This window comes from Camellia sinensis, chromosome 10 (assembly GCF_055761805.1).
Source record: "Camellia sinensis isolate YWXY chromosome 10, ASM5576180v1, whole genome shotgun sequence".
NCBI classification, from domain to species: Eukaryota; Viridiplantae; Streptophyta; class Magnoliopsida; order Ericales; family Theaceae; genus Camellia; species Camellia sinensis.
Genome location: NC_138970.1, coordinates 57,704,147 through 57,809,283, shown reverse-complemented (window position 1 = coordinate 57,809,283; position 105,137 = coordinate 57,704,147). Strand labels below are relative to the sequence as shown.

The 105,137-nt window shown below is 37.3% G+C and overlaps 3 protein-coding genes and 1 long non-coding RNA gene across 5 annotated transcripts; 1 reads left to right on the top strand and 3 right to left on the bottom strand.

The window, feature by feature from the left end:
- Nucleotides 1–42,521: 42,521 nt before the first annotated feature.
- Nucleotides 42,522–43,176, top strand: LOC114274401 (uncharacterized). Its single transcript, XR_014343103.1, has 3 exons — nt 42,522–42,631; nt 42,887–42,919; nt 42,992–43,176. It is a non-coding gene; the product is annotated as an uncharacterized LOC114274401 (long non-coding RNA).
- A 2,429-nt stretch (nt 43,177–45,605) lies between these two features.
- Nucleotides 45,606–91,072, bottom strand: LOC114306132 (arginine biosynthesis protein ArgJ family). 2 transcript variants are annotated; one of them, XM_082893236.1, is made up of 17 exons: nt 90,745–91,072; nt 90,332–90,457; nt 72,650–72,773; nt 72,303–72,376; nt 71,419–71,463; nt 70,728–70,778; nt 70,564–70,632; nt 70,360–70,418; nt 70,061–70,130; nt 68,942–69,022; nt 68,772–68,858; nt 63,523–63,645; nt 54,127–54,189; nt 49,569–49,646; nt 49,183–49,328; nt 47,668–47,738; nt 45,606–46,004 (listed from the first exon to the last, which is right to left on the bottom strand). In XM_082893236.1, the coding sequence occupies exons 1-17, from the start codon at nt 90,802–90,804 to the stop codon at nt 45,922–45,924; spliced, it is 1,410 nt and encodes a 469-aa protein (XP_082749362.1). In that variant the 5' UTR covers nt 90,805–91,072; the 3' UTR covers nt 45,606–45,921. The 2 variants fall into 2 exon arrangements, with proteins under 2 accessions (XP_082749362.1, XP_082749361.1); XM_082893235.1 differs by lacking the exon at nt 45,606–46,004 and adding an exon at nt 46,217–46,810.
- On the bottom strand, nt 86,024–87,939 carry LOC145801505 (uncharacterized). Its single transcript, XM_082893237.1, has 2 exons — nt 87,122–87,939; nt 86,024–87,041 (listed from the first exon to the last, which is right to left on the bottom strand). The coding sequence occupies exons 1-2, from the start codon at nt 87,599–87,601 to the stop codon at nt 86,208–86,210; spliced, it is 1,314 nt and encodes a 437-aa protein (XP_082749363.1). The 5' UTR covers nt 87,602–87,939; the 3' UTR covers nt 86,024–86,207.
- A 2,163-nt stretch (nt 91,073–93,235) lies between the features above and the next one.
- On the bottom strand, nt 93,236–100,576 carry LOC114306120 (RNA-binding (RRM/RBD/RNP motifs) family protein). Its single transcript, XM_028251314.2, has 3 exons — nt 100,152–100,576; nt 94,644–94,712; nt 93,236–93,739 (listed from the first exon to the last, which is right to left on the bottom strand). The coding sequence occupies exons 1-3, from the start codon at nt 100,264–100,266 to the stop codon at nt 93,504–93,506; spliced, it is 420 nt and encodes a 139-aa protein (XP_028107115.1). The 5' UTR covers nt 100,267–100,576; the 3' UTR covers nt 93,236–93,503.
- Nucleotides 100,577–105,137: the final 4,561 nt, after the last annotated feature.

Here is a 105,137-nt window from a genome sequence, read left to right as displayed (position 1 = left end):
GTACACTTAAAAAGTATAATATTAGTGAATTTTTTTAAAAAAATTCACCAAATACTAAAAATACAAAAAAACAAAAAACAAAAATTCAATACATTTTTTTTATAAATATTTTAATTTTTAAATATATTTAGGTTAAATGTATCAAAAAAAGGTAAAAAATTTACTTAAAATATTATAAAAAAATTCACAAAAAAAAAAAAAAAACTCAATTGTCAAAAAAGTTGAATTCAAAAATTAGAACAAGGTGTTGAAAAAATCTGGATCCATCTGTAAGGTGGCATAAAAAAATAAAATAAAATAAAATAAAATAATATTCGCATAACTTTTGTTGACATTGGCTATGCACTGAACTAACATACACATAATTTGGAAAATAATGCACAGACAAATATTTTATTTTTATTTTTTATAAATAAAACACTCAATTGATTTTTTCAAATCAATGCAAGTTCTGATTTCTATTTTCAAAATAAATTATTACAAGTTTGATAAAAATCATCATTTCATAAACCAACTCGTTATATCCCGATGAATCCTACCAAAGTACATATATTTATCAGTAGCCATCACTAAGCACCACCTAATTAACTTCCCATTTTATCGAGACTAACTAGAAGGACAAAAAGATACGTATCTCGCACGGGTTTCCGGTCTTTCACTGAAAACTCTCTCACCACCTTAATCATCGTTTCTCTATACATTACTCGAATTCATTAAACCAATAATATAAACCACATTGTTTTATATACAAAATGCAACTCATGCCATTTCTCATTTCTATTCAAAATGTGCTCAACGCACCTCCGTTTAACAACGGGTTTTCATCTTCATAAATTCAAAAATTCACTATACAATTGTAGCGATCTCGATTTTGACCAGGTCAACTTACGGGGGTCGAGTTGTCCGGTTAGCTCGTCGAAGTAAAAATGCAAAATGCATTCGAAATTGCTTACGGGAAAGTGTATTTCACGCTCGAGTAGACTATGTTATATCAGTTCGTAAGGAGAGATTTCAGATCACTTTTTCAATTCTCTTTCTCTCTAAAACTCTCCAAAATTTTCAAATCCAGAGCTTCTCTCTCTAAAAGTTATTTTCTCTTTTTGATTCCTCCAAATCCGTTGGGAGTTAGACCGAAGTTCTTTATCAAAGTTGTGTAATTTCTCGAGGGCTTTGTTGTGTGCAGTGGAGATCGAGTTTCGACACCATAAATTTTGGGGTTTCATCTCATTTCTTCCTCAAAACTTGAGGTGGGGATTTTCTTAGAGTTATATATATATATATATATTTTTTTTGCAAGATCTATATGATTTTTGAAATCATCTTTCGATAGCTTTGAAAATTGATTGTTGATTCAAGAAGTTGAGCGATTTTGAAAGTGGGTTTGTCTCTTATTCTTTTAAAATGATCTTATGGGTTTTGATCTTTGTTGATTGAAGAAAAGATGATTTTAGAAAGTTTTCTTTCAAAAGATTTGAGTTGTATAGTTTTGGTGAGAAAACCTAGAATTTAGAAAAAAAAATTTAAGAGACTGAAAATCCATGAATAATATTGTTATATTTATTTTGTGTGTAAAAATAAATGGATGTTTGGAAAATTTCTTATTTATATTTATATAAATGATGAATTTCAGGGAATATGATAATTATTGTTCATTTTGGAAATTATTGTTCAAAACGTTGAAATAGTCTTGAAATGACTAATTGTTGAGGATACTTGAGAAGAGAGAATTGTGTTATTCCTTAGATGATGAATTGGAATAAAAATATTTATATTCATATTGTGTTATTGGCATATCAATTCATTTGATTACATTAAACTTTGAAAGTTGATTTGAAAACTTACATTGAGAAAAGAATGTTAAGAAATAAGTTTTCATGGAATGGTTTTAGGGTAAATACGTTGGTAAGTTTTGATAGGTGGTGTAGATGATATTGAATAAGTTGGCCTGAGAGTCCGGGGTGAAAGACTGAAAACCCGCGTGGATAGGTGTCAAGCCTTTCGGTTAATACCGGTAAAAATGACAAATTGGTAATACTTGTATAGTCTACTTGCAGACACCGACCTAGGGATTAGTAGAATCGTATTTACCGCTCTTGAAATGAATTGTTAAGTTTTGAAGAATTGAAATTGCATGACATCATTGAGCATGATGGTTTTCAAAGATGAAGATGTGATTTTCTTTCAAAAGGACATAGCATGACATGTGCATTTCATCTCTTGAGATTTGTATAAAATGTGTATACTTTGTTAAGGATTTCTTATTGGGCTTTATGCTCACCCTACGGATTTTTGTGTAGGAAAAGATGTGGTGATACCGGCTAACTAAAGGCGAGAAAATGTGTGTTGAGATTACGAGACTCTCATTTTGCTGTGACTCGTGTATAAGCCAAGGGCTGTATTTTTGTGGGTTTGAATAACCATTTTGTGTAACCAAGCCTAAGCCTTGGAAACTTGTAAACCCTTGGGGGTATCTATTTGTTTATGTTATTTTGATTTGAAGTGAATGTATTGTTGCATGAAGAACTATTGTATCATGCAATGTAAGTTTGGAGATTTATATTCGATTTTTCTTGAAAGAGTTATGATTGTTGTATTATCATTTGGGCTAGAAATTTGGGGCGTTACAACAATAATGTAGCTTGACTTTTTCGTGCCCCCTTTCGGAAGTCGAAATAAGCCCTACAGTTCAGACTTGCGCAGTTCTGAATCTAATCTCACAAGTGCAATGTGAAATTGATAAACACCAAAGAGTCCAAATTTGACAAATCTTTTGAAAAATCGATTTTGAATCAAATTGTCAAAAATGGACTGCTTTGCCAGATATAGAGTTGCCACCTAAATATTTTTGGAAAATTTAAGAAACCCATGACTCGTGCCAAAGGCCACGTGTCCGTCATCACCAAGATTGTCTCGGCTCGGGAACTTAGGTACGAGAGGGGAAGGTCATGAATGAATTTGAGTACTCCCGCTCGCCCGATCAAAGATCGGCCTTTACTAAGTATGATATGATTTTTATTTACATTATAAATTCTTGTTCCGATTATTAAATTAGCATTACTATGTGATGCGTACACACACAAGTATAGATTAACTTGCAAGAATTGGAACACTTGATTCATGTTTGTTTTGCAAATTATTTCAAATATGTACCACTTGAAAAAGTGATCGCATATGAACATTACTCAAATTATTCCAATTCAAGCAACTAGTCTTCATCCACAGGGATCCAAAATAGTTTATCGTTTAAGCACTTAGCCTCATGGCAAGCATGCTAAACATGGCAACACTAACATGCATGCGATATGCTAAAGCGAGTAAAAGTTTACCTAGTACTCCAAGCCAAAAGAGAAATGAGTTAGAAAAATGCATGATTCCTAACTATGCGATATGATTAATTCAACACATACGATATGTAATTACTAGGCTCGCCTACTAATATGGCATATGAAACAATGAAATAACATGCAGTCTAAGGACGTATTCAAAGAAGTATAAGCAATAACAATGCAGTTAAAATGATGAACTGAGCCTCGGTGCATACAATACAAATGGATATAACTGTGAAGTATGCTAAACAAAACATGATGTCCCTAAACTAACCATCATAAGTTAGTAAATAAAAGGGAGAAAGATGTGGGGTTAGAAGACATATACATTATTATATTGCGCTCCCACGAAGGAGAGTCCGAATAAATAAATTAGCTAATTAACTAACTAAAGCTAAGCTAATTATTACAAAACAAATAAAATTAGCTAAACTACTTAACTAATTATTACAACAACAAATGAACTAATTAATTAACTAATCTAGCTAATTAAAATAATTACATCACTTTACAAAATTAACTAGCTACAACTAATTAATTACAACAAATAGCTAAGCTAAGTATTTAAACTAAACAGGCTTGAAATGCAAGGAATGCTCATGCGCGTGCTTGGTTTCCACCCCGAAAAGGCCCCTGTTTTGCTTTTAGAGAGCTTATGTTGCATAGAGAACACATACATTGTTGCCCACTTCCAGAATAACTCTACTCTGCCTAAAGAACACACTGTTGAATTTTGCGTGGATGGCCGGCTGGCCATCAAAGGTGGCCTGCCGGCCACTGCTGCCCAGTTCACCTTACTGCAACAGAGGACAAACAGAACATGCACAGGGTATTTTTAAGGGTTTGTTTGCACAACTCACCTCTCATTTTCATGAGCAAATCAAATGAGTAGTGAACTTAAGCCACAAACCACCAACTCAAGCAATTTCATTGCATGATGACTTGTGAACGAAAGTGTGCAAGTTCAATAAATGCAACAGAATGAGACTCTCAAAACCACGTCCCTACAATGGAAGATCAAGGGAAGTAGTGACCTTAGAATCTTGAACCATTTCATCACTAATGAGTATGAAATGCCTCAAGCTTCCATGTGTTCAATTAACGTCTAATTAAACATAATAAGTTATTATCTTGCACACTTTTAGTCCCAAGTTTTAATTATTCCATTTTAGATTACCATCCATTCTTTAATTCATTGAGTCCAATGGTGAGTTTAAGTCCTCTAAATGGAAAGAAGGCTTAAACCAAAAGTTGTTTTAGGCATGAAAGAGACATCATACCGTTGGTAATGAACCCCCTAAGGGATTAAACCGTTAAGCATGACATCTCAATCTCATGCTTAAACAAACAAGTAATTTGAACGACTTTCAAAGCAAAACAAAAGCCAAGAAATGAGGGAGGTTGTGGAGGTGATTAAGAGTGATCACAAGTATGGAAAGCCATAAATAAATACAATCAAAAGAGACGGTGTCTAAGGCCTAAAATACCAAACTCATGAGGACTATTACACTATAAGCATGCAAAACAAAGCTCAAATGCAACTATCAACCAAAAACAGTGTTAAAACAGGTCTAAAATAGTCCTAAAACATGCTGGAATTAAGCTAACAAGAGCTAGATTAATATGCTAAAACATAGCACAAACTAGGCTAGTAAGCAAGACATAAGGAGGGGAGGCTAGCCCTTCCAAATTTGGATTTCAAAACATGATTTTGGCCACTGAAAAAGCTCTGAAAATCAATGTTTGAAAGCTCAAAAAAAGATAGTAAAAATGTGGGAAAAACAAGGGAAAAGGTCTTCAAAACAAGGTACAAAGAAGGGTGAACTACCCCTCAACTTTTAATGGCCTTAGGACCCAAGTTTCAGCCCAAAAATACAGATTTTAAATAGTCCAAAAATAGCCCAAAAACAGTTCAAAAATGTGCTGGAATGAAGACAAAAGTAGCAAAAATAATAAGTTAAAACATGGAGCAATTTAAGCAAGTAAACAAGCCAAAGGAGGGGTGGCTAACCCTTCCATTTTTAAGACTTCAAAACCACTTTTTTTAGCCTCTGAAAACCTCTAAAAATCAGTGGTAAAAAGCTCAAAAAAAGTTAATGAAGAGATGGGAAACACAAGTGTAAAGGCTCAGAGAATAAGGTTCAAAGAATGGTGGTTAACCCCCCTACCGTTAATAGCCTCAAACTACAAGCTTCAGCCTATAAAAACAGTTGAAAAACACTTCAAAATTAGCAAGAAAAGATAGAAAAGAAATGGCGTAGAGATGGTACAAAAGCAAGAGAAGGTATACCTCTTGAAGAGGAATGCTTCTTAAGTTACAAACCACCAATTTCACACTCTCAAGTGTTTCAAGAGCTCAAATTCAAGCTCAAATCATCTCAGCAAAAACCTCTCTAGGTTTGGTTTAGAGTGTTTGGGCAAATGCTATGTAAGTTGCAAAAGAGAGAGAATTGTAGAGAGAGAGGATTTTTTCAAAATTATTTCTTCACTCCTAAATGTTTCTAACCTTGAAAGCAAGAAGAGAGGTCCTCTATATATAGAAAACAACCCCTCAGTAAAAAATATCTATAAAGGGACAACTGGAGCTTTATGGAAACAACTGGCAAAAATATCTGCGTTTTACACTAGTGGCTGGCTAGTGGCCGCCTGACCAGAAGTGTGAATTGCCGGCTACCAAAAATCTGCTTCTAGGCCCAACTTCAAATGGGCATATCTCCTTCATCCAGACTTGGTTTTAGGTTATTATTTAGTCTAAATTGAAGCCTCAGAAGTCTACTTTCCAATAGTGCAGCCTCATATCTAAATTCTAAGTGTGCAAAGAGATATGTCTATTTTAGTGAAGGTTGCTCATTTATATCTTAATCGGTTTGATGCCTAACTTCAAACAATCATATCTCCCTCATCCGGACCCGGCTTTAGGAGATTCTTGATTCTAAAATGAATCCCTGGAAGTCCATTTTCCAATGGTGGTGGCCTCACATCCAAAGTCTAAGGTCTCGTTTGGCAACATCACTTTTTAGCCTCAACGTTAAAAAGTCACTAAAAAAAATCAAAAAGGTAACAACCTATACTAAAAAGTCAAAAATTCTCTTTTCTCTCTACTTTTTGCACATCTTTTCATAAAAAATTAAAAATTCATCCCAAATATACTAGTTTTTTTTACATCATATTTTAACTAACAAATCAAAAAGTTACTAAAAAAGCCTGTTCCCAAACGAGGCCTAAGTGTTCAAAGAGATATGACTGATTTAGTGAAGGCTGCCCTGTTCTCTCTCAATGGTTTCAAGCCCAACTTCTCCCTAACTAGTTTTTTTTCCTCTCTTCCTATTTTCTTCAACTCCAAACCTCTAAATAAGAGGTTTTAAATATTTTTCAAAGAGTTCATCTCTCTTCAATTTATTTCTACTTTGTCCTTACTTGGTTTACCGAAAAGTGCAGCATTTAACGAAATGCGAGCCTCGGAACATCGTAGAAACATTTTTTTAAAATATTTTGAAAGAGAGGGTTTTGAAGTCAAAAATAGTTTTGGTAAAAAATGGGGTGTAATGTTGGGATTTAGAAGCTCTTCTTGCTGAAGAAATCGAACATTTGCACAGTATAACTTTCATCATCGAGTGATCAATCAGTGGCACCCAAGTCTTAACGGCGATAAAAAATGAGGTGTCTACAAATGACAAACTAGGTTCTAGTTCATCATATAATGGCATTCTCCACATATGGCCAACAACACAACATCTAACAATTTCACATTTCATAAATCATATGCTTTCATTCTCAATTTCAAAATAGAGATAGCAATTTCTACATTTCATGCAATTTCACAAATTAGAGTTTTACCATAATTGGAGCTTTCTTAAATTGAAGTACCCACATGCTATTTGATGTAAAGAAAATAGGTTTGATAAGAAAATTATAGAGAATAACTCAACAAATCCCAAACCGTAATATTTACCATGCATTTTCATAATTTCTCTATCAATCTCCCAATATAATATATCAAAGACACTACATATACTTACACAACCCACATTGAACAAATAGAAGAAAATTCTACTTCAAGAGTGAAGAGGAAGATGAAGAAAGTCTGAGAACCTGACGAAATTAAAATCGGCTCTGATTAGGATGAAGCCCTCTTCGTGCTCTACGAGTTAAAACTCAAACTTTTAAGTGATTTCGCACTCTAAGTCACCTAATCTAAGAGTTTTGTGCAATAAATGTTGGTGGGTAAGAAATATAGAGAGAAAAGAAAAAAATAGAGGAAGATGAGTGAATGAGAGAGAGAGAGAGAGAGAGAGAGAGAGAGAGTGAAAATCCAAATAAATGTCCTTTGTTGGACTAACGATTGATTGCCCTCAAAGAGTGATCAATCACTCACCATATGCAATGGATCTTAGTTCGGTCGCTGCATTCTATTGAAATTCTCAAAAAGAGGCTCAATGAAGAGATCACTAAACGATTGATCGCCAAGTTTTGAAAAATGCACTAGACAAAATACATGTATGGCAACTGATCGCTCCCAAGTGCAATCAATTGCTCTGCCTAACAAATTTAGTTTTCAATCTCTTCACGCAATACACCCATAACCAAACTCCAAGTCTCAATCACAAGTGTGAAATGCAATACAATAACACCAACCACGCATAATGACAATATAAACATGTATAACTATTCAACGAAACAAATGATTTGAGTCTAAACAACAAATGGGGTTATAGGTAATTTGGTCGAATAGGGACCCGAAGTGTTACAAATAATCACTGTCCACAGCTTTTGCCCAGCTTTGGGAACCATTTCTTTCCCAGCACATGATGTCCATTTGTCATTTTCAACATCAGTTAGAACCAATATTATTAATTTAGATAGGTTGGCTTACAATCAAATATGGCTTACCACTAAAATAAACATAAAATTTAACTTTTGTAGTTTTTGAAAATACTAGCCCAAACCCGTCTTATTTATTTGAATTGCTAGTTATAATTCTTGTTCTAGTGCAGGCCCGCAAGCCTAATATGAAGAAACTTGCAAGAATGAAAACAAGAACTGCAAGTTTCAATGTAACTAGCCCACCTTAATCAATAACATGTTTTTTAATTGATGTCGAATATGACAAATAGACTCCATTTAAATAGAGTTCATTTATCATTCCCAATCTATGGAGTGCATTTGCCATTTTCAACATCAGTGGGAACCTATGTTATTGATTCAAGTATGTTGGCTACGTTGAAGCTTGCAGTTCTTATTTTCATTCTTGCAAGTTCTTCATATTAGGCTTGCGGGCCTGCACTAGAATAAGAATTATAATTAGCTATTCAAATAAATAAGATGATATTTTCAAAAACTAGAAGAGTTTAATTTTATGTTCACATGAGTGGTAAACCATATTTGATTGTAACCCATATTTACTTAGCCAACCTACCTAAATTAATAACATGTGTTCTAAGTGATGTTGAAAATGACAAATTTGTCATTTTCAACATTAGTTAAAACCCATGTTATTGATTCATGGAGTTGATTACGTTGAAACTTGCAGTTCTCATTCTCACAAGTTCTTTCATATTAAGCTTGAGGGCCTGTAATACAATAAGAATTATAGTTAGCAATTCAAATAAATAAGAGAAGTTTATGAAATTTGAATGTTTAAATTATCATATTATATTATTTGCATTTTATCTCCATTTCCTCTTAAGCTTAATCGAGAATTCAAAACTTGTACATGTTTTATTTGTTGTTTTTGTAGGTTCAATCTTTATATATGGCATTATGTAAAGATATGCCAAATAGAAGGGGGGAAAATTAATAAGAAAAATTTCTAAAAGTGTAAATAACCTAATGGAGCAATAAGATAAATAAATTTCACCATTTAAGCATTAATATTGGTACTATCAATTTTAAGTTATAGTAAGGTCAAATGATTGTTAAATAATACCCATTCAAGTGGAGGATTTGATTAGAAATGGTTTAACATAATTTTTTGTCCCATCTTTCTCATATTTCATATTTGAATTTTATGTCCATGTTCGTCAGTCAATTAAAGATTGAGAGCTATCTCATCCATACAGCTTTCAAAATTAAAGTCATTATTTATAAAAATGTAAGTGCATGGTTGACCTAATATGGTAGGTTCGAGAAAAAAGTGGTCTCCAGTGGCTTGTTGTAGTAGCTGTCAAATTTTAGTTTTGCCAAATTTGCTGCATCACACATCCCTGGTTGTATTTTCACCATCCTTTCAACTCTCCAAGCAAACCCCCCAAACTGATTTCACCAAAGTTCAACCATTTTCAAGAAAAAAAAAGAAAGAAAAAAGAACAAATCAACAAAATAACAATAGATAACGACAAAAATTAGAAAGATTGAGATTTAGACAAACCTTGATAGAGAGAGATCTGTGAGCTTTGATCATCGCACTGGTTGAACTCAGATTGTCACGCCTCAAGTTGAACTCTAATCATGAGAAATCTGAATGAGAGAGAAAAGATCGTCATCTCTGAAACTCAGATTGTGCATTCTAGAACTTCGATACACAGATTATACATTCTAGAGCTCCGATTGTCATCCCCGAAACCCAAATCATTTTGAAAACCAGATTATGACCTCCAATACCCAGATCGGGAACTTTGAAACCCATATCATGAACTGTGAGGTTCGATTGTCACACCGATTGAACTCTGATTATCACACCTCTGGTTGAACTCCGATCATGAGAAATCCGACTAAAGAGAGCAAATATTGTCACCTCTAAAACTTAGATTGTGTATTCTAGATCTCTAATACCCAGATTGTGCATTCTAAAACTTTGATTTTCATCTCTGTGGCGCCCAAAAAAATCGGGAACATCAGACAATATATTAATAAATAAATATAGAGTTTATCTAAGCTTACAAAATAAGAAACATCACTAATTAGTCATTTAGTTAATAATCAAGTAAGATCCTAGGAAGGTCGGAGGAGTCAATATAGCCTCCCTTCAAGGTCCAACCACCTTATATAGCAAAGTTACCCTTTTGACAGATTTTAACAAGATATTAACACAAGGTCTATATGAGTCGACGATAAAAAAAAGGAATACGTAGTATAAAAGATATGTATAGATATATAATAATTACAAAATCATGTCTTAAATACAACATGAAATCTATCACTTACAATCTCAAAACACGTTTACAAACTAGTTTCTATTCCTCCTAGGGTAGCTGTACGTCTTCAAATGCTTCAGCTTTGTCTTTAGCCAGTCTAATAGTCTTCAATACTTGGCATGAAACACCATGAGCTTTGAATGCCCAGTAAACGCACACACACCTGGTCCCTTTTTTTCAATCCAATACACTATCACAATTATAACAAGCAAGTAGTGAAGCATGATAATCATTCAATAATAAAAGATTACAAGGTTAGATGTTAGTAATCTAGAAATCCCCCAAAGAGACTTCGTCCTCCCAACCATAAGAATCGGACGCAGATTATTCAGTATGCCCCCTCTTTGCTACTTTGTTGCAGACCTTATCTCGGATGCCTACCAACGGTTACCTACCACGTAGCGCCAACCACAGGGCCTCAAAAGAGAAGTTAATAATGGGCCTTTCCCATAACCTCCTCCAACCTTATCCACCATAAACACCTAGGGTCCAAATACAACCGCTCCATTTAAGGGTTTTGAAACAATCACTTGCGCAATACTTTACTTTCAAGGGGAACACGTCCTGCTAATCAATTCAATTTGAACACAACTTTATCTCATAACAATACTCATGTGATCGAAATCCCATTAGCCACCCCACTAAGTTTTCTGTTGATATTAACGTTTTAAGTTGGTTAGTACAAGCAAGTAACAAGAGAATAAATTTGCATAAGTGTAAGAATCATCGAAGGACTAAAATAAGAGGTATACACCCATGACATATGTAATATCATACCAAGACATGATCATATATTAACAAGCATATTCATGAACACAAGAGCATAAAATACCAATGTCAAACAGAATTTCCAGATTCAGTATTACCTAAAGATTAAAATTAAAAGGGTTATTTCAGATTTTTTCAAATTCATCCTTCCTAAGGTTCGTAGAGAATTTAATCTAATTTAAACATGTTTTGGAAATGTGACAGCTTTTCTAGATTTTTAGTTATTTAAGAAACACTCCAGCGCTGTCCTGGTTTGTCGACCGTTACGAAAATCAAATTTTCTTACAAACCGCTTACTTTTTTTCAATGAAACCAATTGTCCTTGAAAGATAACTCCTTAAGGAAGATTTTGAAATAAAATTGAGGTCCAAAAGATTTTTTTACATTTTTCTAGAATTTTCAAAAGTTGGTTGTAAAACAGATTTTTCTGGCACAGTTCTTGAAATATGAAAGTTGGTGAGAAAATAGGTCAACTAGGGGAAATTTTCCACTTCTCTTATGATGAAAACATGATAAATAATATCTATTAAACTTAGAAATTTAAGGTGAAGGTGTGCCTTTGGAAATTGTGAGAGATTGATATGGAAAAATATAGTCTTATACCGATTAAGAGAAATACAAGAAGGGTAGAACCAAGGCTTAACTCTTTTCATTTTTAACACAAGAATACCATCAAAACGCATTTGAAATTAATGTTTAAAACTTCTAAGAGCATATATTTGAAAGGAAAAATACGAGAGAGTTGTGTTGTGGCTTGTTGGAATTGCTAGCAAACTTTTCTTCCTCTCCTATCTTCCACCAAGCTCACCCTCCTCCCTCTCTGTCTCTCAACCGAATATAGTGTGTGTGTGTGTGTATGTGTATTCTTGTATGTAAAATGCTAAGGGAAGGGTTGCTTTTATAGAAAATTGGTGTGAAAGGTCCAAAATGCCCTTTGGTTGGAATTAAATGGGATGTTTTGGATTTAGTTTGAATCCAATAGAATAGTGGAAGTTTAGAGGCATTAATTAGGTTCCTAAACATGATCTAGTTAGGGTTTTCCTCCTAATCAAACCAACCTAGTTATATATATACATATATATAAAAGTTTGTACCAATTCAAAGATATTTTTCATAATTTATGCAAACTTGTCTCAAAACGTACATTCATTGTATCTATACAGGTAATGGCCAGCCATAAATGGTGATTTGAGGGGCTTATTTTATATAATTTTTTTTTTTTTTGTGTACAAATGTTGGAAATTGTGAAGTATGGTGTATAAAATAGATTTTAGGATACAAGTGTGTATGTACTAGTTTGGGGTCAATTTGTTATTTAGTAAAAATGTGAGGGCTTTGGGTTTAATTCATGTATTGGAATATTTATTTAAGTGTAGTATTTAATTTAATTAGGATTTGAAACTTCAATTCGGTTAAAGTTTTTTTTATTTCAAATTAAACGGCGAGTCGTAATGAGAACCGAAAGCCTAGGGTTTTTTGATCAGCAAATATAGTTAGTGTAACAACCCCGACCAATGATTAGCTAATAAACCATGATTAATTATGCTTAATGAGTAATTAAGATAAAATTCTGAATTAATTGCATGTGTGATACATTATTTGTGTTTCTATCTGTTTATTGTAGGAATATCTGTTTGAGATTCTGTTATATTTTGCGAATTGAAGGCCTTATCAGCATCCGATCATGAAATTGACTTGGTATATGTGTTATGTGAAATTTTTAGAATTTTATGGTAGGTTTAATTAAAATTTGATTCGGAACGATTAAATTAGAATAATTAGTGTCAATGTGATTAAGCCAAGTCAAGTTTAATTAAGCTTCCTTAATTGAGCCTATTAAGACTATTTTGACTCCCTTAGTTCATTTTACAGCCTCATTTCATACTCCTTATAGTTCAAAAATGTGGGAGAGACAAAGAGAGAAGGGAAGTTGAGATAAAAAAGCTAAAGAAATGAGAGAATTGCTAGGAATTGTTGGAACATTGAAGACAATTTGAAACTGGAGCTAGTTTTACACTTAACATCAACTTTAGGCAAGGATTCAACTCACATTTTGTAACCTTAAGCTCAATTACATGTGAAATCAACAAGAAATTAGAGTGTATTGAATGAATTCAAGAGATCAAAGTGTTTAACTTGAGAATTGAGCTAGAAATGAAGGAATTTGACTCATACATTTCATGCATGCATAATTATCATGAATTTGAAGTTGATTTCAAGTAATTCTTCCACGCATGTCATGTTTTTGATTTAATCATGAGACCTTATCATGTTTTCTATCAATTTCCCTTGTTTGAGCATGCTTTTAAAGGTTTAAATTTGAAGAAATTGCATACATATGTATATCATGACTTTCAAGTTTTATTTTGCTCCATTGGCATGCTTTTGGTCTTAATTTTGCAAAATGACTTTGAATTCCCAATGTTTCCCAAGATTACACAAGTTTCCTTAACTTTTTGGCCCAAGAGAACTTGAATTTCAACATTGAATTTGAGTTTTGAGCTGGGAAGAGCAATTTGGAAATTCCAGAATTGTGTCTCTCCGCACCTGCGCTCGAGCGACCACTCTGTATTTTGCACTTCTGCTCGAGCGACAAAAAGTTGGCTTGAGCGTAAATTGCATGCTCCCAGAAGTTTCCATGTTTTTTAGACTGCTCGAGTGACAAAAGTTATGCTCGAGCGAAGACCTCAGTCACACGCTCAAGCGATCGTCGAACGGTCGTCGGGCGGAGAATTCACACGACTAGTACTTTTGCAGAGTTTACAGACCGCTTGAGCGAAGGAAGTTGCACTCGAGCGACCACTCACATGTTTGGACGTTCGCTTGAGCAAGACCCCTGTTTTCAGCATATTTGACTAAGTGTTTTCAAGTGCATTTTAGCATCCTCATTGCATCCTAGACATTCTTAAGCCAAGATTAAGACCTAATAATAAGGATAAGACTTAGAAACACACTAAGAACGAAACGTGATGAGTTAAGTATATTCCGAGAGTGTGTTTCAAACTGTGTATCTGTTATGTTTGTGTAGGTCACGAGCCGTAAGCTATCCAATTTGTCTATTTTTGGAGCCATCAGTGGTTTCTAGTTAAGTATGCGAATTTGAATTTATATCTAATTTGAAATCTGCTATGGGATCGAGGGTCTCTATTGAAATAGTTCAAAAGTAAAGATCGAAAAAAAATTACAAAGGTTAGGGATCTCATAAATAATATTAGCATGTAAAAATGATTACTAAACTATTGGGTCGATTTGGTTTTGTACGGGTTTATTCGCGACGCGTCTTCGATTCTAGGGTTAAATTTGAGAATAAACGAAGAACTAAGGGCTTTATTATAATAACTCAAAATTTAGGAACTTAATAGGGTTTACAAAAGTTAAGGGTCTCACAATCTCTAAAACCCATATTGTGATCTAGAACAAATCAATAACAAAAAATATGAAGTTTGAGATTTGGTCAAACCTTGATAAAGAGAACTATGAGATTCAATTCACACACCGGTTGAACTCCAAATGTCACATTTCAGGTTAAACTCCGATTATGAGAAATCCAACTGAGAGAGCAATGATTGTCATCTTTAAAATAGATCGTTAATTCTAGATCTCAAATACCTAAATCGTGTGTTCTAGAGCTCTGATCATCATCTTCAAAACCCAAATCATAAGATTTGAGAGCCAGATCATGGTCTCCAATACCCAGATCGGGAACTTTGAAACCCATATCGTGATTTATGTTGTCAATGACGAGATGATGGGTTTGGGCGATGTTGGGTTTGAGGAAAAGAGAAATATGAGTTTAAGAAAGATAGAAATTTGAGTTTTAAATACACTTTTAACAAATATGGCAGGTTTGGATAAAAAAGAGAAATATGGATTTGAGAGAGGAAGACTATGGTGAGAGGAAGACCATGGTGAGAGGAAGAAAACATAGAACGGGTTTGGGTGAGAGAAATTTGGGAAAGAAATAAATGGCATTCGTTGGAGACCATTGTGAAAGTTAGATATATACATATATATAGAAGAGAAATGTTAGGGATACAAAATGTTTTACTAATTTGGTGATTCTTTTGGTAAAATATTTTGTATCCTTAACATTTTGTATACTTATTCAAAGGGGTGTACTATATGCACATCTAGTTATGTCATTTTCTTATTTAATTATGACTAAATTTTTTTCTTTAGTTATGACTCATAAGATCTTTGGTTATGCCTCATGTAGTGTTTGATTATGATTTATTTATTTATTTATTTATTTTTTAGTTATGATTTAGAAAGTATGAAATTATAATAAATTCTTCTTTAATTATAAGATACATATGGTGCACACCCTTTGAAGAATGTGTACCATAGTCGTTCCCTATATATACATATATATATATATATATATATCTAGCACTCACATAGGTGTGGGTCCCACCAACATGTAGTACCACAACCATGTCATTCTTTTGATAATATTTGAGGTCTCTATTATTTTTGTATAGAGAAGGGGAGTTTGGGTGAAAGAGATTATATTTGTTTATCTGATTCAACGGTGATTAAAAATGGCAAGAAAAAAGAGAATATTGATTGATTATGTCAAAATGACATTTGAACTACTAGAATAAGATTGTCATAATTTAGCATTTTTTTTAAGAATATGAAAAGCAGTTATATTAAAATAAAGCAAACAACATACAAATGAAAATAAAAACAACAAGATCTTAAAGGGCCAAATAAACAACCAAACAACAAAAATAAAATCGCCAAAAAATACTACGATTCAAGAAAAATTACTGATCTTGTCATTGATGTAGTTTGAAAAGCTAGATCTGCATCAAACCAAGCAAGATCTGCATCAACACTTGTCATCACCGTCGACATCGTCCTTGTCGCCGCTGTCCAACTCTCCTATTGCTGTTGTTGTAGTTCAAACACTTCTAGAAATTAGAGTTGAAGAGGAAGAACACCCACAATGGTATGTGAAAAGGCTTGAGAGAAGAGAAAATCATTATGGGTGTTGAAAATTCAAAAATCTATGTCGAAATCAGGAGATAAACACTCAAAACTCCTATTTCAGACATAAAAGGCCTCGAGCTACACTCTAAAAATACATATCTATACTCTAAGAGTGTAGATCTACATTTTAAAAGTGTAAAAGACATTGCCGGAATGTTGCCGGAGTTTCACTGGAACACTGCCAAAAATCTCTAGAGAGAGAAACTCTGCATTCTCTCTCTTCGAACCTTAATGGTTCCCCCATAATTTAGCATTGTGGTTACTATAACTTACCAAATTATGACTTTAACATTGTTAAAATGACAGTCACTACATACTGCTCTAATAAAATCAAATGATTGTTAAATAATACACCTTCAAGTTGAGGATTTGGTTAGACATGGTGTGACAACTTTTGTCCCACCTTTCTTAAATTTCATTATTGAATTTTATGCTCTTTCATATTTGTCAAATGTTAAAGTCAATCAAAGATTGAGAACTATCTCATCCATATAACTTTCAAAATTAGAGTTATTACATAAAAAAATGCAAGTGTATGGTTGACTTGATTTTCAATCTTTGGCTGATCTAGGAAGTGTATGTGAGGGTTCAAGAACGTCGTTGGAATATTCGAAGATCTTTGAAGAAGACTCGAATTCCTTTAGAAATGGTGAGAGGCTTAGATTCTTCAATAGTCTCAACTAAGAACACAAAAGAAAGGAGATGATGGAGATAAGAGATTGGGTGAAGAAGAAGGCAAAATAGGTAGAGAGAGAATAATGGCAAGGCTCTCTCACTTTCACTCTCAAGGTTGATAATGGAGAAGGGAAATTAGTTCTTTCCCAAGAGTTTTCTCTCCAAAATCCATCCCTTGTAAAGCTATGGGTGGGTGCTATTTATAGGCACCTCATGATGTAGGATGGAGCCCATGTGCAAGGCACATGGGGAATATTCTCTCTAACCACCATGTCTGAGGAGGTGACCTCTCTGAGGATGAGGAAAATCCCGAAGAGGAGATCAACCTCTCGACGAACCCTTCTTCTTAGCCACACCTAACCAATGATCTCCAATTAACCCAAAGGGCCGAGGTAGTCCTAGAGAACCCCTTGCCGCTAAATATTACCGAGTCTCATGGACCCCTCGGGGTCGTGCCACCTCGACCCGGGTATAGGCTAGTTTAACTGAAGAGTGAATTTATCTCCACTCACCGTTCTCGGGATCGGGTCCTTTGTTCGAACTCCATTACGCCCATGGTTCTAGTGCATAGATCCCGGAAAGCTCCGAACCCGCAAGTGTTCTGGGACTCATTAATGGAGTGGCTTCTAGATTGCGTTTGAATCCGTTCGAAGCCAAGTGCTTCAGATCTCTAGGTTCGTGGATCTAAACCCTTTCGAGTCCGAGTTCAAGTAAATCTCTAAGTTCGTGGATCATAACCCTTTTGAGGCTTATAGCGATTCGGCCCGTTTGATGATGATAAATCCGGGCCCACCAATCTTGGACTTGCGATAAATTCGGGTCCACAAACCTTGGAATATTGGGCCTAATTAATTTAGTGGGCTCAAATTAACTCCTCTTATATTTGCCCCTTGCGTGTATGAGAAATTTTAAATTTCTAGGACATGTATATTGTCACTCCTTCGGCCCTGCTTCGCATCACGTCCTTAGAAATATGTTGTCTTGATAGAGCCTATGGATAAAGTTGATGACTCACCAGAATTTACGGATAAAATTGACAAGTAATATTAAATAAATAACTTTTTTTTTTTATTTATATATATATTTTTAAAACTTTTTTTTTTGCCACTGATTTGTTTTTTTTGAAAGTCAACTTGAATTCTTCAATTCTCTGAAAAGCTTGCATGACTCCAAAATTTTGATCCTTCATAAACATCCAAGGGTCCACTAATTTATTTATTTATTTATTTTTTTGGAATCAAACTTGACTTTGCTTATGTAATTCTTGAAGACCACCACCAAAATTCTTTATTCAAAATTCACTTTCTAACAACCAAACAAATCTTAAAATAACCTAGGCCTTTTATATATATAAATATATAGTGAGAGAGAGTAGAATAATCTGAGAGGCCACAAACCAAGCTTTTTCTTTTCTTGTTTGGCAAGTTAGTGGAGTCAGCAGGCCCATTATATGTATATATATATATATATATTCGGAATATCTGAAGGAATATCCCAAGGATCACGCCTCTCTTTTTCTATTTAAAGAAAGGGCCAAAACCCTATTTCATAGCTTACCTTTTTTTTGTTTGTTTGTTGCACAGAAACGCTCTCTCTCTCTCTAAACCAAGAGACCAACCCAGCTCTCTCCTTTTTCGAGAAACCAGACCTTCTTCTTTAACAAACCAGAGCTTCTTCTTGCTTTGAAGACCACCGTCGTCTATATGCGGGCCATTATCGCAGCTTCAAGAAACGCCGCCGACCTATCCCAATGTCGCGACCCAGCCATCAACTTGTCACAGCTTCGACAGCCGTAGGCATCGCGGACCAAGCTGCCACTCATCTTCGGTGCTTCTCTTTAGTGTAACAAGCAGCTCCTCAAAGACCCAGACACACCGGAGCTCCATTCTTGCTGACCAACGTCGACGCTGACTCCGCTACGACATCCCCGTTGTCTTCGTCCTCAACTATCCAGTGCTGACCATGCCGTCGCCCATTCAACGTGACGTGCGTGGTTGCCAACTCTGCCGGCTTCGGATTGTCCAACGCCACTCATACACACCGCCCACTCAACGCGTCGTGTGTGGTTTGGCCTAGCACGGTTTCGGTGATATTTTTTTTAGAGCTCGGACTACTCAAATCTTAGTTTTGCTTGCACACCTACTGAAATCCACCACTGTTGGTTCCTACCCGAGCTATCATTACTGATAGCACCAATGCCGACACAGCTTGCTATTGATTGCCGTGGCTGCTGGTTCTCTTTCTCACCCACTGTTTCGTGCTTGGTCTTCAATCTCTTCATTACTTCTATAAGTCTCAAAGACCTTGATACATTGAGCTTTGACATTTGTGACTTAAAATTGCACTGTGGAGCTTGAATTTGTTTGGTGTTGTGACTCTCACTGATGTTGACATTTGTAGAGCTTGAAAGTAATTAACTTTTTCTATTTGCTATCCTGAGAAAAAAAAAATAGCTCCCTAATTCTGGATTTATTTAAATGGTTTTTCTGAATTGATATTTGCTAAAGAAATTCTGGGTTATTAACATTGACTTGGGAGGAACATTCTGAGCTTATAAACATGGACTTGGGAGGAACATTCTTGTAATTTGCATGACAAGCCATTGAATCTTGCTACAGATGAGAAATGTAAAATACTTCGGATCTTGGGCCTGAAATTTGCTATTGAACTTCACTCTATCCAAATTTTAAGCCCCGTATAAATTGGATCTTTAATATGAAACACAATAATTTTGAGAAAATGACCCGCTTGAATTTCATCACAAAATGGCCTATGACATCACACTTCTTATTGATGATAGAAACTTGAAATCTATATGTTGATGATACATACATTGGTATTGCAATTTGTTGAGCTTGAAGATGTTGAGTGAACCTTGAACCCATATTGTTGAATTTGGTATAAATAAAATAATCTAGTACCCCACATACGCTTTACTTGAGACAATGACGCCATGATAACTCTTAGAACCATATATGGTCCTTCGTTGGGCTTGTGGATACCCCGAGAAGTAGACAGTTGATGCCAAAATTTCATTTGAATGTGTTGCTTCAATTCCAATATTCTGAATTTTAATATGGTCGACTCCTTACTTTTTCTACCTTTTATTTCAGCTGTATGTCTTTTCAAAAGAAATCCGTCGTCCTGGGGTCATCAGAACCGGCTCTCATGAAAGAGAGGGATGTGCCTCCGGCGTTTGAGTAGAGAAAATCTCCTTATTTTGGTTAGAAGGATCCATTCTGGCGAGCAGCTACCTCCACCACTTCTCTTCTGTCTTTGAAGGGGGCTCCATTATGTCTCTTTGAGGACACTGACTCCAGACAAAACTTTCACCTGACAACTGGCGTTCAAAGCTATATCCAGGGACTTCTGAAGCCATGATAAATCCACTTGGTGACGCTCCATATCAGAGATCCCCTGATACGCTGTCTCGTCTACTTTCCCGTTAAGGTCACACAGTCGTTGCCTATCCAAGCTATATAGGATAGTGGCAAATGACTCAAGAAAAGTAGTCTGAATGAGTGGACATTGGCAAGCAAATGAAGCAAAGGTCTTAGGGTAACTCGAATGCACAAGCTGTAGAACTAAAGCAAACTCAGGAGCTACCCAATAATAGAGAAATGATACTTTGCTAGAAGCTGGAGGAGGAATTGGGGCCGAAAAGGTACTAGTCTCAGGAATCTCCCTAATGTCTATCGGGTTAGATGAACTACCCGGAGGGGTAACTTTCGGCAGAGGTCCCAAGCTTGAGAATGCGGATCGATAAGGAGAAAGACCAAAAGCATCACTATCATAGTGGAAATCATTGAGATTCAAATCCAAAACATTCGAAGGCACTTGCGACGAAGAGCCTCTAGCAGTCGTCTCAAAAGTAGGTGTCTCCCCTTGAGAAAGAGAACCATGAGGAGTCACAAAGAGAGATGGAGCAGAGTCTGAGGCAGGTGAAGGCAGGACACCAGTAGCGGCCAACACTGAAGAAAAGATAAAGAAGTCTTAATAGGGACAGGGAGCAGTAAAGCCATTTGAGTAAAAAAAATTCTCACAGATAGAAGTACATGACAAACTTCAGAAAGAAAGATTACCTGATAGAGAATCATTATGCAAAGCCGCGGCAACTAAAGGGCTCCTAGCATCAACAAAGTCACTTGGCCGTACAAGGGGCACCTGATCGATCTCAACATCTAATGAAGCCAGAACAGTAGCAGTTATCCCTAAAGAAGGAAGGAAGCCTGGACGATAAGAATCACCATAAGTGCCAGAGCGAGTCTTAGAGACTTTTAGCACATTCACCTCCATACTATTCCCAGAGGCGCACCTCATCTCTACATTGTTTCCAGAAGCATGGCCTGCGACATCAATTTCTGTGGTACCAGTCCCTTCAACAATCTCAGCATTAGAGCCATGGTTCTCAATAATCTCAACATCAGAACAGTGAGCCCCGATAACCTTGTCACCAAGATAGCGCTCCTCCTTTGAAACTGAGCGATGAGGGGAACATCTGACCAATGTAGAGGCATCCTCAGTCACGATAGGACAGTGACGACGCATACGTGGGACAAGGTCACAAAAATGATCGGAGGACTCAGCCTCATTATCATCATCTATAATTGCTATACGAGGGGTGCGCATCTTCACGAATCTTGCAGAGAAAGGAAGAGTATCATCCAAGTCTGAGTCCAGCCTGGTAGGGGCAGCATCGCCAATAGCGACAGTATCAAGAGCGTCAGCAACCATAGGGTCAAAAGACGGAGTAGGATCCTACACAATAGGAAAAATAAAATGTGTTCATTTAAGAATATATAGTCGCAAGAAGGAAAGTAAATTCAAATCAATTTTTTTAAAAAAAATTTTAAGATGTCTATCTGGTACCTAATGGAGCCTTTTGGAAAGATGAGGAGTGGAAGGACTGGCATCAGAAGCCCTCTTGTGGGCCATCTTCTTAAAGCGGGTCATCCAAGGACCAGAGGCCTTATTCAAAGGGACTGGCTCTGGAGAAGCAATTGCCAAGCTAAAAGCAGACGCCCGAGTCGGAGGGTCAGTCGGAGCAGATGAAGTAAAGAAACTCTCATACATATGATCAGATTTCTAGCTCTCAGGCAGTCGAAGAAAAGAGTCCTTCTCATAAATCGGCGGAGGCAAACATATGGTCGGTCTGCTCTGGACAAACTCAATAAACGTATTCTTCCACCAATATCTCCTGAAAGAGGGGGTGAAACCCCCTACTCGGCTCAAGCCTGGCATCATCAAAGAGCCGGATATAGGAAGCATGGTGTGTACGAGTCCGCGAGTAAAGTGCCCGTAGCTCTCCGAAAAGGATAATAAAGAAGGTGCTGGCCCCAGGGCACACTAGTCAAACCCGAATTGGCATGCTACTCTGTCAAGTCTGTAGACGATGCTATCAACGCCCTCCTCATGTCATACTGGTAATGAACTCGGACGAACCATTATCAGCATATCAACAAGGTATACAGAGATACCCTTCGGCAAGGGAAAGGACACCAGGCGGGAGGAACCATGATAGATAAGTGGCGTTGCCACACCCACCGGTGGGCATACATAGGGGCATGCCACAAAGCACCGGGGATCATCCACCAAAGTATTCAAGGATAAGGTGGAAATAGCACGTGACCAACGTGTGATCAACGGTTGGCAAGACTTCGCTTTCTCAAGTGTGCGAGACCCGTTAGTACCGAGCACGGGGATACCATCTTTATCCACTATCTCCCGAAAAACCTCTACCTCGAATACAGTCGGAGTAGGGGCAAACTTTGGGAACCTCTCGAAGAAAAAGTAAAACAGGAACTGGCTGTGGATGAAGGAGACAGGCTCATATCAACCCACGAAACGAACCATGTCTCGATGTAGTAGATCCAACCGGTAATAAAGATTTCCAAGAAATAACGGAGCCAAAGGAATCCGATCCCCTCTGAAGAGCCTAACTGCCAAGGGGAAGACAAAAGGATTGAGAGAATCTGGAGGTGTGCTCAGAAGAATGAAGAATGAAAGGAAGTAAGCCAGAAATCCCAAAAAAATAGAGCCTAGAGCCATACATCGGGCCGACCTCATAGTCCTAAGAATCAGGGTCAGCATCTCTAGCCAGGGGCTGAAGATCTCTGAAGAAGTGGCGGATCCATGCGGTGTAGGAAGCACGGTCCGTCTTCATTCGATTGGTCCTCCTCGCTGAACTATCAAATACGGAACTCCACCGACCACAAGCTTGAAGATTTAGCTTTAGAGATTGGATCAAAGAATCATCCTTGGAGGGTGTCCGCTCAGGGTAAAAGGCATCAAGGCCGGTCACTTCCAAACGGACACCATTACGTGTCTGTATCTGTTCTGTATTCCTGATAACTTCAGAATAACCTGGACTAACTGTGATGGGTTACCGAATGGAAAATCAAATCGAACAAGGACCGGATGGGTCACACGAAATTGAATAAATTAAATCTCTGTAACTTGACAACGGGAAATTATTTGTGAAAATGGAAACAATGTGAGTCTAAGTCGTCTGATTAGTACTTGATATAAGTAAGGTGATCAATAACTTAGTAAAGTCGTATTCCACTATATTTGTTTTCTGTGTGATGAAATAAGTTTTGCTTTCTGAAATGCTATATGCTGTGTACTGAATGATTGTCCAATCTCTGATATGTATTCGTGTGACTCTTGGTACTATATGGTATCTGTTGGCTGTTACCCGATTTCAGAGGTTCCTTTATGGAACTGGTTATTCATAACCATCACGTGTCTATATCTGTTCTGTATTTGCTATGTCTGCATATGTTCTGTATCTGCTCTGTTAGTACTAATGAATGCACCACGCATGTTTAAGCCAAAATTGTGACATCTGTGTATGATCTAGACAAGAATATGGAAATGAACATGTGTCTAAATCAGTTCTGGACTAAAACCTGAGTGTGTATAAGACTCTGTTTTGATAGGGACCCTAATCTCTGTACATGGTTACGTTCTGTTTTGTAAAGAGTTGAAATTATATTTCTGTTGAACATTGTTTCCTTTAAGATAACTTGAGTTTGGAGGACCAAACTTTATAAGGTGGGGAGACTGTAATAGCCCCGACCTGTAATTAGCTACTAATCAGTAATTAAGGATGTTAATTAAGTGAATAAAATAAATTACGGGATTATTATGTAAATTGCATGAGGTTTGGCTTTCTATCTGTCACTTGTAGAAATATCTGTTTAGAATTCCGCTTTGATATGAAAATTGAAAGCCTTATCGGCATCCGAAACCGAAATTGACTACACCAATATGTTATTTGGAATTTTTAGAATCATTTGGCAGATTTTATTAAAAATTGATTCAGTCTGATTCGTTAAGTTGCGTTTGGCTAGCTTGATAATCCAACTAATGCATTTTGACATCATAGCTTTATATATGGGCCTTAAACTCATTTTGAGCTTATTCCTTTTACCCCTTAGTGCAAAAATCTGAGAATACATTCTAGAGTGAGAGTGAGACTCGATTTTAGAGACAGAGAGAGTGTGGATTCAAGGAAGAAGTGAAGAATTTTGCTAGAGTAGCTCAAGTTTGGCAAGGATCTTGTGTAATTGAGGACTTTTGGTGAGCATCTAACCCATAATTCATGAAGAAGTTGTGTTATAAAGATGCATTCATGGAGTTGTTAGGATCATTTGCATGTAATTTACATATGGTTGTGAAAAGGATGGAGAATTTGACTATACTTCTACTTGCATGTGTACATATATGTAGAGGTTGTCATTTGAGTTTGATTTTGAGCATCTAACTTATTTTGGGAGTTATTTGGTGCATGCATGTTAGAATCACCATGTTTAATCATTGAAATTCATGTTTTGAATTACATGCATGGAGCTTATGAGCTCAACTTGATAGTTTCTTGAGTTTTGAAGAAAAGAGTTTGAAAGATTTTACATGTATGCTTTGTTTCTTAACTTTCAAGATGAAATGTGAGTTTTTGACGAAATCTTGGGCCATGATTTTATGAAATGATCCTAAATTCTTCATGTTTTACAAGTTTACTATGTTATCTCAAGTTTTGGAGCCCAAGAGATGTGTTTTGCAAGATTGAATTCGAGTTTTGAGCTTGGTGATCAAATCTGAAAATTCCAGAATTTGCATCCATGCTCGAGCGTGGGAGTTCACGCTCGAGCGACCACTTTGAGTGCGTGCACTCCGCTCGAGCGACCAAAATCCCGCTCGAGCGTGAATTGCAAGCTCCCAGAAGTTTCATGTCGTTTATAGATCGCTCGAGCGAAGGAATGTGCGCTCGAGCGACCATCCTCATTTTGCATGTCTGCTCGATCGTGGAAGTTGTAGCTCGAGCGTAGATTGTGACCAACCAGTACTTTTTCCAAGTTTATAGGTCGCTCGAGCAAAGGAAGTCGCGCTCGAGCGACCCCTCTCATTTTTCATGTCCGCTCGAGCGAGTAAGTCTACGCTCGAGCGGGGACCTTATTTTCAGAAAATTTTACCAAGTGTTCCAAGGCATGTTTTGGCATCCTCATTGCATCTTAGGCATTCCTAGGCCTTAATTAAGCCATATTAAGGAGGTTGTGGATTAGAAACACACTAAGGAATGAATGTACTAAGTTAAGGGAAGGCAAGTAGGCGTGTTTTAAACAATGAGCTAAGAATTAACAAAGACCAACGTAATGTAAGCTAAGCCGTGTTTGCCAAGTACTTGTGTAATGATAAGATACGTTTGTGTTATGTGCTTTTGTGTTTGTAGGTCAACGTCCGAGAATTAATTGACCACTTACTGGAACCACTGTGAGTAACGTTATCGTAAAGATACGTTTATATGAATTATGTTCCAAATGAAATGTGATAAGCTATGTTTTCTGAAATGATATCTGTTTTTGTGAACGAATATTCCGTATTTGAAATCTATTATGGCATCCATAGATAGTTCCAAGTCATGGGGGACGGCATGAAAATGCGGGTCCATGACATGCAAGTAATTACGAGATCTCGTTAACCACTTCATTGTGGTGATATGTGTTTAATCGGTATCCGGAACTGATTACCCTAGTCGGAAGACGTTCTGTGATGTGTTCTATGGGATGTACCATTATTATGTTCTGATATGAGAATGATTATGCTATGATCTATTTCTGCTTATGACATGTTCGGATTTCGTTCACTTACCCCTTTACCTTAATGTTATTCATTGGGCTTTAGCTCATTTTGTGTATATATATGTATAGGTGAGCATTCTGGAGCCCGAGCCTGAAGGCTTTTGTCTGGATCTGTGTTCTGTTATCAGCCAACCATTGTGCCTCACGTGGAGGTTCCCGAAGCGTCCAGTGTTTAAGTTCTGTCTTTTCTGTATATATAAGACTTGATTTGATGTCGTTGGCTGTACTTATAATACTGTAATGTGTGTGGGTATAATGTATGAATGATATTTGAATATGTATATAAAGTTTTAATTATTCTGTTCATGTAAGTCGGCACAGCTCATTGGACAACTATATTTATCTATTTGCTTCCGCTAGCCCCTTAATCTTGTTAATCTATTCAGAGGCCTTCGGTAATCCAAGGATTACTGGCTGGTTACGATGTTAAACCTATAGGGGTGGGTTTGGGTCGTGACAATCACCTTCTTCGAACTTTCTTGGCACCACAATCTGATTATAGGCTCAGGCGATGGGCTCGTGATACCTTTCCATGACTTTTGCGGCTCTGTCATGCTTTTCCTCTAATGCTTCCAATCTGGTGGTTCGAGGCTCCAGTACCATCCCCGAGGCGAGAGCCATCCGAGCATATGGTGTTTCCAACTCTATAGGTAACACTGCCTTGGACCCATACACAAGGGAGTAAGGAGTTGCTTGAGTTGGCTTTCTCTTTGAAGTGCGATACACCCATAGGGCTACTATCAACCATTCGGACCAAGTCCCACCAAATTCATCCATCATCTTGCTCAGAATCCTTGTAAGTGTCTTGTTTGTGGCCTTCGCTTGCCCGTTCCCTTTTGGATAGTAGAGTGTGGATTTGTGATGCTTCACTTGGGAAGTCTCTAGGAGGCTCTTCACATATTTGTTTAAGAAGGGTGTGCCGTTGTCCGAGATGATGGTGTTCAGCACTCTGAACCGGCAAATGATATTTTCCTTGATGAAGTTCGCGACTGTGGGCCCTGTAGTGTTCTTTAGAGGGATTGCTTTGACCCACTTTGTGCTTAATTCCGTAGCTGCGAGAATCCACTTGTACCCTTTGGAAGGTATGGAGATGGGCCCTATCAGATCAAAAGCCTAAGTATGGAACGTCCATGGCATTCGGATGCTATGCAGGTCTACGGCTGGAGCATGGATCAAATTTTCGTGTTTCTATCAAGTCTTCCATCTCTTCATGTGATGAGACGCATCTGACTCCATGGTCAGACAATAATACCCAAGGTATATAAATTGCTCGAACAGTCGAGCCCCTTATTGATGCTCAATTTTGTGGGCTCTTCTGAGAACTAGATCCGACTCCTCCTTGGAGAGACACCTTAGGGGAGTGCTCTCAATGCTTCTTCTATAAAGCTTGTTCTAATCAAGAAAGTACCGTCTCGCTCTCCTCTTGAGGTGTGCAATGTCCCTCGGGCTCTCAGGTAGTGTCCCCTCCTTGAGATAGTCAATGTAGACTTGTCTCCAGTTAGGGGTATTAATTTCAAAGCAACCCTCATCCTCCCGGATGTATGACTGACACTTGGGGCATTCTTTTTGAAGTTGATTTGAGGCCTTCTCTATCTCGGGCCAATAATAGCCTTGTCTTTGGATTCTTCTGTACAAACTAATATCCCCATCCCCTCAAAACTTGTCATGAATCTGTTGTAGTCGGAAGCTTGCCTCTTGTTGGCCAACACACCGGGCTAGGAATTCGGTACCTCCTCGGAAGTAAAGTTCACCTTGAATAATTATGAATTGGGCAAGCTTGGCCATAGTCAGTTTTCCAACTTTGTTTCTGAGTTGTTCGAGGACTTCTCTTCTTCAGTCCTCCGGAAGGTCTTTGTCCTCGAGTATTATTGAAGGCTCTGTTCTCTTCTTGATAACAATTGTCGCCTCCTCCTCTGGAATGTCAACTCTTGCCCCTAATATTGCGAGGGTATCTGAAAACTTGTTGTTAGAGCGAGGCACATGCTCTATTTCGACCTTATGAAATTTGTCAAGAAGCCTTTGGACTATTGTTCGATATGTGGCCAAGGCAGGCTCCTTTAAAATGAACTGTCCTGAAACTTGCTTCACTATCAGCTTTGAGTCCCCCCGAATCCGAATCTACTTGATACTGTGCTTCTCAGCTGCTATCAAGCCTAAAATAAGAGTCTCATACTCAGCTTCATTATTCGAACAATGGAAATCTAGTTTATAAGACATATAACTTTTCCCCACTTTTGTTTGTAAGGACTATCCCGGTTCCTCCTTTCCCTCCAGCTGCTGCTCCGTCAAAGCTCAATGTCCAAAAGCTTTCCTCGGAAGTCATAGCTGCATGCACTTCTCCTCTTAATTCTTCATTCACTGGTTCATAGTCACCATTTGGAAATTAGGCAAGGAGATCGGCTAAGGCTTGGCTTTTGATTGCCTTGAGAGCTACACATGTGATCTCAAATTCACCCAGTGCTAACAACCATCTTGCTACCTTCCCGGTTAGAGTAGGCTTGCTGAAGAGGTATCAGATTGGATCACTTCTAGTAACAATCTGAATCTGATGTGCTAAGAAGTAATGTCTGAGCTTTTGGGCGGTGAATACCAAAGCTAAACAATGTCTCTCTACCGAAGTATATCAGACTTTTGCTCCTCGAATCTTCCGACTGATGTAATACACCGGGCGTTCTGCTCTATCTACATTTTGGACTAATAATGCCCCTATGGACTTGGGGGTTAAAGTTAGGTACAACATTAGAGGCACCCCAGGCTGCGGGGCTATCATGGTCTGAGGCGAGGTCAAGGCCGCCTTGATTCTCTCGAAGGCCTTTTGGTGCTCTTAGTTCCGCTTGAACTTAGCATCTCCTTTTAATAACAAGTCGAAAGGAGCAGAGATCTCTGCAAGTGCTGGAATAAACCTCCGAATATAAGACACTTTCCCAAGGAACTTCTTTAACTCTTTCTGAGAATGCGGAGGAGGCATTGCTCTAATAGATTTGACATTGTCTTCATCTGCCTCGATACCATGCCTATGTACAAGAAACCCGAGAAACTTCCCAGCCGTCACCCCGAAAGTACATTTGAGAGAATTCATTCTCATTTTGAATTTCTGGCACCTCTTGAATACTTTCTTAAGGTCTTGGAGATGGTCCTCTTCTTTCTTGGATTTCACCACTAAATTATCAACATAATCTTCCACCTCATGATGGATCATGTCATGAAAGATTACAGTCATAGCCCTTTGGTAAGTTGCTTCGGCATTCTTGAGTCTGAAAGGCATGACTATATAGAAGAAGTTTTCGAGAGGTGTTCTAAAGCAGTCTTTTCTGTGTCCTCTTCAGCCATCTTAATCTGATTGTATCCGCTGAATCTATCCATGAATAAGAACATCTAGTGTCCCGAGGTGGCATCCACGAGGGTGTCAATGTGAGGTAGAGGGAATTCATCATTCGGGCAAGATTTGTTTAAATCTCGAAAGTCTACAGATACTCTGATTTGACCATTCTTTTTCTTTACTGGCACTATGTTTGCCAACCACGTGGGGTACTGTATTGGCCGGATGAAACCAACCTGTTGAAGTTTTTCAATCTCCTCCTTAATCTTCTCTTCGAGATTTGGATGATATTTTCGAGCAGCTTGCTTGATTGGCTTGGAGTTTGGGAACACATCAAAATAATGGGAGACTAGGTCAGGATCTAGTTCGGGTATTTCTTTATATGACCAAGCAAACACATCTGAGTACCAGCTTATCAATTTTAACAACTGTTTCGGCTTCTCTGGGCTAAGGCTCGAACTTATAAATATCGGCCTTGGTGTATCTTATCCATCACTCAGATCTTTTTCAATAAGTTGTTCGGGCTGAGGCTTCGGCCCATCTTGCATGCATTCTGGAGCCACTTCAGGCTTTATTACTATGTCATTGTTAGGAGACTCTTCTTTTGACTCGAAGTCGCTGGCTGAAGAAATCGACTCCTTGCACCTTCACAAATAGTACACCATCTTGCCCCCTTCTCGGACTTTCATCACCTTCCGAGGAATAGGTGGACTTTCTGGCCGAGACATCGCCCGTTTACTTGATTCTGCCTTTGGCTCCTTGTTATCTTTGATATCCTACCAACGAGGAATTTTGACCCCTCGAGGCTTAAAGATGGTGGAAATTTCTTCGACAGCCAATTCGGTAAAATAGATGGCATCAGAATAATAAGCTTTATGGGTCTCGAAAGGCCTTTCTATAGCCTGAATTGTCACCGTCTTCTTTCCCCATTTAGCCTTAACACATTGATGATAACTTGACGGTACAGCCCCATATCTATTCATCCAAGTCCTCTCTAGAATGATGCAATAATTTGCCTCAGAATCAATTATATGGAACTTGGTGGCCAAGCGAATCTCTCCGACGGCTAAATCAACTGTTACGCATCCTATAGTAACTCTCATTTCTCTACCGAAGCCAGTGATGACTATCGGCTACTTCACAACGCGCTCTTAAGAGATTCCAGCCTTTTCTAGGGTAACACGAGTCATAATGTTGATAGAGGCTCCACTATCTAGAAAAGCCCTTTTGAACTGAACCCCGTTAATAAAAGAAGTCACATAAAGTGGGCGGTTGTGAGAAAAGGGATACTTCCGATCAGTCTCGGAGAAAGTAATGGCACTAGATTGCTCTTTTGCCTTCCTCGGGATAGATCCCTCAGTCGACATGCATTCCTTATGGTGTACCTCGACTATATTGATGATAGACTTGGTGATTTCTGTTCTTGCCTCCCTGGAAAGTCCAAACTGGTCGAAGAATTGCTTGAATTTTACAGTCTTTCAGGGTTTTGGCATAGTGATCTGGATTTTTTTCCACTCTTGGAGGTTCGTACTTAACTATCTCCTCGGTCTCTTCAAAATAAGATGCCATATAAACATGGTGTCCTCCTCTTCCGTAGTACTCTTCTCCTCCTCCTTCTGGATCAAAGGGATCTTCGACATGAGTCATGAAGGTTCTGCCCTCTGGATCGAGAGCACTTCCATAGTAAACTTGCTCACCCTCGGGCTCGAAGACGTCGTCGAGATAACAATCATCGTCATCGAGATTGGCAATAGCCTCAATCATCGGGCCCTCGTAAGCTATCATAGCAACATTCTTGCCCTTGTCTCGGTGCTGAGGATATGGTTATTCTCGAATGTCTTGAGTCTCTTGCTTTTTGAACCTCAATTCGTCTGCCTCGACTTTATCTATGAACATTTTCCTGAGAGTCTAACACTTCTCTGTCGGATGTTTCAATGTGCGATGATAGACACAAAATTCGGGGCTCTTGCGGTTCTTCTTTGATGGCATTTCTTCGACATAAGGCAATTTTAGCTCTCTGTCAGCCACCCATTCCTTAACTAGAGCTTTTACCTCATTAATTCCACATGGATAAGAAACATTCCCTTTTTCACTATTATATTGTTTTCTCTTCTGGCCTCTATGACCCCCTCCTTGTGACTTTCAGGTATCTGGGGCAGAGGCAGCAGTAACAATAGGTCCACGAGACGATTTGAAGCTAGTCTTATAACTGGCCTTAAATCCGGACTCCTGAGCCTGAGGAGTGTTAATGTTCCGAGCTGCTTCTATTAGTGCCAAGAAGGTGGGTAGCTTGTGATTAACTAGAAATATTTTGTACATGCTCGATGCCCCCTCTAGACAGATTTGAACCGGATAACTCTCTTCCACTGCTTCATGGCAATCTACAGTCTTGTCCTGAAACCTTTTGACGTAGTCAAGGATGCCTTCACTTTCTTGTTGCTTTTCTTTACACAATGTAAGTGTAGTCACCTTCTCCGCCACGTGAAAGAACTTGGAGTGGAATTTATTAACCATTTCCTCCCAACTTCGGACAGAGTTTGGGAGCAAATTAGCATATCAACTATATGCTCAGTCAGTGAGGGACTTAGAGAATTCTCTTAGCCGGAGGACGTGGTTTGAACCATGAATACCCAGAGTCTCGATGAACCACACAACATGTTCTCGAGCATTTCTTTGTTTGCCATCGAATTTGATGAACTTTGGCACCGTGTACCCCTCCGGGTATGGATAACTCAACATCTCGATAGGGTAAGGCGGCTTGACATCCGGATCAGGCAAACAGGATACAGTTCTCTTGTCCCGTTTGAGATTGAACATGGCTTGCACATCAGCAAGAGTGAGAAACTGTTGAGGGAGAGGGTTTGATGGTGGTATTCCCGGAATTTGGCTTATGGACCCGAAGATTGAGCTAAGGGCGACTTGGCCATTCTGGTGTTGCGAATTCATCATTGGTGAAGACACTTGACGATACTGGTCATCAGCGCCTATGAACAAGCCAGTTGGTGATGGGACATTGAATTGAGGACCGTAAAGTCCACCGCACGGCGCAACTATACAAGGTTGGGCTTGCAAATTTGTTGTCGGCACCAAAAGAGGCCCGCTTGGTGCTTGAGTAACATTTACTGGTGGCGTAACAAGATTAGGTACGGGCAGAGCTCCTTTTTGTGCCATCATGCCCTTTTTATTTGCCTGGACACCAACAGTTGCCAGAGCGTCATTCATTACACCAGAACCTCCCCTAGTCACCATTGGGTCATGGCTTGGTACGCCATGGAGCCCGGGCGTAGGCAAACTGCTGCCGTCTACTGTGGTTTGAGCATGTGTTACTGTGGCCATGTTGCCATGACCCACAGGCTGATTGGGGCCTACTTCTCCTTGGATTTGATTTTGCACTCCGGCGGAAATAACTCCACCGCTAGTTTGATTTTCATTTGGCGCCGATGCAAAATTAGAACTCATCACCAACGTGGTGTGAGGGAGATTCTGAAGAGTGGTAAGAATTTCTTGCTGAGTATTTTGAAGTCCTTGAATGGCTTCGAGTAAAAGTGGTTGATCTTGAGCCATGGTCCTGTTATCGCCACCATTAGAGGATCCTTGTTGGTGAACTTCATCTTCTCCTGCCATCCTTGTTGGAGTTGTGTGGGTTCCAGATCTCGTTGAGACCATTAACCAATTTGCCTCCCCAGTGGAGTCGCCAAATGTATGTGAGGGTTCAAGAACGTCGTTGGAATATTTGAAGATCTTTGAAGAAGACTCGAATTCCTTTAGAAATGGCGAGAGGCTTAGATTCTTCAATAGTCTCAACTAAGAACACAAAAGAAAGGAGATGATGAAGATAAGAGATTGGGTGAAGAAGAAGGCAAAGTAGCTAGAGAGAGAATAATGACAAGGCTCTCCCACTTTCACTCTCAAGGTTGATAATGGATAAGGGAAATTAGTTATTTCCCAAAAGTTTTCTCTTCAAAATTCATCCCTTGTAAAGCTATGGGTGGGTGCTATTTATAGGCACCTCATGATTTAGAATGAAGCCCATGTGCAAGGCACATGGGGAATATTCTCTCTAACCACTTTGTCCGAGGAGGTGACCTCTCCGAGGATGAGGAAAACCCCGAAGAGGAGATTAACCTCTCGACGAACCCTTCTTCTTAGCGACACCTAACCAATGATCTCCAATCATCCCAAAAGACTGAGGTAGTCCTAGAGGACCCCTCGCCACTAAATATTGCCGAGTCTCATGGACCCCCCGGGGTCGTGCCACCTCGACCCAGGTATAGGCTAGTTTAACCGAAGAGTGAATTTATCTCCACTCACCGTCCTCGGGATCGGGTCTTTTGTTCGAACTCCATTACGCCCATGGTTCTGGTGCGTAGATCCTGGAAAGCTCCGAACTCGCAAGTGTTCTGGGACTCATTAATGGAGCGGCTTCTAGATTGCGTTTGAATCCGTTCGAAGCCAAATGCTTCGGATCTCTAGGTTCGTGGACCCGAACCTTTTCGAGTCCGAGTTCGAGTAAGTCTCTAAATTTGTGGATCCAAACCCTTTCGAGGCTTAGAGCGATTCGGCCTGTTTGATGGCGATAAATCCGGGCCCACCAATCTTGGACTTGCGATAAATTCAGGCGCATCAACCTTAGACTATTGGGCCTAATTAATTTAGTGGGCTTAAATTAACTCCTCTTACAAGAGGCAAACATGAAAGGCATAAAAATAAGCTTGAAATCTAACAATGGATTCAGTGAAAATGCACAAAACGTTTATTATAAATAACTTCTCATTTTGGTATCTCTTCATTTCTCTCTCTAAAATAACTCCTATTCACTTTTATTTCTTATTTTTCTTTATTAGTAGAATTTTTTTTATTGGATATGGTTTCTTTTCAATCCTTCATTGGACTGGAGAGGTATTGTTAGGCATTGTGGGCTCACTTTTAGATTCTATTTTGATGATTCGAACCGTTTATATTTTAAGATTCGTCTAATAGATCATCCCTGCAAAGAATTAAGTCAATCAAATAACAACAACCATGTATTTGTATTAGTTTTATATAATAAAAAAAAAAATAGACGGTGAGAAAATAAACGATTCATACAAAATTGATCCGACTACGTGGTTTCTATTATCCGATCGACTTGATTTTTTGCAGGAATGATATACTCGACAACCCCTAAAATATGAATAATTCAAATTATTAAAACGAGACCTAAAAGTGGATCCACTAAGCCGGACTAGACGGTCCAATCCGATTACGGATTAGAGACAATCCAATCCCTATTTTTATTCTTTATTTACAGTGAGCCCGTACTATATGTGAAATAAAAATAATAAATTTAATTATAAAACTTTCTATAATGCCGTATGTAATTTATTATTTATATTTAAATTTTACACTTTCAAAATGATTTATATAGAGAATTATAATACTCTATATGTTGTTAAATGAAATTTTAAAAGTTGATTGATATGATAATAAATTTTATTTTGCTAAAAGAAATGTTATATATGAATTTGAACATTCAAAAGGAGTGCTCGTCTGTTTATATTTTGCTATATTAAGTAACTAGCAAATTATCTGTGCCTGAAAGCACTTATAATACAATTTGACACCAATCAAAATCAATCTCTCATACAATTGACCTACATCTCCCATTTCCTTCCCAATTTATGTAACCATAGTTTATTTTAAATGATTGAAAAAAAATTGTACACAACCAAATGATCAAAACTGAGTTTTAGATCTGATTAAAAAAAATATTAACTTGTTATTAAATCGAACTCATCAATCAGAAAAACACAAAAGTAATTTATCTAATAAAAAGATGGTAGAGAGGAGAACTCCTAAATTATTTTAAAAAATATATAATCGAAGTAATGTTTAGTCAAGAATACATGTGTTTATCTAGTCTAATAAAAAGTAATTTGGTCTAATAAAAAGATTTGTCATTGTCATCGAATCCACCAGTGGAATCCATAGCTATCGTCACCCTGCTAAAATGAAAAAGATTTAGAAAAAAAACAAATTAAACAAAATGCTAAAAAAAATAATAGATTAGAAAGTAGTTTTTTGAACAAATTAAAAATTATAGATTAGAAAGTAGTTAAAAACAATATAAAAATATATCTATGTATTACTCTCTCTTCCACTATCAATCCTGCTTTTGACCAAACCATGAACAATGGCAAGGGGAGGCAAAGGTTTCTGTGATGATAGGGGAGGGATAGGAATGGGTTACCATGCACAATTACCATTGTGCAAAAAGAGAGAGTGCACCAAAGCTGAAAGTCCAACAAGAAAATAGCTAGAAATTTACAAACTTATGAAGTCTCTGTTTGGGAAGTTGAGATTAGGGTTTTTTTGTTAAGATAGTCACAAAAAAATAAAATAAATTTTTTAGCTTAATAAGACAAAATATCACATCTAATTAATAATCATTTCATTCTCTCTCTCACAAAAAGTCAAAAAGTCTTTTCTAAACGAGACTTTTTAACCCAAGCTAAAATAACTAAAAAGTCAAAAAGCCAACCCACTTTCCAAACAAACCGAACACATTCCAAGAGATAAATAAACAATTTCTATAGCGAGTAAAAGTACAACATTTTTTTGATAACTCAGGCAATCAATTATTATAGCAACTCATTTAAATTTTCACAAATCGAGAATCCTACATTTAGGGCAAAAAAAAAAAAAAAAAGAGATGGAGAGAGATGGGGAGTGAATTGCAAATAGTTGGGGACAGAGAATGGAGAAAAAGAACAGGAAAAAAAAACTTGGGCAGAAAGTTTATTTTGAATCAAACAAATCCAACTGTTAAACTCATAGACGGATTGATCTCATCAATTCTAACCAATTGTGTGAGAAAAATATTTTCAAATACCATTTTGTTTTAGGAAGAGAGAATAACAAAAGAGATGGAGAGTGTATTGCAAATAGTTATGAAGAGAGAATAAAGAAAAATAATAGGAAACAAATAAAATAAAAGAAAAAAAAAAAGAGAGGAAGGGGCTAGGAAAATGATGAACCTTCCCTAGGCGGGAAATTTATTTTCTCACCATTAATCTCATAGATGGATTAATATCAACCGTTCTAACCAATTGTCTGAGAGATATATTTTCAAAAACCATTCTATTTTATTATATAGATATACTAGTGTATGCTCGTGCCTAAAGGCACGGTGTCAATAATGTTTTGTTTGAATAATTTTCATTTATCACTCTCTCTTAAGCTAGAAACATTGAGAATCAAGTATACCTAAAATTCTGTTTTCCCATGACATACAAAAAATGAATAGATAACATACATTTGAGCAAGAGGATCCCCTTTATTATAGACACAACTTCAAAATAAGAGGAACAATAAAATGGTGTTCTCCCTTTCGAGCACACCATGCCAATACGAAAATAGTATTCTTGATCAAAATCTAAATAACAAACACCTCCAAATGTCTACCTCTCAAACCAAACCAAATCTATATAAATTTACATAACGACAATCTGCCTCTAAATAATCTTTAACTTTATACAATGTCAATCATTTTCAAAGTTTGTCAATGATAAAACCAAAAATAGTGTAAATTCTGCCATCGAGATTGTTGCTCACTCGAGATTGCCCTTCTTTTAACACTCATCAATCAAAGAAGTACATGTTTAGTTTACACAACAATAAATACAAAATCATTAGAGAGATAAGAAAAACTTAAGCTTAAAAAAATGTAGACCTGTAAAAAAGGAGTCAATATTACCATTCGCTTCTAGTCTTCAATTCAAAAAGCCAATATAAGTCAATATTACCTATAAAATACAGAAAAAAACCAATATGATAATTAAAAGAGACTATCCAATTCAAAACAAACAGATGCACTGTCACACTAATGAAAGGTTTTTTATAGACCACCTAATTCAAACTAAACACAAACAATGTTTTGTTTGAATAATTTTCATTTATCACTCTCTTAAGCTAGGAACATTGAGAATCAAGTATACCTAAAATTCTGTTTTCCCATGACATACAAAAAATGAATAGATAACATACATTTGAGCAAGAGGATCCCCTTTATTATAGACACAACTTCAAAATAAGAGGAACAATAAAATGGTGTTCTCCCTTTTGAGCACACCATGCCAATACGAAAATAGTATTCTTGATCAAAATCTAAATAACAAACACCTCCAAATGTCTACCTCTCAAACCAAACCAAATCTATATAAATTTACATAACGTCAATCTGCCTCTAAATAATCTTTAACTTTATACAACGTCAATCATTTTCAAGGTTTGTCAACGATAAAACCAAAAATAGTGTAAATTCTGCCATCGAGATTGTTGCTCACTCGAGATTGCCCTTCTTTCAACACTCATCAATCAAAGAAGTACACGTTTAGTTTACACAACAATAAATACAAAATCATTAGAGAGATAAGAAAAACTTAAGCTTAAAAAAATGTAGACCTGTAAAAAAAGAGTCAATATTACCATTCACTTCTAGTCTTCAATTCAAAAAGTCAATATAAGTCAATATTACCTATAAAATACAGAAAAAAGCCAATATGATAATTAAAAGAGACTATCCAATTCAAAACAAACACGTGCACTGTCACACTAATGAAAGGTTTTTTATAAACCACCCAATTCAAACTAAACACAAACATTGTTGCAAAATAATAATTGGTTACCCAATGCATACACTACGAACAAACACAACACATTGTCAACACAGATACAAATTAATGATTGATAAAAACATTAATTTACAAAAATCAATCAATCTTTTCTTTGGGTTTTATTTTTTTCAACTCTTTCTTTTTGGAACTTCCTTTAATTGATCACATAAGGTTATGGGGAAAATTTAAGAAAGAAGTGTTCTGAAGAAAGAATTTAATAAAATAAAATTCAAAAAGCAAACTCTTCACTTGGTAATTCAACAACAAATTCTAACTCATTTAATTCCTCAATCATTTACAAATCAATACAGCCTAAAAAACCCTATTTATTTTGTCCAAAAACCCAAAGCCATTAATTATATCAATTTAGTCCTATCAGTTTTGTGTATGTAACCCTCCATCACCTTCTTCAATCTTCACCTAGACCGATTCAGATTCATTTTGCATCCAACCTTAAATTAATTTTGAATATTTGTTAGCAATACATGACCATAAGCAAAATATCAAACCAACCCCTTTGGATCTATTTGGTTAGCTCATGGGTAGCAACCAACAAAATTTAGATTGAAATTAAATAAACTATAAGACTAAACTGATATAATAAAATTCAATGGATAAAACAACAAATCAACAACATGCAGTAAGGGGACAATTGTTTACAGGGTCTTAAAAAAGTAATAGGCAATGTGGAAACTATATATATATATTTTTTATCACAGCTTACCAATCCCCACTTCCAAATAAAGGGGAAAAAAAAAATAGAAAAACACAAAAAGCCCAATAAATATAGGAAAATCCATATCAGTATTTAAAGAGTATTTAGCAAACTCAGAAGTATTTATAGATCCGTAGACATTTATGAGTATTTAGCAAACAATAGCAAAACTCATAATATAGAAAAACTCATTTTATAAATAAAAAATTAGCACCCATTTCAAAAATTAACACCCATTTCTCATTAAAGAATCAAACATTTCACTAACTCTGTGTGTGTGTGTGTTGAGTCAGTACCTTTGAGACCCAAAAATAGTAGGAAGTGTCTGGTTCATCCTCCCCAGTCACAACATATAAAAAAGAAAAAAGAAAAAAAAAATGTCACTAAGATTACTTGCCTCCAATTCTTAACTAATGTCTGATTCTTTGCCTTTCATGAACTCTCTCAATAAGTCATCCTCTTTCTCCGAGGCCAAACACTATTCTTCTCTCATTGAATAGCCAAACATTACTTCAAGATGACTAACTAATAACAGCCAAATATTTGAAGAAAAAAAAAAGAAACAACCAATAGGGTTAAAACTGGTTTTTGTTACTCTAGACCTCTTTACTGTTTTTCTTTTACAAATTCTTTCTAGTCCACATTGAGCCAATCTCAGCATTGTTCATAGAGTCTTACAAAATAACTGGCAAAGTTGAAAGTATAATTTTTTTATTTTTTTTATCACAAGTTACAATCCTCACTCTGAAAGTAAAATAAAAAAATGAGAGGAGAAGAAGAAGAAGAAAGAAAGAAAGAAAGAAAGAAAATAAATAAATAAATAAAGGAAAGAATAGGTTCAGCACTTGTACAAAATAAGAGATGATTCTCACCCAACGAAACTAAAATATATTGAGTCGAGTCACAGGGGTAAAGGGAAGAAGAAAAAAAAAAATTGACTTCAACCCATCCAATCAAAATTTTAATTTATTATAATCATATTTGCTTGTCACCTCTATTTTAAAATGAATGGCATTTTGTAACATTCCTGTTATGGCAGTTTGTGTGTTCCTGTTATGTTGATGCAGAATCTATAATGTCTATAATGGCCATAAGTTATGGCAGTTTGTGTGTTCCTGCGCGTTCCTGAAGGCACTGACAACAATTTTTTTTGATATCACGTGCTACGAAACTCAGTGGTAATAAATCAATTCAAAATGATAATATTACTCTGATTTAAAACTTCACCTATAAGAAACTGAAATTGTTTCTACACATTGAATTAGCGAAAGCATTTATAAATTTCATTTATCATTTTCATATTTTTGAAATCAAAACCATTTAGAAACACATTTAAATCTAACCCATTTTAAAAAATCATTACATGAAGATAGGTTTCTAAAATCTAAACCATTTCAAAAAATCATTACATAAAATTCACGGCTTTTTCTCACCTCATACCCAACACCACCTTTGCCTCAAACCAATTAATTGACCTGCCTACTAAAAAAAGAAAAGAAAAAGGGATTAGTTAGTTTGTATGCTTTGTAGGTGATTGATAGCATGCTAGTTATTAAGTGAGGATAGAGAAAAGTGAAAAAATAAAACTTTATTATAAACATGCCCAATAAAACTTAAGAATATAAAACTTTATTGATAGCCCGTGCCTGAAGGCACGCCCAATAAAACTTAAGAATATATTTTAATATTATTATAGACATTTGGTTTCTATTAACAAAAACCAAAGTGTAAGCTTCACATCAACACTGAAGTGTAAATCGCTTGCTAAACAAAGCACACAAACCAAAGCTATTGTACACATGTTAATGCTTTATAATCCCCAAAAAAAAAAAAAAAATTACTAAACACCAGATAAAGCACACCAGCAAGTGTTTTGCAATCCCACAAAAATTAAAACTAAACACCAAACAATGCACACCAACCAATACTCTGCAATATAAAAATATTAAAATTAAAATAGACACCAACCAATACTCTGCAATTCAAAAAAATTAAAATTAAAAGGCACATTAGTTAGTGCTCTACAATCTCACCAAACAATGTACACCTCCTAGTGCTACTACTGCCAATCACATTTTAACAGTTCTTTGTAAATTATAAACCCGAAATATAGTGAGAAAAATAGAGAAAAAAAAAATGCACTGCTATAATTTTTTTAACCACAAAGCACTCCCATATAAAGACCGCTTAAATGGTGAAATTTACTCTCTATAAAAATAAAAAATAAAAATCCCTAAAAAATAGCCAAATTAAAAGGATTCGAAAAGAATAAGTCAGATGGATTAAAGTCATTTTGAAATAAAAAATAACTAATGTTTGGCTATTTCCAAATCACATCACATAGTAAGCAATGAACTTTCTAACTGCTAAAAAATATGCTAATTCTTGTGGTACCTGCTCCCATGTTCTTCACCTTTTTTCCTCATCTACTTTTACTCTCTTCTCTAAAGCACTTGATAAAAATAAGCACACATATTTTCTCTTACCAATTGAATCATATTTTGAAAAAAATGAGCTCATATGTAGGAAGAACAATGGGACAACAAAAGCAATATACTATGATTTTGTTAGCTTTTATTCCAATGGGGATTAAAACAAATGTGATAGAGACGGGGAAGGGAAAAAAACGTTTGCAATTTATAGTTTCTCTGTAAATAAAATGGATATAAACCAAAAACCCAAATAAATTCAAAAGAAAGAAAGATTAAGGAGAGAAGAGGAGGAGAGGGGTGGAGGGGGAAAAAAAAGTACAAAATACCAAAAGATCCAACAAAAGACCCAATACGTAATAGACCCCAAAAAAATAAATTTTCTAAAATTTTGAGTAATGAAACAGATATAATAAAAAACAAAAAAAATCGCTTAGAGTTTATACCTTTGATTATATCGAAAACCCATAAATTGATGACCTACAACAAAAAGACACAACACAACATGAAAATGGCGGAAAGAAACAAACTGAAATTTAGGAAAACTAATTATTAAAGGGAGAAAGGCACTCCCATATATACTTTAAATGGACAAAGTAAAAAATGGCCAAAGTAAAAGGCTTCCAAAGCCATTCCCAAATATATTCTAATCCAAACTTAAACCAATGCCTTATAGATAGAGTGTAACTTTACGGTAACTGTTACATAAAAGAACAATTCAATCCAATAAAACATAGCCCATGAAATATAATTCCGACAAAACAAAATTCTCAGACCAACCTCAATGTAAAATGCAACTACTCCCAAGTCTTCTTATTAGTCCCAGCAATAATATGTCCCAGAAAAACCACCACTCTTCAGGCTATCAAATATCAATACAATTTACCCATTAAAAATCAGCATATGTATTGATTAAAAATCAGCATCCAATTGTGCATGTAGTGACAAAAACCCAATAGACTTCATGTGTGCAATAATGAGAAAAAGAGAGGGCTAACCAAACCAAAAAGAGAACGTTGGTTTAAAAAACAAAAAACAAAAAAAAAGTGACAAAAACCCAATAGGCTTTATATGTGAAAGAATGAGAGAAGAAGCGAGTGTTAACCAAAACCAATAGAGCATGCTGTTTTCTTTTTATAATTGTTATAATTTGAAATGTCAATTTTATTGACTAAGTTCTAATGGTTAAAAGGAAAATTGACATTTCAGCCAAATTGCCACTCACACCTTGAAACACATCACAAATCAGTAGAAAACACCAGCACCCAGAAACAGCCAACACCAGCAAACACGACAGAGATGGGCGACAGGGAACAGAAATCTAACCATATTTATAACATCTATAAATACCCACAAACCTGAAATCCATGTATTAAACAAACAGAAAAAGCAAAATTATTTATTTATTTTGCTAGGCCACCTGTGGTTTTTCATTTGGAAATGACTGATAAAGCACGTATTACTGGAATTTTGCAAAGTAAGTGTTTTGTCTGTTTTTTTTGGCCTTTCATGTCTGGGGCTACTTTATGTCCAATTATTTATTTCTTGCTTGTAGATTTTTATTTATTTCGTTATTTAATTTTTTTATTATTTTTATAAATTCATTTTTTTAGCTGCCTTATCACTTGATTGTACCACATTACCTATATGATTTGTTAGTTGTATGCTTAATGCTTTTCTAAAACTGTTGTATCTTTATTGCTTTCTAATTGGCTTCAGGGCTTTTCCTCAGGTGGATCTGTGTGACCTGGATTAGATGGAGCAGGTAAAGAACTTCTCATTCCTGTTATTTAGTTATTTTTGTATTTTATTAGACTGATGTCTTTGAACATTGCAGTACGAAAAAGTTGAGAAGATTGGTGAAGGAACCTATGGCGTGGTCTATAAGGCTCGGGACCGAGTGACCAATGAAACTACAGCTTTAAAGAAGATTCGTTTGGAGCAGGAAGATGAGGGTGTACCAAGCACGGCAATTAGAGAAATTTCTCTATTGAAAGAGATGAAGCATGGAAACGTTGTCAGGCATGTTTATGTTGATAGCACTATGTTTTTAGTATGAGCCATTAAATATACTGAATGTACCGAATTGAGCTACACAACTATAAAAAAAAATCCTAGTCTTGAGCTACACAACATGTATGTACCGAATTGAGTCAAACTGTCTTTCATCCAAATATTCTTTGTTTTGTGACTATATTTATTTGTACTCTTCTTGTTATTATTGGTGTATTTAATTTAATAACTCCTTTCATTTATTTGCATACTTCTATGTATCATACAGGCTTTAAGATGAGCAAAATGTATATTTTTTTGACAACTTCATGAGTTGGTCTACATTGTCGACTGAAATTGCATCCTTAGAAAAATTGAAATTGGATGAGAGTGGGAACAATCCTTATGAAAAGCGTGACGTAGGAGGAGCAACATGATTTGATGATGTGCATTTCTAATTCAAAGTCGTTTCTGAATTCTGTATTCTAACAGCTGTTTATGCGAGCATGCACCAATAACAGCATGTTTCTAGCTTGTGCTTTAAATCAATCGTAAATTATATACACACAAAAAAAAACATGAAATTACTTTAAATCAATCACACACTTAAAATTCAATACAAAACATGTAAATTCTAAAAACAAACTTCAAAATTCAAATAATTAATAAACAAAACTTTCAAAAACCAAGCTTCCTTATTATATAGATGATTTAAAGCAATACCCTTTGTTAATAAAACAAAACATATTTATAAGTTTGTTGACCCTTTATGTTTCAGTTGTCAGTAATAATTTAATCTATCTATCTAAATCTATCTACCTTTGCCTAATCAAATCTTTGTTAGTTGAAATGGTCACTGTCTAAGCCTCCCTACACTTCAACAACTTCGGAGTTAGTAGAGATAGAGGCCAATGGCCATGTTTCATTACTTTCATTGGATTAGCAATTGGAAGGAAGTAAACCATGTTTGGACGTGAAAATAGAATTATTAAATTGTGGATCATAAATTTAAATAAGAATTTTTTTTTAAAAAAAATGAGATAAATATGAATAAAATATAAATTAATTTTTTTTTATTTCTATTTTACATTCCAAATCTCTATTCAAATTCATCGTCTAAACATAGCATAAAAGAAAATTATTCGGTACCCATGAGACATCATATGACACATTTCACACACCAATCACAAACTAATAGTATGTCTGTTGCTATTTTTTCAGAGATAGACTCTCCTTTATACCTTATTTATATATATCTCTCCACACTCTTATTTTGGGGCTTAATTCTAAAATCGTACAAATCATCTGAATCATCTACCTCATCGAATCATCAGTGCAGGTTTAAAATTGAACCTTATAAAAAAAATATAAAAAAATATAAAGAGATAAGATATGAAGGAACCTATCCCTCTGATAATATATATCTAATCATTTACCTTAGAGTTTGGAGGGTTCTTTCGGAATTTGGGTTTGCTGCCTCTTCGCTTCTGTGTATGAGGCTAACGCAAGTCACGTGCCGTCAACGAAGTGCAATCTTCATCAGGTTTGCTCACCTGAACCGTATGTATACCGGATTATTTCTTTGTTGAACACCATTGTTCCCTGTTCCTCTTTTGCAACGGCTCCGTCGTCAATGGGGTTTGGGGCTGCCATTGCTGATGAAGATTGGGAGAGAGAGGGAGGAAGAGAGATGATGAAGAGAGTAATACGGGGTTTGGGGCTCAGTCGCTGGCAAGGGTTGGGCGGAATGGGCTCCGCTGGAGGTAGAGAGAGAGGGGGGGTGCCGTCAGAGAGATGGAGGGAGGAAGAGAGAAGATGATGAGAGGGAATAGGCTCCGACAGGGAAGGTTGGGCTCTGATGGAGAAAAGAGAGACAGAGAGAGGGGCTGCGTTTTCAAAATTTGAAATCAAAAAGAGATAAATGGGAGAGACAAATGGGAGTGAGAGAGAGTGAGAGGCTGTCTGTTGAAAATCAGAGACAAATGGGGTGAGATATTTTGAGCCATTAGATTAAATCAATCGAACGATTCAAATTTTGACACAGGTATAAAGGTCACATCAAAATTCAAATACCGAGCTTCCTTATTATATAGATATATTTTTTAATAATTGAGAGCCCACCCTAGATAGAGTCCTCTGAACCCATGAACGGAAAAAATGGAAAGGGGGTTGAAACCCTAGATAACGTTCTTTGGACCCATGAACAGGAAAAACAAAGAGGGGGTTGAACCCCTGATCAGCAACATGGAGCGCATACCCGCTTATAAACTCAAATGGCCCATCGGGCGAACTTGTTTGTAACCCTGGGTTGGCATGAGTTCTTCAATTGGTATTAAGGCTCCAGGTTTAACTGAATTGTGTGTTCTTTTGTGTTTGTAGTGGTTGTGGCACTTGTTAAGGCTTATAATCATTGTTCCTCTGCTAGACATTTTAGGTGGTTTGATACCAGGCTGTCTAGGTTTTAAAAAAAAATGTAAGCTTCTGGGAGACAAAATCAGTATTATGTTACAACAATTCAAAAGCATATTGACGATCCAGGTACTTAAACATTTGAGAAACAGAGAAACCAAAGATTCAACAATTCTGAATCTGACATTTGCGCCAGGATAGAAATACGGAATTTGTCTAGACTGGACCAAACTACTACTAATGCAACTAGTTGACTTTGAAATTGGTGACAATCTTATATGATTTGGAGTTGTAAACATTGAAAGTTGCGGTAAGAAGAGAGCCTGAATGACTTGAGTACTCTATAAATTCAAGGAACGCTGGAGTCTAGGTTGTGTATTCAGCATTTATTTTGACATAGTCGTAACTTAAATCACAGCCCCACGCAATTCCATTTCCTGGCCCCTCACCTGTTGAAAGGAAGAAGCAATGCAAAACAATCAAAATCAGAATGAAACCATTGCCAAAAACAAGAAATGTATCTAGCATTTCAGTCACCACCACAGAAAGCATGGATGACAAGGAGATGATGATGCACAATGCCATGCAAATCAATCCTCACAAGGTCACAAAACTGCATGTAATCCAGGAACAACCAATAGGATGGTCAAGTGAAATGAGCTGCCAACAAATCTGTATGTAGTGCTTTTTCATTTATCTTTTTTTGGCAAGAAAATTTGCAGCTAGTGTTGATGTTAACAATGCAGGCATTTTTTTTTATCGGCAAAAAAAGAATAATTATTGATGAAAAAATTGAGTACAAGGAGTACACACTCCAATACATCAATAAAAGAGGAAGCTATGGTGAAAAATGCTTAAAGAGCGTGTCCCAACTAGGTTGGCACAAGCACCCAAGCCTATTATATGGCCTACAAAACAGCCCCACAAAAACAAAACAGAAAAAAACAACCCAACACCCAACTCAGCAAGTGAGCAACAAAACCAACAAAACAAAACAAAACAAAAAAAAAAAATCTAATTAACCAAACTAAAACTAAAACTAAAACTAAACAAAACCAGCCCACAAACACCAGGCAAGCACCAAATAAACTTTGCAATCACCCTGGCAGCAGAATCCTAACAATCGAGCACCATCCACAATTCAAACATGATAAAAACATCTTTCACTAGCTTTCTGTCAGCAACCTCAGTTCAGCATAAATGCCTTTCACCCTTGTCCACCAAAATTCCAGCAGATCAAAATTACAAGCAATTCCTGATAGAGATCCAAAATCAATTAAACTCAAGTGACCTTGAATTGCTCTAAACTTACCTGACCCCCAAGCTTGGATTGTTCAGCAAAAATAAGTAAAGAACAAATAAAAAGATATTATAACACCAAGCAGCCACCATTCTTCAAACTCAAGCCTTCCAGATGGGCATAATCAGCAAAGGTACATAATGGTTAAAATACTTCCAAATTCTAGAGACACCAGGCAGCCACGAACTGCTCAACACCTTCCCAAGCCTCCCAAGATGCACTTGTTTGGCAAATATTATCCATCCAGAGCATATAGACAAAGGAACCTTGTTTATCAATAAAAGACTCCCCGACTTCACCAAACCACCATATTTTTTTGGGTACATCAGAGGTTGTAGTTTGGAGAGGGGCAAGACTCAAACCCTTGATCTAGTGAGATACAAAGATCTTGGCCAACTAAACTAGAACTAGTTGGCTCAAACCACCACATTTTAATGAAGTTAGAGCGATGACTGACTGTATTAAGTCTGTCAGATGTATATTTTTTATCCACCCAGATCATTGGATGAGATTCTTTGTCAGACAACAGCTATCGTGAGCAAAAATATCAAACTACAGTTTGTTTCACCCACTAACAAGTTTGCACCCTATGCATGTATATCATACATGAAGGATTGGCAAAGTTATTACATGAAGTAACCCATCATTCTAAATAGAGAGAAGTACAAGTGACTAGAGAATAAATGGTCATGCCCAAAGCTTACTTGGGTCAGACGGCATCTTAGTTCACATTTTTTTATGAGATATGCAATGCAGACTATAGAAAAAAATGTTTTAACTTGTATTAATATGCATAGTTTTTGGAAACTTACCGATAGATATTTGAATTTCAACTGTACCATGAGTCTCGCCAGCCTTTCTGAGATAATTACTAGCTGTAGCCCTGGAAAATTTACACATTGTCAGATTACTGTTAAGAGGAACCCCTGCCTGAAAGAATGGGGAAGAGGGCAGGTAGGGGTGATACTACGAGAGAGAGGGAAGAAAAGAAAAAGCAAGAGAAGATGATAAGCTGAAAAGAAAAGGAAAAAAATAAAAGAGCTCATATTACTTTCGCTTCTCCCTCGTGAAAGAAGACATTGGGAAAAAAGAAAAATCAAAGAATTAAACCAATTTACCTCCCTTGTGGAAGATGGCACTGCGAAAGAAATGAAAAAACTAAAGCCTCTCTCTCTCTCTCTCTCTCTCACACACACACACACACACAATAATGCATCTGTGCATGCATACAAAGACAGTATTTCTGGGTTTTGGAGAGAAAGATAGTTTGTAGATTGGAAGTTGGGAAAATGAGGTAGAAATGTTCCATAAGAAAAGGAAATATCTGATCATAGTGTTGAGGTAGAGAGTTTAGATCCCTTGCTGTGGCGTACTATTGCTGCTCCCTCTGCCATTCCAGATCTTTGAGATTGAAACAAAAAGAAAGGGGGTAAGACAGAAAACAGTGCAGATTAAGGAGTAGACTTTTAACATCATTGAGGAATGGGCCACATACCCAAAAAAATCATTGAGAAATTGTGAGGATTCTGTGTCTAGATTTCAAGTGGAAGAAAGGTGATGGTGCGCTAATAGATTGATTGTTCTACTTGATTATAAGCTGAGATAGGTTTGTGATTAAATGAGGAAAGCATCGGCAAAATCGACAGGGATTTTCCAGTTTTGTCATCTGAGTGGGAAGTCTTGGTCAATAGAGGTTCATTTCCAGAAAAATGGGGTTGGGTGGGGGGGAATTGAGAGTGCAGTTGTTGCCTACTACTTTTTGGATTTACTCTATGAGACCAAGGCAAAGCATGTTTTCAAAGGTGATTGGTGGGTTGGAAGGCGTGATATTTGTCAAAAGGGGGTAGACTAATCAAGCGCACTTTATCAAGGGATGTAAAGTTGAGTCCAACAATTTAGTAGGAAGGGGAGCAACCGAATGTTCATAAATCCACTCACCACACTTGTGAAAGCTGATAGCATGACTTTACCCAAAACTTGTGGAAAGACGTAGCATCCAATTCAACCCCATTATAGGATCACAGCTTGAAACATGCATGGGAAATTGGGAACTTGATTAGAGTATTCAAGATTTACATCTTGCATATTTCTAAGGGAAATTAAGCATAGTGTTTGGTGGAGGATCTTCTTCTATATAACATCTCGGAGTGTTTGGAGAAATACTGCATAGTGTTTGCAACTCTGGATGTTGCTATAAGTGAAATTATAAGAAGCAACAGAGACTTAACATTTAATGTATTAATATTCTATTTCCATTACTTTCCCCCATTCTCAAAATTTAAGCAAACCACAAAAAATAAAAACAAAAGAGAAAATAGGTTGCTAACCTGTCAAATGGAAGTGGTTGCCCACCATCCATAAGCAGAGTATCTCCAAGTGATATACAGAGTTTATTTGCATCAAAAGGAATCCCTGCATAGCCAGCTGCACAAGCAATACGTCCCCAATTTGGATCCCTGCCATATACCGCAGCCTAATAACAACACAGATCACTTAGAATTAGCGACACTTTGGCTGTGTTTGGATGATGGATTTTGGTAGGAATTTGGAAAGGGAATGGGAAAAGGTTGGCGAAATGTAAATGAAATATAACTACATTTCACCCACCTTTTCCCTTTCCATTTCCAAATCTCTATCCAAATCCATGATCCAACACAGCCTTACGTAATAAATAAGTTCAATCATAACAGATGTTTTGTGTATAGAACCGTGCCTTGGCAAGTGAAGAAGATGCTACTGAGCGTGCAACCTTTGCTGCTTCAGCTTCACTGCCTGCACCAGTTACTCTGACCTGTACATCTAACAAAGAATTAGCTGGAAAATATAATGACCTCTATGCCCACACAAATGGAAACATCCAGTTACTTCTGTCCACATCATGCAATTGACAAATGAAATTACACTTGTAACATAACTCAAAGAAATATAATTAATTGGAGAACTATAATCAAATCCAAAATCAGATCGACTAGCAAACAAAAGTAGTTACATAAAGCACTTTAAGATTGAATACTAATAAAGAAAAGAAAATGACTGTTGGCACATAAATTTCAACTAAATTTATGACACGTATAGAGCCTATGATAGGAATGTTGTAAGTGTTAGAATTTACCATAAACCTACCACCACTACCACCTCACCTACTCCACTAAACCTAACCCACTACACCACTACTACCTCCACCTCCACTAAACCTAACCCACTACACCACTACCACCTCCACTTCACCTACTCTCCACCTACTCCCAAATACACTCCTATATAATAGGAATCCTTGTAATTGTAATAAACACAACACATCTATTAGAAATCAATCAATAATACAATTCTCTATTTCTCTTTATACATTAAATTTTCTACATGGTATCAGAACAGGTTTAAGAATCTAGTATTTTCGCTTCCCGGCGGGCGGCAACCTCACCTTAGCCGCCCGCCGGACCTCAACCTAGTCTGCTTGTTTTTTTTACACATACCTTCTTCCATAATTAAGCTCTTCTCTGCCTTTACAATGGCTGCCAACGAAGACCAAGCTTTTCCAGACCCATCCTCCACACAGACCATAGACCAGCTCATATACACAAGAGATGCTTGATATCTCTCTCTCTCGGGGTTGGGCTCGGAGAATCATCCACTCTATTATTTCCACCATCCACATCCATCTTTTCCTCCATTTTCCTTTCCCTGTTTTCAATATATTCAACATATTTTGGAGCTGAAACTTCAATTGGTTTCTTGATTTGTACACCATCTGCCCATCTGTACTCATACTTGGGGCCTGCAGTCATTGTAGGACAGTTTTCTGGAGTGCAGAACTCTGTGAGGGTACCATACAGCAAGTTCACCTGGTTGAAGAAGTCCACAGTGTTGACAGCCAGCCATTCATTAGCGTCCTCCCCTGGAGGAAGTCTTACTGCTTCTCTCAGATTTCCACTCCCTAATGTTGCATCAATGTGCTTTCTCAGCTGTGCCCCCTTACTCCGGGCGAAATGTCCTTTGGTTCCTGCCCAGACCGAAGAGACTCATGGATCTAGAGAGAGAGAGAGAGATGCATGTGTGTATGCGTGTGATCTCTTCATCTCCAAACCAGTTCATGCCACAGAGAGAGAGACCAGGTGCAGAGAGAGCGAGAGATGACTAGCTTTTCACTTTTCAAAGAGACAGAGGTAGTGGTTGAAGAGACCAATATAACTCTGGAACCAACCCATGTGCACTTTTATTATAAACCATCTTTTTGTCCCACCACCCAAATTTTATTTTTTATTATAAAACTTAATTGGTGCTCTATTTTTATTCATTATTAATATTCATCATCACCATGCTTATCATTTCATCACTATCTCCATATTTTTTTATTATTCGATTCCCTTACTTTTCAAAAAAAAAAAAAAAAAAAAAAAATTCATCATTCCACAAACTCATTTTATTCATGTCGGGGCTCACCCCGATCCCCATTTTACATCAAAAAAAAAAAACAAAAAAACAAAAAAACAAAAAAAAAAAAAACAAAAACAAAAACAACAAAACAACCACACCCACAGTGGGATTTTTCTTCTCTACTCTGCAGCCAGTCTCTTCTTCTTACCTCCGTCCTGGGCGGCCCTTGACGGTGTTGCCTCCATGTTTCCCACTCCACTGGGCATGATCACTACTCCCTGCTCCTCCACTGCAGCATATGGCGGCCCTCCAAATCGGAACATAACGGTGGCCTTCCGCTTCAGCTCCTTGTTTTCCGCCTTTAGCATACTTATCTCTGCTCGCGCATCCTTATACATACGCTGGAGCAGAGCCAGTTGGCCGTTTAAATGCTGCACCTCATTTGTCCTACTCTGCAGCCGGTGCGACAAGTTTGTGACTGCCGTCATCGTCTCCACACAGGACTTCAAAGTATACTGATTGGCCTCAATATCAGTTTGCACCGCCATTTTTTGCTCCACCGACTGCATCGGAAAGTTCAACGGAGCAAACACCGAGGTTCCAGTGCCACCGCACCAGTTATCTCTCTTGTTGACTCATTGAGGTCGGGAAAGAGAGTGAGTAGACCACGGGATGAAGATGCCGTATTCTGGGTAGCTGAACGGGAAGAAGAGGCCATTGTTCAGATGTTTCAGAGAAGGGTTGGATACAAAGTCTTTACCGAGTGTTTCCGAATGACAATGTTCAGAGAGTTTCAGACTGGTTTCCACAGCCTCCGCATTGGTTTATATCGACACTGACGAAGCGGCCGACACGCGCACTGTTGATCACGTGCATCGCCGCGTGTCTGGCGCGCCTTTTGATGGCTCGTCTTTTGATGAATTGGGCACGCCTTTTGATGGCACGCCTTTTTGACAAAAATGGGCACACCTTTTGAGGGTGCAACTTTTACAAGGGTCCGACAAGACTCTGTAAACTGTCCCGACATAGATTCCGGTTAGTTTCTACAAGGGTCCGACAAGACTCTGTAAACTGTCCCGACACTGATTCCGGTTAGCTCCTTCAAGGGTCCGACAAGACTCTGTAAACTGTCCCGACATTGATTCCGGTTAGTTTCTACAAGGGTCCAGCAAGACTCCGTAAACTGTCACAACAGTGTCTGTTACAACGGTCCGACATGACCCCGTAAACTGTCTTCTACATCGGTCCGACATGACCCCATAAACTGTCTTCTACATCGGTCTGACACGACCACACAGTGTCTGCTACAACGGTCCGACATGACCCCATAAACTGCCTTCTACATCGTTATGACACCACCATACAGTGTCCTCTACATGGTTATGACACCCCCATACAGTGTCCTCTACAACGTTATGACACCACCATCCAGTGTCTTCACCAATGGTCTGACACGACCATACAGTGTCTCTTATCCTTTTTTATTTTTATGTATTTTCTTGTTTTGTTCCTCTCTTCAAACTCAAGTTGGTTAGTTTCTATCCTCCTTGAGTTTGCGGGGGGCTGTTAGAATTTACCATAAACCTACCACCACTACCACCTCACCTACTCCACTAAACCTAACCCACTACACCACTACTACCTCCACCTCCACTAAACCTAACCCACTACACCACTACCACCTCCACTTCACCTACTCTCCACCTACTCCCAAACACACTCCTATATAATAGGAATCCTTGTAATTGTAATAAACACAACACATCTATTAGAAATCAATCAATAATACAATTCTCTATTTCTCTTTATACATTAAATTTTCTACAGTAAGCAATTACTTCCTAAAAAAGATCAATATGATCTGTTGAAGTGCATAAATAAAATGACGATGTATCTCAACGATGTTATTCAAGATACTCAAATGACACGTGGAGCCCACGAAAGATGACACCTATAGAGCCCACAGCAAGGACACTACACAGGATGAAACTCCAAAGATCAATCCGATTAATCGGATACACGATTAATCATATAGCGCTATCATTCAAAATTCAAATGGCACTATCATTTAATTTGAAATTCAAATTGAGGATGAGGCATTCTTATCACCTGGATGGCCCTCTATAACTATGAGGACCATCACACAAGATGAAAATCAGAAGTGAGAAAATCAGAGAGAGAAAGAGAAAGAAATTAAGAGCTAAAGAAGTCGTTACAAGAAAGAAGAAGAGAAATCCAGAGAACTGAAGAGTCTACGCTACAAACGCAGAATGGCGATGAATAGGTAAAGGGTTCCAAACTCAAGAATTGTACTTTGTATTCGAGGGTTCAAAACCCATAACAATTTCAATAAAATATTTATTTTTCTTAAATTGTCTTTTATTATTTATTTTGTTCTTCATTAATCAAAGGTTTCATTTATATAAAATGATTAACGATCTGGAATACAAATCGGAAATAGGAACCGGCTATTCAAATAATCAACACTGTTTAGTCCAAAAACTAAACAGTGGACATTTGTAACATAAAATTTTGAAATGTACTGAAACACTTCATGTTTTAAAATTTGTGTCTACAATGACCACAAAGAAATATTATGAAAAGGTCATCTAAGCTATTTGGAGAAGAGGGGAAGATAAAGAAGAATTGAACGCGAATAAAATGCAGAACAATTTTGAGCTTCTGAAGCTTATTCAAATGATGAATGCAGTTTCAGTAATGTAAATCTTGTATTTTGCACTGCTTGATTGTGATTTGATCAGATTCAGGACTCCACTTTGCATTTGCTTATATATGCCAGTAGCCATTTTTATAATGTTAATAGTGGCGGACATGCATATACAGGGACCAGGATTAGGCTTAGATTAAGTTAATTATCTTTAGAAAAAGATACAGACCTCAATCAGGCATGTTGCTCCTTCTCCATCCCAAGCTATTGATTTTGCAAGACCTTGCATTACCTGAAAGAAGTACACCAAATTCTCAGTAAATTCAGCCCAGAGCAGGTCAAACTAATTTTAGAAAAATCCAGGCCTGTAAACTGTCATGGACCATCTCATGAACAGCCCTGCCAAGAGGAAAATATGATCCTACAATGAGGGGCATTTGTGCTTGGAAGGAGATCAAAAAAGGGCCAACCTAGAAGTAAAGATAACCCCACTGAAACATTAGTACCCCCTTCCTCATGGTTGGAGTTCAATAACAAGACAAGGCCAATGCTGGTGGAAACTAGACAATATCCCTTCTTTATCTTAGATCCATGCTGGGAAAATCTACTGCCATCAAAGCATCTAAGACACTTTTTTCTTTAGATAAAAGACATTCAAATCATAGTACCATGAGAACTGGGGGCAAAAAAGAAAGTAAACATGAAAACCTTGCCCGCTGAGTTAAAACAACAATAAATCAAAAAATGTCACATAAAGTATTGGAAGATATACAGATTTTTCACAAAACAAAACTGTGAAAAGTTGAGTAGGCAACAGTAGTATAAGATGCAAGTGATTCACACCACTGCAGTAGCAAGGTGTAAACCAGAAAAGCATGCAAATTGTTTTTCACAAACTCATTAATGATATTCTTAAGCAGAAATCTTAAATCTGGCAAACTAAGGCTGTGCAGCGAATCCACCGGCCCGCTAGAACCGCCCGACCCAACCCAACCCATAACAGATGGATGCGTGGCATGTGGCAGGCGGGTGCGGGCCCAGTTTTTGTGTTTTCCTGGGTTCGGGCTGGGTGGCGGGTGATCCGCCATTTTACCCAGCAAAGCCGACCCGCCCATGTCACCTTTTTTTTTAATTCTTTTTTTTTTTTAAAATTTAAATTTATATATATATATATTTCTTTTACGCCTCAGCCCCTTTTCTTTCTGATACACCTCAGTTTTTTACCCTAATTTCTTCGACAGACAGATAGACACAACATAACACAAACACAACACACACAGACACTCTCTCTATCTCTCTCTACCCTACCCATCATCCGACGTTCTGAACGGCGATCGATCTACACTAAATGGCGATCTAAACTGAGGTATCCCTCTCTCTCGCTCTCTCTCTCTCTCTCTTCTTCTTTCCTCTTCTTCTCTTCTCTTTTTCTCTTCCTCTCTTCTTCTCCCCCTTTGCTGGGTTTTTGATTTTTTCACCTTTCCCCTTTTGTTTGGTTCCCGAGAAAAACTACTGCAACTTTCTCAAGAAAATACATGTTCACTATTCGGTAATTGGATCTGGTTGTTTAATTTTGTTTTATGATTTGTTAGTAGGTGAACGTATTTGGGTTAGTTTTTTCTAGTAAAACACATCTGCTTGATCTTATGACTGTCTTAAATTTGGGTTTTCTAGATTAGAATACAGGCGATTCGGAGAGCTCACGAGAATTGCTTTTCAAGCTCAGGTTTTGTGCCTGAAGTTTTAAGACGATGCGTGTTATGATAGTGTGTTATGTAAATCATGTAGGTTATATGATGGTGTGCTTTGATCTTTGTTCACTGTGTTTGTGTCTGCTTTCTTGATTTTCTTGAATTGGTTCTATCACCACCTTCACATCTGCATTTTTTGTTTTGGGTGTGGCTTTACTGTTACTTTCATGACTTGGGTTTGACATAAAAAATTTGCATTTAGAACTTCAATTTGATCCCAAACCTGATTATCCAGTGAATTTCCCTGTTTCAGTATAGTTTGGTGAGCAACTGTAAATCATTTTCCCAAAATTGTCATCTTTTTGCCAACATTTCCTTGATTTCTGTTTTCAAATTAAAATATATGAAGTATATTCTACCTACCCTGAAGTTCATCACTATTGTATCAGATTTTCAGTATCAATGGAGCAATAATTGTGGCCTTATGTTGATGTTTTGTTTAAGCAAAATGCTTGATGTTGGAGTATTTACCAAAATAAATAAATAATAATAGAGTTAAAGTAAATATGGGTAAGAGTCACCACCGTGAAAAAAGATATCAAATTTACGTAATTCAGCAAATTAGCTTGCATTCACAACGGATATCACCCCTCGTCCAATATATTAAATATGTATTATATATCACATTTCCAAATATATAAATATCACAATTCCCCTTATTTCTTAGGTTACAGAACTATGTTTAAGCTTGTAGCAGTAGAGGAATAGCCTGCTTGTAGCATTCCATTTTTTTTTCCTTTCTCGTTCATTGTTTTTTACTCACTGGATCATGTACAAAATCATAGTCAATCTTTCATTAAGAAAGAAAAATAAAAATGGTAAATAAATTAACTATGAAATCAATTTATTAAGAATGCTTCTTCATAGGATATTGAGAATGCTTCTAGTTTCTGTGGATTTGAAAAGTATATTTTGAATGATTTTTTATTGAATTTTTTGGCAGTTTCTTTGATAATCTTTTGGTCATGGATCCTCCAAGGGAAGAAACATTTTTTGTGAGTCCGGATGCTGAGCCCGAATCATCTTCTATTGACCCCTCTACCCAATCTAATGCTCCCCCTCCTAGACCACCCCTGGCCAAAACTAGTAATAGTGGGAGAACAACATCAAAGGCTTGGGATCATTTTGAAAAGATTAAGGGTATTGATGGGAAAGATAGGACTATACGCAAGTATTATAAGAAAGAATATATGGCAGGGTTTAAGAGTCATGAAACAAGTAATTTGTTAAGTCATTTGAAAAATTGTACAAAGTATCCATATAAGGATCCGCCATCGACAACTCCGCCGCGGCTTCCCTCACCAAGTCCGCCGCCGACGAAGCCGACAAAGCCATCGCGATCGACCCCAAGGATGTCGCGAGAAAATCTTCTCAGTTTATGAACTCTCCATTCGGCGGACTCGGATCACCGGCCTCGAATGCTATTGAAGTTAACAAGGATCGCCAAATGCAATCTGCCGAACAGTTGGTGCTCGATCTCAGCATGGGGTCTTCCGGTGGCCACACCATAACCATAAGAAGTTTTGCTACCGACATGGCCGAGGAAGGCGGCGACCTCCAACATCCCCATTTGCTTACCGCCGGCGGTGATGAAAGACTTGTAATCCCAAAATCCCACGGCGTGTGCCACCGGCGCGTTCCTCTTGGAGAAGAGATTCTCAAACTGTCTTGGTCCGTATCGGTACCGATGAATCTCCATCCGCAATGCACTCAATCGCCATTGCCAATACCAACGTCATTGCCAAAACCCACCATTTGGAATCCATTTTTCTTTGAGACTAAAAGAAGTCACCTTTATTGCTTATTTTGAGATCTGGGTTTGGAAATTTATTTTGTTCTTTGGGTCGAAGGAAAGAGAGGCAGAGAGAGATGGGGCAAAAGAATGGAAAGGACATCCAATGGTGACCAATCTCTCTACTCAAGGACATCCACGTGACCACTTTCCATATCCATCATCACACTCTTTCTTTATTTATTTCTTTTAATCCCTTTAACACCACTAGCTCATCCGCTCGAGTCCCCACTAAAACTTAGCTGCACCAAAATATTTTTTTTATTTCATTTCATTAAAAAAAAAAAAAAAAAAAAAACCGTGGGCCAAGAAACCCACGTGAACATTACACCATCACTGGTTTTTCAATCCATTATTTTATTTTTTATCTTTTCTTTATCTTTTTTATTCTTATTCTTATTATTAAACAAAACAAAACAAAAACCACACCAAGCACATTCCACATCTCACAATCTTTGTTTTATTTCTGTTGGGATTAACCCCGTTCACTATTTTACACCACAACCCCAAACAACCACAACCAAAAAAAAAAAAAAAAAAACCCAACAAACAAACAAAACAACCACACAACCTCCCTCACGCAGGGCGGCTTTTTCTTTTCTCTTCTCTACTCTGTCGCCGGTCTTTTCTTCTTGCCTCCGTCCTGAGCGGCCCTTGCCGGTGCTGCCTCCGTGTTTCCCACTCCACTGGGCACGATCACTCCACCCTGCTCCTCCACTGCAGCATATGGCGGACCTCCAAATCGGAACATAACGGTGGCCTTCCGCTTCAGCTCCTTATTTTCCGTCTTTAGCACACTTATCTCTGCTCGCGCATCCTTACACATGCGCTGGAGCAGAGCCAGTTGGGCGTTTAACTGCTGCACCTCATTTGTCCTACTCTGCAGCCGGTGCGACAAGTTTTTGACCGCAGTCATGGTTTCCACACATGACTTCAATGTATACTGATTGGCTTCAATATCCGTTTGAACTGCCATTTTTTGCTCCACCGACCGCATCGGAAAGTTCAACGGAGCAAAACCAGAGGTGTTTGGTTGAGGTTCACGGGCCACCACACCAGTTGTCTCTCTTGTTGACTCGTTGAGGTCTGGAAAGAGAGTGAGCAGACCACGGGAAGACGAAGCCATTTTCTGGGCAACAGCGTGTTACAGCGAATCTCTCTCAGAAAACGAAGAGTTTTTCAGAGGTTTCTCTCAGTTTTTTTGTCTCAGCTTTTGCCTCAGCCTCAGCCTTCGTCTTGGTTAAATAGCCAAGGCCGACACGCGCATCATGCGCCGCTCGGCGCTCGACGACACCTTGGCACGCCTTTTTATGGATTGGGCACGCCTTTTGATGGCACGCCTTTTGAAAGATTGGGCACACCTTTTGAGGGTGCGACTTCTCCAACAGTCCGACATGACCCCATAAACTGTCCCGACATTGATTCCGGTTAGCTTCTCCAACGGTCTGCCACAACCATACAGTGTCCTCTACAACGTTATGACACCACCATACAGTGTCCTCTACAACGTTATGACACAACCATACAGTGTCCTCTACAACGTTATGACACCACCATACAGTGCCTTCACCAACGGTCTGACACGACCATACAGTGTCTCCTATCCTCTTTTATTTTTATGTATTTTCTTGTTTTGTTACTCTCTCCAAACTCAAGTTGGTTAGTTCCTATCCCCCTTGAGTTTGCGAGGGACTGTCAAAACCTATCACCTACCACCAAACCTACCATCACCTACTCCACCTACTACACCTACCACTTCACCTACTCCCCTTCACCTACTTCACCTACTACCTTCTGCTCTTCTATATATATGAATCATTGTAAACATAACAATACATCAATCAATAATACATCATTTTTAACAGATACTCATAGGCAACAATCATTGGGATTTCAACCTAGAGAAATTGGTGGAGAGGAGAGGGTGTTGTTGATGTTGTGGCTAAGTCATTTTCTATAGAAGTTGCTAAGAGGTATCTTGTTGAGATGATAGTAATTGATGAATTATTTGTAGACAGGGTTGGTTTTAAGAGGTTTTCTAATGTCATGCAACCCAAGTTCAAGGTCCCATCTCGATATACCATTGCTAGGGACATTGCAGACATATACACCAAAGAAAGGGAGAGGTTGAAGAAAATTGTGAAATGGCGTAGAATTTGCTTTACCACAGACACATGGACTTCCATACAAAATTTGTGTTATATGTGTCTAACTGCACATTTCATTGATGATGATTGGAAGTTACAAAAGAGGATCATAAATTTTTGTCAAGTTGAAGACCACAAAAGAGAGACTCTTGGTAAAAAAATTGCGACACTCTTAAAAGAGTGGGACATTGATGGCCTTTTTACTTTAACTGTTGACAATGCGAGTTCCAATAATCTAAGCATTAGATTCTTGAAACGAACCACAAAACCATAGAAGGGAACTGTCTTGAACCATGAATTTTTATATATGCGTTGTTGTGCGCATGTTCTAAATCTCATTGTTGGTAATGGATTGAAGGACCTTGAGTCTTGTATAGCGAATGTGAGGCATGCAGTGAGGTATGTGAGGTTTTCTCCAAACTGCCTGGACACTTTTAAAAAGTATGGGAAAAGTTTGAAAATTGAGCGTAAGAGTCTCTTGTGCCTAGATGTGCCAACACGGTGGAATTTCACATATCTTATGTTGAAGGCGGTGGAAAAATTTGAGAGTGCTTTTTAAAGAATGGGTGAGGAGGACTACAATTATAAACACTACTTTTTGGATAATGAAGGGGGTGAGTGGACAGAGATGCTTACAGCCGAGGATTGGGATAATTGTAGAGTGTTTTTGAAATTTCTTAGAATGCTCTACAATGCAACAAAGAGATTTTCTGAATCTTTATTTGTTACTTCAAATACATTCTACACTGAAATTTTTGTCATTGAAAATATGATTGGACAATTAATCAAAGACAATGATCCTATTTTGGCTTCAATGGCAAAGAAAATAAAAGAGAAGTTTGACAAGTATTGGGGAAATAGGGATAAAATTAATCTCTTTTTGTATGTTGCGGTTGTGTTTGATCTTTGAAGAAAAATGATATACTTGCAATTTTGTTTTTCAACAATTTTTGCTGGAGATGTGATAAAAGTGAAAGAAATGTTACAAGGTGAAAAATTGTTTGAGTCAATTGTATAATCATTATGCCACGCTTGATTTAACAAATGTGCATGCCTCCAATGTAAATGAAACAGTAGATATGGTGATAGATGAAAATAATCCATACTCTATTGTGAACTCTCAATTTAACTCATTTTTTGAGGGGCAATTTTGTAGTAGTGGGAGTATGTCGAAATTGGACAAGTACTTGAGTGATATTGAGAAAGGTGGGAAGAATGGTCAATTTGACATCTTGGAGTGGTGGAAGATTAATGCAACAAAGTATAGAGTGTTATCACTTATAGCATGAGATGTGTTGGCAATTCCTATTTCCACTATTGCTTCTGAGTCGGCTTTTAGTATAAGAGGTCGTATACTTGATCCATTTCGTAGTTCACTTGCTCCAAAGATGGTAGAGGTTCTTATTTTTACACAAAATTGGCTCTAAAGTAACATTCCAATATGCCTTCGACAAGCAATGAATGATGTTGAAGAATTCTGTGGTACATGGACTCGCCGGTTTAGGGCAGAGTACCCGTGTCGACACGACACGACACGACACGATATGGGTGCGGGTGTGAGATATGTGTCGGATTTAGCATGATTTTCTCGGACACGGCTGACATGAGAGGAGAAAGAAGAAGGGTTGTTGAGAGAGAGAGAGAGAGAGAGAGAGAGAGGGGGGGGCTGAAACTCACCTTTGCGAAGCAAGTCGAGTCGCGAAGCAAGATCAAAGTGCGAACCCAAGTCGCGAACTAGACCGAATTGAAGGAGATCTGAAAATCAACATCTCAAAGCCGATTCCACCCTAAGGCTTCGATTCCCCTTTGGTCTCGACCTCTCTCTCTCTCTCTGTCTCTTCTATCTTCTTCTCTTCTCCTCTCTCTCTCTCTCTCTCTCTCTCTCTTCTTTGACTGTCTTCTCTTCTTTTCCGTTCTCTTTCTCTAGTTTTTATTTATAAATGATATATTAATATAATGGGCAAATTACCAACACCCCCCTCGAGGTTTGACTAATATACAAATTCCCCTCCTGAGATTTGAGAAATTACATCCTGCCCCCTGAGGTTTATATTTGCATAACAAATTGCCTCTTGAAGTTTATATTTGCATAACAAATTGCCCCATAATTTGTTATGCAAATATAACCCTCAAGAGGCAATTTGTAATTTTTCAAACCTCAGGGAGGAATCCATATTTTAGTCAAACCTCGAGGGGGTGTTGGTAATTTGCCCAAATATAATAATATATAATAGTATTCATATTATATAATATTTACTCAAAAAAATATTGTATATTATAATATATTATAAATATTATAATTTTTATGTCTAACATAAAAATAATTTATTTTATGTCTAAAATAATTTTTATTTATTATTTATATTTTATTTGTTATTTTTTTAACAAAATTTGTTATTCCTTAACTTTTTTAACTCATCTTCATATAATAAATATATTTAAAAAAAATAACTATTCAACGTATTCCCGTACCCATATCCAAATTTGGGTCCATATCCACGTAACCCCAATTTTTAATTTTGAAGTGTTTGACCCTTAGATACGCACCCACCAACACCCGCACCCAAGTCCGTGTAACATGGGAAGAATTTGAACAACAATATGATTTGGGTAATACATTCAATGATTTATTTTGTTTTGAATTTCAGTTATTTTGTATTATTCAAAATTCATTATTTTCACTTCACATGTTTTTCTTGTGTTATGTTTTATGTGTAATTGTTTCGGAATCAAGTTCTTGTTCAAGCCCAAGTCCGGAACCTAGTTTTATTGAAATTTAATATCATTGGTAAAATACCCCTCCCCTTTGTTAAATGTTGTTAACATATGTTTACTTGTTTTAAGTTTAAGACTTTTTAGTGTTTTCCTTATTAAATAATTTCATTTTTTTGGTTATGCAGGTTTAGATGGCTCATGGTTTGGCTCAAGGAAATTAATGACTTTTTGCTTCTTTTTGGATGACTGTAATATTATTGTTTGGATGTACAATGTTTGTTTGTTGGATGCACAATGTTTTGGAGGATTGTAACCTTTTTTTTTTTTTTTTTTTGAACTTTAGATGATTTTCAACTTTAACTTTGGATAACTGTAATGAATAATGTTTTTGCATTGCCCACTAGAACTTTGAACTTTGGATGCCCAGCTTGTTTTTGCATTGCCCACTGGAATCAATAAAAATGAATTATGTTGAAGTTGCCCAGGTTGTTGTGTATTGCCCAGCTTATTTTAATTGCCCAGGTTGAACTTTAAATTGCCCAAGTTGAACTTTGAACTTTGGATGCCAAGCTTATTTTTTAGAAAGTTGCCCAGGTTGTGAATATTGTCCAATGTTATGTTTTTGAATTGCCTAGGTTGTTGTGAATGAATATTGCATTGCCCTGGTTGTGTTTTTTAGGAAGTGCACAATTGAATTATGTTGAAATTTTTTTTGAGGAAGTGTACAATTGAATTAGGTTGAAAATTCGTAAAATTTTCAACCGCCAAACCGACTTGTATCCACCCGTCAATCCGCATCTGCCGGATTGGCAGACGGATGTGGATTGATTTTCTTCAATCCGCCAATTTGGTAGACGGATGACAGATTGGGGGTTTCGTGGCCGCAACCGATCCGCGTTCACCACTAGGCAAAACCATGACAATATTGTATAATCATGTATAATATTTAGGACTGTCATAGATATGTATTTTTTGTATATTTTATGTTGAGGTTAGTCACTAGTGTAGTCTTTAAAAAAATTAAAAAATAAAAAAGGAGAGGAAAATCTCAAAGTTTATTATTTAATAATCATGTATATACTACAAGAAAACCTAAACGGAATAAGGAAAAGACTGATCTACCATCAACATAAAATATACAAAAAATACATCTCTAACAAGGACCATATATCTTGATCGTTCTGTATGAGAATAAAGTTAAAAGAGGCATCTCAACATACTGCATCAAGGCACGATTGCAACTGTTCTGCCTCAGAACTGTTCAAAGAAGAAATCTTGTTTGATCCAGATAACCCACTAGCCAATGCAATAACAGCATCATTCGTACTGGTATCTCCATCTACCTGCAGCAAAACCACAGCAGAACTAGCTTTATACCAAACCTAGTACAAGTAACAAGCCTGAAACCGTACAAGAATTGCAAACTTGTTTTTCTATCAACAAGCACATTTACCTCACAAATAAGCAGGAAAATGAGAAATTACAGAAAGAAATGAGGCCGTGCATGTGCAAATCTGTTACAGGAATATCTTTAGAACTTTTAAAAATATTTCAGTATCAAGACACTGAAAATCCTTCATCATAATTCTCAAACTAAAGACACTTTTCCCAATCTTTTTAAAGACAAATGCGTAATGTGAGGTGTTTTATTCCCCTTGTAAGGTGAGGGGTAAGCTCGAGACATCAAAGCATAAGCATTTTGAATTTTTATATTTAGTAAATAAATAAAATATTGTAATATAATAAAACATATTAAAAATTAAATATAGAGGTGCAATTATATATATATATATATATATTTTTTATTGGCACCGGGGTGTCCAGATCAAAGCACAACTAACCCCCAGGGGTGCACAGGCCCTCAGCAAGGAGTTTTCCGCAACGGTTAATTCAAGAATTTTTCCCCAGTCCGATGGTCGATTCCCAAGGAATTGTTAGCACCTAAGAGGTTTCGATCTCTAAACCTTGGAGAGAGCACATCCCCAAGACCTAAGAAGCACGAACACTTCTAAGAAAGTGGTGTGTCCGTGTTGCACACTTTCTCGACACGTGCCCGACACTTATCCAAACGTGTCCTATTTTTTAAAAAGAATTTAGACTCAGACACACTTTGGACATTTGGAGGACACACGTGTCCATTACTTAAACATATGTGCCTATTGATAAGACACAAGAAGCTAATTATAAGTTTGAACAAAATAACTTAGAATACGATGATACAAGAAAATTAATGTCAATTTATAGAAATTAGCATTATATTGCATTTATTTATTGTCTTAGAATGATATATTCATATATGAGACATATAATAAATATATAAAATTATATATTCTAAGCGTGTCCCTCATGTGGTGTCTTGAATTTTTTTTAAAATTATCGTGTCGGCGTGTCTGTGTCATATTTGTATCATGTCATGTGTCAACGTCTGTGCTTCTTAGCCCAAGACCCAAGTCCCCTTAAGGCATCGAACATTTCAATGTAGAGAAGGAAGGTTGTCCTCATTGAAAGTGATATTGACATTCTTATTTCAGTTATTGAGCTTCTCACTTGTATCTTAGCTTTGTGTTTTTTCATGGTTGTTCATCCATTTGTTTAGCCCATGGAATATAGTTACAGATGAGGTTGTGTCCCTTGCATGTTTCTCTCATCCCATCCTCTCTCCTATTCTCCCTTCCCATTCTACATCAAAGATTCTTCTTTTTATGTTTAAACCATATATTAGACTAAGTTCAACAACTGAAGACAAACTCTCCATATACGTACTCCTCATATACTTATATGCAAAAAGTATACAAGGCACACTTGAAGCACACACCTTAGACCATGATGCACAAGCCTTTGGGGAGTGTCGCCTATAAATGAAAGACTTGACACATTTTTCCTTAACCTCACTGTTAATGTAAAATGTAAATTGTAAAATGTAAACTACCACCCACCTACCACCTCCACTACCACCCACTCCACCTACCACCTCCACTACCACCTACACCTACTACCATCTTCTCCTCTATATATAGGAATTGTAATATACAGAAATTAATCAACAATCAATCAATAATACATGTATATTAACATGGTATCAGAGCCATAAGATTTAGGCCTATACTCCTTTCTTTCCGGCGGGCAGCCGGCCGGCAACCTTGCCTTCGCTGCCCGCGGGAGTTTTTCAACACATATCACTTACACATACCTCCTACTCCTACAGCTTCTCCTCCTACTTCAAATCAAGCACGAACAGAACCCCTTCGTGATCTCCGAATCGCTGTCGGCTCTGAATCTCATTACTTCCAACCACACCTGGATCGTACAACCCATGACCCGATCCGATTCCAATCGATCTGACCACCAGCCCCACGGCGGCGGCACCTCCTGTGGTGTCCGCTCCGCCGAGAGGCAGCCCAGCCGGAATCTGAAAAGTGATCCTCCAATCTCTCTTCCCCAAAAGCATAATCCAAAACCCATCAAAAAAAATGCCTTCAAATCCATTAAAATCATCATCTCTTGTTCTTCATAGAATCATACACCCACCACATCACATTATCCTCATCATTCCCTCAATACTAATATATTTATATATATATTTTATTATAATATCTTACCCAAGGCAAACGGACGATTTAACAAAAAAAAAAAAAAAAAACAACTCACACATTCTCATGTCCTTTCTACCATCCGAGTTTGCACAACCCATTTGTTTTATTCATATCAGGGGATCAACCCCGATCACAATTATATAAAAAAAAAAAAAAAACCAAACACAACCCACACAAACACCCACCCACAGTGGGATTTTTTTCTTCTCTACTCTGCCGCCGGTCTTTTCTTCTTGCCTCCGTCCTGGGCGGCCCTTGACAGTGCTGCCTCTGTGTTTCCCGCGCCGCCGAGCACGTTCACTCCCCCATACTCCTCCACTGCAGCATATGGCGGACCTCCAAATCGGAACATCACGGTGACCTTCCGCTTCAGCTCCTTGTTTTCCGCCTTTAGCACACTTATCTCTGCTCGCGCATCCTTATACATGCGTTGGAGCAGAGCCAATTGGGCGTTTAACTGCTGCACCTCATTTGTCCTACTCTGCAGCCGGTTCGACAAGTTTGTGACTGCCGTCATGGTTTCCACACATGACTTCAACGTATACTGGTTGGCCTCCACATCCGACTGCACCGCCATTTTTTGCTCCACAGACCGCATCGGAAAGTTCAACGGAGCAAACTACGGGGCGCTTGGTTGAGGTTCCAGTGCCACCGCACTAGTTTTCTCTCTTGTTGACTCGTTGAGGTCTGGAAAGAGAGTGAGCAGACTCCGGGAAGACGAGGCCATTTTCTGGGCAACAGAGTGTTACAGAATATCTCTCGCAACAGAGTGTTACAGACTCTCTCTCTCAGCACAACGAAGAGTTTTTCAGAGGATTTCGCAGGTTTTTTGTCTCTGCCTCGGCCTCAGGCTCCGTCTTGGTTAAATAGCCGAGGCAGCCACGCGCATCGTGCGCCTCTTGACACCCGACAAACTGGCACGCCTTTTCATGGCACATCTTTTGATAAAGTGGGCACGCCTTTTGAGGGCACGACTTTTGAGGGCTCGATATATATCTACATGTATATTTTTTGGGCAGCCTATCTACACACTCATACAGTGTCTTCTACACCGGTCAGCTTTATCAATCCCTTTGTTTCAACCTCAAATAGGTTTCTCTCTTCACACCTATTTGAGTTTGAGGGGGGGTTATACACAGTATCATGTATAAGTCGCTCATGGCGCACTCCCTAAGTCGCCTCCTTGGTGCACCATCACAAGCTTCTACACCGGTCCGACATGACCCCATAAACTGTTCCGACATTGATTCTGGTCAGCTTCTACAACGGTCCGACATGACCCCGTAAACTGTCCCGACATTTGATTCCGGTCAGCTTCTACAACGGTCCGACATGACCCCATAAACTGTCTTCTACACCGGTCCGACATGACCCCATAAACTGTCTTCTACAACGGTCCGACATGACCCCGTAAACTGTCTTCTACATCGGTCCGACATGACCCCATAAACTGTCTTCTACAACGGTCTGACACGACCACACAGTGTCCTGCTACAACGGTCCGACATGACCCCGTAAACTGTCTGCTACATCGGTCCGGCATGACCTCGTAAACTGTCCTGCTACAACGGTCTGACATGACCCCGTAAACTGTCTTCTACATCGGTCCGACATGACCCCGTAAACTGTCTTCTACACCGGTCTGACACGACCACCCTGTGTCTGCTATAACGGTCCGACACGACCATACAGTGTCTCCTATCCCATTTTTAATTGTCAGCTTATTTTTCTATTTTGTTACTCTCTCCAAACTCAAGTTGGCTAGTACCTATCCTCCTTGAGTTTGAGGGGGGCTGTTAATGTAAAATGTAAATTGTAAAATGTAAACTACCACCCACCTACCACCTCCACTACCACCCACTCCACCTACCACCTCCACTACCACCTACACCTACTACCATCTTCTCCTCTATATATAGGAATTGTAATATACAGAAATTAATCAACAATCAATCAATAATACATGTATATTAACACTCACCTTGAGGCGCCTCAATAACACCTTTTAAAAGTTAGGTCATCCAATAGACTATGGACTACTAGGAATTTGAATTATAGAGGGTAAACTACAAAGATCTGCTATGATGTACCTAAAACAATCATTTACCTCTACATTATAGAACTACATGGACCCATCACCAATATTGCTCCACTCTGAATTTTCAACTAATAAAAAGAATATGTTGTGTAACAGTTTTGCACCTAAACATGAAGAAATCAAAAGATGTGCAAATGAACCATACAAAGAAAAACAAGTATTTGTGCCACACTAAGTAGCACAAACACGGGCATGACACGGACAAGACACCAACACGCCAACACGTCAAATTTCAAATAATGCAGGACACGACACACTGGGAACATGTTAAAATTTTAATGTTTTATAGATTTATTATGTCATATATATGAATAATTTATTCAAAGATAATGAAAAATATGTACATAACACTAATTGCATTAAAAAGTTAATATGTTTCAGAACATTGTAATACACATGATGCATTCATCTTAAAAATGTTTCTACACATAATGAGAGTGTGTAAGTTGTGTTTTGAAGAATGCATAACATTGTTATTATGAAGGTATTCATCACACACGATGTGTTTAGAGGGTTCAAGAAGTGTCGGCAAAGTGTCAATAAAGTGTCCGATATTATGAATTTGATTTTTTAATTAAAACACGTTCACAAAGTGTCAGACACGGATTTATGAGTGTTTGAAGCATGTGTCCGACATGGGTGTCAAACACGACATGCTTCCTCCATTGTAGTGTCCATGTTTCTTAGGTGCCACATAAATCTAGTGTGGCCACTAGGCACTTTAGCAGTTATGTCCAGGATCTGAAACAGATAAACCATTGAAACCAATGCTACTTACTGTAATTTGATTAAAACTTCGGTTAACAGCAACCTGCACCATCTTTTTCCAAACATTGTTTGTAACCAGGGCATCAGTTGTTATAACCTGTTAAGGTATACATGAATTGAAAATGTAGTAAGAAAACACACTTCTTAACCCAAGAAGAGCAGATAATGAAAGAAACATACACCAAGCATTGTAGCCATATTTGGGTGGATCATCCCAGAACCTTTTGCCATTCCACCAATTCTTATCCGAGTCCCTCCAACCTAGACAATGCATCAGTAACAACAGTTAATTACATAGACAACAAGGGGCTAGAGACTTGTTGCTGCTAAAAGCAAATGCAAGCCTACAAATGCAGAACATAGAGTTTATTGTTCATGCATACACACAACTTTGGCATGGAGGTTTTATTTACATTTCTATAGTTCTACGTCTTTAGTATTTATTTTTATTTTCTTTTTAATTACAGTTAAATAGTCTTGCTAATATTTGGTTTCCTATTTTGTTAGGTATCTTAGTTACCTTTTCTATTAGGGTTATTAACTTATAAATAAGGAAGTTTGGCATAATATTATGGAGAATTAACCAATAAGATTGAGAGTGTTTAATGTTGTGGCTTTGTGTGATCAGAGTTGTGGCTCTTGTGTTATTTCTCTCCCCTTTCTCCCTCTCCTTTCTGCATCATCTAACTTCAATACCAAAAACCAAAATTCCCCCATATGAATCCACCATTGCTGGATTGTATAGTGTATAGGAGTAGGGTATTTTATTATTTGTATCTTCAGCTCTCAAGAATTTCTTCTTCTTCTTTTTCTTCATTTTTTTTATTTTTTATTTTTTATAATAAATAGATCTCAGGAGTTTTAACTTTCATGACTCTAAAGTCAGTGGATTTAATACTTTTGTGACCATATATACAAGATATTAACCAAAAAAATGCTAAGTTGGTTAATAGCTAAATGTTGTTAACTAGAGAGAATGGATGTGCACAAATCTATCTATGCTGAATCATTTATCCAATCAAGTATCCGACAAAGCCTTCCACCAATTACTAGACTACGCATAATGTATTAAAAAAACAACAATAAATCAAACAAATACCATTGATAATTGTCTCTGCATAGGATTGATGTTCAATCCATATCAATACTCACGGACAAGGAAATCAAACAAGTACAGTGTATATTGGCCCCATATGAGAATGCACCCAGTATCAGTTCGTATATTTACCAGCAGAGATCATTGCATTGACAGATATATAAAAGTATGGCACTCACATGATTTCAACTGTCATTGCATACCTCAGACTCAATTGCCACACTCTTGCTTACGAGGTCAGTGGTTGTAATCGCCACTGCTGCAGAATCTGCCCTGCAAACACACTATTGTGATTAAATATAAAAACTTAGAAGAAGATCATCAAAATCCAAAGACGAAAATAAAAGTTGCATGACTTCAACAAAAGAAAATTGAAAAGAAAAAATGAAACTGTCATCGCAAGATCTAATTGTAAAAGAAATAAAACCAAGGTTTTTCATAAACATGGAACCATGTCAAATTGCTGAACCAAGAGTTAAAAAATGAAAAGAAAAGGACTAACCCCTCAATAGTTGATGACAGCAAATTAACTAGTTTTGGAAGTGAGCTGAGAAGAGCCTCCTGAATATGATATTATATGGGTCCCGTCATATAAAGATGGTGTGAAATTCTCCAGCTTACTTGTTTAACTTCCAAGAAAGTAAGATGCATATTGAAATGATTTTAAATCGATAATCACAATAAATGTGAATGTCTCCATGTTTACCTTCTTTATTCTTTGACCAATTACACCAGTGGATTCAATCAACACTTCCTCTGCCTTCAGTTGGAGTATCTGATATGATATGATGGAATAATGGCATTAAAGAACACATGGCTATACAGAAACCACCTATGAATCAGGCACTCAACATTCTGAAAACTGTTCACCTTTGCAAGGGCACTTGAACATTCTATCACATCCTGGTAACCAGCATCGCCCTGGACACCATTTTAAGATCTCTGAGCAACATAACACAGGTCTCTATCAGAGTAATAGCACAAATGACTAGAAGGGGAAAAAAAATCTAATTTTCTTTCTGCTGTTATTTTAAAGGTAAAAAAAATCGTGTGTTTGGTTTGTGTTTTGAAACATGTTTTTGGAAGAAAATTTCCAAAACCATGTTTGGTTACAAATTTTTTCAAAAAAAATTCAAAATTACTTTATTACACATCAATCAATCACTTTTTCTCTCTCATCTCTCCTTCTCAATCACTTTTTCTCTCACACACATCTACTCAACTACAACAAAATATCAAATCATCCCAAACTTCAAAACTATTTTCAAGATATACAACCAAACAAACCAAAAAAATTTCTAAACTCTCTCTCCAAAAAAAATTTTGAAAATTTTTCTCAAAACACAAACCAAACACACCCCTAATTTTTCTTTCTGCTGTTATTTTAAAGGTAAACAACAAAAAGCATTATACATTCCTCATTATCAAGATGTATTCAAACTAAAAATTCAAAAAAAAAAAAGAAGAGAGGAAAACATGAACTCTCACACAAGCACATCTTGACTGGAAGATAACTTATGTGCAAAACACCTAGCTATTCTGATTATCTGACACAGCTTACCGTTGCTGCATTCGCTTGACCAGCGTTTATTAACACTGCACGTGCCTGACAAAACATGAGGAGTTAAGTCATTAGAAGACAAGAATTTGGAACCATGTAAAAGCATTTGAAATTTGATGAAGACATAAAAGCGAATCCTAGCCATGAGAACCAAAACTTCCACAGATTCATAAAAGACACAGATGGTTAGACATGAGCTAATCTGTGATACAGTTAAAATCTTATGTAGCTGCAAATAAAAACAGAAAATAAAAAGAAAAAGAAAATTAACTCAACAAAGCTTAATCCGAACTACTTGGGGTAGACAACATAGAGAAATAAATTTAAAAAGAGAGTGGTTTGATAAAATGAAAAAATAAACAAATTGCGTTCAGCCTGCCAAGTTTATTATTCCTTATTGTTCCTGCTGGACACAAAAATATGATGTTTGTGAACTTTCTCAACATATACTTTCATTAGTGATAATAGATAGAAAAGTGGATAAAAACATACATCATATCAGCTCATTTTTTTTCTAATGCAATGCAATTGAACATCTACAATATTTGATACCATCTGAGGAGTTAGAACTATAAAACCTCCCATGTAAACAATTAATCCGATTAGATTTCCCTAACTATCCAACCTCGCACATTTACACGAATTAACAACTTTAGGTTGCTGATAGAAGAAAGCAATATAACCATAGTAAGTAGTAACATATTCCATAAAGTATATGATACGCTTGTAGTGTGGCTGACCACTAACAATTGGGCCCAAGACTGTTGATTGGAGTTGAGTCAAATATGGAAAACTTGTACAACAAGTTGACTGCATATTTCTGTAACTTCAGCATCTCTTTAAAATATTTGGATTAAATATGTCAGTTTGTTGCTCTGGCCTACCGTAGGTGAAGCGTCCAGTGCTTTTTTGCAGTATATTACTGGTGCAGCTGCAACCACATTTGTTGTAAAGGCTCCTAAAAACAATGACAATAAAAGGTCAAAAGAGGGGGAAACCAATTGTTATTCCTAGCAAACTCATTCCTTAAACAAACTCTTCAACGTGATGTCATTTTTTCAAAAGGTACATGACTCATGGAAACTGAAATAAGTGGAAGATATACTGACAAAATGGTAAAAGGTCATATGCAGTGCACAAGGCTCCCGCGTACCACAGGAGTAAAAAAGCTTCAAAATTAAAACAATTCAAGACCTAAACTAGGAGTATCTTTACCAAATAGGAATCTAACCTGCAGCAATGGAATCTACATCACATGTAACAAGTGCTAGATCTGGCTTCTCTCCTTTGGCACGCAACCCACCATACATTCCTGCAGCTTTGAATCCCTTTGCAGCGGTAACTCCACCTGGTATCTACACAATCATAGCCCTTATTACATAAATCACAAGAAAAATCCTCCCAGCAAAATTTAGAATCAGAAATTGGATTTTTTTTTCTTTTATCAAAATAACAGTTAACTACAGAGATAAAATAAAACAAAGTCTGCACAATTGCAAATTCAAACTGGATTTGCTACACCAACATACACAAAAATGTATAAATCTTCATTCATAAGAAAATATGAAGCATGGGTACTTCAACAAACATACCATACCTGCACCGAATATTTACCAGGTACTGGTACTTTGCATAGTGTTTCTACATACATAACGGGTACACGAAATAAATACCTAAATTTTTTCTTCTTAATTTTTGTCATACCCTAGTCGTAACTAGCATATACTTGTATCTTATCTTAGACAGAATAGTATTTTCTTCTATACAAAGGTAAAGTTAGTTTCATCGAACTTTTTTTTTATGCTTAGCATGTTTTAAAATTAAGCTTTGGTTTACAAGTCTTTTCATATACTAACATTAATTTTTGTATTACGTCAAATTAAAAATAAACATTTTTTATGCCTATACTGAGTTGTACTTGTACCTTACTTTTTTTAGATTTACCATATCTTACCTGTAGCCGTAGCCGTACCCGTACCCGTACCCGTACACGTGCTTGATAGATAATAACTATTAACTACAATATACATTTTAGTTACTCTGGGGATATATTTTGAGTACCAACACGAGGCATAGTGACGCCGACGTGTCAGCCGAGGTGCCACGTGTCGTGGTAGTTATGCCGAGGTTATCTTTGGCGAGGCCGAGGTGATCTCCGAAGATATCGGAATCTGAGATAAGCGGATAAGGGACAAGAGTCCTAGAGTAAAGAGAAGACTTAGCCAAGATAAGGATAAAACTCTTAGGGAGTTTACCTTTTTTTCTTGAAGAGTCCAAAGTCAGTATTGAATTGGAGTCCATAGAAGTCAGGTTTCTAGTGGGACTTGGATTAAGTAAACTATAAAAGAAAGGCACCCCCGTGGGTCTAAGGTACGCAAATTATGTTTTGAGCAATAAGTTTAGCACTTGATTATCTTTGAGAGATATACTGACTTGATCGTCGGAGTGCCCCCGAGTGGAAGAGCCACCGCCGGAGCCTTTTTCTTTCTGTTACAGGTTTGCTAAAGCCATCTATTCTGCCGGTGCTCTCCAGCTGGTTACTAAGCGGGCAGTGTGGTCGGAAAATCACCCACACAATTTGGCGCCGTCTGTGGGAAGCTTAGAAGAATAGATGGCCAGTAACGGACAGAGGGAAAACATTGGGGGCGACACTCCTGCTGGGAGTGGCAGACCAATTAACCTTGACGTTGAAGGAGACAACCACAGTACAGAAAATCATGACTAGGGCCACGGAGAGAAAGACGTCGGCCAGGAGGGCGACGCTTCGAAGAGGACAGACCAAAGCAAGTATTATAATGAAGATAACCTTCAGATATGGAGGGATAGGTGCCTACGGAGAGATGAGGAAGTAAAAGACTTGGCAAACAAGTTGGCAGACCTACAGTCAGTGGTCAACTTCATGATGCAAAACAATGTCATGCAGCCACCATACCCGCTGCAGGATACGCCAATGCCAGCAACTAACACCCAGAAGGGAGGAAGAAGAACAATTCCCAAAGTCCCTCAGCACACCAGGAGCGGAAGGCACTCTCACCGACCTTCTAGGGAAGGCGGACGAGAGGAGCCGAGACGAGAGGAGTCCCGAAGAACGTATCACACGAAGGATCCAGAGCCCAAAGAACATCGCCATGTTCAAGGGCAGGAGCTTTGCTTTGACACAACATATGGAGAGAGATCAAAACGAGCCCACCACGAGGCCGAAAGTAGTGTGCCGAAGAGATTGAAATCAAAAGATAGCCGAGCTCCAGGAAGAAGTAAAGAAGACTTGAGAGATTACCTCAAGAGGAGGCAACAGAATGCTGATGCCGAGGTAACTTCCCCGGTTAAGCCGGGGACACCATTCTCCATGGAACTAAACAAATTTCAAGCACCAAAACGATTCAGTATGCCGAGGTTCCAAATATATGATGGTAAGACAGATCCCAACTTCCACGTCGGGCTATACCTGAATTCGATGGCATTATATAGTGGGAACGAGCCGTTGCTCTGCAAAGTGTTCCCCTCGTCCTTTGGGGAAATTGCATCAGATTGGTTCCATAAACTACCAAAGGGAAGCGTAAAGACTTGGGAAGGCCTGGCCGAAATGTTTGTGGCCAGATTTGTAACGAACAAACTGCAGCCATTGAGGGTGGACGCATTGATGGCTCTGAAGATCAGCAAAGACGAAGGCCTTAGGGCCTATGCGAAAAGGTACTATAAGGTGTTCAATCGAATACCTGATTGCAACCAAGAGGTGGCGGTCGTGTCCTTCAAGAACGGCCTGAAAGATGACTGCCCACTACGGAAATCTTTGGCAAAAATATTGCCAAAAAGCATGGAAGAACTCATGGCGAGGATAGAGAAGTATGCCAGAGCCGAGGAGGATACATCGGGAAATAAAGAAACAAAGCAGGAGAAAGGAAACGGCTCGCCGAAGCGAAGCCGAGGCAACAATGGACCAACCAAACAAGAAACGGAATTGAGGGGTAAACAGGCAATAACAACTATATTCCGAGTCCCGATCCACAAAGTCTTGGATCAAATACGAAACCAACCCTATTTCAGAGCTCCAGCAAGAGCACCAGGGGAATTTATGAGAAGAAACGTTGGTAGGCGTTGTGCTTACCACAATGAAGAAGGGCACCCAACTTAGGGCTGCAGAGCCCTAAAAGCACACTTAGAAGACTTGGTAAGGCAAAGCCATCTGAGGGACCTTGTTGATGAGGCCAGGACAAGAGAAGAACAGGCAAGATTGCCTCAAGCACCAGCAGTTCCGCCTCCCCCAGCACAGCAACCACAGGCAGAAAGACCACGGGTGGTTAATGTAATTCACTCAAAGGTAAACGAAAGCGACATTCGGGAAGAAACCCAAAAAGTAAAACACCTGCAGCACGTGAACCAAGTCGGACATAAAAGACCTCGGCCTGAAAAGTGTCGAGGACCGATGATAGCCTTCACTGAAGCTGACTTAGAAATGGTCCAGCATCCGCATAACGATGCCTTGGTAGTATCCCTCCTGGTTGGGGAGTGCCAAGTGAAACGCATCCTAATAGATCAAGGCAGCTCTTGTGACATCATGTACGTTAGATGTTACAAGGAGCTCGGCCTTCACCCAGACGACATGGAGCAATCGAATGGCCCGATGATCGGCTTCAATGGAACGCCGACGTGGCCACTAGGGGCAACAAGCTTGGAAGTACAAGCTGGCACTAAGAAGATCAGGACAGAATTCATGATGATTGACACACCTTCACCATACAACATCATCTTGGGAAGACCATGGTTGCATGCAATGGGGGCAGTTCCCTCAACATTGCATCAACTACAGCGGTTCCCAACAGATCATGGGATTGAAGAAGTCAGAGGAGATCAACTGCAGGCAAAAAGTTGCTCCATGGCAGCAATGAAGTCTACTTGCAGCATTCGAAAGCCAAAAGAGGCAGAAATTGAAGATGAGGACGTGGAAGTCCTAGAAGACGTCGGCAAAGAACCAGCCAAGAAGAGCGAAGAGGCGCTAAAGAAAATCCTCGTCCAGGATGGGGATGAAGAACGCTTCTTTCTTCTCGGCTCGGGCTTAGCCGAAAAAGAAGAAAAAGAGTTGGAGGCTTTTTTAAAATCCAACATAGAGGTGTTCGCCTGGACACCTTACGAGATGCCTGACATTGACTCCGAGGCCACTTGCCATAGACTGAATGTCGACAGGTCGGCAAAACCTGTGACTCAACGAGCCAGAAGACCGACGTTGATGCACGTCGAAACAGTAGAAGAAGAAGTAGACAGAATTCTGGAGGCCAGGGCCATTCGAGAAGTTCACTACCCGACATGGCTGTCCAACACAGTAGTGGTGAAGAAGAAGAACGGCAAATGGAGGGTCTGTGTAGACTTTACCAGCCTCAACAAAGCCTGCCCCAAAGACAGCTTTCCTCTACCCAAGATTGACCAGCAAGTAGATGCTACTTCAGGGCATGAAAGGATGAGTTTTTTGGATGCATACAGGGGGTACCACCAGATTGCCATGTACCCTCCAGACGAGGAGAAGACCGCGTTCATCACCCCTAAAGGCCTGTACTGTTACAAGGTAATGCCTTTTGGGTTGAAAAACGCAGGAGCAACATACCAAAGGTTAGTAACAAAGATGTTCAAGCACCTGATTGGCAAAACGGTAGAAGTCTACATCGATGACATGGTCGTAAAGACCAAGGAATCTAAGGGTCATCTTGCCGACCTAAAAGAGGTCTTTGATATACTCAAAACATACCGGCTCTGACTCAACGCATCAAAGTGCGCATTTGGAGTTGGATCAGGTAAGTTTTTAGGGTATCTGGTAACAAGAAAGGGCATTGAGGCCAGCCCAGACCAAATCAAGGCCATCCTAGAGCTGAAGAGCCCGACGTCGGCAAAACAGGTTCAGATGCTTACTGGAAGGGCCGCAGCCCTAAACAGATTCATCAGCAGAAGCTCAGATAAGTGCAGACCCTTCTTCAACCTGGTGAAAAAAGCCACAGACTTTCTGTGGACAGAAGAATGCGAAACCGCTTTAACCAACCTGAAGAAGTACTTGACCGCAACTCCGGTTCTTTCCAATCCAGAACTAGGGGAAGAACTGTTTTTGTACTTGGCAGTTTCAGAACACGCAGTCAGTGCAGTACTAATCCGAGAAGAAAAAAGGGAGCAAAAGGCTGTTTACTATGTAAGCAAAACCTTGGCCAACGCAGAAACAAGGTATCTACCACTGGAGAAATTAATGCTAGCCTTAGTAATGGCTTCAAAGAAGTTGAACCATTACTTTCAGGCGCAAAAAATTGTGGTCCTAATAGAGCACCCACTGAAGTCCTTGTTGCAACAAGGTGACTTAACAGGAAGGATAGCAAGATGGGTAGTAGTATGACCTGGAGTTCAGGCCGAGAATAGCAATTAAAGGCCAAGTTTTGGCCGACTTCGTGGCAGAATTCACGCCCGAAACCATCAAGCATCGGCTCCGTTGAGCCAGGATGAGCATTGTCCCAGCAAGCAAGGAGAATCCCAGTCAAAGGCAAAAGATCAAAGGAAGGAAAAACTCAGACCCTGCAGCATCTACATCGGCGACTCATTCAGACTGTTTGTCGATGGAAGTTCGAACTGACAAGGAGCGGGGGCAGGAGTACTGCTGATATCTCCAGATGGAGAAATTATAGAACAGTCCATCCGTTTAGGGTTCAAGGCCTCAAACAACGAAGCGGAATACGAAGCATTAATTGCAGGGCTAAAACTGGCAGCAGCAGCAAAAGCAGATGAGGTAATTATTTTTTGTGATTCATAACTTATTGTTAACCAGTCAACAGGAGAATTTGCAGCCAGAGACGAAAGGATGTCGGCATACGCAAAAGAGGTCATCAGATTGGCAGCCCTATTTCAGAACTGCCGACTACTCCAAGTTAGCCGAGATGACAACGCCCACGCCGACGCGTTGGCTAACCTGGCAAGTTCAATGCAGACTGGAAAAACAAGAACAATTATGATCGACTATATGTCGGGCCCGAGCATAGAACCAGAGAGCACAGAGCAGGAAGCAATGTGTGTGGACATGGGGCCAAGCTGGATGGATGCAATTGTTGCATTCCTGAAAGAAAGAAAGCTGCCGGAAGATCGTAAGGAGGCACACAAAATCAGATTGAAATCAGCAAGATTCAGTCTGACAGAAGATGGACACTTCTACAGAAGGTCCTTCACTGGATCCCTTTTAAGGTGCGTAAGCAGGTTGAAGATTTCTTATATGAAATTCATGAAGGAATTTGTGGAAGCCATGCTGGGGGCAGATCTTTAGCCCACAGGGCCATTACCCAGGGGTATTGGTGGTACTTAGAAAATATGAAGAAGAAGAACTCCGAAAATATGAGGAAGAAGGAATATATTTCTGTTATATTCAAAACTTCTTATCTTAGAAGACCAAATGACACTCCTTATATAGGAGATATTACAAGCATCATCATAACCCATTATATGCCACTTACATATTATATATTACCACTATCTACCACTATCATATTATATACATGCCACTATCTACCACCAACACCACTATCATATTCTATACATGCCACTATCTACCACCAACACCACTATCATATTCTATACATACCACTATCTACCACCAACACCACTATCATATTCTATACATGCCACTATCTACCACCAACACCACTATCATATTATATACATGAACACAATTTCCAGCACTCCCCCTCAAGCTGGTTTGAAGATATCTTCCATAGCCAGCTTGCTAGTCAGCTTATCAAATTGCTTCTTGTGTAGTCCCTTCGTTAGCACATCAGCTAATTGTTCACCTGTTGGAAGGTAGGTCATACAGATTATGCCAGCATTGATTTTCTCCTTGATGAAATGTTTATCCACTTCTATATGTTTTGTGCGATCATGTAGAACTGGATTATGAGCTATAGATATAGCTGCTTTGTTGTCACAATAGACCTTCATAGGTGTCGGGTGAGAAAGCTTTAATTCTTCAAGAATTCTTTTAATCCACATTACTTCACAGATTTCATGGGCAACAGCTCTGAACTCTGCTTCTGCACTACTTCTAGCTACCACATTCTGTTTTTTACTCCGCCATGTAACTAGGTTCCCACCTACAAAGGAGCAGTATCCGGATGTTGATCTCCTGTCTGTAACACTTCCTGCCCAGTCTGCATCTGTGTATACTTCAACTTGAAGATGTCCATGTTTCTTGAACAGTAAGCCTCTCCCTGGAGTTCCTTTCAAATATCTTAAGATCTTATAAACGGCCTCAAAGTGCTCTGCCCCTGGTGAGTGCATGAACTGACTTACCATGCTGACTGCAAAGGCAATATCAGGCCGCGTATGAGACAAGTAAATCAATTTCCCTACAAGTCGCTGATATTGTTCTCTCTCTTTGACTTCTTCAGCCTTAGCAGCTTGTAACTTCAAGTTAGGCTCGATCGGAGTCTCCGCCATCTTACAACCAAGCATACCTGTTTCTCCAAGGAGATCAAGAACATATTTTCTCTGATTAACGAATATACCTTCCTTGGATCTTGCAAATTCCATTCCGAGGAAATACTTGAGGGCTCCCAGATCCTTAATGTGAAATTCTTTTGCGAGTTTCTCTTTGAGGGCTGCTAACTCTGCTTCATCATTACCAGTTAAAATGATGTCATCAACATAAACAATCAAAATTGCAATTTTACTGTTTTTTGAATGTTTATAAAATATTGTGTGATCTGCTTGACTCTGCGAGAAGCCACAACTGATAACTGCCTTCCCAAAGCGTTCAAACCACGCTCTTGGTGATTGTTTGAGTCCGTATAATGACTTGTTCAATCTGCATACTCTGTCACTTCCAAGTCTCTGCTCAAATCCCGGCGGTAGGCTCATGAACACCTCCTCTTCAAGATCACCATTGAGAAATGCATTTTTAATGTCAAGTTGATGTAGAGGCCAATCTGAATTTACTGCAAGAGATAACAGTACTCTGATGGAATTTATTTTAGCAACAGGAGCAAACGTCTCCTGATAGTCGATCCCATAAGTTTGAGTGAAGCCTTTAGCCACCAGTCTCGCCTTGTATCTCTCAACGCTTCCATCTGCGTTACATTTTATCGTAAACACCCATTTACACCCAACTGTTTTCTTGTCTTTGGGTAGATCAACTATCTCCCAAGTACCACTTCTCCTTAAAGCATTCATCTCCTCCATGACTGCTAATTTCCAATTCGGATCATCCAATGCTTCATGTATATTCCTTGGAACAAACAAGTGTGAAATCCTAGATGTGAAAGCTTTATGGTTTTTAGATAGTCTTTGATAGGAGAGGTAATTTGCAATAGGATGTTTAATGCAATTTCGGACACCTTTCCTAATTGCTATAGGTACATCAAGGTCGGAAATAGAAGGAATAGGATTATCTAAAATTTCGATGCCAGAACTCGGGTGGACATTCGGGTCATTAGGATGGACATTCGGGTCATTATTCCTCAGATGAAATCGCTTCCTAGTATAAACCTGAAGCTCAGGATTTAGATCATTTTGTAGTACTTCTCCCCCTAAACAAGAATCTTCTTGGCTAGGCACCATAGAACTTGGTTCTCCTAAGTGATCATTATCAGACAGATGTGGTTTTTGTGTAGGATAAATGACATTGGGGAGCGGGATAGAAATATCCCAAAAACGGTCTTCTACTCCACTTGTCTCCCCCTGAAGAGAAGTGTTGGGGAAATAGGATTTTGTTTCCACAAATGACACATCCATACTCACATGAAATTTCTTGTTTTGAGGATCGAAGCACTTATACCCCTTTTTGTTTGAGGAATAACCCAAAAAAACACATTTTATAGCACGGGGGTCAAGTTTTGAACGAAATTGACTGGGAACATGAACATAGGCAGTACATCCAAAAACTTTGGCGGGTAAATCAGAAAACAACCTCGTGTCAGGAAAAAAAGTTTTGAGACAATCAAAAGGTGTTTTGTATGTTAACACCTTTGTAGGCATCCTGTTTATCAAATAAGAGGCTGTTAAAATTGCTTCACCCCATAAATATTTAGGAACATGCATGTAAAACATTATAGCACGTGCTACTTCAAGTAGATGTTTATTTTTTCGTTCTGCAATGCCATTTTGTTGAGGGGTATCCCGACATGTAGATTGATGAAAAATTCCATTTTTTTCCAAAAACTCACCCAACTGCTCATTGAAATATTCTGTTCCATTATCAGAATGTAAAATACCAATTTTGGTTTGAAATTGGTTTTCAATCATATTGTAAAAATTTGTGAATAAATTTTTCACGTCAGATTTTTTATTCATCAAATAAATCCAACATAAGCGGGTATGGTTATCAATAAATGTAACAAACCATCTTTTACCAGAAAGAGTAGTGATTTTAGAAGGGCCCCAAACATCACTATGAATCAAATAAAAAGGTTTTGAAGCCTGGTAAGGTTTTGGCAAATAAGTAGAGCGATGAAATTTTGCAAAAATGCAACTTTCACAATGAAAAGAAGAACAATCAATCCCTTTAAATAATTCTGGAAATAAATGTTTCAGATAAAGAAAACTAGGATGTCCTAGCCTATAGTGCCATAGCATTATTTTTTCTCGAACAGAGATTGAACTAGTACTATTAAAGCTCTGAGCTTTTTTATTACTAACAGGTACTTCATCAAAGTAGTAAAGACCTTCAAGCATCCTAGCACGCCCAATCATCATCCCCGAGTTCTGGTCCTGAAGTTCACAATGGGATTCAAAAAATGTAACACGACAATTAGAATCCTTAGATAGTTTACTGACAGACAAAAGGTTACAGGCTAAGTTGGGGACGTGAAGAACAGCATTGAGATTAATTTTCTCAGTTAGTTTAATAAATCCTTTTCCTGCAATAGGTGAAAAACTACCATCGGCTATTCTGATTTTGTCATGACCAGAACAAGGGAAATAGGTACTAAATAAATGGGAAAAACTAGTCATGTGATCGGAGGCACCGGAATCTATGATCCACGGAGAGAAGTTTAGGCAAGAGAAGGCTTTAGGATTTCTACCTGTTTGTGCCAACAAAACACTAGGAGTACCGGTTGAGGAGTTGGATTTTATCAGCTTTAAGAGTTGATCAATCTGCTCTTTGTTGAAGGGACCTGAATCGGCTTCATTAGCGGTAGGAAAGCCACGATTCTTCTCTCCTTGTTTGCTGCTTTTCCAGTTGGCAGGTTTGCCATGGATCTTCCAACACGTTTCGCGTGTATGGCGAGGCTTGTTGCAAAAATCACACCAGAAGCGTGACTTATCATCAAACCTGCGCTGGTAATTTGCAGCCTTGTTGGCCGCAGCATCGCTAATTAAAGCAGAAATTTCAATTGATTCACCATTACCTTTTTTCTTAAGCATGACGGTCCTTCGGCTCTCTTCCCTTCTGACTTCGGCAAATACTTCGCCAATGGATGGGAGAGGAGGTCTGCCAATAATTCTTCCTCGCACTTCATCGAACTCAATGTTGAGGCCGGCAAGAAACTTGTAAATACGGCTGTCTTCCACAGTTTTCTTGTGGTGGTTGCAGTCGTCAACCGATTTCCATTCGTATGTGTTGAAGATGTCAAGATCCTGCCACAACCTTTTCAACGAATTGAAATATTTGGTGACGGAATCATCTCCTTGACGAATCTCTCCCAACTTCAAAGTTAATTCGAAAACTTGAGATTGATTTCCTAGGTCAGAATACATCTGACTAACATTATCCCACAATTCTTGTGCAGTAGTATAGCACATGTAATTAGAGCTTATATCCTCCTCCATGGAATTGACCAACCATGTCATAACCATGGAGTTTTCAGCGTCCCAACTGTCGAACAGCGGATCATTAACAGCAGGAGCCTTCTTGTCACCAGTGATGTAACCGATCTTTCCTTGCCCACGGATATACATCCGGACAGATTGTGACCAGCGGAGAAAATTATCACCATTTAGGCGGATGGTGGTGATTTGGACAGAGTGAGAGTTGGACGTTTTCACCGGAATGGCAGCGGCAGGGGTTGAAGTGGTTTCGGACGTGACTTCCGACATGGCTACGACGGTTTTAGGGCTGCTGTGTTTTTTGTTGCTCTGATACCAACTTAGAAAATATGAAGAAGAAGAACTCCGAAAATATGAGGAAGAAGGAATATATTTCTGTTATATTCAAAACTTCTTATCTTACAAGACCAAATGACACTCCTTATATAGGAGATATTACAAGCATCATCATAACCCATTATATGCCACTTACATATTATATATTACCACTATCTACCACTATCATATTATATACATGCCACTATCTACCACCAACACCACTATCTACCACCAACACTACTATCATATTCTATACATACCACTATCTACCACCAACACCACTATCATATTCTATACATGCCACTATCTACCACCAACACCACTATCATATTATATACATGAACACAATTTCCAGCAGTGGTCCTACATGCAAAAGGATGCTGAAGCCTACGTGAAGAAGTGTGAACAATGCCAAAGGTTTGCACCTTTGATACATCAGCCAGCAGCTGACCTGAACCCAGTATCCAGCCCTTGGCCGTTTGCCCAATGGGGCATGGATCTTGTTGGGCAACTTCCCCAGGCAACTGGGCAGAGAAAATACTTGCTGATAGCAACAGATTACTTTACGAAGTGGATAGAGGCAGAACCTCTTGCCAAAATCCGAGATGTGGACGTCAAGAACTTTATATGGAGAAACATCATCACCAGATTTAGGATTCCAAGAGCAATAGTTGCCGACAACGGAACGCAGTTTGACAGCAAACTCATCAAGAACTTTTGTGCGAAATTCAAGATCAATAATTACTTTTCAACACCAAGTTTTCCCCAAAGTAATGGGCAAGCAAAAGCATCCAACAAAGTAATTTTGGATGGAATAAAGAAGAGGCTGCAGGCAGCAAAAGGAAAGTGGGTAGACGAATTGCCTAACGTGCTTTGGGCGTATCGGACTACGCCGAGAAGATCAATAGGGGAATCCCCCTTTGCCATGGCTTATGGCACAGAAGCAGTCATCCCATTGGAGATCGACATCCCAGGGATCAGAACCCAGGGAGTAGAGAATGGCACCAATGACATACTCTTAGCCCGAGATCTGGATCTTTTGGAAGAACGAAGAGAGAAGGCTGCAATTCAGCTCGCAGTATACCAGCAACAGCTTGCCAGAGCTTACAACAAGAAGGTCAATCCAAGAGATTTTCAAGTCGGCGACCTAGTCCTGAGAAAAGTCGTCGGCAACAAGAAGGATCCCAGAGAGGGCAAGCTTGGCCCAAACTGGAAAGGACCCTACATAATTACTTCGGTATTAGGCAATGGAGCTTATCGGCTTGAAGATAACGAGGGCAAAGCACTGCCAAGACCTTGGAACACTTGTAATTTGAAATTCTTCTATCATTGGATGTGCACTATTTTTGGCCGATGTCATCAATAAAATCTTTTCCCTTTTCTTTAAAACACGTATGATTAATAAAGTTACATATTGGTGTTTTTAGAGACATGAATAATAAGAACCCAAGTAGAACTCAGGTTCACATTGGGGGCAGAGAGAAGACAGAGACACTTAATTCACTTGTTGAAATTTGTAGCAATTTACAAGTTGGAGTTAAGCTAATTCCTTATCTTCACTTGTTGAAATTTGTAGCAATTTACAAGTTGAAGTTAAGCTGAGATGGTTCCTTATCTTCACTTGTTGAAATTTGTAGCAATTTACAAGTTGGAGTTAAGCTGATTCCTTATCTTTACTTGTTGAAATTTGTAGCAATTTACAAGTCGAAGTTAAGCCGAGATTATTCCTTATCTTCACTTGTTGAAATTTGTAGCAATTTACAAGTTGGAGTTAAGCTGATTCCTTATCTTCACTTGTTAGCAATTTACAAGTTGAAGTTAAGCTGAGATGGTTCCTTATCTTCACTTGTTGAAATTTGTAGCAATTTACAAGTTGGAGTTAAGCTGATTCCTTATCTTCACTTGTTGAAATTTGTAACAATTTACAAGTTGAAGTTAAGCTGAGATGGTTCCTTATCTTCACTTGTTGAAATTTGTAGCAATTTACAAGTTGAAGTTAAGCCGATATTACTGTTTCTCTTCATTTGTTGAAATTTGTAGCAATTTACAAGTCGAAGTGAAGCCGAGGTCATAGTTTGCACACTTATAGCAATCTACAGGTTGGCCCAACCAAAGAAAATGCTTAACACTTGTTGAAATTTGTAGCAATTTACAAGATAATGTTAAGCCGACATGTGATCATCTTTTGAAATTTGCAGCAATTTGCAGGTTGAAGTAAAAGCTAAGTATATTGTTTAAACACTTGTTGAAATTTGTAGCAGTTTACAAATAGATCATTGCTTAAAACACTTGATTGAAACATTGAGAAACGTTCGCAAAATTGACATTGAATAGTATATGTCTTACACTTGTTGAAATTTATGAAAAGTTTGCAGGTCAGTATCTTGTCGAAGTAAAGCTTGTAGTTATTATACCCGAGATATATAACCCCGAGAAGATTGTACAAAGGTGGCAAAATATGAAAGGCATACAAAATATTCTAAGTATAGAACCATGCAGAAGCAAATCAAGAGAAATTAAAAGATTAAAGCATCCATAAAAAAACAGTTGCAGTTGTGTACAAAAGAAGGCACTACGGCCTACCAGAAGTAAATTGTTTCGAAATAACAAAGAAAGGCACATCGGCCATGAAAGGAAGCTTACATTGTCCAGAAAACAAAACAAAGTACAAGGGTGCAAAAGAAAAGACATGAAAGTTAAGACTTTTCAGCATCAGCAACTGGCTGGATCTGAACCTCAGAAATCTCCTGAAGAGATACCTCGGCTTCCTCATCTGCAGCAATTTCGGCGTCGATCTCGGCAAGGGTTTCATCAACGCTCTTGCTGATTTGAGGAATGTCGGATGAACCCTGCTCCGGGGTAGCCTCCTTGATAACATCATCGCCATCATTATCTTGAGTCAGGTCCAGGACCTGCTCATTCAGAGAAGGAGACTTAGCCCCAACAGCCTCCTTGGATTTTCTTATTAAACCCTCCTCCTCACCCCCCTCCACATCTTCAAACTCAGATTCGGATTCTTCTTCAGAATGACTTGGAGGAGGAGGGGGAGGGAATGGCAGAGGGATATCATCAGCCTTGCGCAATGGCGAGTCATCTGGGATGTTGAGCTTTTTGGCAAGGGCCATCCAACCAAGGGAGAAACCCCTGTTGCATGCCTGCCTAACTTGCAGTTTGTACTCCTCAATGACGTCGGCCATTCCTTGAGCATAAGCCTTCTCGTCAGCCTCCTTAATCTCAGCATCTTTGGTAACTAAGGCCTCCTGAAGTTCCTTTTCGGCTTGGACCTTTTTGTCTTCGGCCTCTCTCTTTTCGGCCTCGGCGACCTTCTTAATAGCCTCGGCAGATTCAGCCTTTTCCTCGGCAAGGGTTTGGGCTTTGGTGGCAGCCTCAGCCTGGTCTTCCAGTTTTTTCATCTTTAATTGAAGAGTTTTGTTCTCCTTTTTAAGGGCAGAAACCTCTCTCTTCAGGTCAACCAACTTTGCTCTGTTTTCAAAAGCTTGCATGGAAAGAGAGTGGGCATGTTGGATGGCCTGAAAGAACACAAGGCACAAATTGTTACAAGATTTTACAAAGTAAGAGAGAAAACAAATTTCAGCACAAAGGCACTTACTTGGACAGAGCGTTGCAGCATAAAGGCGTAGTTCTCATACTCACTCATCTTGGCATTCCGCTTAAGATCGCCTGGGAGGAGTAGAGCAGTACTGAGTGCCACGCCGACGTTTATATCATCGGCGCTGTCGCTGGCAAGGACAGGCTTATCTTCTAGAGTGATCTCAGGTGTCCAGGGGACTTTTGGTATTCTGGAACCCGAGGTCGTTGCAGACGATGACCTCGGCTTCTTTGATTGGGTGGACTCTGATAGCTGGGCCTCAGCAGACCTTTTTGCAGAAGCAGAAGCAGTTTTTTTACTCTCAGCCAATTGTGAGATGGGCAGAGCATCCTCAGCCTCAACCTCAGTAGCTTTGGCCTTAGGCTGAACCCTTTTTGTTCTTTTTGGCTTTGGTGGGGGCATGGATTGGGTTGGTCCAGCATCAACATCAACTGGGAGGTCGGCTAGGAGATCTTGGGCAACAGGCTTCGGGCGACCCATCTCAGCAGTTTTGACAAGTCGTCGCCGACGTTTTCTTTCGGATATTGGGACCAAGTATGGAGCTGAAGTTGATGGTTGATCGGCTGGATCAGAGGTTGACCCTTGGTCAGCCCGAGATGTTGATGCGGTTTGTAAAGTGGTAGCAGAGGGAGGAGATAAGCTCTTCTTCTTTCTTTTTGGGACGTCGGGCAATGTAGACTTGTACGTCGGAATAAAATTCAGTACCAGTGGAGCCTTGCGCTTTTGGATTGGCAGATCTAGGAGCCTCTTTAAGTCTTTGCTGGGAACGTAGGATTGGCGAAAGTCTTTTGGTGGCTTACGAACGTCTGCAAGAAGAAACAGACATTAGAAACAGATAAAATATTGAAGACTTGAACAGAAACAACTAAGTATTGACACTGGGCTCTTACTCTTGCCCTCTTTAACTGATCGGGGAAGAGGGTAGAGATGGGCGTCCTCGTCTGCGCCAAACTCCTAATTTCCCGAAACAATAACATAATCATCTCCAACCCCCTTGTTGGAGTCTGGGAGGTCGGCTACGATTTTGAATTCAGTGGACCTCGGCTTAAGATAATAGACGAAGCCTTTTTCCTTCAGGTTAAGGGGGCACATGGTATAACAGTACTGGATGTCGGCAAGGGTGATCCTAGCATTCTCCTGCCTAACTAAAACTATGATGCCATTGATCACTCGATAAGAGTTTATAGCAAGTTGCATAGGATTCAACTTGTAAAAGTGAAGAATTTCGCGAAAGAGAATGTTAAGTGGGAGCCGGAGTCCGCACTCAGTAAAAGCTACTATGGAAAAGGGCATTGAATCATCTATGGGCATGATGGAGTCGTTATCTTCAGCCAGCCTCAGATGAACATCGGCAGGAATAGAGAACTCTTGCCTAAAGTACTCAAGTTTGGTCGGGGTGTCTACCCTATGTCTCCACATACCCATAACGTCGGCCTAAAATCCGAGGGCTAGGTTTCAGAAAGAAGATGCTCTTAAGAGGATTATCGGACCTCGGCGAAACCCTAGGTATATGCTGGTAAGGATTGTTTCAGTTTTTTTCTAAGAATTGATAGGTTCTATAGACAAATCCCAAACCTAAATCTATGAAGGCAAAGATTAAAAGTAAAAATTGAAGGTAGAAATCTGGCAAAGACACAAAAAACAGAAAACAAAGGCGAAGTTTCAGAAACAAGAACAGGGATGGGCTATCAAGAACATGAAGAATACGAGAAATAAAGGACCAAGATCAGTGGCAAAAATACAGTGAAGTGGTGCAACGGTGCGTGTGTTCAAGGTATTGGCAAGGGTCAAATCAAAGAGTAAACACATTCAGATGAATGATTCACAAAATAGATATTTGAGCAAGGCAGTAATAACAGGAGATTCCAGAAATGGTCAAGAATTGAAATCAGAAGGAACAGTTGCTTACCAGAAAAAATGAAGCCGATGTGAGGACTGCCGAAATCAGTCGGTAGTTACAGATGTGGCAGAACGACGAAAGTTCCACCAGGAAGACAAACACAGAGCTTGGAAGCTTCAGCAATGGCGGATTCGAGAGAACGAGTTTAGAGAGAGAAACAGCAAATGCAATAGTGAAAAAATGAAAGAAGAAGGAAGAGTTTTTGTCAAAAACCAAAAACGGCGGCAAAAGATAATCAATGCGCCTGGAGCAGCGCATACGTCAGGCGGCGTACGCAGGAAAAACGTGGTTTATAAGCACGTCACAAACACGGACCAATAAGGTAAAGACGCGTAAGAGAAACAGTTGAGAAGTGATGCATGACAGCTCATGCGCGTGGGAAAGTTCACTGGAATTCTTGTTCTCCAAAGAGAACATGTCGGCTTGAAATAAATGATCTCGGCTGAAGAGTTTGTAAGCCAATGCATAAAAAGAGATATCGATATAGGTTCCATCACCTCAGAATACCGAGGTAATAGAACCTAGGGGGCAGTTGTGGAGATATATTTTCTGAGTACCAACACGAGGCATGGTGACGCCGACGTGTCAGCCGAGGTGCCACGTGTCGTGGTAGTTATGCCGAGGTTATCTTTGGCGAGGCCGAGGTGATCTCCGAAGATATCGGAATCCGAGATAAGCGGATAAGGGACAAGAGTCCTAAAGTAAAGAGAAAACTTAGCCAAGATAAGGATAAGACTCTTAGGGAGTTTATCTTTATCTCTTGAAGAGTCCAAAGTCAGTATTGAATTGGAGTCCATAGAAGTCAGGCTTCTAGTGGGACTTGGATTAAGTAAACTATAAAAGAAAGGCACCCCCGTGGGTCTAAGGTACGCAAATTATGTTTTGAGCAATAAGTTTAGCACTTGATTATCTTTGAGAGATATACTGACTTGATCGTCAGAGTGCCCCCGAGTGGAAGAGCCACCGCCGGAGCCTTTTTCTTTCTGTTACAAATTTGCTAAAGTCATCTATTCTGCCGGTGCTCTCCAGCTGGTTACTAAGCGGACAGTGTGGTCGGAAAATCACCCACAGAGTTACACAAATTCAATAGTTAATCATATATCTAGCCGAAAAGAAATGAATGGGTATAAGAGAGGTTGCGACCTGGCACGATTATAAATCTTCCCTAACACCGTGGCACATGTTTGATGTATGTATGTGCATATATAGATACGTGTGTGCATATTACTATATATGTATGTATGCAATATCAAAACTCAAAACCAAATTGCAATACAAGGAAAACTGAAACCATAAGCAACGATCCTCACCTGCTTCCACGGCCCTTCGGGCACAAGTATCGGAGCTGCCGGTATGTAATTCCAGGCCTCATTTGCAGTCGATGCAACTGCGAATACCCTATAATCCCTCACCGAAGAACCCAACGAGCTGAAACTCTGCAACATAAATATATTTTACTTCACAATTCTCAGTTTTTCTAAACTCATTCTCGTAATGCAAACTCACTAGATTAATGCCCAAAATACAAAGGACAAAATATAAATTCTCAATCATTTTTGCTTCTTTAAAATTCATAATTCAAACTCTAATGTTTTTCCATAAACACAAATTGATCGTTAGTTCATCAACTCCAAGGTTCAGTCCCTTGTCATTTTCCTTGGTTTTCTTTGAAACCAAACGGAGGTGGGAAAACAGTATACTGTTTGGCAAGTCTAGTACTGACCTTACGATGATTCAGTTCAGAGAATCTGATCGAAACGTATTGGGAAAAGCAGAGAGACATTGTTGAGTGTATTGTTGTAGAGAAATGCTCTGAATATTGCTAGGGTTTTGCTATTGTGGGAGTGAAAGTGGAGGGAGGGGTTTAAATATAGGAGGCAATGAAGGGTCGCAAGTGCTTGTGCCGGCGGAGTGCAAAATTGTTTGTTGGTTCCAAATTGGATTCCTTTCGGGCATGGAAAGATTTTCCCGCACATGTTTGGCAACTGGGAAAAAGTGTCTTATTGGGAAACCTAGAATATAGGTTTTAGCACAGAAAATGGTATAGATTCAAAAATTTTGTCAGATATTTAATTATTTATTTAGGTAAAGTTTGGTATACTTCAAATAATTTATCTTTTAATCTTTTTATCTTTTTTTTATCACATCATCTCTCTATTTTTCTGCATATTTTTTCATAAAAAATTAAAAAATACACTTATTTAGGTCATCTCAAATAACCCCTTAATAAAAAATTTGATATTTTTAACCTTAGACTTTAACAAGTGTAAAAATGGAATGAGTCTAAAATATTCTTGGACTTACTTTTAATATTGCAAACAATATGTTCTTATCACTTATTATAAATTGATTAGCATATTCACACTAAAATTTGAGAAAATGATTAAACTCTCTTAAAACTCATCTCTTAATTGATTGAAATTGTTAAACACCTATTTTAATAAATTAGGAGTAATATTTTAGAGGTTAGTATTACTCATAAAATTTATCGTGCTAATAGTTGTGAATATGACAAAAAAAAACAGAAAAGAAAAAAAGTGATCAAATAAATTATAATTAAAACTAAGAAATTTATGTGTAGGTCTTAGTAGATGACTTATTGTTCAATAAGTTCTATAGTAATTAATGATGTTTTTCACAAACTTTATCTAAAAAGTCACTGATTGTTAATTTTCAACGATAGCTTGAAAATTGTCACAAAAAATGTCATAAATTATAAGTTTTAGCGACAGTTTAAAAAAAATCGTTACAAAAAAGTCACAATTTTTAAATTTAAGCGACAATTTGAAAGATGCATCATAAAAAAGTCACTAATTGTAAGTTTTAACGATAATTTATAAAAATTGTGATAAAAAAATCACTAATTATTAATTTTTGTGACATAAAAAAGCATCACAAAAAATTCTTTTTACCGACCATTTTATTAGAAGTTATTTTTATTAAGACTTGTTAGAACATATTGATAATTTACCTTTAAAACTATGGTATGAATGCTTTAATTTTTATAATGATTTCTTTTTGAAAACTTAACCAAACCAATAATCTAGTGAACATAGTTTTGATTCTGACTATTTGGTTTCATCTGGCCCACGGTTTATTGTTGGAAAATAATGTCACAAACCAAAATATTGGTGCCAAATACTTTTCTTTCACAATAAGGTAAACAAATCCATCATAATATCGGTATTTTTTAATAAATTATAAATACACTTTTTAAAATTTATATAAAATATAAACTATTTTTTATAATTTTAAAAATTATAAATATTTTCTTATCATAATTTTTTATTTAATAAAATTAACAAAAAAAAATTAAATTTCTAACTACTCTATTATATAACAATAAAACTATCAAAATTATTAATTGATATATTTTTATGACATCATTAAAAACTGTTATTTAACTTAATAATTTATTAATAAAAGAGGTCAGTTGTTATGCGATTAGAAGATTTAAAAGAATAAAATATAATTTTCAAAACTATTATGAAGTGCTGGCTTTGTTAACCAAAGTCAACATTTGATGAAAAGAAAATATAGATAATAGTCCAAATAATACATTAACAATACTAATTATTCCAAAATCTCTTTCCATGAATCCTCCAAGAATAATATTATAAATCTAAACTTAACTATTTAAAAATTATTCGAAATTATTATCGGTTCAAATTCATTCTATAAATGAATCTTACATTACACAAATTAATCTCAATCACATAATTTCTTTCAAAGTAAATTCGGAATAATTAAAGCGGGATACATAAAATTATTCATCCTCTAATTACTGAACATATGCTCGTCTATTCCATTTTTATCAAGGAAACCTCTTGACCTCTGATCATAAATTCATGTTGAACCATACCTCTCATCTATACCATTCTCACGTTTCTTAGTTAAAATTGTACCAAAGCCATCATTGCCTACTGTCATAGAGAAATTATGCATATAAATCTGACCTCATTTTTCTCCTTGTACTCCGTTCATTTCCATAGAAATCTTTCTAAAAAATATTTTTCATATTTTATGGAATTGATATAACAAAATGAAAAGCCCACAAGAAAATTTTCATGATTAATGAAAAACAAATTAATTTGAACAAAAAATATTCTCTTCTAAAAAGTATACTGCTAACTCCATACTATCACTGCCATCGCGGCCTCCACCACCAAACACAACCTCTAATACAATAATTTCACTGACGCAACCAAACATTACCTACCCAAAAAAAAAATATTCCATAGAAAATATTTTCCGTAACAAGTTCCATTCTACAACAACCAAAGGATTTAGCATAGCAATAGTATAAGTTCAAAATCATATGGTACCCAAAACAATGGTTTAATTAATTTTCCTCTTCACTTATAAATCCAGAAATGTCCGTCCAAGAACACCAATTCAAGATGGATTTGAAACAAAACCACTCATGACTAATTTCATTAAATGACTCTTAGCACAACGACACGAGCAAAAACTTTTCGGCAATTAACCACACCAACCGATGGTCTTGTTCACTCTGAAACCCGTTTCAGAAGGTTGTGACTCGGGTTGAGGTGGAGGTCTTGGTTCTCTTGGTTTGGCAGGATCAACAAAAATAACCCACCCATCCAAAAACTTGGCATTCATGTCCTTTCTCGCCTGCTCAGCGTCTTCTATGGATGCATACGTAACAAAAGCAAACCCTTTCGATCTTCCTGAGGCTCTATCTACGACAACTTTTGCTGCAAATCATCAAGGCAATATATCAGGATTTAATATTACTACTACAATTATTATATTTATTACTCTATTACTCACATTTCAACCCACCCTTCACCCTTAATTAGCTGACTTGCTAGCCTTCATATTTTCTTGTATTTTTATCATTTAGACACAAAACTATAGAGCCCCCATCTGGATTTGCATGAAAAGGTAAAATCATGCCTGATGTTAAAAAAGAAAGGGGGTATAAAATCATGGCCAATATTGATCGGTACACCATTTCTGTAGACTGTGAAAGCAAATCTTTATTCTTAGGGCTGTATCTGCTTTGAAACCCTTGATGTTACTTGGATGGAAGCAAAAAACTTCTTTAACTTGCAGAATCATTTTTTTTAACAACATAAAGAAGAAATAAATTTACATGAACCTCAAAGCATCCAAATCCCACTTTCCACGAAAACATAATAGAAATATCTGAAATACCAATCGTTTCAAACAGGTTTTGAAGGTTGACAAATTTGCAAATGAAGGTAAGAGAAAGACCACAAAAGGATTACAGTTACACGTAAGAATGGCCTCTCTCTCTCTCTCTGTCTCTCACACACACACACACACACAGAGTAAGTTTCACTTCCAAGAAAATGAACCGTCATAGGCAGGTTAGGACAAAGTATCTTAAATTCATAACGAGTAGTGGGGATGTTGGAAAAGGATATGGTTAGGACATTTCAGTCATTTCAATTACTTAGGAATAAGGTTTGAACATGAGAAACACTTCCATTCATTATGTATTATCATCATCATCTTCATCATTGTTGTTCTTGTTATTCTTCTTATCAGTTGTAGATCAGGATTAATGCTGAAGCTCCTATGAAGCGAGACTGAAATAAAACACTAATAAAAGCTAGAAATAGTCTTGGTTACCTTCAAGAAGTTGACCAAACGCCGAAAATGCTTCTCTAAGCTTTTCATCTGTTGTTAACCTTGAGAGGCCTGTAGAGCAAAGAGTCGATTATTCTTCAAAAAGAAGAAAAAAACAAAACAAAAGAAACAAAACGCATAAGATACAAACAGACACAGTGACCATTTCTATCTAGCATTTCAGACTTTCAAATCCATTCAACGTCAGACACAATGGCCATTTCTAGCTATTTGTAGAATCACCAAGCTTCTACATATTCTTCGGCTATCAGACTGTACTTGAAAGAATTATTAGCAATAAACCATTCATACAATATATTTCTTTTTTTCTCTCGTCTTCTACTTTTTTGTGTGTATTTGTCGGTGTGGTTTTTCTTCTCCTCTTTTTTTTTTTTTTTTTCTTTTGCACATGAAATGCAACTAAGTTGTAAGTAAATCTTCGGAGATTTCATACAAGCAGACAAAAACCATATTAGTAAAACTTTAGCACGTTACCAAAAAATAGCTTCAACCTAAGTGTGCCTCAAACAGGCAGCATTATTAGTTGGATTTACAATTTCGATAGCAAGAGGCTGAAATGATAACCAATCTTTTGATATTAATCATGTGTCAAATGGCAACCAGAGTTCCCCCAAACACTTCAGTGATTACAAGTTACCAATAACTAAAGAGGCTCCAAGAAACCTCACTGAAGTGCAAGAGGGAACTCCAGGGTACACCTGGCATATCCTTTCTTTGCATGTCTTCCTTACTTGTTAAGATAAATGCTTTATCCCAGTATTTATACTGAGGGACATTGAGAGGTGAGACATCTAAGGGATACTGCAATAGACATTGAACCTGGTCAGAATAGTGGGTTAGATGAGGGGTGGCATATACAGTCAAAAGAACTCATGGTTGTTCAATTACAGCCTCTCCTTCCAAGATTCCATGTGAGTGACAGTGAACCTCGGAGGAAGCTAACTCAGACAGGTCTAGGAGTGTTCTTGGCCACTTGCCACACTATCTTTCCCGTTCCCTATCTACCCACAATTGCGACCAGATTCATCGTCAGCAGCTTAATCTACTTACTTGACCTATTTCCTTCAACTTTTTCATTACAAAATGGTGAATTTAGCAATCTCAAAATATTTCCTATTTATTTTGTAAAATTTTACTTTAGGAGGAAACATATCCAAATACAATTGAATTAAATTCTAGAGAATGTGGAGTTTTGGTTGAACAAATGTAAAAAATAGTTATAATGGTCCAAAAAATAACAGTCTATGTTTCATTAAATGTTTGATCATTAACAAAAAATTGGTCTAATGTTTTATTTATCAAAACAAAATTGGTCTAATGTTAGGAAGTACTTAAACAGATTCTAAGACTGTGAGCTATAAACAAGAATTCCTATCATAGCACATTCATGTTGTGTATCGTGTTCCCATTCCCATTTCTCATACTGAAGTAATTCACATTCCAAGTAGCATTGGAAAAACTAAACAAACACTAAAGAAAAGAACCTGCCAGATTAGAGTTTCGGGCATGCTACTACAATTTTTTTATTATGAATTTATGACACTCACTGATTCCATTATAAACAGAAAAACATCTACTAGTATCATAAAAAACAAGCCTAGTTATCCACCCAAAAAAAAAAAAAAAGAAGCCTAGTTCATAGCTAGGTAACCTAAACCATTGGTTTAAAATGGAAAACCGCATTCCAAATTCACGAATTTTGAATAAATTTGGATCAACCATGGGTTATTTTGGTCAAATCCGCAAATTTAAAACAAATTCTATTTTAAGCCACACGTCTGACAGATTGCCATGAGAATTCAACATCTTCAAAAGGTCATTGCATTTGGAATCAAACATGCAACCTATGAAAGGCATAGTTGGTGCAATTTATTCAAGCTGCCATAGATTAATTTTTTTTTTAATTTTATTTTGGGAATCTATGCTAGTGTGTTTGATGTACTGTGGTGGGGGGGACAGTTGGGGAATGAATGCTTTTAGTTTCTTTTTTATTATTATTTCAACTTAGAAAAGATCACCACAAGAAATGCACTATCACCTATAAACCATCAAAGCATTTATTAATTATTTTGCAAGTATAGTTTATTTATTCAATAATCAATATATATTGCATCTGGTTTCTAAACAGAAAATAGTAATATGCCTTTGTTTGGTGCAAGAGGGAACTCCAGGGAACACCTGGCATATCCTTTCTTTGCATAAGATAAATACTTCATCACAAAATATATATTGATTTCCCCTCCTTTCATATAGTTATAAAGTGTGGTGACCTTTGGGCAAGAACTCATAGCTGCACAAACTACAGCCTCTCCTTCCAATATTCCATGTGATAGTGAGCCTCAAAGCAGACTAACTCACACAGGTCTAGGAGTTTTTGGCCACTTGCCAACTATCCATTCTCTATCCACCCACAATTGTGACCAAATTCATCATCAACAGCTTAATCTTCTTAGTTAGACCTATTTCCCTGAACTTTTTCACTACAAAATGGTGAATTTAGCAATCCAAAAAAAATTTCCTAATTATTTCATAAATGTTTATCTTAGGAGGAAAAAAATCTAGATACAATTGAATTGAATTGGGCTGACTGGAGTTTTGGTTGACAAATGTGAAATAGAAGTCGCAATGCTGCTAGAATAACAGTATGTTTTATTAGGTGTTTGATTGTTAACAAAAATTGATCTAATGTTTGGAAGTACTTAAATAACCTCTAGTGTGATCCAGTGGCGGAGCCAGAAATTTAATATAGGGGGGGACACTTATTAATTACAATCTCAAATTTTTTTCCCCCAATCAATAACGATAACATAATAATAATTTTCGAGCTAATGTTAAACATTAAAAATTAATATTCATTACAAAAAAAAAATTAATTTTAAACTTTTACAATTGACCCCAACGAGTTTTCATCTTTTGAAATCTTTCCATAATAGTATCATTGTAAATGCCATAAAAAATATCTCTCTCAATGTAAACAACCAAGCTATCATTCATCCATTCATCACCCATTCAGTCCTAGGGTTAATTTCGTGAATAAATGGGGAACTGAGGGTTTTTATTTTTAACTGATTTTTTGCTAATTTCTATTAATAGTTTAATCAAGGTATTATTTTGTTCTACTATTATTTGTAAAGAAATATTACTATTTAAGTTATCAGATTCTATTTCTTCACTATTATTAACACTCATATAAATGTTATTAGCAAGGCCGAGAAATCAGGCTCTGGTATCAATTTCAATTGCTAATTTTGAGAATTTAATTTAATATTAACTCTTTCAAAAAAAATTGTTGGTAATCGATACTTGCCTTTTCTAAGGATATTTTATTTTTAATCCAGATAATTCTCTGGTTATAATTTATTATAGATTATTCAGAAGCAATAACCAAAAAAGAATTTAATCTATTTAACTTACTTTATAATTTAGAAATATAATCTAAACTATCTTTTATTTCAACTCTAACTGTTGTAATTAAACAAATATAATTATTAATTAAGTATTCAAATTTTCATTATTATTATTTTATAATATTAAGTTTAATTAATTGTGATGGAAGATTTGTAATAACAGCTTTGTAGTGGTATGAAGAGAATACGGACATAAGTTTTGTGAAAGGGCTTGTGATGCAAGTTATATAATTATGATTAATTAAGACCCTTGGATTGTATTACTAGATGAGGTGGCAGAGTATGATGAAAGTGCAGGAAGATGGGTGGAGGGAAGAGTGCAAGAGGGGATCCACTTCCCTATTGGGGAGGGCAATGTATTAACTGCAGAGTGTGAAAGCCAGATCCCACTTTAAAAATATATATATATATATATATATTCAAAAGTCAGGGGGGCACGTGACCCCCGGAGCCCCACATCGCTCAGCCTCTGGTGTGATCTATACATGCTATTCCTATCATAGCACATTTATGTTGTATAGCACATTCTCGTTCCCATTTCTCATACCAAAATAATCCTAATTCCAAGTAACAGTTGAAAATCTAAACAAACACCAAAGAAAATAGCCTACTATGTTGGAGTTCCAGACATGCTGCTACAATTTCTTAGTTACGAATTTACAATGCATACATTGATTCCTTATAAACAAACAAAAATAAATAAAAATAAAAAACATGTACTAGAATTATCAAAAGCAAGCCTATTTCCTAGCTAGGTAACCTAATTCATGTATTTGAAATGGCAACCGCAAGCCAGAGCATGGATTCACGAATTTTGAACAAATTTGGTTCAAATTTGAGAGTTATTTCTGTCAAATGCACAAATTTAGAACAAATTCTATTTTAAACCATGCATATCTATCTTCCATGAGAATTCAACATCTTTTTCAAAAGGTCATGGAATTGGGAATCGAACACAACCTTTTCAAGGGTTTGTGTGATGCAATTTATTGGGACGACATGGATTTTTCTTTTAAATTTTGGAAATTTGTGACAGTGTATTTGGTATAGTATAACTTCTGCTTATATCTTATGAAACATAAATAAATTGAATGATGAGAGAAGAAGAAGAAAAAAAAACTAGGCAATGAATTCTTTTAGCTTCTTTTTTTATTTGAGTTTCTATTATATAAAGCGTACACTTGAGTTGGTACCAATGCTACCATGTTTTTTTACTTTTTTCCAAGAATGCCCTTTCTACCCAATAATTATCATCCTTTTCCATCCGTAATTGTCACATTTTTTCTCATTCATGGAATGCTAATCAATTTTTTTCAATCATCAAACTACCCAATAATTTAAATATAAAAATACAAATACATCGCATTTGCACTAGTATAATATAAATATATATAAGGATTATTTACACAGAGACGCCTAAACTATTGAGAAATATCACTTTGTTCCTTAAACTATAAAAAATATACAGAAAGACCTCCTAAATTATTAGAATGTTTCACTTTGACCAGTTTGTTAACAGTTCAATTTGTAAATTTTTAATTAAAGGACATTTGTATACTTTTATATAATTTAGAAGACAAAGTGATACTTCTCAATGGTTTAAGGTCTATTTGTGCGGATCAAAATGATACTTCTCAATACTTTAGGGTCTTAATGTGAATAATCCTATATATAAACAAAAACAAAAAAACACATTCATAAATAAATCAAATTTAAGCCTGTCATTTTATACAGAAATGGGAAAACTCATCGACACACCTCATCAGATCAGAATAAGATTACAGAGTATGAATAGCGAGGGTTAAATTTAAGGGAACACTATGGTGCACACCTTTATATCCAGAATGGCATAATTTCAATTTTTTAAGTCATAATCAAAAAAAGTGATGCTATAATAATATGTGATATAACTAAAAAAAAAAGAAAAAGAAAAAGAAAAAGCACCGTAACTAAAATAATATTATAATTAAAAAAAATTGATCGAAGAAAATTACATAATTAGGGTTCGTATAGTATAACTTTTTAAAGGGTTGAATTTCCCTAAATTGAATACATATATTTAGAGAGAGGGAGAGAGAGGTACCGCTAACGAAGAGCTTTGGAGAGGTGAGGGTTGAATTTGAACGAATCGAAGTGTAGTGTGATTGAAGAATCGACGAAGGCTTGAGAACGCGGCGAAGAGAAGAGGCAAATGCCATCGATTCACAACTTAAACGAAAAATGGATGGCTTTTGGGGGGTTTATAGAGGTTTATCGGACCTAATCCAACCAGCACTATTTTAATGCCCTAAAATTCTCATCTCCATGGTCGTTATTAAAATAATATATTTATAAAAATTTAAAAAAAAAAAAAAAATCAATACAAACCATTCAATAAGGAGGCTTTTCCCATATTAATTTATCATCTTAATTTTCAAACTAGATCTAGTTTGGACGGAATTCTCAAACTAGGCTAAAGTACTATTACAAATCACGCTTTCACTGTTTGGGGTCGAAAATTTGATGAACAGTGAAAGCGCTATTAGAAACTACGCTTTTAATTAAGAAAGCGTAGTTGCAAACCATATTTTTAACATAAATTTTTTTCTGAAGAAAACATGGTTCCAAATCACGCTTTTACTGTGCATGTCGTGTAATTTGTTTTTTGAATTCACTGTGCATATTCATTTTCTGAAGAAAACGTGATTCACAATCACGCTTTCATTGTGCATTGTTTTTTCTTAAGAAAACATGATTTGAAATCACGCTTTTACAACTTATATAAAAAACCCAAGCCTCCTCATTTGCCATCACGTTTTTTACACTTACGCTTTTTCGACTCTGGCTCTCCCTCTCCCTCTGCTCTCAGACTCTCTCTCTGCTCTCACTCTCTGTCTCTGCTCTCTCGCTGTCCGTGGTATGGTAGCTATCTCTCTCTGTCTCATTTGAATTTTATGTATTTCTTGTGTTTGTGAAAATGTGAATGTGTGGTTTAAAATATGAATGTGTGTTTGTGAAAATGTGAATGTTAGGGTTTTAAATGTCAATTATTAAATGTGTTAAGGTTCTAATGTGTTAGGGTTTTGAATTAGGGTTTTAAATGTATGGTTATGAAATTATGAAATCATAAAATGTTAGGGTTTTGAATTGTGAAATCAGAAATTATGCTTGTGGTTTCAGAAATTAGGGTTTGGAATTTTTTGAAATCAGAATTTCGGGTTTGGAATTTTTTGAAATCAGAAATCAGTGTTTGGAATTTTGCTTGTGAATCAGAAATCAGAAATTATGCTTGTGAATCCTGTCTATATTTTTTGAAATTAAGGTTTGGAATTTTAAATTGTGAATAAACCAACCTATATTTGTTGAATTGGAAATTTTATTTTTTGCTTGTTAAGAGGAATTAAAGGAAATTATGGTTTGAAATTAGGGTTTGAAATTAGGTATTATGAAATTTAATAAACTACTTAATTTATACTCACCACTACTTAATTTTATAGATTTAATTATAGATAATGAGACCCATATTTGAAATCAATCTCATTTCTTTGATATGTATTTTATGTATTTTTTCCAAGTAAACTCTGTTATCCGAAGACTATTGTTTTAATAAACTAGCCAATATCTGAATGAGTCTATACATCATTTCTATAATTTTTCATGACAAATTTAAGTTCCAAATATGCCATTAACACAATGGATTGCACAACCAATAGGATCCATCCAATGGAGACAAGGCATATAGATAGTGTCACAGCAAGTTGGTTGGTTTAGCACCCAAAGCTCTTGACACGGTTGGACACTAACAACCAAAATTTATGCCCTACATCCTCATTCTAAGGTTGTCCCTCTTGATGCCTTAATTTCACTCAATTGATTCCCAATATTGATTTAGGTTTATATGCACATTGCTCATATTCTTAGCTTAAAGTAGAACATTACTCATCAGCACAAAAGCAGACATGACTTGTAAATGAAGGGTACCTGCAAGTGCAGAGAGATTTCATTTTGGTTGTTCAATACAGTTTATTAAAATTATAAGTATGATGAGATTGAGTAATAGAAAGATATTTATAAAAAAACGTTTACAATGTCCAATCCAATGAAAGGTACTTATTATGAGAATTTTAATCTCACCTTGGATGAATTAACCTATACTTTTCTTTTTCAAGTAAACGGGATTTATGTGAGACTCGCTAATTTGTTAATCAATTCCATTCTCTAAGAGAGTTATCAAACATGGCCTAACTGTGTATCTCACTTAAGAGAGTTTTGAATCATATGTCTAAATACACTCCTATTCTTGAAATTATGCTTTGAAACTTATGTTTTCATATTCTCATATAATATAACGATTGGCAGAATGTATTAAGGCCTCGTTTGGGAACAGGCTAATTTAGTAACTTTTTGGCTATTTGGCTAAAATATGAGCTAAAAAAAACTAGTATGTTTGGGATGACTTTTTGACTTTTTACGAAAAGATGTGCAAAAAGTAGAGAGAAAAGAGAATCTTTGACTTTTTGGTATGGGTTGTTGGCTTTTTGGCTAATTTAGTAACTTTTTGACTTTTTGACTAAAAGGGAGGGTTCCCAAACGAGGCCTAAGATAAAAGGACTTAAATGAATTTAAAGACAAAAAATTCTTGGTCATATTTAAAAGACCTCTTTTACCTTCTCTACTATATTTGAGAGTTAAATTGATACCAAAATGTTATACGTTGCAAAAGTATTTGTGATTGCACAAACAAATAAGGTGTAGTAGGGGAAAAAAAATATCAGGTGGTCTAGGGCACCATTAGGTCCTTGACCTTTACCCATCATCAAATGATAAGTCTCACAGTTATTTCGTTATACCTAACACAAATTTATGAGTTCTACGCTCTCTGTCAATGACAACATCTGACAAGATACATGTTAACCATTTTAGAGATGTAGTGGTTAGGATAAATTAAATTAGGGTTTTAAAAGTAATTTTTTTTAATTAAGAATAAAATTATGCGAATTGAAATTCATATAATTGAGAATTGTTAATGTCATATTATGAAATTCATGAATTGAGAATTAAGGTGAACTGACAATTTCAATGAAAATCGAGGTCCACATGGTTACATATATATGATCATTTTGTTTCAGAAAATAAGACTGTAAACTATATGATTGAATTCAAAATCTGAAAATTGAAATGAATCTGAAAAAATCAAAAGTTGAGAGATTTGGCAAAAAAAAAATGAATTTAGCGCATAACTAGCCATATAACTGATATAGGGGTATTTTTTAAAAACCCAAAATATGAGACGTGAACACGCAGAGAAGACTTCTCTTCATAATAGTACTACATATATATACACCTTTATTCAGTATTTCACTTGGTAATATCTGTTGGAACAATCTTCTGTGTAAAATAAAATAACTTGAAAATAAATTCAAACAAAATAAATAAATAACATACCAGATTTATTTATCGAACCCAAATAAAATTAAGACCAAGTCGAGTGTGTGACACTCTGTCCTTAAGACAGATTTGCTCCGCTACGGTGCTTACGGTTGAATGGCGTCTATCTCCCAGGATACAATGATCTTCACAAATTTATAAAAGCACTTCAAATAAATTTGTTCGGCGAACCAAACCTATGTTCTAACTCTCTGAAAAATTTATTCTAAAACTAGAATGAAGAAATAATGCAAAAGGAAAATAAGAACTGCAAAGAGACAAAAATCAAACAGATTTTTTCGGATCAAAAAAATATGTGTTCTAAGACTGCTGGAATAGAAAGTATTTATAGACACAAAGACACAGCCCGAACAAGTGCTTTCCGAAGTGAACAGGTGCAACACTTTGGACAGATTCAGACCGTTACCCAACAACACTACAATTTCAAATATTTGAAAAGATGTTCCGTTGGTCCAACACACCAACTATTTGGCACTTTATGTAATAACTATTTTAAATATATAAATATATATATATATATTAAACTAAAGAACATATATATATATATATATTAAACAAATTGAATAGTTTAATAAATAAAGTAAGAGGTACAAATTTTAGGAAACCAGTTAGGAACCCAAAAATTTGAATTTAGAATTAAATTAAATTCTAAAATTACAAACTTTAAGAAACCACTTAGGAATCCAAAATTTGAATTTAGAATTAAATTAAATTTCTATACTAATTTTTATTGAAAAAATTCAAAAGAATTTTATCTAAAAATTAATGTTAGACCCGAAAACGATGTCAATTTCCCATTCACTCATAAATGATTTTGACGTTTCGTATTCACCGTATGACTTGCCACGCGACAAGGAACACTACCTCTACGGACCCACCCCAAAAGATGTTTGGGATCCACCCAAAATTGGGCTAAAAAATATGCCTATATAAAATCATTTTTTCCAACAATATCAAGGTGAGGTTGTATACTTGAATCTGCCACCTATTATACTATATGAGAAATGGTATTTGTCACCTGATTTATTTCACTATACTATTTTACCCTCTAGGTGTATTTATTCAATTCAAGACATTTCATCATAAAAAAAACAAAAAAAAAAACTGTCAAAAAAAAAACTGTCCCTCCAAGCTAACCAACAAAAAAAAAAAAACTGAATTTTGGGAGGTGCCACATTCTTCCACAACCATTTGGAAAATCAAACCAAACAATTTATTTTTGTCAAATTTATTTATATTTTTTCAAAAAAAATCAAAAAATAATTTAAAAAATCAAACCAAACCTCTATATCAAGTATTATTTTTAATATACATTCAATAAAATTAATAATTTTTATAAAAAATATTAACTTTGATATTAGAATAATTTGAAGACATTTCATCATAAAATACTAACATTTAATTTTATAATCTTGTCATAGAAATTTTAAAAAATTTAATAAGCTAAATTTGTAATACATATAATAGCATTAAGAAGATTTTATAAAATTAAAATTAAAATTTCCTCACAAAACTTAAGAAAATTTGAAAAAGTTTTTGAAATGGGTATTGAACGAAGGGACTTATCGTCACTTCCGCTATGTGACTGTCCACCACCATTGAAAGGAAAATCTTATCATTATGTTTTAATAATTTTTATTTT

Excerpts from the sequence above, each read along its gene's own strand:
- LOC145801505 (XM_082893237.1), bottom strand. The coding sequence starts at position 87,601 with ATGGGTCGCCCGAAGCCTGTTGCCCAAGATCTCCTAGCCGACCTCCCA. Across the intron at positions 87,042-87,121 it reads TGCTGCAACGCTCTGTCCAA|GCCATCCAACATGCCCACTC; the intron begins GTAAGTGCCTTT and ends GTGTTCTTTCAG.
- LOC114306132 (XM_082893235.1), bottom strand. The coding sequence starts at position 90,804 with ATGTCTCTCTGCTTTTCCCAATACGTTTCGATCAGATTCTCTGAACTG. Across the intron at positions 63,646-68,771 it reads GAAGTTTTAATCAAATTACA|GTAGATGGAGATACCAGTAC; the intron begins GTAAGTAGCATT and ends GTTTTGCTGCAG. Across the intron at positions 47,739-49,182 it reads CAACCACTTCCATTTGACAG|GGCTACAGCTAGTAATTATC; the intron begins GTTAGCAACCTA and ends TAAATTTTCCAG.
- LOC114306120 (XM_028251314.2), bottom strand. The coding sequence starts at position 100,266 with ATGGCATTTGCCTCTTCTCTTCGCCGCGTTCTCAAGCCTTCGTCGATT. Across the intron at positions 94,713-100,151 it reads TCCAAAGCTCTTCGTTAGCG|GCCTCTCAAGGTTAACAACA; the intron begins GTACCTCTCTCT and ends TTTGCTCTACAG. Across the intron at positions 93,740-94,643 it reads GTTTGGTCAACTTCTTGAAG|CAAAAGTTGTCGTAGATAGA; the intron begins GTAACCAAGACT and ends GATGATTTGCAG.